General features: G+C 43.8%; 1 protein-coding gene across 1 annotated transcript; it reads left to right on the forward strand.

Annotated features, from left to right (window-relative positions):
• Nucleotides 1-1,107: 1,107 nt before the first annotated feature.
• On the forward strand, nt 1,108-64,373 carry LPIN2 (lipin 2). Its single transcript, XM_066579606.1, has 20 exons — nt 1,108-1,284; nt 17,616-17,816; nt 17,928-18,023; nt 20,822-21,105; nt 27,938-28,045; nt 28,594-28,717; nt 29,194-29,515; nt 32,354-32,453; nt 33,629-33,816; nt 36,141-36,234; nt 36,677-36,746; nt 36,864-36,950; nt 37,092-37,171; nt 40,364-40,505; nt 51,625-51,773; nt 57,941-58,027; nt 58,715-58,867; nt 59,138-59,252; nt 60,618-60,721; nt 62,455-64,373. Exons 2-20 carry the CDS (start codon nt 17,625-17,627, stop codon nt 62,597-62,599), a joined length of 2,640 nt encoding a protein of 879 aa, XP_066435703.1. The 5' UTR covers nt 1,108-1,284; nt 17,616-17,624; the 3' UTR covers nt 62,600-64,373.
• Nucleotides 64,374-110,347: the final 45,974 nt, after the last annotated feature.

Raw genomic sequence — 110,347 nt, forward strand, 5'->3', positions numbered from 1 at the left:
ACGTGGGGTGCTCAGGTGTTCGGCTGACAACGTGGGGTGCTCAGGTGTTCGGCTGACAAAGTGGGGTGCTCAGGTGTTCGGCTGACAACGTGGGGTGCTCAGGTGTTCGGCTGACAATGTTGGGTGCTCAGGTGTTCGGCTGACAACGTGGGGTGCTCAGGTGTTCGGCTGACAACGTGGGGTGCTCAGGTGTTCGGCTGACAACGTGGGGTGCTCAGGTGTTCGGCTGACAACGTTGGGTGCTCAGGTGTTCGGCTGACAACGTGGGGTGCTCAGGTGTTCGGCTCAGGTGCATCGCGTGCACCCAGCATGTGGTGCGATACTGTCACTAGCCGCGTCGATAACAACGGGCGCTGTGATGCGACAGCACACACAAAGACAGGACGTGCCGCGATTTGTGATGCGAGAAATCATCGCTCATGAGGATGACCCCATTCAAAAGAATGGCGTTCGTATTCGTGCGAGATATGTGCATCCCACAATGTACAAATCTTGCACTTTTTTCTCGCCTGTGTGAAGGCGGGCTTAGGCACAATATCAGTCCGTTCTCCCAGACTGGCACTTGTTAGGTGTCTCCCTGAGCTAAAGAGGTTACGCCATTTTGGCGCCGGGAGCTGGGTGATGCCCTGTTCAGCAGCCGGAGGTGCAGGCGTCACACGGAGCGGTCTGCTTGCTGATGTAACCATTACATTATTGGATGTACTTTGGTCAAAGATGCAGTGAAACACATTGCAGGGAACGTTATAAAGCGCTCTAAAAGAGAACCGGTCCTTGTTGCCCATAGCAACCAATCACAGCGCAGCTTCAGTCTCTTTTAGCGCTCTTGAAAAATGACAGCTGCTCTGTGATTGGTTGCTATGGGCAACACAGACCGGTTCTCTTTCACACCTTATCTCTAGTTTGTAGTATTTCTCAGTACTGAGCTGTTGCTATGCCCTAGCACTGCCCAAGCGACCAACAATGACGACGATATGGCGCTTGGTTGCCACGGGCAACTGCTGCACATACCGGCCGCCACTTTCCTTCTCACACAACACCTGACGTGTGACTGACTGCCGGCCGCCTCTGGAGGGGGCGGGCACAGAGAGCACGGGGCGGAGCCATGACGTCATCCGGCGGCTGCCCGCCCACCTAGCCCTGGCACAGCGCTGCTCGGTAATAAGGCAGCTCCGGGCTAACACATTGGTGACTGAGGAGGAAGCGGGGAGACGGAGAAGCTTCCCCGGCGACGGAGCACGCCGTGTCCCATTCATCCTCGGAGAGGCTGCACAGTCGTCGGACTAGGTGAGAGGTCAGCGGCGGCGGGTGCTGTGCGGCTCCTGAACATGATCTGGTGGGGAGGCGCTGCGCCTGCTCATAGCGTCACATCCAGGAGCTGTCCCTGTGTGTAGCGCTGCTCTACACTGCATTACCCAGGTACTGCTGGGGTGGAGGTACAGTGTGAGGGGCACCGCACTGGGCACAGGGGGGCATCACTAGCTTCTCCTTGGGATGTGGACTTCCTAGATAGAAGTTTGGCTCTGTTGTTGTTACTTCCCCTCTGTGTTAGGCATCCTGGCATGTGGGGGGTTAAGCAGTGTGGCTGCCAGCTCCTCTGGGCCGCTGCTGGTGGCACAGTGACGGGTATGCCGATGGCAGGAAATCACTTTCAGATTTTGCTTTCATTTGAAGTTTAATTTTTTTTCCCTTTTAAAGGGTGCCACTAGATTGGCAGTCCCTGGTAGGATCTGGTGGTGGCAGCGGGTAATGCCCGGTTTCCCCCCAAAAAAAGTGTTGTCATACAGCCGTGTTGTCCAATGGCTGCGGTGGTTTTATGAATGACCCGCTGCAGCTGTTGGGTGTCATTATGAGGATGTCCTATGATGGCGCTGTAGTTTAATGGGCCTCCAGTATTGGGGCCCGGACTTTGTATGTCGGACGTCCTCTTAGGGCCGTAGATGCCCACAAATGGGTTTCCGCATGCAGATTATCTGCGCTCATTTGTGGGACTTTATTGTGACTGGTCGCGGAATATGAGTGTTCTTCTGCGCAGATGTACGCCCAATGTATCGTCCTCGCAGAAGAAAGGGATCTCTCCCCTCTATTCCGGCTCTGTCTATTTTCCTATGACGTAGCGAGATGTTCCGCTGCTCAGACACCGTGTTAATTGCGTGCTGCGACGAAACAATCGCATCCTTTGACTTTAATGGAGGCCGTCTGCACGCAATCCACACCAAAACCGAGAATGCTGCGGCTTTTCTTCAGCTCGCAGAATGTGCAATTCCTACTTGCGTGTCTGAGCGAACCGGCGAAAGTTCATGACTTTCTATGCGCGACGTAGTACTACGAAACGTCCAAGTTAATCACGGAATCCGCAATTCAAAACCGCCCATGTGAGCCGGTCTAACAGTCCGCATCTGCAGGGTAATTGGCGCAGACTTTATATCCACAGCTTGGCAATGTAGGGATTTTCCCCACAGATGTTGCCCTTTCAGATGAAGAGATGCAATCCGCAGCCAATCCACACGGTGATTCTGATGGCGGCCCGCTCAGTGTGATGTACCCTTAGGATGCTTTCACACAGCCCAGAAAATGGCGTAAGATTTGTGCGTTGCGAGGCACACGAATAGGAACCCCGTTCATCTGCATCGGGTCCTTCACATGAGCGAGGCCCTCAGTATTTGGACAGGAGTAGTACATGTCAGTGTGCCGTGTTCGTCACATGGATGGGATGTCCAAGCGCTGTCCCATGTGAGTTGCATCCAGTGAATCTTGGGCGCACCTTTTTAAGTGCCCGCGTGCTTGTACCTTTTTAAAGGGCTTTTCCTGGTGGCGATTGTCTGGTGCTTAAGTGCCCAATAGGCGCCTCTGTGATTAATTTTCGCTTTTGTGCTTTCATACAGGAGCGATGATCATTCACTGAAAGGCGAAGCGCGTGGAGATCACATCCGGCCGCTCGCCTTCATTCAGAGTAGATGAACGCCTATTATTACGTTTAATTGTATTTTTATACCTGTATAAACCGAACGATAAGCGAGCAAATTATCGCTCCGTCTCTGGCGGCGAGGGCTCCTCCACACAAATGTGAATGGGCAGCGTATTACGCACTGAATAGAGTCTATTGATTTCCGTATTTGCGCACAATCTGCTTTTTTTTTTTTTGTGCACATTTAGTTTTATTTGTACAGCAAATGGGCATATATCAGTCCGCGGATATGCTGTGTGTACTGAAATACCCAATATGGCGGTGTGAAGGAGCGCTGGACGATTATCTCCAGTCTTGCATGTTCCAACAATAAATTGATCGATAATCTGTTCATGAAGAAGGCCCTAAACAATGGCTGACCGAGCCTGAGTATAGGCCATCTATAGGTGATTGGAGGGGCTTCACTACTCGGGATCCTCGCAGAAGAGCTGTGTGAAGAGGATGCAGCACTCTTCGCAGTCCATTCACTGATCAAGTGAATGGGATTGAGCTGCTATACAAAACATGACCACTATGAAAAGTATGGTGCTGTACCTAGTATGAACTGAAGTGACAGCGCTACTTATCCAAGCCCCACTATCCCTTCATTCAGCTGATCCTGAGCTGCAGACCCCTGCCCATCAACTACTGATACCTAGCCTCAGTGTAGTCTTGGGGAAAAAATCCCTTTAAAAGGTTTCCTGTCTAATTGAAGTAGAAAACTATATTAGAAAGTTGTAAAAACTTTTCACATATACAACCTTATCAGTTTATCGCTATTTTTAGGATGCATTCGCTGTCAGTGAATGAGAACACGGTTTACATTCAAAGGTTGCAAACCCCATATGTACCTAATCCTGTTCTCAGCTGAGTCCTTGATATAGCTGCATGCTGTGCAGACAATGCTCTGTGAGCGCCGCATGCTGTGCGGACAATGCTCTGTGAGCTAAATACATCCACAAAGCCCTCCACAACACAGCGCCACCCTACATTGCCTCCCTCATCTCAATCCATCACCTAGCCCGCGCCCTCCGCTCTGCTAACGAAACTAGACTTCGCTCCCCTCTAATTCGAACTTTTCATTCGCGCCTCCAAGACTTCTCCAGAGCAGCACCGGTCCTCTGGAACGCACTACCAAAGGCTACCCGGGCAATCCAGGACTCGCAGAACTTCAGGCGTGCTCTAAAAACACACCTCTTCAGGGAGGCATACCGCATTCCCTAAACAAACCCCTCTGTACTCCGCCTGATAACCTGCTCCCTGACCTACTGACTGCAATCCCTGCTAGCCATCATAAACCGCTCCTGCAGTCATACTGTTTCTGCCGTCACACGGCTAAATGTCTGACTGTTGTCTATGTGTATAGCACCCCACACTCTCCACCTCACCATACCGTGCACATCTCCAGCCCCTTTACCTTCTGTATCACCCCACTATTCGTAGTATGTAAGCTCGTTGGAGCAGGACCCGCACCCCTATTGTATCAATCAATTGATTACTTTGTAACCGTGGTTCTGTAATGTTTGTATTTTTTGTCTTTCTGTATTCCCCCCGTCTATGTAAGCGCTGCAAAATATGTTGGCGCTATACAAATAAAGATTATCAGCAGCAGATGTATGGATCTCTCTACTAGATTACTACAGTGTATCTGACGTCTTGTTTAGCTCACAGAGCATTGCCTAGACTACGTATAGTTCAGTGACAACGAACCTTTTAGAGAGCAAGTGCCCAAACTGCAACCCAAAACCCACTTAATTATAGCAAAGTGCCAACACTTTAGGGGTGGGGCTTATCACGACGTATGATTATAAAAAGGACAGGGCCACTGTGTTTTGTTTCCGCTGGGGCTGGAAACCGGGCAGCGCTGACTAAAGGAAGCATTCAGAAGGGGTGATCGCCGCATAGTATGAAATCGGCTGCGGATATTCGGTTGATTTCTAGTCAGTGGTGCAGATTTTGATTGATTGTGTTTTGTTTTTTTTGGTTTTTTTTATGCAGAATTTCTCACGGAAATTTCCGCTGTGAATATTCCGCAGCATTTCTGCCAGTGTAAACATACTCTGTCAGCTTGAGGTATGCTGCCATGGGCAGAGTGGCCTCAGTAGTAATGGTGTCCCCTATATCAGTCCCAGTAGTAATAGTGTCCCCCACAGTGGGCCTCAGTAGTAATAGGCCCCCTTTTAACCCATATACTTGCCGCCTCCTTGTATTCAGCGCCGCCGCTCCTCTTCTCAACGCTGATTCTGGGTGCACATACTGACAGCAGTGTGAGCGCCCAGAACGCTTCCTCTCTTCTTCTCTCCTGCGGAACAAAGCAGGAGAGGTAAGGGGAGGAGGATCCCGAGTGCGCACAGGGCTGTCAGTGTGTACACTTGGATCAGTGCCGCTGCGTGATTACTGGCCGTGGAGCCGTGGCTCCCTGGCCAGTAATCACTATTGTGGTGAGCAGCCGTCGGCGCATGTGCCAGCGGAAAGGGGGTTTTGTGTGCTTTCCCTGGCATGCGTGCCATAGGTTTGCCACCATGGGTATGAGTCTATCCGTTTATCAGCTAAGAGCCAAACAGTATGTGCCTAAGCTGGAGTGTTCTCTCTCCCTAAAGTACAGTATGTTAGAAAGTTCTGTAACTTTTCGGTTGTCCAGTAAGTAAGCTTTATATATAAAAGGGAAAACCCTTCATTAGTTTCCTAACAGCAGGGTTTAAACATGTCATGTGGACAAATTGTCTCGTCTGTTTCAGCCATGCGGGAGGTATTCCAAGCAGTTATAGTAAATATACTACTTACCATTCTAAAACTCACTGAAGTGCTAGCCGGATCAGACTGCCAGTACATGAGCGCCGGTCCGCACCTATAAGTGCAGGTGCAGCCTGACAAGTATCAGTAAAACGAGTGCTAGAGGCCGCCACAAAATATATAATATTTTATATAAAAAATGTTATCCATTTTAGAACTGTTTGTTGTGGGGGAATTGGTGGTCACTAAGAGGTCAAAAGTGGTGGTTGGCGGCACATGGAGCCCTGCTACGGATCAGCATGGCAGTGTGCACGCCTCTGCACAATGCTCCATAAGCTGAAGTTTGAACTAGTTGGAGGAAAGCTCCATATTTAGGGCATTTCTTGGAGCGTGTCACTTCTTTTCTATTGGGATCTGTATGTAACAAATCAAATGCATATAAAGGGCAATAAAGATCTGGTGCCCTTCTGAAGATGCCCCGCTGTGGAGCTGCCTGCCCCTCCAGCAGTTCCTTGGCACTTCTGCTTGCTGTGATACATTATCTCCGCAGCTACATTGTAGCGAGTAGAGATTACAATATTGTGGGTTGTCGGATGCATTGTACGTTGTTCTAATAATCCGAAAAACGTCCAACGTGACTGGGATTTTATCTAATTATTGCGGTGGCTGCGATGCCAAAGCATTCATGATTCCACAGTGCCAGCCAATGTCTTTGCCACATGCTGGCACTGGAGGGCTTAATCTGGCAGGATAAACACTGGGAGCAGTTTCACACCGGGTCAGATTAATAGATTTTTTGTTATACCAACTGTGATTATAGCCATTAGTTTGCCAAGAGAGTGTCAGTAAAGCTTCTGCCCGCAGCTGCTTTATTCCTTAATGTCTCTCTATTAAGTGCCTTTGTCTGACGTGGTACAATGGGTTTTGTGCAGGAGGGGCAGCGCTGGGATTTGCATTGGCTGCTCCTGTACTGTCTATAGCAGAAGGGTCTTCCTTGAGGTTTTTTTTTTTTCCCCACTATCTTGCTCATGTGGTATTAAAAATCATTAACTTTTTTTTTTCTAAACAAGCTGTATTTTATATGATAGCAATTCACTTCACTTACCTAAAATGATGATTTTTGTGCAGAAAAATCCTTATAAAGTGCGGGCCACTAGGGGTCTCCCTTCTAATTTTCTGTCCACTACTTGTTTTCAAGTGATGCCCATCTTTAGTAACAGATGTGCTGTCCCTGAAGGGGTATGAGAGGCTTGAGGGAGAGATGCGCTCACCCATGTGTCTGCAGTGATGGTGATTATTTACTGTTCGAGCTACTACAATCACATCTCCACTGCGCAGTACTTCTCTAGTGTCCTACATGACGTTGTTTTTGTTTGGGAGCAGAATCTTCAGTCTTCTCTGTGCACAGTATATAAACGGCATCATAACAGCAGGTTCCTCCTACCAGCTCAGAGAGAATCAAGAATCCGATATGTGCAGAGGAAAGAACTGGAGAATATCATTGTCTATATCTGTGATCAGATCTGTCAGGTGCCATTATTACTGAGAGATCCCAAACATGACTTTCTTAGAAATGAGGAAATGACCCAGAAATGAGATCTAGCACTCCTGCCTGCAATACCGAATGTTAAAGAGGAAGCGGTGTGTCGGTGTACATCCTTTTACATAACACGTGTCTAGCTGTGGTGTCTATGCAGTGCCTAGCACGTGTTGCCTACCAACCTTGAACACTTAGGGCATCAGTGTGTAATTAGTGCGGGTCCTACCTCTGTATCCCAGAAGGGGCCATGATGCTTCTCCCTGCAATATTGGCCACTGCTTGCATATGGGCTGTGACGGGTATGTCAGTTCGGCATTTAGGCACCAATGATTGCCCTTCGCTCTGCTGATCAATCGGGCCACAGATCACCTCATTGTGTAGCATATTAGGGTGTCCTAGGCATTAGCAGCCTAATAAGAGACTGTAGCTGTAATGATCTTTTGGATGTACTGAATGAGTGCTGGTACTTCGTTACTTTGTACTCCTAGTTAGTGCTGCTTTCTGCTTCTGCGAGCCGTCTGGAGCAGTGAGGTTTATAACTTGTCGTCTGTCCTGCGAGATCTTTTGCCAAAGTGAAAAAAAAGAAACCCTTAATTTGTTTCAGTAGTTTTACAAGAGTAACAAAGACTTGCTTGTTCCAGCATGAATGTTCAGTGTGTGGAGTCGGGGCGCAGCGCTAGTGGGAAATGTAAACCAAGAAGTCCCACCATACTGAGACCGCTTCCAGACAAGAGGGCTCTTAGGTCACTCGTCCTGCTAAATGTCACTACAGATCCTAGTGACTACCGAGAGCCGTAATGTCATACATAGAGGGGAGTTCTGACATGCCACAAGTCATGGGATAGCAGTACATGGATTGTGGAGTGCTGATGCTTGGGAGCATCCATACCTGTCTGATGCCCACTGGCCAGCGGGCTCATGGCAAGGCAATGTGAATTATCAGAGTGTGACGGATGGGAAAATCCATTTCCAACGTTTTTCTGCCCTAACATTCACAGTGTCACATGTACCCGGAATACGTCCTAGAGGGGGCTTATAAACGCCGATCTGCGTCTGGACTACTGCTTGTAAAATGCGGCTACTTCACCCGGCCTTTTGTGCTGGAGGCTTAGAATGGTGTCTCCATGGCTACGTGGCTGACTTCCTTACGTTCTCAGGTCCCATGCCTGCGGGCAATAGAGGTGATTCATCCTGACAGCTGTGAATCAGTGGCCGGCAGGGAGATTCCCGCGTGTCGCTCATAGGGACGTCCTTGTGTGATGGTTTACCAGCAGTGTCACAACTGCTAGAATTACACCAGTGGCTGATATAGGCCACACTTTATAGCTTGGGCTCCATGCAATCTCTTTTCGACGCTGTCCAGGGGTTCTGTTTAACTCCTTAAGGGCCATGTGGTGGTTTAACTCAGGCGAAGCCGGGTATATCAGCATATATAATATTATTATTATTATGTATGGGAATGGGTTCCCCACTTTGTTTCGGACATTTTGATATATGCCTACATACAATTTATTGCGTATGGACAACGTTGTATATGCTACCCATACAAAGTAGAGCAACACTGTCCATAAGATCGCCATGATTCTCCGCTTGTGGACAGGGGGGCTGCGCTTTCCATAGCATTGCTATGGAAAGTGTTCACTGCGTTCCCTGCGGCTGGATTATCGCCACGGGGAACGCAGCAAAAATTTGCCCGTGGACAGGAGCCCCCACATTAGTTGGACCTGATCTGCCCCCATAAAACCGTGGTGTTTGGGGTCCAGCAAGTGGTCAAATATCCTTTCAGGAGCATTCAAATTAGTTTAGGTACTACAGACATCAGACTGGCCTGTAGTTCCTGGCTTCTTCTCTACTACCCTTCTGGATGGGTACGGGATTTCTCCTCATGTGAGTGGACATGCAAATGGTCCAATTTTTTTTTTATCTATTTTTTTTTTTTTTTTTTAATAATTGCGGAATATCGCACATCGTACGCGTGGGTGACTATTGCGGATTCTGCTATTCAAATCCTGCCGCGTGAGACCGGCCTTACGGCTGCACTCACACGGGGTCTATGCATATTGCGCTTTGAATATACAGCATATTCATGGGCTGAAATACGTTGTTGCATAAAAAGCCAACTTGAGGGCTTATTCAAGTGGGCGATAACTCTGTGCGAGTTCTGTGCATTGGGGGGGGGGGGGTCAACTTGCACAAGTATCAACTCCATTCTGCTGAATGGACGCATGTTCCATCTGTTGGTGCCTCGCCCATTGCTTTTAATGGGACCTTAAGACCTCGCAGGGCGCTCTCTTGTCGTGCGATGTTTCCCATTAAAATCAATGAGGAACCCTTGCGATGCTCTGATGCGCATGAAACGCATGTCTGAGGATCGCAATCTCACAGAAGTGATGCCAGGTGTGGTTGAATGGAAAAATTCCTTGAATTGGCGTGAAACATGCACGTTGCGAAGCGCAATATCTGGCTGAGAAACCTGCGCTCGCCCCTGTGTGAATGTAGCCTTAAGGCTTATTTACACTAGCGCATTGTGCCACTAACGAGCGCCAACTGTTCTATATTGAGTTTAAACTTGGCATCTAATCTGTATGTGACAATGACTTAGTGCCATCCTCTGGGCACAGTGGTGTCAGCGGCGCGTTCTTGTTTACATGAGCTGCTGACAACTGAGGATTTATGTGCCCATGTAAAATGTCATCGATGACCGTGATTGATAATGAGCATCCCGAACACTGACTGCCACATCAGCCATGTTTATAAAATTGTGATCGGAATTAAATGCACTCAAAACCCAATTTTTCTGTGGCTTTTCCAATCCAAACGTCTTTCTCTTTTTGTGCCTTCTAGTAAGCTGACGGCTCTGCAACAACACAACTGCCACATTAGATAACTTGCAATGACTTTATCGTCTTTGTTTTAATAGTAACAGATTGTGCCAAGATCTTTGAAATAATGATTAACTAATCTGCGGCTTTCGGAGAAGTGCGAACACACTGCGGGTGACTTGAGTACAAGGCCGTGCCCTTTCCCTAAGAGTGCATTCAGGGTTTTCCCTCTACATATATGAAGGAGGTTCTGGTCTGAACTCAAACTATTGGTCTAGTTCTCTCAGATATCATACGAAAGCCATTTCCTTCCCAAGCCACATTCAGAGTGAACACGGCTGTAGCAGCCCGCTTCTCACAAATGAGACAGCAAGCAAGTGTAGGAGAGGGGCCCCTATAAAGAGCACCCGTATGGGGCGGTAGAATATATGGAGCGCCACGCCGGACAGAATGTGCCATGTTCCAGTTAGATGGTGATCATGAATCTAACCTTACGGAGGATTCTGATGAGGACCTGGGTGTCCAACTGGGGACCTCTTTTAGTCTGCTGGTAAGTTCTCTATATCCGTTACCGTCTAGTCCTGTTGCCAGCTATACTGCCTCTGCACCTAGAAGTTGGCTAGAAAGGTGTTGGTTTTTTTTTTTTTTGGGGGGGTGTTTTGTATCGATATCTCTAAAAATTCACCGGCGCAGTATCATTTGTTTATAACGGAAGCCAAGACGTAGTGCCGGATCAGTCTTATATTGGCGCCCAACAGACCCCGTCTCCTTACTGTCTGTTAGCTCCTTCTTGATGGGACATGTAGCACTTCTTGCTGTAGTAGTCTTGCAATCTAAGTGTTAATGGAAGCGCTGAACAGACCCTCCAACAGTGTGAATGAAGCCCTACATAATTGGCACTTGGATTTCCATTTGGGTCTGTCAAAGGAGTGAAAATGAAAATCTTGAAAGTGGGACTAGAACATCATGGACACGAAGGACACTCCATGAATCCCATTGACTATGATGTAGTCCGTCTGGACTTTGGTCATGGCGCTCAGCATCTTACAAGAAGAATAGCGCCGCGTGCTGCACTATTTTGGGCTGGATTGGTACTGCAGGTGTGAACAGAGATCTCCTATATAAGAGCTGTTCGTGTATGGGAACAAGCATTTGTCATCGTTTACAGACTGAAGGCCATCCTGTGTCGTGTATCTGTTATAATGGATCGGCATGTTGGTTAGTAGCTGGTCCTCAGAGACTCGGGGTCCCAGTGCAGAGTATTGGTGTCATTGCCCTACGAGTTATCAGTTCCTACAGTCCTCCTATGGTACAAGACATTTGTGTACAGGTGAATATTGATGGAGGTCCGCTGTGTAGCTCTTGAGGACATGAGAGGATATTTCTGCTGCAGTGAAGGAGTTCTTCTCTCCTCTGGTTAGGAATGAAAAATGATTACAAGTATCAGACTATAAGGTGATGCAGCACTCCTCCGGTGTTCTGGGTCACGTATCCGACTGCCTAGACTCATTCTGAAACCTACAACCTGCCTGCTTTTACTTTCACACTCAGATCTGCTAATCGCTCTTGTTTTTGGAAGACTTTGGCTATTTCTTGACAATTAACTCAGCAGTTTCCTATCTGCTCTCTAGCGATGCTCTTTTTTTTAAATGTAGCCTAAGGCTTATTTACACTAGCGGATCCTGCTGTCTTATGGTGGGGAACAGGGTGGCGCCCCATTTTCACCTAAACGTTGTTTTACAGAAGCTCTAAACTTATGAATATTGTCATGTTGGGTTCCCTTTTAAAAGATGGCGGCTCTGTGACTAGTATTACAAACTTTGATGCTATTCAGTGGTCTTAAATTATCTTCTCTTTAAGAGCGAAGTGGTCGTTGCCACACTAGACCACCTTGGAAGTATAGGTAAAAAAAAAAAAAAAAACAGACCCAAAAAACCAAACTATCAGCTCACCTCCACTGTATGAGAGAGGGGAGCAGACGCTGGTCTGGTTCCCAGATAAGAATATGCTGTAGTGGTGGTACATTTCAGCGCCCAAAGTAACATTTTTAAATTCCATCCTTTATGGGTAGACTGGTTGAAAAACATGGTGTGCCGACCATAAAAACATCAAGCTGACGCATTTCTGACTCAGTTTATGGTGCTGTGGGTATATGACAGGCTCCCTTTAGTACTCCAACTAAGTTATGGTGCTGATGGGGGAACCTGACGGGGAACTGGGTAACGTGTGTGTGTGTGTGTGTGTGTGTGTGTGTGTGCGTGTGTGCGTGTGTGCGTGTGTGCGTGCGTGTGTGCGTGTGCGTGTGTGCGTGCGTGTGCGTGCGTGTGCGTGCGCGTGTGTGTGTGTGTGTGTGTGTGTGTGTGTGTGTGTTGTTCCCCATACTCTTGTCGTCCTCCAGAAATTGTGCGGCCCCTGAATATGTGCCTCTTTTTAGAGTCCCATGTGTGTTCCCCTTACTAGTCTACTGGAGAAGTGCGTGCCGCACTCTGAAAAGAATCCTGTGATCTTCAGAGGACGACTGTGCTGGATCACGGCAACGGGTGAGTATAAAAGAATACATCACCCGGCTCCATTATCACATCCCCTAACTTAGTTTATATAGCTATGGGGACATGACGAGTCCCCTTAAGGGCTCCTGTCCATGGGCGACTGTTCATTGCGTTACCCGCGGCGATAATCCCCACGCGGGTAACGCATGAAATGCTTTCCATAGGATAACTATGGAAACCGCAGCACGATGTACACGAGCGGAAATCCATTGCGTTTCTTTGCTCGCGTAATAAAAATCACAGTGACTTTAAATGTTCTCCCACAGCAGAAATCTGCTTGCGTTAAAACCGTGTAGGGCTAATGGCAGCCTAATCCTAACAGAGGTGTTACATTTGTCACTTCCATGTAACGCCTCTGTTATAATTCAGGGCTCTAATGCATCAGCTTGATGTTTTTATGGTCTGCACACCAGGAGTTGTTCAACCAGTCTACATAAAGCAATAAACTGTAACTTTCCTTCTGCTGCTGGAGTCTTGCCCTTAGTTGTCGGAGGTCAGCCACCCCCAGGACCAGCACCGCGCTGCGGGCTCAGCACCTGCAGCATCACACTACCCACTACTGTCCTTTGTGGTCAGGGTGTCTGACAGCCTCTTCCTTATCAGCTCCACACAGTCGCTGTTCTCTCTTCCGATGTCTTGGGGTCAGCCGCTTACATCACATCTACAATTGCAAAGTGCCATAAAACTTTTCTTGGCCATAAACACTCCGCGTAATTTCGCTGGAAAAAGAGCACATCTAGAACTCGGGCGAATTGCCCGTTTCAACTGGTGCGTCTGTTTGCCGCTCACAAATGTGCCTTGCATGTGCAAAAAGTACAGTAAAACGTGCAACAATTGCGCTGGGGCACACGCACAAATAAGGCATATACGCTTCTGTAAAGGGGGTGCCTTTATAGGGCTTGCCTAGGACTTGGATATAGTTAACCTACCCTAAAGGTTAGGTCATCTATAGTATATCTTTGGGGGTCTCACTCTCAGCACCCCGTATGATCATCCCTTTGAAGCGGCAGTGGTCCTCAGGTACTTCACGAGGTTCCATGTGGAATCGCATTGGAAATTCCACATGCAGATTTTGCCCATCGACCAGGTAAAATTCACATGTGGATCCGTGGCAGAAATATGTGGCTTAGCTGTGGATTTCTGCCATGGATTTTGATGAGGATTCTGCGCTGGATTCCGTCATGTGATCGCACCCTTGCAGCATCTGTGTGCTTGTTGTGCCAAGGCGCAGTATACAGATGCTGTTGGATATGGCGGCGCCCCCCCCCCCCCCCATATAAATCATTACAAATGTCAGCAAAGCATAAAGATTTAAATACTTTCAAGTAAATGTTTGTACTGGCACACAAGTCATAGAAAAAAGGATGTGATGCCTTATAAATATTTTAGAAGTTGCTGTACTAAAGCGTTTTGATCTCCATCCGGCGCTTTCCTACTAGTGGGTGATGGTACAATCTATAATCAAGTCTCGGCACCCACCTCAGATCATTTTATGTTGTTTTTTTTTACTCCAGTTAATAAAGGCATACCTATAGTCTTCTAGTAGAAACCATCCAAAGGTTGGCGTGTGGTTGCGTGCCTTTATGAATGGAGCAGGTGCAGTAGGTGACACCACCGTTGTGGCCGTTGGGTCTGAGCACATTCATTGGCAGCATATCCCGAGTGTTGAAATGTTCTGTGCGCTCCGAGGGTGGTGGCCTTAGACTAGTAATTATCATCACAGATAATCACTGCTACAGAACTTCCTCAAATGTTTCCGCTTAGACACACATCTGAGGAGTTTGTGGAAATCTATAATTATGTTGGGCATTCTGCCTGTGACTAATTTAGGAAGATCTAAAACTTGGCTTGTAGAAACCAAATTGTTGGTTCCTGTTATGTCTTCTAAATTGAACATTTTACACTATTGTGTGCTTCTAATTTTGTGACGAGTTTGGGGACCTCTTAGTATTTCAGAAAGACCATGCATTTACTCACACAGCGAAGTTCAGAAAGTTTTTGACAAACTTGGTGTTAAGGAACTCGAATGGTCTACACACGGCGTTGACCTCAACCCAATCGAAGGACTGGAATGTCTATCGCGATCCAAACCTCCCAGCATCGGTGACCTGACCTCGCAAAGCTTCTTCTGGGCCAATGTGTACGAATGCCCATTGACGCTCCAAAAACTTGTGGAGAGATTACCTATAATTGCCATAGGAGGAGACCAACTTCATGTTAATGCCCGTGGGATGTCCTCAAGTTCATATAGGTGTGGTGATCAGGTGTATGGATTTTTGGCCATATGTGGTAATCTCATATTACTGTATACTGGAGATTCTCTATTTAGGTAATGCAAAGAACCCCATAAGGCCGGGCTCACATGACCAGGTCGAATTCCGCATGCGGGTGGCCCACAGCAGTTTCCGGCTGTGTACGGCAATTACTTGTATTGTGCACGATCGCCTGCATGCCTCCACGGTCATATGCAATACATCTGTTTCTCTTGCACCATCGCTTAGCAATCACTTGGTTACCTGCAGCCCATATACAATGTTATTTGCGTTAGGGCTGCGGGTCGCATGCCTCCATCAACATCAATGTAGGCTGTCCGCGCAGATTCCACAGTAAAATCGAGCATGCTGCAGGTTTTTAGGGCGTACTACCGTATTTGGATCCACTATTTTTTGACTACAAAAAAGTCACTAACAAACTGCATCTGCAATTCTAACCTAGAAGTGTAATCACTTCATGCTGGTACCTGTAAAGCTGCCCATACACTCTTCAACAGCTGTCAGACTGCCCCATATACAAACATTCAGCTTGGCCAAATGTTCGTGTGTCTAGGGTGGTAAGCCATAGCCAGACATGTCTGCCTGCAGCTTATCTCTCAGGCAATAAAAGGATCGGGGATTGAAATTCAACGTTCCCAATTCTTCACCCCTGACAGATGTTGAGCTACCCCCATTAAAAAGTTGTCCAACTTTGCCGTTACCGGAAGTCTGTGTATGGGGGCCTTAAATAATATCGTAGAGGGGAAATGTTTTGTTGTGGTTATGTACATTGGCTAATGTGATAAAGGGACATCTAACCTTTGTGCTTCCTGAGAGGTGGGGTAGCGTTATGTAACTTGCTGATGATGGCACACGCTGGACTTTTTATAACCTGCTGGCACATATTCCTGTTTTTGTGTACCGATCACAAAGAAGGTCAAGTAAATGTACAGAGACTTCGCCGAATGACTTGATGGTTCCACTGAATGTCAGGCACGTCACTATGTGATTAAGGTACCGCTCGCAGAAATCTCAATCCGGCACAGTCTCAACGGGACCCTGCTGTTGCCATCTTTTTTTTAAGGCTGTTCACACTATGGGAGCAGGAAGGGGGGGATCCTCTTGCCGAACTGATCAGTCTTATGATAGAACTGAGCGGCACCAAACGGACCCCGTTGACTAGACTGGTGGTCGTTCGGTTGTCCAGCATTTTGCCAGATGGAAAAATCCTCCATGCAGGACTTTTTGTCTCCATCATTTTATGCCGATCTGCTACAGGAGGTTCGGATCGCAGATGTGAAGATAACCTTACAGTTTTGCGTGGAGTCATACACATGAATGAGGAAAAAATCGCTGCACGTCCTATCTTGTGTTCCTCGGAATGCATCGCCCTTTGCTTTTAATGGCAACCTTAATGCATTGCATTGCTCTCGCATGCCATGCCATGCGACGTTTCCCATTGAATTCAATGTCAAACCCTTCCAATCCTCTATTGCACGTGAAACAATTCGAATTTCACAGATGTGAGGGGGTTTTGCCTAAAAATATATCGTGCTCGCCTGTGTAGGTGGCCTAAGAGCTCCTTCACACTGGTCATCGTGTCACATCAGTGTTTATACCTGCATTTTTCTTGAGCATCAGTGATGCTTTTCCTTAGAATAATCTCATCGCTGCCGTCTGCGATAAGACTGGACATTTTTAATTTTTTTTTCCTTTTTTTTTCATGAGTCAATAGGACTTTCTAATGTTAAAAATGCATTGCACAAATATTGCAAGTTTGTGCGTTGCGCTGAAAAGGAGGCTTCATAGGGAAATGTGGGCGTTTAAAAAAAATCGCAGAAAGAGCATGCTGTGATTATTTTTTTTTTTTATTGCAACATCGCTTGAGTGAAAACATTGCAAATGGGAATGAAACCATTTGAAAATCATTGGCTTCATAATTTTGCATTTTCACTCGCATCACGCAATTTTATCACAAGTGGGAAGGCACCCTGAAGTGTGCATTTTTTTTTTTTTAAGACCTGTTAGGAGTTGCATCCCAATCACTACATGTTCATATACCCTTTAAACAATCGGCTGAAAGGGGGAATCGGGATAAGACGTAGGATGGGGGTCTTCTGTAGCATGTTTGTGGTGCACCATTCATCCGTTTAGCACTAGTAGTGTCATGTCTCCAGCATTTGGCTGCAGCTGATACACATGTGCCATTAGTTTGTCTGTTGATGGAGCCGTGTATTTCTCTCGCTGTCCGAGTTGGAGTTTTAGGGTCAGCAGCAAAAAGTTTGTGACCATTAATTGTGACTGCGCTGCGCGTGAAGTGGCGGAGGCCAGAGGCGTAACTTGAAGCTCCCGGGCCCCAATGCAAAACCTGTAACAGGGCCCCCAACTATAATACTTTATTCACAGTACTGGGCTCTCTATATGGAGAAAAGAGGCCTTATGGGCCCCCCAAGGCTCCTGGGCCCTGGTGTAGTCACATCCCCTATAGTTACGCCCCTGGCAGAGGCCCTCCTGAGTCGCCACTCAAACTACTTTACCTGATCATGCAGAGTAGAATAAATATGGGCAGCCAAATAAGGTGCATGTATTTAAAGGAAAAATTGTGCACTAATGTGTATGATGGGGTTCCAGAGGTCCCAATATGACTTGTTCCTAGTTCTAGACCTACTGCTCTAGCTGTGGGAAGGGCACCCTACATGTCTGGTTTTCGCTGAGCTCTGTGAATTGCATGTTGTCTGTCAGTCATCTTGATTCTAGTCTTTCCTTTCTCCTTAGTCTCAAACGATGAACTATGTTGGGCAGCTCGCCGGGCAGGTCCTGGTCACCGTGAGGGAGCTGTACAAGGGCATCAACCAGGCTACACTCTCGGGCTGCATCGATGTCATTATCGTCCGGCAGCAAGATGGCACGTACTTGTGCTCCCCTTTCCACGTCCGCTTTGGGAAGTTAGGAGTTCTGCGGTCCAAGGAAAAAGTGGTATGTCAATAAGTAGTCAGTCCGTAAAAAACAGTCTATTAAAAAAAAAAAAAAGTTTTTTTTTTTTTTTTTTTGTATTTTAACCAAATGCTCATTTCTTGTCCTGTGTAGATCGATATTGAGATCAATGGCGAACCTGTAGACCTGCACATGAAGCTCGGTGACAATGGGGAAGCCTTTTTTGTACAAGAAACTGAAGAAGAAAACGTAAGCAGTTGTGCCTAATACTTGTAATTATTGCTATAAAACGATCACACAATGTAGAGGTTTTCAGATTCGGTTCTAAGCCTACCTCTACACGGGCGAGCCCGATATCAGGCCGAGAAACTGCCGTCATCATACTCGCCAACGTGCGTTTGTTTTTTTTTTTTGTTTTTTTTTCCAAGCTGATGCAAGGCATTTTTCTGACACACTCCTCCCATCGGCTCTGTGAAGTAGCGGTCCTCTGGCACGTCTTTCAGGCACATTGGAGGATTGGCAAGTGTTTCCCATTATTTTCAATGGTAAACCTCACATCGCACTTGCATGCACGGCGTGCGGTGTCAGGTTATTGTCCCATTCCGAGGAACACTAAAAGATGGGACATGCCACAATGTACTCATGTATATGACTCTATTCAAAAGAATGGGGCTCCTATCTGCACAAGACTTGGGAGTCTTGCAAAGCATAAATCTCGTGCAAGATTTTCGGCCGTGTGGGGTGCATAATATAAATATTTGCACACCATAGAATAACGATAGATCAGACAAGCAAATTTTTTTTTTCTTTCTTTCTCTACCCCCTTTATTTTTTGGGGCAACTTTGTGCCTAAAATATGCATGTCCTTAAACATTTTAATATTTTTATTAAAACAGTATGTTACAATTAGGCCGAATGCACACGGCCAGGTCGGATTCTGCATGCAGGATCTCGCAGCGGAATCTCACCCTGTGCCTGGTCGGCGAACCCCGCGTACCTGTCTGGATTCTTCATAAATCTGTATTACGGATGTGCCAGCCGGATGCGTAGTACAGATTATGTTGCACCCATCGCTAAGCGATGACGCGTATTCCGCGACCTTTCCGCAATGATTTCAGAAGCACCGTGGATTGGACGGCTTCTATTGACTTCAATGGAGGCTGTCTAGTTGGAATTCGCGCTGGAATTCGCTGCCGTGGAATCCGGAGGTGGACGCCTGTTCTGGATTCGACAATGGAAATACACCCCTGTGCATTCGGCCTTGGCTTGAATCACAAGTGTGTTTTTCTTTTTTTCTAATAACTCTTGAGTCTGACTCGGGAACTGCACACACGATTTCTATGTAAATGTGATCTAATTGAATACAATACCGCTAATTCACTTTCAATGTTTAGAGGTTATCCATGACTGCAATATTTGCCTTCTCATCTGCTTAGAAAAATCACCAAAAATCAGCCATACTTGCTGATTCAGAGGTACAAGGACGGGTAGAAACGCCAGTTCGGGCAATCTCTACAAACCACGTTCAAGTGGAAATTTCAGCGTTCCTCTTTAAAACTCTGCTTATTGTAGAGACTTTAAAATATCTGCACTCCAAAAGGGAAAAAACAAACCGCGCGTTTAGAACTCCATCTAGTTCTTATTCATAGCGTAATGTATCGCATAACGATCAACCTAAATAGACCCTCCCAACCTGTTCGGATCCAGCCTTGATGAGGTTACCTATTTCAGTTCCAATGTAGACTAACCAAAGATGTTTCTATGAATACACAACTTATATATAATTTAATAGAGAAGATAAATCTCATCTATAATTCAACCCTTTGGGGAAAGATGAACCCAGAAGGCTTCGTGGAAGGAAGCATTGCAGATCCGATCCCCTCCCCTGGTAGGGCGGTTTACATTCTCTACCACTGATACAAGACAAATGTCTCCATTACCCCGATGACGTTCTACAGAGTGGCGTGAAGCACACGATAAATTACATGCATACGCATTCCTAGGCCACAATGTGTTCTCAATGCGTTTACGCAGGGTGCGAGGAGTGCACCCACTGGATCGGAGATTGCACCTCATTCAAAAGAATCACCTAAATCACTTTTAAGATTCGCAGATATGATAATCGGTTTTATACAGAGTGGGGAAAACAACTGAAGACTCATTGGAAGTTTGTTTCTACTCTCCAAAAAAAAAAACGACCCAAATCCTCCTTTTGCTGTAAGTGTACAGTAGGGATGGGTCCTACAGTTGGACAAAGAAAACAGTGCAATATATTCATGCAGAACCATGTAAAGAGAAGGACCTGCCTAGTGCCTTGCTGGGGACCAAGCCCGCTAGCACCCAAAATCCTTGCCCACTTTAGTGTTAGAGGCCCGCAGGATATCCAAAGATCAGAGTGCAGCAGGAGATTCTTGAGCAAGGCGCAGGTCACATTGCACTATATACAGTATGTAGTAACCTGACATGACTGTCAGGCTTTGTAGAACTATTAAAATCATGAAGATCCCTGACTTTGGACTATGTGTTCCACTGAGGATGCAAAACCCTTCAAGCGCCGAGAATTATTTTATTTCTTCACTTTGCTGTAAGCCGTCTCTTTGGGAGGATTTTCTGGTCCTTCGTTCTGTGGAATACCCTCCTGGCTTTTAGTCTTCTGAATTACTGCATACCCTCCTGGCTCACGTACTCTCCGTATGGCAGGTGGTCGGTCACACGGTGTGGATGACCACTAACGCATGCCATATGTTAGGCTTCCTATAAATGCTACTTTCTGCTTTCAGTGCAGATTTTGTCACACTTGACAGGAAAAAGTACTGCATGAGGTGCTAGTTTCCACCTCCCAAATGATTGCTACCACGTCTGATCTCCCAAGGACCCCGTTGCAGATTAATGGGGTCTGTTGTGCCTGTGGTATGCCACATATAATGGATCTGGCTAAGATCGCTGTAGATTCCTTTATGACCCGACGCCACAACACAGATGTGACCATGGTGTAATCGGCCTGGCTTAGTAATCCGTTCCTCTAATACGCATGTCTTTGTCTTTAGGAACAAGTCCCGGCATACTTGGCTACCTCACCTATTCCCACAGACACTCACTTTTTTAAAAATGTCCACAACTACATGCCAAGCTCTGCAGAAGAGCGGAAGACCTCCCCATTGTCTCATGCTTATGAGGCTGAGAATGTTACAACTGGATCAGTGAAGAAGAAAAAAAGGAGGCGGCGGCGAAAGCACGACAAGAAGGAAGACGTGCCCGCTCCTCCAGGGGCCGATGACATCTTTGAGATTGAAATAAGTTCTGATGAAGAAAGTCCAGCTCATCCTCCGAGGTAACTACAGAAGGGTGCTAACACACTGACCCCATGAGGGGGCTGCTTATGGGATGGGGGATACATTGGAGGTTGTGTGGTCGCTGTTGGGCTGGAGGTTCTCATGGTTTGTTTAATACAGTTTTTAAGCCCAAACCAGGCGTGGATTCAGAATAATGGGAAATCTAAAGAAAAGGACTTTTTAGTTCTCCTTCCTTCTAGATCCATCTCTGGCTTAAAAAAAACACCCCATAAACTGCAATAGCTCCAGCCCTGCGCCTCTACAGTGAAGGGAGGGGGATTAGTTACTAAACTTCTTGAAGTTAGAGTGGAGTTTGAGCACAAATGGTAAAGAACTGACACGTCGTCTTGTTGCAGAACGTGCAGTGGGTAGATGCAGAATCCATTTGTGTCTCTGCGGCATTTTGAAAAGCAGAACAGGAGAAGCTTCATAGAATCCTTCCTACTACTTGGGTTTTGGTTTTTTTTCTTTTAACTTCTGATTTTTGGCCTTTTAAAAATGCAAAATATGGACTAATCCTAAAAGTGTGATTGATGTCTAAAGGAGGGACATCATTCCTGAGTTCTCTAGGCTTCTGTTTCATAGCTCATGACAGTTCAACCGTTTGTCCACATGAGGGCGCTCTCTACAAACTTACAGGAAGAAATGGTGCTGAAAGAAAAAAAAAAACTGAAACAGACAGCTGAACGGAGCCTCGTTATATGCAGCGTGGCTCTGTTTGGCGCCATTCTGATCGACTAGTGGATTCTGTTGCTGCTTCTGCAATGGAGCAGGAAAATGGAAGGCGCAGCGCAGATGTGAACAAAGCTATCTATAACATGATGGCCCCGTCACTCATTCATTCATTCATTCATTCATTCATTTTATATTTTAATTTTAAGCTTATGGTTTTAAAAATTTACTGCAGGAGCAAAAAGTATAGAGTCTATGGCACTGGGCAGAGTTAGAAATTGGGCCTCCAAATCTAAAATTTCCAAAGCCAGTAAGCAGCAGGCAGACAGCTCCTGCAGCTTTCCCCACCCTGGCAGTTGTGCCCGGCTCCCCAAAAATGAAATAAATAAATACATGCCAGTTCTACACAGTGATAGTGATCACAGTGCAGTTACCTCCATTGATCACAAGTGAAGTCTCCTGATTGCCATTGTTCACTTTTGGTTTTTCTTCAGTATCTGGGCCCAGACTGCCATCTAGACTTCTACCAGCCACAACTCATTCCTGTACTCTGTCCAATGCCCCTCTCAGTTCTACCTACACTGTAATATTGCCCCATTTGTGCTTTCTCCTCCCTCCTCCCTTTAGCACTGCCTCCTGAGTACCCCCACAAGTTAGTCCGGGCTCACACGAACACGTGGTAAAACGCTGCATATATAACACAGCGTTTTACTGCTGTGTGGGCCGGGGTATCGCCACGTGTGGCAGCAAATTTAATTTTTTTTGACTGCGCATGACGGTATATCTCACCATCGCTGTCATGCGCAGTCTTGCTTGTGTTTTTTCTTTAATTTCCTGCTCTGTTACTTAGCGACATTGCATATAAACCCAGCACATACACAATGTAATGGCCTATGTACGGCGTTTATTACACACCCATTGAGAACCAGAAGGATTTACCGCATCTAATAAGCTATAAAATAGAACATGTTGTGTTCTTCTTTTACATGCATGTTATACACAATGAAATTACGCATGTGTGAGTTGGGCCTTAAAGAAGCCTTTTATGTTGTTTTTGCCCTATTAACGCTATATATCTTTGCTTGTTCGCCTGAATGAGGAGTGCAGCGGCACCGCTAACTTTTTTTATTTTTTTTTCCTTTCAGCTGAGACTCCTATCTTTGGATATTGCCACTGGAGATCTTCCCGCACCGTATGCTAATTGATGGGGGACTGTTCACTAAGCGGGTCAGGCTCTCTCTGCCGTCTCCACCTTGAATAGACCCACTTTACTGAATGACTCCTCCAGCTCTGCTTGCTGGAGACGGCATGCATTGCACTAAACGCACCTGCACTTCTCTAAGGGATCGGGCACATGCGCGGACTCCCACATGACTTTACACTCAAGCGCCTGATCCCGGGGTGCCGCATGACGTCTCCAGGGGCAGAGCGGGTGGAGTCGTTTAGTAAAGAGGGCCGTTTAACACTAATTTTGCATACGGAGTGGGAAGAACTCTGTTGGTATCTCAAGATGGGAGCCCCGGCTGGAAAACAAAAAGGTACCGCTGCATTCCTTGTTCAGGCGCACATACATGGATATATGGTGTGAATACTGCCTTCTTAGTGCCCCCATAAGTCTGTCTTGTTGCAATAAGCATATTAAGCAGTCATAGCACCCCTATAAGTCCATAGCACTCCTCTATGCCCCTCTACCCCTGGTTGCTGTTCAGCAGCGGCGCGGCCCATGCTTGTAGAAGACTGGTCGCATAGCTGGCCCTCTGTGTGGTGTCACTCCGCTGTGCACTTTCTAAGGCTGCTTTTGCACAGAGCCATAAATCATTTGCACGATAAAGCTTGTTCAGAGTTGCGTTCACGAATCATTCAGCTGTTCATTCACTGTACACATGAATGTGAAAGACTCAGCGATCGCTGTTCGCACGCAACAACATGAGAACGAGGGGACAACTATGTTTTGCCTAGTCAAATGAATAACAAACGAGAATAATTTCCCATTCATTGTTCAGTCGTTGGCCCCCTTTAGCCTGGGTTCACACAGGGCGGATTTGCCGTGGCCAATCTGCCCGCGGCCGCTAATCTCGGGATTAGCCAGCCATGTGGGCGAGATTTCTCAGAAATCTTGTCCACACGGGACGGCCAATCCGCTGCGGTAAGTCCGGCTGAAACCGCGGCTGCGGCTGCCGCAGCCGCGGTTTCAGTAGATGCAGCATGTCTATTTACTTTTTTTTTTTTCTTATTTTCGTCGCGGTCGCGCTCTCCTCTATGGAGCGCCGGCCGCAACGGAAAAGCGAGCGGCCGGGCCGCTTTAAAGCCGCCGCGGCTTAAACCGCGGCGGTTCTCCTGCTGGAAATCTCACGGTTTTTGCTGCGGCCAAACCGTGAGATTTCCGACGGGAATACGCCCCGATGATTAGCCTTGAAATTCGCTATAATATATATTAATCTTTAGAGAAAAGAAAATGGCATGACCTATCTTCTCCCCCCCCCCTTATTTCTTTCTTCGTGTTGCTATTCATTTCTATTGGGCATATACGGATCCGTATCTACCTAGTAGAACATAAAACCAATACTGATGAGATGCGGTTGTAATGTCATCTGTAACACAGATGTATTTAAATCTGCTCCTCTGAAGCTGGCCTTGCCTCTAGATGAGAGCTGTAGCACCGGTATTTGTGGCCCTAATTCTCTGTAAATTCCCTTTTTCCCTGGCGTGTTGGATGCGCGGCTCGCATGGCTTACCGGCCTTGGTGAGTGATTATCTGCATCTTGGAATAAACCGCATGTAAATAGACTTGGCTGACTGGCACAGCGTTGCAACACTTTTCTTTGAAATGCTCTTTATTGCATTGTCTTCTCTGTACCAACCCCCTGATATATAGAACATGCTGATGATTCAGGAAATCTGCTGTCTATTATAGGATGATTACTATGTGAGTTCCTGTTTGTGCAATACACAGTGGTAGCAGTGCCGGGGGGATTCCTGCAGCGCACAATACAAGGCTGGGCTCTTGGTGGTAGGCCTGCCACACAGTCATGCCAGCTTCTGTCTACTCCGCCATAAACGTGCCCACTGGGACTAAGTTGTTTGTTTCAATGGAGAGAGAATATGCTCAATCCCTTCTCTGTGAGGACACTATATACACAAGCACACAGGGGTCAAAGCATGTTTGACATTTTCTTTTCTTTTTTAATATTGTGTGGGGGGGGGGGGCGAGGGAACTACGTGTGGGAATATTTTTTTTTTAGAGGTGTAGATTTATCACTCTAGGGCCGGCTGCACGCGACCGGGTTAGATTCCGCTGTGGGCTCCCAGCCGGCACCCGCGTACCTGCTTTCTTTTTTTGCCGGCTGTGCTGCGGATAGTCTGCATGGCGAGCCATCGGAGATGTACAGTACAGTTATGTTTTTTTTGTTAGATCCCGGCTTTTTTCCCCATGGCCGCTAAGCAACAATGTGGATACCCGCGACCTTTCAACAGTGTCATTGCGGAAGGGCGGCGAGCCAGATGGCTTCCAATGACTTCAATGGTGGCTGTCTGTGCGTAATCTGCAGAGTGGTGTGTTTGTGTTTGTTTTGTTTTTTTTTTCTCCACGAGTGGAAAATCGCAATTTATTTCCGCTTGTGCGGAGCAAAAACATGTTTTGTCATAGCATGCTATAGGGGGTATTCTCTACGGAATCCAGCGGCGAATGCCCGCTCCAGATTCCACACTGCGAATCCTCGTGTGCAGCTGGCCTTAAAACAACGCTTCAGGCGTGACCAATGGCACTTTCACAGCACTACTCCATTCCATGAAAACCACACAGGTTTCAGAAGTGAATCCCACATTTTCAGAAGTGCTGTTGCTATGTTGGGTCTGTGAGCTGCTATGTTGGGTCTGTGAGCTGCTATGTTGGGTCTGTGAGCTGCTATGTTGGGTCTGTGAGCTGCTATGTTGGGTCTGTGAGCTGCTATGTTGGGTCTGTGAGCTGCTACTGTCTAATATGATTATCAGCAAACCATGATTGGTACTGAACTGTGAACATGATCGTTGGATTAAACCGTTGGCTACAATTTAGGATCTATTTACCACGTCACAATCTAATGTAATGAATTGTAGGTAAATGTTGACTAAACTTAATGCATTACTTAGATTGCTGGGTAATGATCCTAAAGTACAGGCTTTATGTTCTAGAGCTGCATGAACAATTGTGCAGGCTTCAGAGCTGAAAGCCGTTGTCTGGGGCTTCTTGGAATTTTTATATATATATTTTTTTTTTTTTTTGGTGGGGTGGGGGGATTTTCATCCTTTTTTTTTTTTTTTTTTCTTATTTAACAAAAACTTAAAATAAAACGCATTGCTTGCTTTCCACCCCCCCCCCCCCTCTCTCTTGTGTATCCAGTCTATAGATCATCCAACATCCTGAGTAAACAGGAACATTAGTCCACGGAATTTTCCATCCTTGCAGATTGTTCTCAAAGGGACGAAGTTAAAGAGATAGTCAGTTGTACTTTCAATTATCTCAATCCAGACTTCAGTGAATGCTGTAGTTTCGCCATCCCCCATCCATGTACAACAACTTTATATCCCAATATAATGTAGAAATACAATAGCACACGTTCTAAACCATCAACCAGATATACTTATATACATGCCTTATGATGATTTCAGGGGTCACTACTTTGCTCTCTTGTGACTAGGATATAGCCCATCTACCATTTCCCTTGTACAATCAGGTTACCTAATGTGCAAGTTGGGTTGTGCCAAGCCAAATGCAGCCAGCCATCCTGCATCTCTTCCGTCTCCCGCCCTCTAAAATGTTGCATCTGGGAGGCTGAGAAGTCCGCTATTGGGTTAGGCAGAGCTAATCCTCCCTCTGCTTTAGGCTGGGGTCACACGGGGCGGAATTTCTGCGCAGACTTTCTGCACGGAAATTCCGCTGTCAATCTTAAGCCCAAGACTAAGCAGCAAAGTGGATGAGATTTGCAAAAATGCACGCTGCAGACCGTCCACTGCGGCCAAGCTGCGCTGAAATTGACATGCCGCGTGGAATTCAAATCTGTGGCATGTAAATTGTATCGCTGTTTCCGCTGCAGGGTCTCTCCTCTCTGTAGAGAGCGATGGCTGCAGCAGAATACAGACGGACAAGCCACTTCAAGCTCACGCCGATTGGCGCGGGATTTGAAGCTGCCTTTCTAGTGCGGAAATCTTGCTGACTGTCTATGCGGTCCCACTATGGACATTCCGTGATATTTCCGCCCCGTGTGAAATCCTCTTTAACACTGCAAAGTTTATAATTTAATACACGCACTTTTTTTCCGCGATATAAGATCTCTAAATAAGCTATTCACTTTATATGAGCAGCGTTGGGCAATCCACTGCGGTGAATTATGCAGCAGGTATAATAGCCGTAGCATCCCAATCATCTTGATTATATTCACTCTCACTTTTTGGAATTTTACGATTTGTCCTCTGATGGGGAATGCCTGCCAATAAGCTGATTATCGGTGCTGCTGTCTCTACGGCCAGTGCAGATCGTACAGAGTCTGGCCTGTTGGAGGCACAGAGCCCATTGAACTCCATGCAATACCAACCCAGGCCACTGCGCTATGGTCAGCGCGATCTGCTTCTTGCGCCAACTGTAGTGACAGTAGCACCAAGAATCGATAGGTCATCATTACACTCCAGCAAATCCCAGACCATTGCTTTCCATCCCTTCCAATATGCCTTGTTTGATTAGGAGACAGACATTGAACAAGCAACTCGTACCGCTTCTAACTAATGTGTGGCTGGATGCTTGTTCTCCAATCAAGTAGATATCGCTACAGTTATTCTGCTCCCTTGACACCAGCTTCTGATTAGTTCACTATTAGAGATGAGCGAGTATACTCGCTAAGGCACTACTCACTCGAGTAATGTGCCTTAGCCGAGTATCTCCCCGCTCGTCTCTAAAGATTCGGGGGCGGGGGAGAGCGGGGAGGAACTGAGGGGAGATCTCTCTCTCCCTCTCTCCCGCCCGCTTCCCCCCGCTCCCCGCCGCAACTCACCTGTCAGCTGCGGCGGCCCCCGAATCTTTAGGGACGAGCAGGGAGATACTCGGCTAAGGCACATTACTCGAGCGAGTATACTCGCTCATCTCTATTCACTATGTAAATGCTGTAACCCTGGTCTGTCATTTTACAGGTCCTCATCAAGCACTGCATTAAAGGAGGAAGAGTATCGGGAGTCTTTCATCTGCCATTCATCAGATCTTTATGCCCTATCGGATGGAGACTGGTCCACACAAGAAAGGTATCTACCCAAGTCATGCAGTTGATTATCGGAAAGCCCAGTGGTGAATTCTTGGTTCTGATGTCTAACAAATGTCCTTTATAAATGTAAAGGGGCTGAACAAGATGAGAAAAACTAGACTGCTTTCTTCTGTCCCGGGTGGGTTGTCTGGTAATGCAGCTGAGCTCCATTGAAGAGAATGGGATGGAGCTGCAATTTTATTGTTGCATAGCACCAATGGATTCCACAGTGCTACCCAAAGATTGTCATCACTTATTGGGACTCGCAATCCTAATTCCAAAATATGTATGTGAAGCTGGAGTACCCAAAGCAAACCAATTGCAATGTTATGCAGATGTTGCCCTTGGTCATATCAAGCCAGCAGTGCCAACGTATGCACAGTCTGGGGTTGGAAGGAAGCAGTCATGGTTTTCTGCTTGTGTATAAACCCTTTTAAAAAGCTGTTTTAATAACTTAACATAGAATTAGTTAAAATAACTTAAGAATTGATTGTTTTGAGGAAATCCGTTCTGTATTTTTGATTCTATATTAATTCCTTTTCCATTTAGTGGATTTTTCCAATCTACCTGTCCAAAAAGTGATTCAGAACTGGAAGTTAAACCTACAGACAATCTGCACAGAGCAGAGCCCCAGATGGAGTGGACATGGGGGGGTTTCCCAGAGTCAGCCAAGGTATGTGGTGGTCTCTATCCTTCATGCATCATCTGCGGTGTTTGTTTTTAAATGGTTTTTATATTTATTTTTTAATTTTGTGAATAATCGTTGTGCAGTAAAAAGTTTTATAACTTTCTAACGAGCTGTTAGACTTCCTGATTTATCTCAATGACCTTCATTACTCATAAATTAAGCTGTTTATGGATTCGCAAAGTTTAATGGTGTTTTTCTGGTTCATGCCACTAGTACTTTGCTGCTTTGGGACACTTACAGGGTTTTACTGTGACCAGGGGCTTATTTTCAGTAGAACTTTGTGCAAATGGGGAAGTTGAAGGGTTAAGTAGTAGCTGTATCGTGCTGCTAAAGCAGTGTTTTTTTATTTTTCACATTTTAACCATAATCCTTTGGTTAGTTTCCATATTATAGCTTGGCAAGATTTACACTTATGTAAGTATGGGTTTAAGGAATTAATGGCAATCTGGTTATCTTTCTAGGTCAGCAAGAAGGAAAGGACAGACCACCCACGGACGGCCACAATTACACCTTCCGAAACCACGCACTTTAGAGTTATTAGTTCGGAGGCGCTGCCTGGGGCAGCCGAGGAGGAGGCATCCATAGAGGACTCTATTTGCACTGTGTTTAGACCCGAACCACGACCTCATTCTATCAGTGTTCAGGTAGATTCCAACCAGCCGTCCACACCTGAACCCCATCCGAGCTCCCTGAATGTGGAAGAGATCCTTTCCCTGGAGGCTGCTGATACAATCTCTGATGTCAAGCCTTCACTGAAACCAGACTCTCCAAGCAAGAAGAAAGGTGTATATATGGCTTAAATCGACTAAAAAAAGTGACATGTACCTTATTGTTAAGGAGATTGCTTCCATCACATTGTATAAGTGTGTCACTAGAGTTTTTAAAGGGGGTTTTTGGGCACAAAATGGAAATTCCGAAATCTAGGAGATGGGTGTATGTTTAATCTTCAAGCTGATCATAGACTTGCGATAGTTGGGCAGACAGATCCCCTAGCCATCCCATACACACACTTGTTTGACCTGGCCAAGCTTGCATGTTTATCCAATAGGAGAGAGTACAAGCTGGTCTCAGACCGTTCTGCCAGCAGCTCTTCTATAAGCATGGTGCTCCGCTAATGAAGCTGCCAACTTAAGTGAATCCGAATCCGTTAGGTGAGTTCACACCCTGTGGAATTTGGGCAGATAATGCTGCAAGAATTCCAACTGTGTATAACACAATGAAAGTCAATAGAGTTCTGATAAACCCCATTCACTCACATTATTGTCCGGATTTACTCCATGTGAGCATACGCTTAGGGTTCTTGTGCAGCATATTTCATGCAGAAATTTGGTGAATGTCCCATTCATTTGAATGGATGTTGGTAATGAAGTACAGATCTTCATAGGTGGTAGATGTAGAATGCGGCTGTGTATGTGGTGGTGGTGGTGGTGGTTTAAACAAGCCTCCATACTAGTCATGTGTTTTTCTAGTATAGGCTTTTTATATATAGCATGTACTAAAGTTTTTTCTCATCACCCTCCCCTTTCCATGTTTCTGCTGTCAGTTTGCGTGTTGCACCTTCCTGTGTCACCATGATAAATGTGGTAGACCTTCCAGTGGTCTTCGGAAGAGGACTTGACCTTGAAATGCGTCATTACTAGATAAAACTTGACGTGTTTTCATTATGTCTTGGCTTTGAGTCCCACTTTCTTCAAGAGGTTGTACCATCACCTAGACTTTTCCATACGTCCCGCTATGCCTTTTCAGAAATCCATGCAGGCCTCAAACCACCTCAGATGAAGGGAAGCTATTTGTAGTCACAGAAACTTCTGCAAAAAGTAATCTGCCGCTTGTGAACTTCCTTGCAATATCTTTGTCAGATCATAAGATTTGTGGAAGTGATAGAGAGATGTCTAAGTAAAAGCTGTAGTGACTCGCGAACATTAGCATTAATGTATACAAGAGGTCCCTCCAGATCTGTAGGATATTGGCTAATGCTCGCAGTATCCCTCAGTCGGCATGCGTGCTTTATCAATTGGGATGACTTGTTCTTGGCAGGTTACCAGTGATTTGGACATTTTTCCATTTCATAATGTCTTCTACTAACGTATGATATTTTATACTAACCTATAAGTTTCCTGTTTCCTCAGGTCGTGTGTGTGTGTGTGTGTGTGTGTGTGTGTGTGTGTGTGTGTGTGTTATGATATATATATTTTTTTAATATATTTATTTTTAGAAACTACCTTATAAAGGTCTATCTTTTAAACCATCATTTAACACTTTAAGGTTTCTTTTCCATGAGCATGTATTGGCCGCCGTTTTCACAGCCGGCCGACATACGCTACATTGGGAGAGATAAAACAAATCAAATGTCCGTGCGCCCATTCAGACGGCATGGGTCACAGCGCATACACGCCAAGACTACCATGCCATTGCCCCTTTTCCCTCCCTCCCCATCGCAGGCTCACCTCTCCTCCCCGCTCATTCTTTGCGATCTGAGGGGGCCTCCTCCCATTGATGGCTATGGACAAGGGGTGGGGAGAGGGTGGGAGCTTAGCTCTGCCCATGCCCCACCCTTGTCCACAGCTAGCAAAGGGAGGAGGCGGGACAGCGCTTAGCTCCACCGCCATCCTGCCCCCTCCAATTGCCAAGAGCCAGTGGAGAGGAGAGCAGAGGTGAGCCTGCTAGGGAAGGAAGGGAGCAGAGGGAGGGAGGGAGTTTAACAGTCAACCTGCTAAACTCCCTTCCACCTGCGGCTGTTGCCATGGGCTCCCATAGGGGCCCATTCAGCGGCCTACGTATTCCGGCCCAAAAGATAGTTACAGAACTATCTTTTGGGCCAGACGTAAAAACGCACGGTGCTATATTGGCCCGGCCAGACGCTTTTACATCTTAAGAATACGGCCATGTGATCTGATGCATCAGATCACCGCGTATATCAGCTGGCCGTGAAACCGGAAAAGAACACATCTTGAACTCCTTTGAACTAATTGGTCATTTCAATGGCTGAGAGTTTTGTTGCTTATTATGATTTTTATATATATAATATATTTTTTTTGTGTGTGTGTGCAAATACACACAATTTCAGCACGCAAAAAGTACAATAAGAAAATTTGCGTAGGTAAAATGCAGCATAAGTGTGCGCATAAATATGCAGTTGCTTCTGTGAATCTGGTCTAAGGCATCTAAAATAAATAAATGAAGCAACTAGTTGAAAAATACCAACTATCTTGTGTCCCGGCAGCATGACGATCCATCCCTCTGTCCCCGGCAATCAGTTTCTCTCTCGGCTTCCTATTCAGTGTTGGGCGCTATTAGTTACACATAATGCCAAGGAAGTCATTCACACAGCGGCAGTTTGGGGTCGATTTATTAAATCCTATTTCTTGCTTAAAATGAAGAATCCTATTGGTGGTAAATAGGACCTACCATGGACTCCTGATCAATCCCGTTTTGGTATAAAATGTATGTCCAAAATAGGTGAGGATAACTGGAGCTCTCATAATTCAGTCCTCAAGTATGTGAGTTTCCCAGAAATGGAACAGCCACTAACCATAGTTCACCATAATATCTGATAGGAAAAAATTAGTTTTGGAGGCTGGGAAGCACTGTTCTCATTAGTCCTGTTTTGAACCCGCACAGGTGTACGGAAGAGGAGCCAACATCAGGGCCCGGGGGACATTTATCTGGATGACCTGAATGTGTTGGAGCCTGAAGTGGCAGCACTTTATTTCCCCAAAAGGTACGGTTTTATGCAACTCAACCAACATTTTGTGTAAGCTGCAATCCAGCCAGTCATCATGTTTGCATGGGGTTTTATGGCATCTGTCATTCTGACAGGGGTAGACTTGGCTCTATGGCTTGTACATGCTGCAGGCATTGCTTACTCTGCAATTCGTGCAGGTTTTACATCCATAATTTTTTTTTCACGAATGTCCTTTCAGTAGTTTTCTTTCAAGCAGGGAGAACTGGGGAGACACACCTCAAATGTTAGTGCATTGGTTCTTCTGTATTCAGCAATACCCCCATTGTAGCCCCAATCTGCTTACAGGACACATGGGTAGGCCTATAATGGAGGGAGCACCCGTTGGATTTTACGGCACAACTGAAAAGATTCCAGGCCCTTCTTAGTTTTTTCATCTCCGCTCCCCGATTGGAATGGTGAGAGGAGGTTAAACTGAATTTCCATATTTTATTCCCCCCCCCCCCCCCTCATCATTTTCAGCGATTGCTGTTTTATGAATTGAATAACGGAGATCATGTGACCTTGGTGAAGTGATGTTATCAGACCACTAATAACAGAAGATGCTCATAGTACTTTCCTTCAGCAGCTCTTATGGGCACCATTTGACACGCATGTCATACAGCTGGGACTTTGTGACACTCTAGTACTGAGATTGATGCACATTGTGCTTTCACCCAATTGGCACTCCTGTTGGCATGCAGGTGCATGGCACAATACCAAAACACTGCTGCCACATCATGGTGACAGATGACGTAAATTCAAAAGTCACTTCAAATTGAGACGGAAGAGGTCTTTGCTCCGGACACATTTTAGTACAGGCCTTCTGTGAACACGCATGCCATTTAAACTCATCCAATTGGAAAATAAGCCTGTATGTATTTTCCTCTTGCTGGGCTCACGTGTCCTTAATGGCAGTTTTCCTTTTTACATCCCAGTTAGTTCTCCTTCCCACGTTTCATAGTCTCCATCACATCCTGCGTAGTGCACGGAGTATACAGAGGCTACTTGCATGGAGCTGGATTCGTTGCACCTTGTGCACTTTTCTTCTGTAGTTTCCAAAGTGTCACTTAGCCCAAAAACTGAGGCAGTAAATGTGTAAACTTACTGACGCCTGATCACTAATTTCATATGCTTGTTTGTAGTAATTGTGTGTGCAACTTCCTGTGTTACAGTGAGTCGGATCCTGGTTCCAGGCAGTGGATGGAGTCTGAGACGCTGTCAGGATCTCAGTCTCCACAGTCTGTCGGTAGTGCTGCGGCAGATAGTGGGACTGAGTGCCTTTCCGATTCTCCTATGGACTTGCCGGATGTCACACTTTCTCTCTGTGGGGGTCTGACTGAGAATGGAGAGATCTCCAAAGGTGAGGCTCCTGCTCCAAGGACAGCCACTAGAGGGCGTTTATCCCCAACGACAGAAAGCCATTAGTACGATTAAAAAAATAATTTGCTGAAAACTCTTCTTTTTATGCAGTGTTAGTAATTAAAGGGGTTGTACCAGAATGTCAAGTTATTCCCTATTCATGGGATGGGGGATAATGTGCTGATCAGTGGGGGTAGAATCATAGAATGGTAGAGTTGCAAAGGACCTCCAGGGTCATCTGGTCCAATTCCCCATGAAGCGCTGCTTCTTCCAGCCGGAAAGCCGGTGGACCGCATTAGTCAATTGGTTCTGTCCAGAGACGGAAATGTTCGGCCACGGGCCTTTCCTGCTCCCTAAGTGGGACAGGAAAGCAGAATTCCTAATGCAAACGTGAAACCACCCTAAGGCCTCATGTCCACGGGCCGGTAGGATTCCGCATGTGGGAGCCAGCTGCAGAATCCAACCCTGGCCGAGGACAGTGCTTACATGTCCGGGTCTTCACTGCGGATGTGTGTGGAAGTGCTGGCCACCATCAATGGAAGCCGTCCGTGCAGCAATCTCAGCAGAATGGAGCATGCTGCGATTTGTTTTCCAGACCAAAAGTTCCACACAACAAATCCGCATGCTTTAATTCAGCTGCGGATGCCCATGTCTTCCTATGGATGACTTCAACTGCAACTTGTCCGCAATACAAATTTGCCCCGTGGACATTGGGCCTTTGACATACAGAAATTTGGGTACAGAACACAAGTTCAGCAGGTGGGCTAATATGAAGTGTAATAGTTATACAGTTTCAAAAGTCTCGTAGAGTTGGGATTTTAAGGTCGGTATGTCGGCTCTACAACTCCATAGGCACTTCATGTGTCGCTGGCTGGTGACTCCATATGACATTGCTTCTAGGGGAGATCAGATGTATTGTAATTCCCCACAGATGGCCATGTCATATTACAGCTCTGTATGCCTCAGAAGTGTGGATCTTCAGTATGGTTGTGTGCATGTACTCTTAGGACCCTCATTCCCCATACACATTAGACTTCAGTCATCCAAACCCACTGACGGTGTGGCAGAACAACTATCTCATGTCTATTGAGCTGGCTCAACTTTTACCTGACAGATGGAGGGGGGCTGCGGAAGTTGACTTTTAAAGCCTGATGCTTTTGTTCCGCAGGAGGTAAGCCAGCACCTGAGTTGTCTGGTTGCAGCTTGCCACCCTAAACACCTGAACATTTGACCGAGCAGAACATTCATATGTATCGGGCAGCTGGTGGAAATGTTTGTTGTGGAGCAATAAGCCTATTTTGTTTCAGTGTGAAACACGGGTGTTACAATGCCCCACCTTCATGTGATATACCGTATATACCGGCGTATAAGACGACTTTTGAACCCCGAAAAATCTGCTCTGCAGTCGGGGGTCGTCTTATGCGCCGGTAATACAAAAAAAAAAAAAAGTGTAAAAAAAAAAAAATTTTATTACTCACCTCCCACGGCGTTCTGTCGCGCTCCGGCAGGATGTCGCTCGCTCCGGCAGGCTGTCGCTGGCTCCTCGTCCCCGCCGCAGCATAGCTTTCTGAATGCGGGGCTTGAAATCCCCGCTTCCAGAAAGCTAATACACACGCCGGCAGCCATGACAGCATTGAATGGCTGTGATTGGCTAAAGCACACGTGGCTTCAGCCAATCACACTATTCAATGACATCATTGAATGGCTGTGATTGGCTGAAGGCGCACGTGTTAGCAATCACACCCATTCAATGATGTCATTGAATAGTGTGATTGGCTGAAGCCACGTGTGCTTTAGCCAATCACAGCCATTCAATGATGTCATGGCTGCCGGCGTGTGTATTAGCTTTCTGGAAGCGGGGATTTCAAGCCCCACATTCAGAAAGCTATGCTGCGGCGGGGACGAGGAGCGAGCGACAGCCTGCCGGAGCGAGCGACATCCTGCCGGAGCGCGACAGAACGCCGTGGGAGGTGAGTAATAAAATTTTTTTTTTTTCTCCACTGAATACCGGCGTATAAGGTGACAGTTGGGGGGTCGTCTTATACGCCCCGTCGCCTTATACGCCGGTATATACGGTATATATATATATAATATTTATTTATTTTTGTGTGTAGCGCCCCCCCCCCCCACCCCCAATGTAAACATTGCACTCTTTCCATTGAACTGTATGACATACACATCAGATTGCACCAAAGTCAATCGGGGAATACGTTGAATCACACAAATGCCCATCTAGTAATTACTAAGGTAGAACTCATTCTAGTGCTAGATATCATCTATATACACCCTGTATAATACTAATCTGGATAATCTACTTTAATACAGAGAAATTCAAGGAGCATATTATTACCTATCAGCAGTTTGCAGAAAACCCAGGAATCATTGACAATCCTAACCTTGTTGTGAGGATCCATAACAGGTAAATACGTTTTGTTCTTCTTTTTTTTTTTTTTAAACTACTTTTTGAGTGTTTGTAATCGACTTGTACTACTTATGAAGTTATGTCATTCAGAAACTGAACTTTGCCATACCACTGATGGAATTGGTCGTCCTACAGCAGGCCATACAAGAGGCGTTAATCAGTGGGGATGGAGCTGGTAAACGCAGGGTTAAACATCTTCATTCATGATGCTTGGTGTAACGGGAGTAAAATTGAGACTTGAAGTGGTTAACTGTAACTATTTATGCCCACTGTTGGTGGACGTGAATCACACTGTACAACAGATATCGAAATAGAAGGCTTTTTATTATATTGGGCAATGAAGGATCTAGCATTCTACGCTTGTCGGAGACTTCTATAGGTCCTAGGGAGTCGGCCGTCACCTCTGTAGTGTGAGCTTACAGACTTGTTTGTCTTCCAGGTATTATAACTGGGTGCTGGCAGCTCCTATGATCCTGAGTCTACAAGTGTTCCAGAAGAGCTTACCAAAGGTATCCTCCTCCTGCTTCTTTATAGCTACGCTGTATATATGCATGGCCAGGCCATGGTGTATTTGTATGGCTTTAGTTAGATTTTGGAGCGCTTCCTAATGCATGGTTTTTCTACAGAACACCGTTGAGTCATGGGTGAAAGAAAAGATGCCAAAGCAGTCGAGGAGATGGTGGTTCTGGAGAAAGAGGGATAGTATTAAGCAGGTAATGATGCGGGACATTGTGTTGGTGCACAACATTACAGACAATCAAAATATCAGATCTTTGCTCTAATCCTAGTTAAATAATCTCAAGTGATGTCTTCTGTAGATAACAGACAGTAAGTCTTTATTTGCCTTTCTGTAGCCAGATGCAAAAGAAGAAAAGCTGGATACAGAACTGAACACCGACCAAGCATCCGAAGTAAAGGAGCCGCCTAATATCCGGTAGATTTCCTACTTCGTGTTAAGTCATGCAATTCTTTCTTTTGTCTTTCCCTTCCTTTTTAAGCAGTCCTTAAGTTCTGATAAAATACTTCCAGCCGAGCGTGTAGTTCTGGTGTACGGCCGCTGTCGCACAGTACTGATGCACGGACACTACCACCCACTATTCAAGTGGCTCATAGAGTAGGATATCTTGCTGGTGTCAAGGTGGTTTGGGGTTTCTCCTTAGGCAGTGGGAAACTAGGGTGAGGCGCTACAATAATGGACCTACTCGTTTTCCCCAATGCTTTGCCCATGTTCTGTTAAAGGGGTTACTTGTTCCCCTTTCCTGACAATAAGAACAACTCTCGGTAAGGGTATCTGATCTGCTGTCTGCTCCATGGCCCATCTTGACCAAAAGAAGTTGACTGCATAAAAAAGCATTTTGTAACTATAAGTATATTCCAAACGCCCACATTTTCAGTGCCACATTTCATGCAAAGCTGGGGGGAAAGTACTTTTCTGGTTTTCAATACTCTGCGAAATTTGCTCATCCAGCATCACATTGTTCAGTACTAGCTGCACTAATTAAAGCTAACCGATACTATTGACTTCTTTACGTCATTCCTAAAACTTTGCATAAGTCTTGTCTCTCGTTTCTTATGCTTGGCTGATTTATGATCTCTTGCTGTAGCACTTTTATATACGATATAATGATAAGTCCTGACTTGCTAAACCCACTGTTGGCTATGACACCCGGCAAACGGTCAGGCCGTAGGCATTTCTCCATTTCCCTGTTTGGAGTGATAAATCTTAAGTGATGCATTTGGCTCCCTCGTATTTAATGCCTGGCCAGATTCCATGCACCTGATAGAAGACGGTTGTTAAAAGAATTAAACAATGGAGAACCGCCTGCAATTGCTGTTTACAGCTGCTTTTTGTTACCGCTTGGCATGTTGTGTTTTTAAAGCCGTATAAGGTAAATGCGTGTTTCCACATGCAGTTATGACCATACATGACTTATGCTCCAATATGTAGAAATGGGGCCAGAACACTCAAGTAATAGTAACTGGACAGATCATTAGACGCTCGCTAGAGATGCAGCTTCTTGAGAGATCCCGCAGCTTTGCTCATTCATCTGAGATCATGCCTATTCATAGTAGAACTACTTATCCACTGATATGTTGGTTTTAACCCCCCCCCCCCCCCCCCCAAAAAAAAATACCAAAACAGAAACATGGGGAAATACCTGTTATTTCCTTTGTTTTATTTCTTACTTTTTATTCTAGATTCTATACATTCTATATATACTTTTTTTTAATTCTAGACTGTGAACAGCAGTTTCAGATCTATACTTTATAGGAGCAACACTGACCCACAAAAGTGGGTCATTGGCCCACATTTACTAAAACTGGCTTTTTTTGAGATGGATATAATTTTTTTTATTTGTCACATTTTGAAAGGCAAATATGACACCATTGAACAGAGTGGGTACAGCTTAATAAATATACAAAAGGGGAGGTGTGCAAATACTGCATGCACAAATCAAATACGAAGGAAGAGTGCATGCAGAAGTGTAGATGCAAGTTAAACTAGTCTTTACTAAGACACATTTGCAAAAAGGGTTAGGACAAATACACAAAGGTAAATGCCGTGAGACGGATTACCTATCCATGCCCCTCCTATACAGTTGTAAAGCCAGGGTGCTCAATATGATCAATGCAAGTGCAAAATGAACAGCCATGATCAATATAGCAGGGTGATGCCATAAGTTATATAGCCATGGAAAAAGCAGGAAACGAACACCTGCCAATAGCCAATTAAAGGCAATGCAACTCGGTAAAACAAATCAACCTCTGCAGAGAGCGAATGGAGGAGTTTGGAACAAAAAGTTTTTGGAGACCACTGTTACTTCAGATTTGGAGAGTGGCAAGAACCGTTACAAATGTTAACACAAATTTGTTGTACAACCTATTTTCATATTCATAATTGTATTTTTGTGCAATTTACCCTAAAAATGGACATAAAGCTCTGTAGTAAATGTGGGCCATTGATTGTAATTGAAGAGTCTACATACCACTGAGGCCACTATGCAAGAAGGGGGAGTAGATGAGCCGTTCTCATTATTGTGAAGACTGGATCCTGTGTTATCTATAAACGAAGTAAATATTAGACCATACCCGGAATCCCTCACTTTCAAAGCCTGTGATTCTATATAACCAGTGTTGGAGCACACTGCACTCCAACACTCCCTAGGGCAGGACCTGGACAGTTTTGCTCTTCAGGACATCTGTGATATGTCATTATGCTGAAGGTAACCATGTGTAGAAGGTTTTCAGTGCCATGTTTTGGGGTTTTCCCCCTCATGTGTTTCCAATAAAAATGAGTTTTGACATATTAAGAAATTTGAGTGCATTCCGTTTTGCACTGCAAAGCAGAAATTCTTTGTATCTTGTATAAAAAGGTACTAATTGGTGCATCAGAGCCGGCATACAGCTAGTACACTGGTGAAAACATGCAAACAATGGTTTAAATTGGATTCAACAAATTGGAAATCGTTGGCTTTGTGCATAACAGGATTTTGTTTACGTGTGCGCACTGCCATAAGATTTTCCATCTTTACAGGAGCCATAACCGATTGTCAGATCCGTGGCCCAGTGAATTTTAAGAGCTTTTTCTATTAAGAATGTCTCCGCAGATTCTCTTCTGTTGGATTGTCGTCAGTCCTATGTAAACAAACCAGAAAGCGTCTGATGAAAGCTGCGCTGCGCCAAATGAATCACTCTATATCTACTGTTAAGAAATCATAAACTGACTGGAATATCTTCTTTCACTCTGTGTAACCCTTTGTGATACGAAGGCTGGACTGCAGCCAGGCATTATTCTAGGCCCCGTGCCGCTCCACAACTATAAAAATTGAAACCATTTAGAAAAGTAAGCTTGTTGGGTTGCAAAGTAAAAGACCAGATGGCAAGGAGAATTATACACTTAGCGTGTTACCGCTTCAACTGTATACTTATCCCTTTCTTACCATTTCTTGATTGCTTCCTAAGAAAGTTCCTGAATGTCTAGTGGTTCACTTGGGTATTGCTGTGCGGTTACCCGTAGTTGAAACTAAACTTTGATGGAGTGGTAGTACAGGGCGTTATTTGGCCACTGTTCATCTTCTGCCCTCTGCAATGGTTCACGATGTTATCTGTGTGTTCTATTTATTAGGCAGTCTACCGAGGACAACTCATCAAGTGATGAAGAATCATTGGAATTGAAGCAGATAAAAATGGAGCCTGGTCCTGTGGAGCTTCAAAGTCATACTGGAACCACTTATATGAAAAGCCTACGATTGTCGTCAGACCAAATTGTATGTCCTAATTTCTTTTTTACCTCATTTTTTAATATGGGTTTATTTAATGGATTTGCACTTTATTTGTGATAAATTTGGTAAAAACACTACATCCCTCAACATACAGACAGCCAAACTATTAAATGGAGGAGCAATAACACAGGTGCAAGGCACTGATCACCATCAGAGCCACAGGCTTTATCCTTTTATTTATTTGTTTTTCTATTATTGGGTGCTTTTGGGATACTTTGACGACTTAGATATCTGACATCTACTTGCAGGCTCTATTAGATAGCTCCTCTAATACCCTCACTGGGTTTTATGATAGAACCATTTGCTGCTCATGAGCTGCTGACTCTTGAAATTGGCTGCACCATCTGCAGCTAATACACCAAATAAGGGTCAAAAAATCTCTAGGGCTTATTAGCCTTTTTGGGGCTGTTGCATTTATCTCTGCAACAACTATTTGCTGTTCACGAGCTGCTGACTCTTGAAACTGGCTGCACCATCTGCAGCTAATACACCAAATAAGGGTCAAAAAATCTCTAGGGCTTATTAGCCTTTTTGGGGCTGTTGCATTTATCTCTGCAACAACTTCTTTTGCCTGCGGCAATCAATACCTAGTTCTGGGCAAGATCTACTTGTGGGCTTTTTGTGGTGAATCGCATTCAGCCCTAGCTGTACTGTTATTTTTCACTACAGCTATCCATTGTGTGGATTTCCCAAGAACCTTGCTATAGAGACACGCCATGGCGATTTAGTGCTCGAAATTGTCCTGAATAAATCAGATGCTGTGATCCAGTCGATATATGATCGAGCACATAAATTGCGCTTTCCCAAGCCACCCTGTTCTAATATTTTAAAATATCTATTTATCACGAAAAAACAACAAAAAGCAGAATCAGTTATCATCCTGATTTATCATTCTTTCTTCAAAATATTTGTGCTCCTGATGAACCACATTCGTGTGGGTAAACACGTTGAGCCGAGCATACTGCAATTGAATAACCCTGGTCTGCGCCGTAATTCTTGCGCATAAGGGTCTAGTTCTCTTGGAGTTTCTCCTATTTGAACCATCTCGTCATGCGCTAAGCGCTATATTGTAATCACAGAGGGGCGAATTTTTGTTAGGAAGAGGTTCTCTACCTAAAATACTCTGCGGGGGGCATTATACTTACAGGCGCCCTACAGCAGATAGAGCCTTCCTCCTACCTCCTATGTGATACAAATAAAAAATAGAGGACATAACATTAGTAGTCCTTTATCAATATTGATTTTTCTAACCTCCATAAGTTTCCTGAGATAAGGAAGAGGCGACCTTTGTGTTTTTGTGTGGTTGTTTTGTTCGTCCATGCGATACGCATGTGTGTGAGCCCATTCATGTTTTTAAGTTAAATTTCCATTAAAGTATATACATTTTAGTCTATAACTGTGATAAGCACTGATGAGCAGCCACTCACACACCAACCTTAGGACTTATTCACAGGAGCGTATATCGGCTGTTTTCACAGCCGGCCGATATATGCTACCATCTGAACCGTGTTTCTCCTTTCCTCCCCCTCACCAGCTCTCTGACTCTCTCCTCCCCTTCGGCTGTTTGCAATGGGAGGGAATGGGACAGGGGTGAAGCTAAGCTCCACCCTTCCCCATTGCAAACAGCCAGAGGGGCAGAGCTGCTGGTGAGGGAGAGGAAAAGGGGAACACAGCTCAGATGGTAGCGTATATGTGCCAGCCGTGAAAACGGCTGCCAATATACGCTCCTGTGAATAAGCCCTTATACTGAGGGGGAAGCTACTTGGTACTATTCTTGCACAAAAAAGGGCATATACAGAGTTTCAGGCATGTTGAGGGATGTAGTGTTAAAACCCCTCTTGTATCAGCATATCAGTAAGTATATGGCAGTCTTTTTTCTTTTTTTTTAATCTGTTTTATATTTCCTTGTGATGGGATTGTCTACATGTCATGTCAAGCTTTTAGAGAACTGATAACTGTTTGCATGTGTTTTAGGATATGTTCACATGGTGGAACTTCCTCTATGGAATTGGCTGTGGAAAGTTTGTGGCAGCAAAATTTAATAGGATTTAGCAAAATCCCGTACTCTGAAAAAACTTGCAGAGTAAGGCTGCCTGTCCATGGGCGTTTTCTCACAGCTTTCCCCGCGGTGATAATCCGGCCGCGGGCTGCGCAGTGCAAGCTTTACACGCTTTCCATTCTCCGCTCGCGGCCAGCAAATTGCAGCATGCTGCGAATTGCCACAATTCTCCGTGGTGAGCCTATCTGTCAGATAGGCTCACAGTGGAGATACATCCTCTTGCTCCTGCTCCGCAGCGGGGGCTCTCCGCTGCGGGATACTACAACGCCCGAGGGCAGGCAGCCTAAATTGACCAGAGGTACGGGTCATAAATCTAGAATATGTCAATCTATGGTGTGACTTATTAGTGCAGATTTCACATCTTTCAGTGAGGGGGTGAAATCTGCTGTTCGGTATGGATTTAGGTGCAGATCTATATATATCACAGAATCCAAGAAATTAAATCCCTTTGAAAGAAAGATAATTTGTCATACGGTAAAAAAAAAATATCATTAATCATAGAAGTCGCCACCATTTTAAGGGTAAAACCTTTTTTTTTTTTTTTTTTTTTTTTTTTTTAAATGTAAAAAGATATCCAAGAGGAAGGGACCAGAGAAAACATGGAAAGTATATGTAGAAAGGGGGAGCACTGTAAAAAATCTCCTATAATGCTCTGCAGAGTACCTGCCCCGAAAAGGGTGAACCGTTGCTGATACATCACTCTATATATCCTTAATAAGCCCTAATTGAAGGGGCAAAACAAAAAAGGACTTGAAATAAAGAAATAATATTGATGGCCTTTTCAGATGTACCATAAGAGGATGGCTCATATGTAGTCCACTTGTCGGAAATCTTACACTTTTCACCAAACAATTACTTAGGCTCATCAGGGATTCGAGTTGTAGACCAGTGTCACTGTACCTAAATGCAGTCCCTTATACCAGGATCATAATGGTACCTCAAATAGATGTTACTATCGAAAGGAACAGGTCCTCATAGACAAGGGTATTGCCATGAAATGTAGATCCTCCGATCTTAATGCCACATTGGATATATGTTGTCACGAAAGAGCAAATTTTAAATACCAAAGACCTCATAGATAAACAGATCAATAGACAACATTTCTGTAAGATGTATACAAAAAACATCCAAGAGAAATAGAAAGTAAACATTGGAAAACGTTATTGGGAAAACCACATATTGGGTCTATTCAGGATGAGATGCACTCACGGTCCTGATCCAAAATCGTAGAATCGGTCCCAGTCTGCTCCATACAGAGATGTGATGGGGATTATGGTCAGATGAGGACTGACTTAGGCCCCCTGTCCATGGCAGTGATTTCGCCGGCGGTAAATCGCCGGCCTCGTGTCCACGAACTCGTGGCTGGCAGTTCGCAGCATTCTGTGAATTGCTGCGATTCTCCGCGGTGAGCCTATCTGTCAGATAGGCTGACTGCTGAGATCCAGCTCCTGCTCCCGGGCGGCGGCTCCCGCGGCTGAGATTCGCCGTGGGATACTGCAACGCCTGTGGACAGGGGGCCTAAGATGTGAGGGCAACTATGATCGCTGATGCATTCTATAACCCATCAATCAAGAGGGATGCGCTCCCTGTTTTTGAGTGCAGGTATAATGTTTGGCATTAGTATCGCCCCTATGGCAATGTGCATGCTTGTGTAAAGGCACAGGTAAACTCATTAGGGATCCCGTAATGAGCACGCGTGAGCAAACAGTGATGTGCATGTATAGCATGTGTTATCTGAGCGTTAATGCAATTTAGAGAATGAAAAGTGAGCTTTTTTGCGTAATTTGGTGCATGCCCAATAAAATAAATAAATTCAATCTAATCTCTAACACACAATACTTAAATACAAATAAAGGAGAGGATTTCGATCAAATACATTAATTTCAATTGTGCTCTGTCAAAAAAATCCTGAGATAAAAGATAAAGGTTTAGTTTAGCAAAAAACCTATGTAAAGGATGTTCACACCCGGACCAAATCACATATATAATGTCCCCAGTAAATAATACTGTAGGGAAAATGTGAAGGGGCGTCCCCAAAAACACAGGTGACCTCCCACCAGCCTAGGAGCAAGTTGGCATACGTGGGCATCACTGGGCTACCCATGCGACCCTGAGCTGGTGGAAATCCCGCAAATCAAAGAGAAAGTAGTTGAGTCAAAATGAATTGTAAAAATTCTTGACAAAGGGTATCTATGGTGGATACTACGACTTTTTAGGGGGGAAAAAAAAAAATCAATCCCCTCCATTCATGTGGAACAGAGGTGTACAGCGCCTCCACATCGATACTGCTAAGCAGCATGTTCTCTAAGTACCAGACTCCTCAATTTTAGGAAAATATTAGTAGTCTCTAATACGACAGTAGTGTCAGGATAAATGGGTGCAAAATCTCAACATAGATGACAACATTCTGTATGAGATTGTCAATACCTGACATGATGGGCCGATTATTTTAAAGGGTTAAAGCCCTTGTGCATTTTCGGAAGACCGTAGAAGGTCTAAGTTGTTAAGAAGTTTACATTTCCTTTTCCTTCTCTATTAATTGTTCTTCAAGGGCTTCCACCAAGATCTCCCTTAATTCTTCCTGATATTGTGAGGTAGGATCGTTAGCAAGTCTTTTCATTTTCATTGACCTACAATGTCCTTTGACACATTAAAGGGGTTTTCCAGTGTAGTGCTATTGATGATCTCTCATCAGGATAGGTCATCAATAGTTGATCGGCTAGGGTCCGTCTCTCGGTGCCCAGACCAATCAGCTGAGCGGGTGCATGCTTTCAGCGGCGCCAAATAACAGAGGTTGGAGCGGAAGTCTCCACGCCAACATCTGTGTAGTGGCCGGCGCTTGTAACTGCAGGCACGGCTCTCATTGATTTCAAATCCCTTTTAATCGAAATAGCTGAGAATCCATGATGAAGAAAAAAAAAAGTTTCCGTCCATGTTAGCCGGTCTTATGATATTCTTATCTGTTTTGAAATGCATAGGATGTTTCTGACAATTGGACTACACATGAGTGTCATAGATTTATTTTAAGTGTGTTAAGATAATATGTGAAACATTGTTCCTGCTCTATAACAAGGCCATCCTGGATTACTGGAAATCTTCTGCATAGTGGTTGATCTTTATGTGTGTTTCGAAACTATTCTCTCTGTGGCATATCTTAACAAACCATTAATATTTCTCTGTTTCAAGTCCTCTTTACATTTTTGGTTTTTCTTTGTCTATCCCTTTTTAGTCTAGGACTGAGGTTGCCCTTTTCAGGGCGGGTGCTCTGTATTATTAGTGAACACCATAAGGCATTATAAAATGTTTTTCAGCCCCCCCCCCCCCTTCTACATAGAAAAAAGGATGGCTTCCCTGCTCCCTCCAGGAGTGGATATCTTTTTTTAAATTACTTTTATATAAGTTTTTTTTTTTTGTTTTACCCTGATAATGTATAACAGTGGCTTCTGTGATTGTTTAGTGCAAATCTGCAGTGTATTTTCCACTGCAGGTAATGGGCTACATATGTGCATAGCCTTATGGTTTTTATTTGATTTGGTTATGTTTATCATTGATCTTTACTGCAGACAATTTCATCTAAAGTGTATATATAATGGAAACTTCTAGGGATGTTTCTTTCCCACAGTGACCCATCTTAATAGAATCTGTCTTATTCATATAAGAAACGTTCCCTGGCATCCTAGCTAATAGACCCCTTAGTGTACATTAAAAATGAAAAACATCCTACCCTGCAAGTTTCCACTGCAATACTTCAAAGACTTTCTCCATAGTCAAATCTTTACATCTATGGCCAGCTGAGATGGATGATATGATGCACCACGTGACTCCGTGGAACCAGATGGTCTCTTTGGTGAGTCAATGCGTTCTAAAACGGAGCAATCCAGCTGCACTCAAACATTGCATTCTTGTTCTCTATGTCTACTTGTGTGTAAATTTTATTACCGCATTTTGAAGGCGAGGTACGCCTAATGGCCCTTTTACTCGGGACGACGACGATGATGATTGTTCAGAATCTTATGTAAACGCATGCAGCAACTGAAAGATTCTCGTTCAGCTCCTGCATGCAGAAAAGTGAACAACAGCGTTCAAAAGTGAACGACTGCTATTTACACTGAACGGCTGATTGTAGGGAATGGAGGCGGTTGGGGTGTGGGAGAACATTTCCTGCCCCGCTTCACCTCCATTTTAGCAAAGCTGTGAGCGAGCATCTATGGGACCATTAAAACGCCTCTTTGTTTTATTTCGCAAAAAAAAACACCAGTTGGCCTTTTATTCAGAATTTATCAGCATAAACAAACATTTTTATAGATTTTCTATTGAAATGACTGCGCATCAGGTGATTGACGGAGAAGAATGGGAGCACGGACAGTAGCAGCTGTCAAAACAAGCTCAATTAAACCAAAATTAATTACGGTCAATAAAAAGTCAATTTAAATAGTGTCCAGGCAGCTATATGTATTAAAAAAAAAAAGGTAAAATCTTTTGAAGCAAAAATTGATAGAAGACCTTGTTTTATTTTTGGGGAAACAGGGTATTTTTAACCTCTCCCACTTCCCTGCTGTTGTTGGCCTCTGGAGCTGCCCAACACTGTTTTTGATCAAAGCTGCAAAAAAGACTTTTGATTCAAAATGTATTTAAAAGGATTATTGTGACACTAGAATTTCATCCCCAATCCAATGTGCAGATTAGTGAGAGGGTTAAGAGTTTAATTCGTTCCGTGACAGAGCTCTTAATCCAAATGCTCGTATGTCAAAACCAGTTTCCCCATTGAAATGAATGGAAACGGCATTAATCTGTTCTGCCATTCCTTTTAATGGGGCTGCCGGCGGCCCTACTGAAAGGAATGGGCTGCACGCAACCCTGCAGTGATTTTCAGGGAAGGGCTTTAAATATAAGCCCTTCCCTGAAAATCCTCCATAGTATGTGTGTTTAAAAAAAAAAACTGACTTAAATTAAGTGAATTGGTGAGCGCTGCCTGTGATTGGCTGAGTGCTGTGACCAAGCACAGGCAGCACTCAGCTGTCATTCATTGAATGGCTCAGCGCTGCCTGCGATTGGCTGAGTGCCCAGCCAATCAGATACAACTCTTTCAGCAGGTGGAGATTTTAAATCCCCGCTTGATGAAAGAACTTCAGTGCAGTGTAGGGAGAAGATGCGGCTACATGCGGCTGGGCCCCAGTAGCTGCAGAGAGGTGGAAAAAAAATATATATATAGATCTATATATAGTATAGTAATATATTTAAAGCCCTTCCCCAAAAATCACTGCAGGGGTGCCAGCATCCTATTGCTTTCAAGTGCAGTGGCAGCCTCACTTAAATCAATGGCGGCGCTTCGTGATCCTCTGTGGCAGGAGATTCTTGACTCCTTGCGGGGAGCCCCCTTGTCACTGCACACTGTGACAGTGCTATCACAGTGTTCAGTGATGAAGGGACTCCCTGCGTGGAATGCGAAGCAGACTCGTAATCTGAGTTCTTGCTCCTAAATCGGAGCAAAGCTTTGGGAGCGAGCCTGCTCGCAAACTGAGGCACTTGCACGCTGAGGTACCACTGTATTCTACAAAATAATGAAGGTCAGGCTCACACGAAACAAACAAATTTTGAGCGATAATCGTGCAGTGTAAATGCAAAAAAAGTCGCTCCCTATTTCTTCAGTTGTCGTTATCGCTCACTTTCAGTCTGCCTAAAAACTATCACTAGCTACTCGTTCCGTGTAAACGCTCCCCGCTCAGTGCTATACATAGGATTCTCGCTCAGCGCATTACCTGCGATGCAGCAACACGTTTTTCCGTCTAAACTCCCTGCACAATCGCTAAAGGCCTTAGCGGTGACCTCAGCGCATGTGCAGTCGTTTAGACCACTGTCTCCCAAACTCCAGTCCTTGGGGATCCCCAACAGGTCATGTTTTCAGGATATCCTGTAGTAAGAACACCTGTGGTACTGACAATAGTGACATCACCTGTGCAATACTGAGGCAATCCTGAAAACATGACCTGTTAGGGGTTCTTGAGGACCAGACCTGAAAAACTTTGCTTTAGATGGCTGTCGTCCCGTGTAACATGCTTAAGTATTCACTCTGTGAAAGTCAATACTTACGCTCCATTTAAAGTTCTGTCTTTGTCTTAATTGTATTGTCACATTAAAATTAAAAAAAGAAATGCACCTTTTAATGTGGTAGGGGCTAGGCTATCCAACTCAAATAATCCCCCCCCCCCCCCCCCAATAAATAAACCTCTCTATTCCAGGTTTGTATGCTACTAAATGGGGAGGAGAACACTGTAAATGCAGGTTAGGAAACACGACTGCATTTATAGAAAACTCCTGCAGCGTGTCTTTAATAAGGCAAGAGCAGTGCGTGATGACCCGAACAGCTGTCCTAGTGTCTGTACTACACAGCAGATGATTTACTTATTATCTGTGCATACTGTACGCCGCAGCCCTATAAATCCAACAGCTGCAAAATGACCCTAGTGCATTAGTGCATCATGGAAAGAAGGAGTCGATGGTGTGGTATTTTGGGATGGAAGTGGATGAGAAGAGTGTAACCACACGGACTTGTTAGTTGCAACAAAAAAGGATACAATTTGTCAGCACTTCCCAATAGAAATCTATAGGTGCAGATTAAACCACGGCTGCAACATACAATAGAAGCAGAAACCAAAAAGTGGCAACAGCACGCAAAATACATTTGCTATCAGAGGTATACATACATTTAATAAATACTCTAACCGCATTAAATAATGCAAGGTTCTCGGTATGTAATTTGATCAAAGCATATTGGGCCATCTACCAACGTCCCGGTGACCAAGCTTTCAGATGGGTCCAAACGCTAATACCAGGTGGTCTAATCTTAACCTGGCAAAGATGGGTACCTACGTATAAGAATGCCCCTCTCTTGGGACTAAGTGGTGGTAGTTGCAACACTGCTCAGGATTCTCTGGGAATGATCTGTTCCATGACTCAGTGCTTGTGGATAATTGCATCTTTATGTCAGCAGTTGCTCTCTGCCATGGCATTCATAATGCTGACTATATTATGTGAATAGATTTGGATTAAACACTGTGCAGGGCTCACTGGTCGGGCGGGGTAACATCACTCCTTAAGGAGAGCACCAAGAAGGTGAGTGAGGAGACTTGTAAGGCCATGCATGCTCCTCTGGGTAATATGCAAATTAGGCAGATGGAACAATGCCTCTGCAGCGCCACCTATTGGATGGCTGCATTCCTTCAAATCAATGCCTGACCCTCTAGGCTTAAGGAGAGCACCAAGAAGGTGAGGGGGGGATACTTATAAGACCACCCATGCTCCTCACGAGTGTATATGTATTGTGTTTAAAATATGCAACAGACAGCAATTGTGAATGTACATTCATATTTGCTGCCTATGTTACACACCATTATAGGCTACAGGGATTTATTACATACCAAAATAGAAGACGCTGCGTTTTGTTTCACATGTGTAACAAAAAAACAGAGGTGTGAGTGGCCTAAAGGAAATCCAATGGTGTTTTAGCACCGCGTATTGCACACCTAATACATGGAAGACATGCACTCTTAGAGAGAGTGGTCCATTTATATTTGTGGATTCAATTAGTTTGAAGGAAAATGGTGGTCAAAAAAGCTAAAGGCCCATTTAGACACAACAGTTATCTATCAAAAGATGTATTTTAAGCGATAATCGTTGCATGCCTTTAAGCACAAGGTGATCGCTTAAACATTAAGCGATCACTTTGCACTCCGAGGGGGGATGCAGAAGACAAGCGGGGCTTGTCTTCTGCATCCAGTTCTCTGTTCAGAGCACCCAGCTGTTATACAGCTGAGCACTCCGAGCGGGGTATGCAGAACACAGCTGAACTGATGTGTTCTTCATACCCCGGCTGTTCATGGAGCGCTCAGCTGGTATGCAGCTGTGCGCTCCTTGCTGAGTATGATGAACACAGCTGGACCGCTCTGTTCTTCATACCCCGGCTATTCATGGAGCGCTCAGCTGGTATGCAGCTGTGCGCTCCTTGCTGAGTATGATGAACACAGCTGGACCGCTGTGTTCTTCATACCCCGGCTGTTCATGGAGCGCTCAGCTGGTATGCAGCTGTGCGCTCCTTGCTGAGTATGATGAACACAGCTGGACCGCTGTCTTCTTTATACCCCGCCTGTGTTCAGAGAGCGAGATACAGCTGAAACAATAGTATCAGCTGTATCCCGCTGTGAATTCCTGATAACTGATAGCATGCTGAAAGATCAGCGACTGCTTAATGAAAACTGAACGAGGTCAGTGCAGTTAGACACAACGATTATTGCTCAAAAGATGACTTCTGAGCGATAACATTGTGTCTAAATAGGCCTTAAGTCTTTTGTAGCCAAAGCTATTGGGCTGAAATGGTTTCTTTGAGACATATGGGAGTTTAATCTCATACTGCAAGTATGGTAATATTAAGGGGTATCAATCCTAATGATAGTCTATTGGTGGAGGTCTGCCACTCGGGATCTCTACTGATCAGCCGGTCCTCCAGCCCCCCGTCAGTACAGCAGAGTCAGACGCCTGCATCAGTGGTCAGAGCTGGAAGTGTAATAGAAAGGAAATCGATAGGAGCGCTGCCTTCCATTACACTTTCGGCTCCAGATGTGTAATAGAAGGCATCGCTTCCTTTGACTCTGGAAGCAAAGCCTTTCTATTACACTTCCAACTATAACCACCGATTCGATTTTTCTGTGTCAACAGCAGGCTTAAGGATGAGCTGATCGACAAAGATCCAACGCAACTAGACTTGTGCCAATCAACTATCATTACTATCGATGACCTATTCTCAGGAAAGGCAAACGCCTGGAATATCCCTTCAGGAATAAAATGCACCCTTGTTTCAGGGCAAGTTTCACCGTGTATCTACTGGTCCCCATGTTTTCATCAGGCCATTCGGGCTTTCCCGTAGTTCGGATATTTTTTTTCTCTGAGATGGTGGGAAGTACATAGAATTACATTTAAAAATGAAAAGCCTGCAGCGGCAAGCAAAGTACAATGAAACCTTTGTTTAAATTCTCTCTCTGTTAATTTCAGGAAAAACTGAACCTCCGTGATGGTCCAAATGATATTGTCTTTAGCATAACTACACAGTACCAAGGCACGTGCCGCTGTGAAGGTACCATCTATCTGTGGAGCTGGAACGACAAGATCATCATTTCTGACATTGATGGAACAATAACAAAGTAAGTGTTTCTACAGTCGGCATTCAACAGGCAATAATTAATTGGCTCCAGAATGGTCATTGTATGTTGGAACCAGAACTGTATGCAAAACTAGTAATTGGTCTAAAAGCCCCCAAAAGGAATACGAAATAAAGATTAAAGATAAATAAGCAGATGCCAGACGTAGATAAAGTCCTGCTGGATGATGTAAATCACTTTCTACATTGAGGACGGGCGCCGCTTCAGGGTCCTGTACAGAAGACTCAGTGCTGCGCTCACCTGCTGTCCAAAGTTACCCCTCCACACAGGTAGAGCAGTAGAGAGGTGCTGCTAGACGGCCAATCAGTACATTTCACCGCTGTTTAACAGGGAAGTGCTGATTGGCTAGATTTTCCAGCAAAGTGCACGTGCGGCAGATCTGCACTGTCTGCCATTGGATGCGATTTAACCCCTTCCCTCCCCATTTCGTAAGGGTATATCATGGGAGCGGGGTGCTTCCCGTAAAATGACGTACCCTTATGTCATAGGAATAGCGCGAGATCATAACTGATCTCGCGCTATCCCTCAGCGGGAACCGGCTGTCAGTCATAGCCACCCCCGCTGCAGCAGCGGGGGTGCATTGGAGATGCGCCCCCCCCCCCCCCCCCCCCGCTGTTAACTCCTTGCCTGCCGCGAGATCGATAGATAGATCGCGGCATGGTAAGGGTTCACAGAGGGAGCACACTCCCTCTGTGAAGTTGCCGGGCTCTCGCGATATAATCGCAGGGAGCCCGGCCTGTTGCCATGGCAACAGGACGCCAGATACTGACGTCCTGTGTTGCCAGTGTCTGGGATCGCTATATAAGCGATAATGCCTTATCACAGCGATCATCAGTGCTTTGCTTTAAGTCCCTCAGAGGGACATAGTGTAAAAAAAAAGCTAATAAAAAATGTACAAAAAAGAAAAATGTAAAAACCTGTGCTTTTTGTGCTTTTTCTCATATTGGCATAAAAAAGAATTAAAATGACACACATTTGGTATTGACGTGTCTGTAACGACATGTACAAAAAGTTGAACACGCTTTTTATTTTGTACGGAAAAAGCTTTTAAAAAAAAAACACTAAAAAACAGAGGCAAAATTCTAATTTTTTTGCATTTTGCCTCCCGAAATATGCAATAAAAGTGATCAAAAAGGCTTATATTCCCCTAATTGGTACCAATAAAAACTACAGCCCTCACAGAGCTCCGTACGTAGAAAAATTTACAGGACTTTGAATGCAGCAATATAGAAAAAAAAGATTTCACAGAAAAGGGTTTTTACTGCAGAAAAGTGGAAAAACCTAAAAAAATTTAAGAATTTTGGTATCGTTGTAACCGTACCGACCCGCAGAAAAAAATGTATTTTATCATTTATGCTGCATGATTAACGCTGTAAAAAAAAAATCCCATTGCAGAAGTGATGCGTTTTTCTCTCCCAGTTATCATTAAAAAAAAAAGTTTTACAATATAGTCAATATACCCAAAAAGGACACCATAAAAAACTACAGTTCGCCACGCAAAAAACAAACCCTTATGCGTCCGCGTCGATCGAAAAGTAAAAAAGCTATGGCTTTTGAAAAATGGAGATGAAAATCCGCCAAAAATCGTTGCTTCCTTAAGCCCAAAATAGGCCATGTTATTAGGCAAGTGACAGATTCTCTTTAACCCCTTAACCCCTTGAGTGGCACGCCCGGAAAATTTCCGGGACGAGCTCCACTGCTCATAGCAACATAGCCCGGAAGATTTCCGGGCTATGTATCACTATGGGAGCTGCAGAGCACAATGCCACAAGCTGTGACAGTGTGCTCTGCCTGCACAGTCCCACACAGAGCAGTGCAAGGGCTTTGAAAAACCAGCAGAAGATATTGCCGACATGTCGGCAATGTCCTGCTTTGTTTACAAGTTGCCATAGAGACAGTCGGCTTGTCAGAAGCAAGCCGATGGTCTCTGTGGCAGGGAGAGCTGGTTGTTAGCTGTCAGAGGACAGCTAGGTACTAGCTCTTACAGCAGAGATCAGAGAAAACCTCCGATCTCTGCTGTGTTAACCCTTTACATGCTGCAGTCTGTGACTGCAGCATGTAAAGGGCTGTCACTGCAGCATGTAAAGGGCTGTCACCATCGGACCCCCAGAATGTGATCAGGGGTCCTGATGGGTCCCTGTGGAAGTCCCCTAAAGGGACAAAAAAAAAAAATTTTTTTAAATTTAAAAAAAAAAAAAGGTAAAAAATTATTAAAAAAATTAAAAAAACACTTGTCTCCCTTTACTTTGTAAAAAATCAAAAATACAATCGCACATGTGGTATCCTTGTGCGTCGTAATGACCCAGAGAAGGAAGTTAATACATTATTTAACCCCTTAATGACATGGCCCCTTTTTTTCTTTTTTCCCCATTTCTTTTTTTCCTCCCCCCTGTTTAAAAAATCACAACTTGTCCCGCAAAAAACAAGCCCTTATATGGCCGTGTCAATGGAAAAATGAAAAAGTTATGGCTCTTGAGACGCAACTGCAAAACTAGTTGAAATTCAATGATTAGACCATTTTAAAAAACCTGCCCTGGTGGGCACGACAGGGTGGTAGGAAACCTGCCACTCAAGGGGTTAAGGGCCCTCTCACACCTGCGCATTCTACTAGTATTACGCCGTACCAATCTTTACATTACTTGCAATTGTGCCACCCGCACACAGCGTGCAAAATGAGCGCACAAAAAATAAGCGCCATGCATGATCTTGGTGCATATTAAGGGCTTATACATGCCACGGTGATGGCAATTGTTGGCAGACAGTAAGTCACTGCGTACTGCAGCGTGGGAGCCCCACGCACGGTGTGCTGCCAAAGGAACGCTCGTCTAGGAACATTTAAAGTGCTTTAGGGCCAACTTCTTTTTTTATACTGGTCCACCGAAGTCCACGTGTCGGTTGACAGCGGACTCTCTTCAAAGTCCTGTGTGCTCACTATCCTATACAAGTCTATGGGAGAGCATGCGCACAGCACTCTGAAAAGAGACAGATTGTCATGCCCCGAATAGATTTCAGCAACTGGAACCAGGAAGCGAGTGAGTATTATATATATATATATATATATTCTCAATCACCCGGCTCCCTGTCACTTCAGCTCATGGTACCATAAGTTTAAGGTGCTTTAGGCAGGTGATGGCTTCCCTTTAAAGTTACAGCGGCTGAGGAAAGCATCATTGTGTGTTGAGAGTATTGTATCCCGAGGTCACTGTAACTTCAGGGATCTCTTAATAGACTCTAGTGGCAAGATGGTGACCAAGCATATACAAAGTCCATGTATGTGCTATCTGTAAACGTGGTCTTGGTAACACTTTGCTCTGGTGGAGTCTACTCATCACTTCCCACACACAGATTATTCACTGTGGGAACAGATTCCAGTACTACTATTAGACTGCTGCTCCAAACCACATGACCTCATTCAGTTTTACTGTACATTCATCCTGGGCTTTTTCCCCCTTTTTTTTTTTGGCTCTTGTAAATGTCTGTAGCATTAGATTAACCCCTTAATGACCAGCTTTTTTTTCTTTCTTTCATCCCAGTGTTCCTAGAGCTAAAACTTAAAAAAAAAAAACCACCTGTTGACAGTTGCAGGAGGGCTTGTGTTTTTAGTGGGACAAGTGTGTTTTACTCTTATTTGTAATGTTTAATGTGCAGTTTAATGTATTGAAAAACTTTGACAAAATTCTAAGCTGGGCGAATTGGAAGAATGAAAATCTGCCATTTTTGGGGAATTTTGCTTTTACGGTACAGAAAAAATGAGAAGTTAACTTTTTTTATTCTGCAGATCAGTACAATTACAGCGACCTATTAATTTTTTAATAGTTTGTCTCTTACTACTTAAAAACAAAAGTTTGCATTTAGTCTTCACTATTTTTTTCCTGTCAATAGGGCTGCACGAAGGCTTGTTTGTTTTTCAGAGTGAGCTGTAGTTTTTATTACCCTTAGGGTACATGCAACGATTTGATCACATTTTTATTTAATTTTTTTTTTGGTGAGGAGCTAAAAAAATGCCGTTCTGAGATTAGATTTGTGTTTGTTTGTTTGTTTTTCTTATGGTGGTATACACCAGCTCACCAGAATGCCTGTCTAGTTTTGTGCATCCATGCCAATCCCCATAGATTATTGATTGCTAATTATAATTAATTAACAATGCAGGAGGACCTGGCAATCACTATTTAAAATCTATTGGAACAACTTCCTGTGATACAGATGAAGGTCACATCAGCTGGCCGGGGTTTGGGAGGGTCAGCAATGTGGCATCGGAGGAGGACCCCTTCCAGTTAGCTGCTTGGCTCCTATTGCGGCTGTATGAAACAGCTGATGGCTGTTGGGTATGGAGTGGCCTCTGCTCCCGGCCTGCTCTGTACTAGTCCTGCAGTCAGATAATGTACATATAGATCATTTGTTGTTAAGGAGTTAAGGTTTGTAAGGGTTTCTCGAGCTCTTGGGTAAATCTGGGAATCATTAGTTTGGTGATGGTAATTTCCTGTAATTGTGATGTATCTAGAATTTGATATTTTATGGATAAAATAACCTCATGCTCAGATGAAATTTTCCATCTTTATTACATTATTAAATGCTTTTCCCAAACCAATCCTGGTCCGTATGATTAGTTAATTTACAATCTGTCTTCTGTCCTATGAAAATCGGTGTGGACAGAGGACGGCGCATATCTAAATGGTTCCAGGTCATTAATCCTACATGCTCTTTGCAATGTATTTTCATGTTCACTGTAAAAATATTTGACTATGGTATTATAATTTCTCTGCTTGAAGCGTGATTTACACCTAAAGATTCAAAAAGAACCATCCATACGCTTTTAATTAAAAAAAATAAAAAAAAAGCACCTTGGAGAAGTTTGTCAATTTGCTGCAAAGCTCAGCATGCAGTTACATCTCAGGCAGATATACAAAGTATTAAGTTATGGTTGATTAGATGAATGGTCTTGCTACCTGAGGCCCTAAAATTAATCTCCCCCCGGCCTATAAAAAGACTCCCAGCAGCTACTTGTGTAGTGGACATCTTTTGCTTTGTGTGGAGCTTGTTGACTGCTAAACGCCTCTACAATGCCTAGTCTTTTTTATAGCATGTTTTCATACCTACTCAGGGCTCTTCCTCAGGCTTAATGCCTGAGGAAGGACCCTGAGAGGTTCGCAAGCTCGCTATAACATGTATTTTTGTTAGCCATTAAAAGGAATCGTACCTACAACATTACTTGGTTTCTCTTACTGAGAACAATCACACTTCTGACTACTGGAACTTGTTAGTCTATGCTTCTCTCAGTTTGTGTATTTTTAAAAATGGGTGGATATGGTACCAGTCATGTCTTTAGAATTTACTGACTAAGTGGTGATGTTGTGGTTATGGCATATATTATAAGTTACAATACATCCCACCTCCTTTCTTTCTTTTTTTATTAAATATTTTGATTTTCATTACTTTTCTTAGGCTGGATGCACACGACCGGGGTCTGAATCCGGATGCAGGATCCTGCAGTGGAATCTGACCCTGTGCCCGGCCAGTGACCCTGCATACCTGTCAGTAGTCATCTTTGCTGCGTATGGTCCGGACGGCTTGTCGTCAGACATGCACAGGACAAGTTTTCCTGCGCCGTCGCTAGGTGATGACATGGAATCCGTGACCTGTCCGCAATGTTAATCGCAGACAGTCCGATGGTCGGATGGCTTTCATTGACTTAAATAGAAGCCGTCCGTACAGACACTGCGCTAAAACACAGCATGCTGGGATTTTTCCTCCGCTAGTGAAAAATCACAATTTATTTCTACTCGTGGAAAGAAAAAGACGGTTTTCCATGGCATGCTATGGGAAGGTAATTGCTGCGGAACCCAGAGGCAGATACCCGCTTCGGATTCCGCAATGCACATCCGGTCGTGTGCAGCTGGACTTAGTTAACAAAAACTTCAATAAAAACAAAAAGCGTTGTTCCCTCCCTTGAGTCTCTCTCGTGTATCCAATATATAGATAGTCCAGCATCCTGAGTAAACAGCGGGAAAATTAGCTTTACAGGCCCCACATGTTATCGTGGAATGTTAGTGAATGTAACTCCATAGAATAATAAGGCAAGATCTAGAACGATGTTGATAACATTCATATCTCTATGGACATGTTTCTAAATCCATCATCTCTTATTTAAGGTCGGATGCCTTGGGTCAGATTCTGCCTCAGCTCGGGAAGGACTGGACTCATCAGGGCATTGCCAAGCTCTACCACTCCATACATGAGTATGTATCTGGTTTCCTGTGCTAAACTAATTCCTTTATTTAGACAACAATGAGGTCACCATTACGGCTTCCATGGATACCAGGATGTTTGTGTCAGCGCAACGTTTCCTACAGAATTTGTTGGCCCTTGAGTATCCATTAGCAGTATGATATGCTAATCTGTCAGCTGTGCCTGAAGTTAGATTATTCATCCCATGTCTGAGATGACTCTCCTGCTGATGAATCATATGGTATCGGGTCGAGTGATATCACAATTCTTCAGCTCTTGCTTTTCAAGAATCCTGTAAAAAAAGTTGCAGGGTTGTCTGTATTGCCAAGATCTTATGAAGCGTACTGTACTTGTAAAGTCAAAAAGGTTTAACAGTTAGATCTGTAATAGAGATGAGCGATCATACTTCCTCTCTCTCAAGTAAATCGCCTTAACATTGCCTTTTTCGAGTACCTGCTGGCTCGTCCCTAAAGATTGGGGGGGCTGGGGCTTGCAGAGGGGATCGAGAGAGATCTCTCACACTCCACCCCGCTTCCCTCCGCCGCCCCCCCACAGCCCCCCCAAATCTTCAGGGACAAGCCAGCAGGTACTCGAAAAAGGCGATGCTCTCGAGTAAATCGCCTTAACGAGTATGCTCGCTCATCTCTAATCTGTAACATTACTGCTCATTTTTTTATATATTAACTTTCCAATTTCAGGAATGGATACAAATTTCTGTATTGCTCTGCCCGTGCTATTGGCATGGCAGACATGACTCGAGGCTACTTGCACTGGGTGAATGACCGAGGCACTATACTTCCTAGAGGACCTTTAATGCTGTCTCCAAGCAGCCTTTTCTCTGCATTCCACAGGTATTTCTTTACCCGGTGCCAAAAACATCGCTCTTCATTGCACATGCAGTACCAACATACTGTTTAGTCCCTGAGCTATAGTGTCACAATGATGGTTAAATTTATAGTGTTTTTTTTTTTTTTTTTTTTTTTTTCTCTTTTGCGGTCTTCTTTTTGGTCAGCTTATTGAAGCAGCTGACTTTTGCAATGCGAGCTGCCATCATACAGTAGACCAGCTACTTTGAATAGTTGATGGTTTACACTTCACTGACACTTTGTGGTCTCTTCTAGGGAGGTCATAGAAAAGAAACCCGAAAAGTTCAAGATTGCCTGCCTCAATGATATTAAAAACCTGTTTGGGCCACATCAGCAACCCTTTTATGCTGCTTTCGGAAACCGTCCTAATGTAAGTACTACAGGTGAAACGCTACACTTCTCTCCTTGTAGAGATGGCTTCAGATACTGTATACCTTACATTTCTGTGGTCCGGTTTAAACTACCCATACAAGAGAGATGCCCTCTTTAAAGTCATCTCCTGATACACAGTGACACAAAACATCATTTTTTTGGGTTTTTTTTTAACCACTGGGCCGTGTTTTGACATAAATCTAATCCATAGAAATATCATCGTATGTAAGGCCGAAAAAATACATTGTCCATCCAGTTCAGCCCATTACCCTCCAATATTGATCCAGAGGAAGGCAAAAAATCCCAATGAGGTGTAGAAGCAAATTTTTCTAAATTCCTTCCTGACTCCAATCTGGCAATCAGAATAATCCCCAGATCAACAACCCTTCTGAAGTAATCAGTGAGTATAACATGTAATATTGCACTCAAGGAAGGCGTCCAGACCCATTCTTGAAATCTCTTTCGGAGAGTTTGCCATTACCATGTCCTCAGGCAGAGAGTTCCATAGTCTCACTGCTCTTACAGTAAAGAACCCCCTTCTATGTCTGTGTAGAAACCTTCTTTCCTCGATGTAGAGGAGGCCCCCTTGTCACAGTCCTGGGTATAAGTAAATTAGACCAATTGGCGTGTCCTGTGGCAACCATTCATATTATTCAATACTTTTATATTTTTGTGAGGGAAGGATGTAAGAATCTTCCATTTTTAATTGTTCTGAGAGCAAAGAGGGACATTGGGATGTTCATTTACAATTGAGTGAGGTTGGGCATGCATGTAGAGTGAATACAGCACTACTTTGATCATTATAACAGTCTGGTGGGAGCGATGATGTTCAGCAGAGCTCTCAACATATAAAAGTATAACTGAAGACTTTTTACGTTGCAGCATACAACAAAGGCTTTTAGGAGCGTGTGTGATAAATCTACAAAGCTGTCACTTATACGCGGTCTGGTGTATGATATGCCTTACATTATCTGCTATGTATATGTACATGCCACTCTCCAAAGAGAATTGTTATCCGCTATGATACGGGGGCGAACAGACGAGCAGGGCTGCTTTTCTCATTGTTCGTTCTTGAACAAAAGTGGAACGGTGCCAAAGGTTATCAAACACAGGGGATCCCCCTGGAAGTTTATGTAGTCTTCCAGCGTCTTCACATTTCCCCATGACTCAGTATTTCCTGAGGCCCACGCCATGGGAATAGAAGTTATGTCTCTGGCCGGCCGGCCAGCTTCTGTGTTGAAATGTTTATATCTGGATGCTTTTTAAAATACTTTCCTTCAGTACGAACCGTTAACCCTGGCTGTACCACGGTCTATGGCAGATCACATGACTTGTATCACATTTACGTTGCGTTGTCTTGCAGGATGTTTTTGCTTATGTGAAAGTTGGAGTTCAAGACTGTCGAATTTTTACTGTGAATCCAAAAGGAGAATTGATACAAGAGAGGACAAAGGGGAACAAGACAACGTAGGTCTCCCTCCTTGATGTTGTATCTTGGTGGGCACGTTGTGTGCATTTTGGGTGTATTGTATGTGTTACATGAGTAAGGCTTTTAATTGATCTACTGAATAGAACCACAGCATTGCTCTGTGTGCTGAAACACAATTCATCTGTTTTGTGAGCCATCATTTTAAAATGTAAATATATTATACACTGCCTGAGGGTAATTTTTTTGTTTATTTTTTTTCTTCCTTCGCTTATCTGACATCGTCATGCTGAACTTCATGACGAATTTTGGTTGATCCATTATTGATTGTCCCCTTCATCCATTGTATTTTACATAACCTAGTTCAATCCAGCTTGATCAGTGTTAGACCATGGACAGTTTCACACGGCTGAGAATAACGCACCAGTTTTGTGCGTTGTAAGACTCGTGCAGATATGATCTCCTTTCTTTTGAATGGAGTCTTAAGGCCTATTTAGACACAACGATTATCGCTCAAAATCTGTCTTTTGAGCGATAATTATTGTCTAAATGTGTTCATCTTTCACTATTCGGCCAAACGACTATTGTCAGTTCTGCTTGAAAACCGTCCTTCAGCAGAACAGCTGATAAGCAGGACTGCACCTTTGTTCTGCCAGGGAAGAGCTGGTAACAGCTGATAACATTGTTACAGCTGTTCTCCCTTCTCAGCCCTGCTGGCAGAACAGCTGATAAGCAGGACCACACGCTGTGTCTGCTGTCCATGATGCAGAATTCTCCAAGGGAAGCCCATGGCTAAACAATGGAGCTAATTACAGAGCTCAGACCTCCTGCTGAGTTCTGTAACCACTCCCAGAATCTCATTTGCATGCAAATAAAGCACTAATAGCAATTATTGCCTATTAGTACTTTATGCAAAACGATTGCTGATCTTTCAATCTTTTGAAAGGTGTGTGAGACTTGGCCCATACACCTAAAGGTCCATTTGCACGTCCTGATGATCACTCAAATGACAGTTTGAGTGACAGCTTTGAGCGACTATTTTGCATAAACTATTAAGTAGCTACTCAACTACTTAAGAGCAATTAAGGGTGAAAATGAAGCCTGAGTTGAAAACCGTTAATAGCCCGAGGGCTCTTATCTGCATTCAGATCCTTTGTTCTCTAACGGGAAACAATGCTATGAGCACTCCCCATGGAGAACTGCTGATAAGGCTGAATGGCGATTTTTAGGTTGGACTGAATTTAATGATCAGTTAGCAGGGCATGATGGGTGTACATTTAGATGCAACGATTATCGCTAAAACGATCGCCTCTTAGCCTTTTTTTAAAAGCAATTATTGCTCTGTGTAAATGGGCCTTAAGTGATGATTTCCCTCACTGTGATGCAGTGAGGTAAACATTAGCTGCATGTTCTATTTTTTTGCATTCCTCAGAACGCATCACCCATTGCTATCATAGCGTGCGATGTACATGTGAGTGCAATAGGACCTTTCAATGCTCTATCACGTGTGAAACTTGTGTTAGACTATCAGAATTTCACAAAAGGAATGCAAACCGTATTTTTTTTTTTTCCACCTGAAAATCGCCTTGCATCTGCAGGTAAAATGCAGGTTGATGAGCACAATATCGGACAGAGTTTCTTGACTTCATATCGCGCTCGGCCGTGTAGGTAGCCTTACATGATGGAATTTATGTTGGTTGTAATAAATTGTTAAATCTTCATAATTTAGTTACAATTTGACTTGAGCCTATGTTTTCTCCCCTCTTCTCTCCAGGTACACCCGACTAAGTGAGCTGGTTGAGTACGTGTTTCCTCTGCTGGACAAGGAGCAGAGTTGCGCTTTCTCTTGCCCAGAGTTTAGTTCTTTTTGCTATTGGAGAGACCCACTGCCTGAATTGGACCTGGCAGCCTTGACGTAAATGGCGCATGAGCATGTCTGGAACTGTTGGCGGACATGAAGACATTTTGGTTGGGAAGCGCTTACCTGGAGTATTACTGACGTGATGAACCTGCATTATTGTCTGTTGTTTCCAATGCCTTGATCTCACTTTGTCTTACAGTTGGTTAGTAATTTGTAGCCAGTAAAGATATTGTATCCTATTGACATATTCAGGGAAAACGTTAGAGAAAAGTAACTTTTTTTTTTTTTTTTTTATTACAATATCTTAATTCACTGTAATTTAACTTTGTTCTCATTGGAAGATGCATTGCACATTTTATCTTGTGTTCAAGCATACCTTGAAGTGTAATTGTCTTTCTCTATCATGTTGTGCCTCCTTGAAATTTTCATCCTTAAAGCCATTGGGGTGTAGCGTCTATTGCAGGGCAATACGCTTCAGGACCCACAAGCAGTAAAGACTTTATAAGTGCGAAGTGGAAATAGCACAGTGTGCAAGTATTGTTTCCTAGAAGACGATTGGTCCTTCAGCATCTGTGAAAATGCTTCATCCAAATATGTATAACAGTGCAATTATTTATTTTTACCTGCATTTCAAGCCACTAAAACATATAGAATGTTTAAGGCATTTGTGTGCAATCTTTCAGTTTGTTTGTTTTTTTTGTTTGTTTTAGGGTGTTTTTGGTTATTTTTCTCTTTTTTTGAGACTTACTGGCCATCCACTTTTGTTTAAATTTGTAACCGTTAAATATTTTGCTTTAAAATTACATTTCATCTTCATGGTAATGAATGTTCGCTGTTTTACTCAATGAAGAAATGTCTGCTGGAGAGGTTTTGTGCAAAGTACTTTTTACAAATGGTATCTCTAGGGAATATTGCAGACCGTGATTATTCCTTTGCTTCCTGCAGCAAAACTCCTAAAGAAAAGCTGGACAGCTCCGTACATTGCACAGTGGCCCAGGTTGGTACTGCTGGGTGAATCTTGGCCTGCAGTACCAACCCAGTCCACACTGCCATGTACAGAGGTGTCTGCTTCCTGCAGCAAACTGTCTAGAAGTGGAACAACCCGTTGACTAGGCCAAGACTAGAAAATAAAGGCTTTGCTGTTTTTTTCCGGAAACTGCATTATGTCTGCCCATAGGCTGCCCTTGGAATTGCAACCAATCGGCTATTGCGATTCATTTGTTTGGTGCAAGTTTGACAGCGGCTGTAAATGTCTGATCAGCTGCTGTGATTTAGTGCTAATCTTAGAGCCATGTCGGTCATCCATGATTGGTCATCTGTTTAAGCCTCACCTGTATGTTAACTAATTCCATTTGCTATCCTCCAGTAAATTCCTCAACCCATCCCCTATAAGCGTTTAAAATGGTCTGTATAAATAATTTTTTTATAGTACTTTATAGAAATGTATATAAAAGCTGGAAAAATGAAGCTGCTTATTCTGCAAATATCAGAATTCTGCACTAGCAGCAATGTAACCTAATGCCAAATATTGGATTAAGATAAAAGAGAAGTTTGGAAGGTTCGATTTCCTAATTACAGGGTACAAGCCAACATTGCCTGACTAACCTCCACTTCACTGGTGCTGGCTGTGGTTATTTGCAGAAAGTGTGCAATAAATTTTCCTTACAGCCAGTAAGAACTCATTCTGCACATTTCTTTCCTTTCTGAATGTCCCGACTTTACTTACGGTATGAGTCTACTTTTACATGGTGAAAAATTTGTGAAAAGGATTCAATTGTGGTAGGTATCCTGTTCAATGCTATCCGAATAAAAGTGTTCAAATATTTTATATATCTCACGTGTCTTGTGCTTGATTGGTGGGATGATGTCGTGTCAACATGTGTACAGATTTATCTAAGTTTGGATACCTCCTACAAATGACCTTCAGAGTTGCTGTGGAGGTTAACCCAATACACAATGCTACCTGGACTTCAATGGTTAGTCCGGGGATTTAATTCAAGATATTTCCGTGTTTTAGTGCTTCTATTGAAGGAATTTGGGAGAGCTTCTATAAGAAAGTCTTACAGTGAAGGCAACTAAAGTTGAAAGCAGTGGGGTTTTTTTTGTTTTTTTTTTTTCTTTTTGCAAACCTACATCAATACATGGAAATGACAACATCTCAGGACAAAGCAGAGTTTCATAGGACAGAAAAGTTCTGGCATAGATCCTGCTAGGTTGTGAAGCAGTTCTGCAGGAGTATTGGCCACACAGACTGGAGAGCTATTTGCCGTTGCCACAAAATATATGGACATGCTATGAACAGCTTACAGGAAAGGTTCATTGATTCATGCTGCTTGTGCCAAATTCTGCCCTTCGGACTCTGCCTCTCCCTGCTTGTATAAAGGAAGAGAGCTGTCCCTCTTCATGCAGCGGGCAGGGAGAGGCTAGCTCAGCCCGCCCCTTTGACTCTGAAGTTTGGCTTGGAGTTGAGATCAAAGTGTAATTATTCTGAAATGCAGCAAGGTTTCAAAATAAAGCAACAGGCACGCCGAAACTGACAGAATCCCTTTAATAAACTCCTCATTACGTGACCTGTGTGGAGGGGGTGCTTGAGCACTGTACAAGACGACCGTGGGCCACATGGGACACATTTCCAGGGCACTAATCGTTGTGTAGCATTAAACCCTGGTGGCTGATCTTGGCATCAGGACACTGTGCTGTTCTGGTCCTTTTTCAGAAGCCTAAACTTCAAAAGAAGGGTATTATTTCAGATATTTGCATCCTGATACACTGTACCCATATTACTAGGCTTTTTTTTTTTTTCTTTTACTGCAGCAAGTCCATTCCATACAAGATTAAGAAGTATTTCTTTGGTATGTAATATGAATCCACTGTCTGACGTCTAAAGACATACTGATTACGGGGCTGTACAGCTCCGATGTCAGAAGATGTCCGGCAGGGTATTCTTACTGTATATTACTGGCCGCTCTGTTGTCGGGGGGGGGGGGGGGGGGCCCTCTCCAGCATGTCACATACTGCAGCACTGGCTCTAGCCAGCAGGTGGCGCCATTCTATAATGGCAAAAAGACAATGCCCCCTAGGAAACCCTGAATCCAAAATTGGATTGCAAAGGGTTAAACCCTAAAGTTTATTCCAGATCTGACAGGAATTTGGTTATCTCTTACTTATTTTTTTCCATCCTCTGTTACCTTCTAATCAACTAGTGTAACTTCGAGGTTTTTTTCCCCAGTAGTGTTCTGGTTTAGTGACGCTATCTGGTGACAGGTTTATTTATCTGCATTTATATTTTAACAGTGCTTCTGTTTCCCTTCCTGATCTTTGTAACATAATAAGGAAAATATGTAACAATGCAAATTCTTGGTGATTATCCAGTAAAGGGTCCCTTTAGAATTTTCAGGGGGCACTGACCTTAACCCCTTGAGTGGCAGGTTTCCTACCACCCTGTCGTGCCCACCAGGGCAGGTTTTTTAAAATGGTCTAATCATTGAATTTCAACTAGTTTTGCAGTTGCGTCTCAAGAGCCATAACTTTTTCATTTTTCCATTGACATGGCCATATAAGGGCTTGTTTTTTGTGGGACAAGTTGTGATTTTTTAAACAGGGGGGAGGAAAAAAAGAAATGGGGAAAAAAGAAAAAAGGGGCCATGTCATTAAGGGGTTAAATAATGTATTAACTTCCTTCTCTGGGTCATTACGACGCACATGGATACCACATGTGTGATTGTATTTTTGATTTTTTACAAAGTAAAGGGAGACAAGTGTTTTTTTTATTTTTTTAATAATTTTTTTACTTTTTTTTTTTTTATTTTTTAAAATTTTTTTATTATTTTTTGTCCCTTTAGGGGACTTCCACAGGGACCCATCAGGACCCCTGATCACATTCCAGGGGTCCGATGGTGACAGCCCTTTACATGCTGCAGTGACAGCCCTTTTACATGCTGCAGTCACATATTCTGCAGCATGTAAAGGGTTAACACAGCAGAGATCGGAGGTTTTCTCTGATCTCTGCTGTAAGAGCTAGTACCTAGCTGTCCTCTGACAGCTAACAACCAGCTCTCCCTGCCACAGAGACCATCGGCTTGCTTCTGACAAGCCGATGGTCTCTATGGCAACCTGTAAACAAAGCAGGAGGTTGCCGACATGTCGGCAATATCTTCTGCTGTTTTTTCAAAGCCCTTGCACTGCTCTGTGTGGGTCTGTGCAGGCAGAGCACACTGTCACAGCTTGTGGCATTGTGCTCTGCAGCTCCCATAGTGATACATAGCCCGGAAATCTTCCGGGCTATGTTGCTATGAGCAGTGGAGCTCGTCACGGAACTTTTCCGGGCGTGCCACTCAAGGGGTTAAAGGAACTTCTGTCATCGTATTGAATGTGCTGGGTGATTTAGTATATTACTGCCCAAAGTATAACCCCCAAGTCACTTTAAACTTCAGGGATATTAATCTCCCAGTCAGGAAGCGTAAGCGATTTGTAAATCAATTACTCCTGCTTTGGTGCAAATGACAATGGGTGCACTGGAGAGGTAACACAGCAAGACAGACTTAAGACAAAAGATCCTGCTTACTCTATAATCTAGTTTATTTACTACTTTGCTTAGGAAAATGGGGTTTTGCATGGCAGTGTGAATGGGAATGGATTAAAGGGGTTTTCTAGGACTAGAATACTAATGGCCCATTTTTAGGACCGGGTCTTAATATCAAATCATTGGGTTTAACTCCAAGCATCTTCAATGACGAGCCAGTGTCTTTCGTTGTTTTCAAGGCACAACTCTAAGTTTTGTGGTGTTTGTGTCTCATCCTACATCCTACAGCTCTCCACAGCTTGGTCATATTCAAGTGAATGGAATGAAGCTGCAATACTAGGCGCAGCAACTAGGAAATGTATGGTGCTGTACCTGGTAAACTCTGAAGCGGAAGAAATGGTTGCTGATCATGGAGGAGGTAGACTATGACAAACATCAAATCAATGGGGGTCCTAGGACTGACCTCACCACAAAGTCAAGGGAAAGCTCCTTTTTAAAGGGGTTGTCTCGCGGCAGCAAGTGGGGTTATACACTTCTATATGGCCATATTAATGCCTTTTGTAATATACATTGTGCATTAAATATGAGCCATACAGAAGTTATTCACTTACCTGCTCCGTTGCTGGCGTCCTCGTCTCCATGGTTCCGTCTAAATTCGCTGGCAGCTTGCTTTTTTAGACGCGCTTGCGCAGTCCGTTCTTCTCCTTTCAGCACGAGCCGCTTCAGTGTGCTCCCCGCTACAGCTCTTCTGCGCATGCGCAGACGAGCTGTCACTGCTCTGGAGCGGCCATTCTGTACCATCCTCTGTTAGAGGAAGGTGCAGAGCCGCCCAGCTGTCCCGAGAAGCCGCCCAGCTGTCCCGCCGTCCTGGTAAGTGATGGGCCAGGGGGGCTGCCGCTGCGCCGGGGGGGGGGCTGCCGCTGTGATGGGGGGGGGGGGGGGCTGCCGCTGCGCCGGTTACCTGCTGCCTGGCGGTGGGTGACTGGTCGGCCGTGTTCACTCCAGGGGTCCGGTCGGCGGCTGCGGGGCGTCTGGTTGTCAGGGAGACACAGCTGGTAGCGTCTCAGGAGCGCGCACGTCGGGCTACAGCAAGCGACGGGAAAAGAGCCGGCGGCCATCTTGGGAAAATTTTTATAAGTTGCTGGAACGGTAAGTACAAACCAGCTAGAAAAGTCATTTACAGGGGGGCTTAGTAATGTATGCTTAATTAGGGGGGACTGGGCAATAAAAAAAAAATCCACTCCTGCCTCGAGACATCTCCTTTAAGGCCTCGTTCACACAAGCGCTGTTTTAGCGCATTATAGGCACACAAAGAACGTGCTACTATTAAAACCAATGGTTTCCTATAAAACTATTCAGATGAAGCAATTTTAGATGCGCTACATACTTGTACCCAACAAAGATAGGACATGCGACTGCAATGCTTGCAACTAAGGTCCGTGGTGCATGAAAAGATAGGACCTGACCTATCTTTGTGTGCTTTCCGTAGACTCCTTTTGAGAGTTGGATTACACGAACTACATGCCCCGAATTGTGTGAATGGGCTAATTAAAATATCTGGAAATCACCCATTCATGTGATCTTTTCACATGCCTATACTGCACTAAACGGCACTTGTTTGAACAAGGCATAAAAAGGTGAATGAAGAAAGCTGATTAATTTAAGATTATTTGAAGAGGGTTTAGGGTTGGACGGGAGAATGGTCCAGGGCCAAGAGGCAGTTGATAAATATATATCCAAGGAGATTAGGAAGTTGGATGGAGCTGGTAGTGAAGACAGGCAAGCTTACAGATGGTAAATGTATTTTTCTAGCTTCTAATGACTCCTTGATCTTATTTACATTTAAGAGACTGACTTTCAGGGGAAAGAAAATCTATAGAAATGACCTCACTATATGTTGAGTTATTGGGACTTGCCATATTAATTGAACCTTAAAGTTGCTTCTGTAAATTAGTTTTAACTTTATTACAGCTGTGAAGCTACAAACCTTACATAATATGTTGTGCTACTCCAGGGAAAATGAACAGTCAACACCCAGAAATTAACAGACATGGGCGATCCTCCCAGCTAAGCACAAAAGGACTTCACAGTTACGGTCCTGACTTCTAGATGGCCTCTTCTCAAATGAAATCTTCTAGTCGGTATCTCTTATAATTGCTCTCTAGCATACCTAGAGCCAAAATTAAAAACTTGACTCTGCTGATCAATCTTTGTGTAGTAACTATGGCAGTGTTATCCCTTTTAGGCCTCCCTCAGACAGGCGTTCGCAAAAACACTGTTTACTTCTGTTTCAGCACAGCTGAAAACGCAGCCAAAGAAGCTGGGGGGAGGCAATACTCACTTAGCAGGCGCCATCCGGGTCCCTCTCAGTGCTCTCCGGCGTTTCTCCAGGCTTCTGTGTTGTTGGCACTGACAGAACATCTCTTTCTGGTAACTGGGATTGAAAACCCCGCCTCCAGCAAGAGATTGCTCTGATTGGGTGAGCCAGCGCTCGATGCACAAGTCGCAGCCATTCATTGAATGGCTGTGATTGGTTCATCGAGCGCTAGCTTTGGTTCTTGAGCGCTGGCTCAGCCAATCAATCTCTTGCTGGAAGCGGAGTTTTCAATCCCCCATTGAAATGTTCTGTCGCCACTGACAACTGCACGGAAGCCTGCGGGAGCGCAGCAGGAAGGACCCAGACTGCACCTGCTAGGTGCATATTGCCTTTTTACTTTTATGTAGTGTGGCTAGGGCGTTTAACGCTGTTGAAAACGCGGCATCATTTTAATGAGCGACGCACAGCATCTAAAAATGCTGAAACGACTAAAAATAGAAGAAGCACCGCTCGAAAAGCGCGGCGCAGTCAGGGCTGTGGAGCAACTCAAGGAAGACAGTCAACCATATTTTAAAAGCCCTTTAAAAAGTAATTGGGCGTAAATTGAAGAGGGTGATGAGGAGCAGAAAGGAAATCTATTGTTTTAATATTCTTTTGTGCGTACAATTCAGAAAAATGTCAGATGAAATGCAGAATGGTGAACTCTTCATTAAATGTCACCTACCTAAAGTTCCTTTTAGAGGGAATGATTCTTGGGTACTTAACTGCTGGGATGACTGGTGAGCATTTATCACTCCTGTGATTTCACAGAAGAGCTGTTCGGTGATTGCTTCTAGCCGCCCACCTCTATTTATAGTAAACAGGCAGTCAGTCATAGCTAAACGACCACCTGTTTAGACAAGCAGATTGTCATTCGGTTTTTATGCCTACCTCAACTTAATGACAAACAATATGCAAACAAACTATATTGTTCGGGTGCTGACAGTGTTTAAACTGAACAATTACGTTTCACGCAATTCAATGATAATCTGAACAATTATCATTCAGTGCAAAGAAGTGCAGGGACTGTATGCAGAGTTCTCCACAGGAGCGCTAATAACATTGTTTTCAGCTGCTGTCCCATGGGAGAACAATGGAGCTGTATGCAGATAACAGACCACCCGCTGTTATCTGCATACAGCGAAGGGAGCCTCATTTATATGCAAATGAAGCAAATGGGCATTAGTTCCCATTAGTAGCTTATGCAAAATAATCACTCAAACTATCTTTTGAATGAATTTTGAGCGATCATCTTTGCGTGTAAATGGGGCTTAAGTTCTTGGATTGGGCAGGAAAGTTACAAATGCAGTTTAAAGTAGAATTAACCTCTAAAATTGTGACCTGTTTTAGAGACAAGTCAAGTTTTGATCGGCGTGGGTCTGGGTGCTAAAATAACTGGACAGAAGCATTCAGCTGAGTGCTGTCCACATTTGTTTGTCACTACAAGCACTGCACAGACACCATTGACTGTATATGGAGCTCGTATACTGGTCTGAGCAGTGACAAAAACGGCAAAACGGAAAGCACTCAGATAAGCGCTTCTGCTGTTCCTTTTGACAATCTGTGGGGGTGGCAGAAGCCGGATCCCCACCAAACAAAACGTATGAAATGCTGTGGCATGCCAAAAACTTTAAAAAAGTTACTTAACCTTGCCGTTATCAGTATTAAAAGGTATGTACATTGGAAGGGAAAACACATGTCACTATTACATTTTAAATAGGAAAACACTGGTAACACTGACATGAAAAAAAGACTTGGGGATTTTAGTTAACTGTAAACTTAACTGGATCAACCAGTGTCAGGCAGCTGCTGCCAAGGCAAATAAGATAATGGGGTAAATCAAAAGAGGTATAGGGGCACATGACGAAAACATTATTTGCAAAGCAGTGGTCAGACCACACATGGAATATTGTGTACAGTTTGGGGCACCGGTACTAAAAAAGACATATCAGAGTTTGAGTGGGTTCAAAGAAGGAGAACTAAATAAACGGAATGGGTGAAATACAATCCCCAGTCAGAGAGGTTCTAAAAATTTTGGTTTTTCTTTTTTTTTTTTTATTTTGCTTAGTATCAATATACCAGGGGCTTAAAGAGAGATCTCTCCTATCATCTTGTATTCATATAAATGACTGTGACTAACAAGTGGGCATCCAAGAAAGGTTTTTACACTAACATAAAATGGGGTTCTTTACTGTGATACTATGGAACTCTCTGCCTGAGGACTTTGTGATGGAGAACTCAAGGGACCTTTCACATGGGCTGCAGTTGGGATGCAGGACACACCCAAATCCGCAGGTCTAACTACAGAATTGCAGGCAGGTTTTAAGCTATTTTCAATTCTACATCAAAATCCGCATGCAGGCTGCTGATTGTGGTGCGGAATTTACCGCGGCTTGCAGTATGTCCTAATTCTGGCCTGTATGAAAGGTCCTAAAAGAGTTCAAGAGGGGCCTGGAGGCCTTTCTTCAGTGTAACAGTATTATATGCTATGGGCACTAGATTACATCAGAAGTTGTTGCTTCAGTGATTTATTTTGATTTACAGATTTGGAGTCGGGAAGGAATTTCTTCCCCTAAAATAAAGAAAATTGGCTTCAACATTGCAGGATGATAGTTGGATGGACATGTTTATAGCCTTACAGCCTCTTAGTATTTACTTTATGGTTTAGAGAGTACCCAGGACTTGCATCAGACCATGACTGATGGGCTTCTGGTCAGTATTGCACAAGTGCTATAATTATTGTCAGTGCCTCAGTCATCGCCTGATAAAGATCCCAAACAGGATATTCACTGCATGGGATTAGGTACACAAAGTTAGACGTGGAACATGTGAACGTACCGGGGATCGTGAACTCCTGTTGTGCGTTAGGGATTTGTAACTACTCAGGCTAGTTTCACGCGGGCGAGGGTGGTATCTGGCTGTGATTCATTGCCCAATATTGCCCTCTCCACCGGTGTGAAAGCCCCATGAAGGAAATCCTGGCCGCAGCAAAGGATTGCAAAGTTCTCCCGCTGCTTTCAATAGGGCCGGCGCCCCTTTCACACGGCCCGAGAAAATCGAGCGAGATTTGTGCATTGTGAGACACTACTTCCCTGAAGTGATGGAAGGCAGTTTTGACACAAAAATGCCTTGGATCCGTGGGGACATCGCATGTTGGGTAGTTTTTATTAAATCAGTTTTTACAAGCTGCAGCTTAGATTGCTTGTATCAATGAGTGATGGGCTATCTTTGACCTCATAGCGATTGCTTCTTATGCACAGTATAGGAAGAAAGCTGTTGATCCGCAGGGAGGGGGAGGAGCCACAACTCATGAATATTAAGGACTACATTCTCTTTGTACTGCAGCTTATAAAAACAGATTTTATGGAAGCTACATTGAATCGAGTGAGTGAGTAACCTCTTGAATCAGGGTTTCTGGCACTAGTCTCATCCTGGTGACTGATTTCCTTTTAAAATATACACTTCTTTTAAAAAGAAAAAAATAATCCTGCAGCCACATAAGGAGGGTCACAGGAATGTCTTCACAGCATTGTCACACTTCTGTGGCTGCCTGATCACCAGATTTATCGCCAAAAGAACATGTACGGGGCCATCTAGGATGCCAACTTCAATAGTTTATGAGTTTGCACAATTTAGAGGCTCAGTTACAGTAAAGGTATACCGATATACCACAAAATACCATACGGAACTTGTATGCCTCCATGCCCACCCGTATCACATCTTGAATCCAAGCTAGAGGTGGCCCAACAGCGTACCAGATCCTTCATGCCCGCCTGTATCACATCTTGTATCCAAGCTAGAGGTGGTACAACAACATACTAGAGCCTCCATGCCCATCCATATCACATCTTGTATCCAAGCTAGAGGCGGTACAACAGGGTACTAGAGCCTCTGCGCCCGCCCATATTACATCTTGTATCCAAGCTAGAGGCGGTACAACAGGGTACTAGAGTCTCCATGCCCACCCGTACCACATCTTGCATCCAAGCTAGAGGCGGTAGAACAGGGTACTAAAGCCTCCATGCCCACCTGTATCACATCTTGTATCCAAGCTAGAGGTGGTACCACAGGGTACTAGAGCCTCCATGCCTGCCCATACCGCATCTTGTATCCAAGCTAGAGGTAGTACAACAGGGTACTAGAGCCTCTATGCCCCCATATTACATCTTGCATCTGAGCTAGAGGTGGTACAACAGGGTACTGGAGCCTCCCTTCAAGTGTTCAATTTTCTGCAATAAATGACCCTTCTCCTCCGATATTTTAAAAACTTACTTATTTCAACGTTACAATCACACAAGTTGCATCTAGTGCTGTCCAAACTGGCAGCTGGCCCAGCGAACAACTGATTGGTGGGGATTCTGAGCAGTGGACCCCTGCTGCTCAACTATTGATGACCTAGCCTGAGGATAGATCAATAGTAAAAGTCCTGGACATCCCCTTTAACTGCTCACATTACGTCACCATTATCTTGTAACATTAAACTTTCATTCTAGAACAGTCTAATGTGATATTGATTTTATGGTATTTAAGAAAAGCGTTGGAATTTATGGAGGGTTGATAATTGTAGAAAGACAGACGTTTTTGCAGAGTATCAATTCCAGATGTATAATGCTGATTCTTGGAAGACCAACCAGTCATTGTACTTGCTTGCTAAAGGTATAGAAATTACATTTTCTCAGAAACAACAGCACACACCTGGGGAGATCTATTTGCTATGATCTATCTTTATCCATTTAGTTACAGTAGCAAAACCACATGCTTCAGCAGCCATACACAGTTAATATATAAATACATTTGCATAAGTGTTATAATTACTAAAATGCAACGTTGTTAACGCATATATTGACCAAAATATGTGGGCCCATCTGCCATACGCAGGCAACTTTTACTCAGATAGGCACCTAACCTAAACAGACTCACCAGCTGTGTTCATGCCTGGAGACCTCGGGGTGATCTCCTCAATCCTGCCTTTGCTGTGTAGCTGCCCCCACTGCTGGTGTGATAGTCTGGGGGGGGGGGGGGGCCATCGCATATGACAATCGGTCACCCCTAGTACTGATATGAAAGACAATGACAGCTCAGCGATATGTTCAGAACATCCTGCAGCCACATGTGTTTCTCTCATGGCGGCTTCCAAGAGGCATTTTCCAGCAGGATAATGCTCGGCCGCACACACAAGGGGGGTCACAGGAATGTCCACACAACATTACCACACTTCCATGGCTGCCCGGTCACCAGATTTGTCACCAATAGAACATGTATGGGACCATCTGGGATACCAACTTCGACAGCCTAGAAGTTTGCACGATCTAGAGGCTCAGTCACAGCAAATGTGGAGCGATATGCTGCTGGATACTATACCGAACCTGTATGCCTCCATGCCCGCCCGTATCACATCTTGCATCCAAGCTAGAAGCAGCCCACCAGGGTACTAGAGCCTCCCTTCAAGTGTTCAGTTTTCTGCAATAAATTCTCTTTTTGCTCTGATATTGTAATCACTTATATAAATGTTACGATCACACGTAGAAAGCTTCATTCATTTCTATCAACAACTTTTAGATGTTTGATTTTCCCTGTTCCCAAGCTGTCACCCATGAAAGTTAGCATGCAGATAGTGCATAGTTGTGGATTCATTGCACTGTCTATGCACTGACTTTCGGGGGGGACAGAGTGGAAACGGGCATACAGGTAAGTATAGAAAATACATCCACAGGCTCATTAGGACCTAACTTTATTAGGTTTATGGAGCTCAGTGGTGGTAACAAGTTTTCCTTTACGAGCACTGATCAACATACTTACTGTCAATCGGGACACGTTATCATGGCAGATTATTTTTTAAACGAAGCCAAAAGTGGCTTCCTTTATGGTGTCTTTCCATGAACGTGATTTTGTTTAGGGTTGTTCTAATAGCAGACACATGAAAAGAGGCCTTTGTAGTTTGTACAGTAGAGTCTACTGTAGGTTTTTTGCTGTTACCCTTGGGTATTTTCCTCATCTCTTCCAGGATTGCTCATTGGAGTGTTCTTATCAGGATGTGGACTTCTAGGGAAATTAGGACTACTGTAGTATTGAATACTCCTTTTGTAGGTCATTTATCTAACCATGGACTCATGTTCAGCCCAATCTTTAGCAATGCTTTTGTAGTCTTTTCCAGCTTCATGTGTCCCTATAACATCTTCTGTACACTAACCAATCTTTCTTGAGAAAAATAGATTTCTCAATAACCAGGCTTTGTGTGACTTTTAGGGATGAGCGAGTATACTCGCTAAGGCACTACTTGCTTGAGTAATGTGCCTTAGCCGAGTATCTCCCCGCTTGTTCCGAAAGATTCGGGTGCCGCCGCGGGGCGGGGAGCTGCGGGGGAGAGCAGGGAGGAACGGAGGGGAGATCTCTCTCTCCCTCTCTCCCGCCCGCTCTCCCCTGCTCCCCGCCGCAACTCACCTGTCAGCTGCGGCGGCCCCCGAATCTTCAGGGACGAACAGGGAGATACTCGGCTAAGGCACATTACTCGAGCGAGTAGTGCCTTAGCGAGTATACTCGCTCATCCCTAGTGACTTTATTTAATGCACACTGCAAATGTTTATTCAATGCGCTTAAACTTGAACATCTTGGTGGAACTGTTTGTGTGTTTTATGTAGTGTTTTTTTGTCTGTAATTGTGACTTAGATAACAATAAGGCCACATTTTATTAGAAATAAATGCAGATCTAGATTTAAAAGAGTTCACTTACTTTCTCTTAGAACTGTAAAGAAAATGCTAATATGTATAGAGCGCAGTCACGATTCAGTTAGACTAGTAAGGGAGTTTTTGTGGAGGAATTAGGCTTTAAGTTTCCTAGAAACTAGAACACACATTTGAGGAGAGTTACTGTAATCAGAAAAATACCCCCTACAGAGAGGGAAAAGGCTGTGAAGTTAAGGTAGCTTGAAGAAACAGCAAAATTGAGCAATACAGAAAGAAAATATTCACAATTTTCTAAGGATAAGAAAATGATCTTGGATAAAACAATAAGTATGGAGGGGTTATAAGGAAACCTAACAGGTTTCAGTTACAGGAAGATATTAACTATTTAGCAACCACCCCCTGAATCAGTGGCATAACTATAGGGGATGCAGGGGATGCGGTTGCACTCGGGCCCAGAACCCTGAGGGGGCCCATAAGGCCTCTCCTCTCCATATCGGGAGCCAAGTACTATGAATAAACCATTATATTTGGGGCCCTGAATCTTGCAGATTTTGTATTGGGGCCCTGAATCTTGCAGATTTTGTATTGGGGCCCTGAATCTTCAAGTTACGCCTCTGCCCTGTATGTATATACATACTGTACTAGTAGTTGATTCAGGTTCATAAAACCCATGTCATTGTATACATATGGTGTGGGTTTAAGCTAGCTGCCGAAAAAGTAAGTCAGCTGAATTTCAGAAGCCAAACAGAGATTGCTCAACACAGAGAAGACCGGAACGATTTTCACTGCTATTGTCATTTCTGTCCTGACATTCACTGTTCTCAAGGAGCGCTGCTACCTCTGGTCACTTAACTTGTCATGTAACTGTCAGGATTTTAGTAGTAAGGCCGGTCTCACATGTCCAGATTTGAATTGTGGATTCCGCAAGTGTATGATCCGCGGTAATGCGTGGATCAATCAAATGCATTGAATTATGTAGCTCCGCTAACATTACTGTATCAGAATTGCGTAATCCGCTCACGGAAAATAAAAGGGCATGTTCTATTTTACTGGGGATATCCGCAACATAAAGCCCACTGTTCTCTATGGTCATGGATATACCCGCTGCCCGTACACATGGGCGGCTGGTATATGCGTCATCGCTAAGCGTCCGCAAGGGTAATATAAACAAAAAAGTGTACTGCGCATGACTGCCTGCGTGAGTTCGCAGCCATATGCAGGGTCACGGCCGGGCCCACAGCTGGAATTCGCTGCGAGTCTCCACAAGCAGATTCCACTTATGGCTATGTGAGCCCGGCCTAAAAGTCTGATGATGTGTCTAACTAGATCCAGCACAGTCATAAATGTGAGCATAGGCATTATATCAGGGCTAATTTTCCCTACACATTGAGAAATATATATATATATATATATATATATATATATATATATATATGATGGTTATCGCCAATATGACAGATGTTGAATCAAAGAGTGAAATTCAGGACCGGGCACTGGCGTAATTATAGAGGATGCAGGGGATGCAGTTGCACCCGGGCCCAGGAGCCTTGGGGGCCCATAAGGCCTCTCTTCTCCATATAGGGAGCCCAGTACTATAAATAAAGCATTCTAGTTAGGGGCCCTGTTACAGGTTTTGCATTGGGGCCCAGGAGCTTCAAGTTACGCCTTTGGGACCGGAACGATGGGTAAACATAGATAAACAACCGACTAGGGTGCCATAACTTGTTGGGCCTGGGGGATGCATGTTTAATAGGAAAAAAATATTAAGTTGCACTAATAACTTTTGTGGTATTGCGCTGCTGCCTGCTGCTTATCTCCACATCTATTAGCGCCATTGGGCGCTTAAGCACCCAACAGGCATACTGTCTAAAGCCACCCTGAGGTAATGGCTGGCAGTGGCACAGTGCTGTAATCTATAATTAACCCCTTAAGACCTTTTTTTTCAATTTTGGTTTTTCAATAAAATCCTAAATTTTATTTAGCCATCAACGTCGCTGTCTGACGGCTGTTTTTTTGCGGAATAAGCTGTATTTTTCAATTGTACTATTTAATGTACCATATAATGCACTGAATTTTTTTAAAAAAATTTCTAAGTAGAGTAAAATGGGGAAAAAAATTCTGCCATCTTTGGGGAATGGGGGGGTTGTCTTGTTTTTACGGTGTACACACCGGCAAGAATAACATCACTTTATTCTATGGGTCAGTATGATTGCTACTGTACCAAATTCACATACTTTTTTTTTTTTTGCTGTGCTAATAATTTTATTTTCTGCTTCCGTCTTCTGACAGCCATGACTTTTTTATTTTTCTGTCGACATAGTTGTGTGAGGGCTCGTTTTTTTGCAGGCCGTCCTGTAGTTTTGTTGGTACCACTTTGGATTACATACAACTTTTTAATTGCTTTTATTAAATTTTTTATTAGAAATGAGGTGACAAAGCACAATTCTGGCCTTTATTTTTTTTTCTGACGACGTTCACCGTGTTCAGTAAATATTGCATTACTTTGATAGATCAGACTTTTATGAACGCAGCAATACTAAATATGTTTTTATTACTTATGTTCTGATTCTTTTATTATAAACATTGGAAAAGGTTTTTTTTAACTTTTAATTAGAGATGAGCGAGTATACTCACTAAGGCACATTACTCGAGCGAGTAGTGCCTTAGCCGAGTATCTCCCCGCTCGTCTCTAAAGATTTGGGGGCCGGCGCGAGTGACAGGTAAGTTGCGGCGGGGAGCGGGGGGGAGAGAGGGAAAGAGAGATCTCCCCTCCGTTACTCCCCGCTCTCCCCCCGCCACTCCCTGCCCCCCCGCCGGCCCCCGAATCATTAGAGACGAGCGGGGAGATACTCGGCTAAGGCACTACTCGCTCGAGTAATGTGCTTTAGTGAGTATACTCGCTCATCTCTACTTTTAATACCTTTTCTTTTTTTATAATAATTAATTAAACTTTTTTAAACTCATCTTTACTGTTTTTTTAACTCCCCCTAGGGAACTTGAACTTGCCATTGTTTGATCACTCATAGACAATAAAGAATAAGCATAACTAGCTCTGCCACATCTGAAAAAGCCTGAACACACATAATTTATCTCACATGATGAATGCTGTAAAGAAAGAAAAAAACCTGCCAGAATTTAGTTTTTTTTCGGTCACCCTGTTTTTCAATAAAATGAAATAAAGTGATCAAAAAGTCATATGTACCCAAAATTGTAGAAATAAAAACTACAGCTTGTCCTGCAAAAAAGAGCTCTCACGCAGCGCCATTAACTGAAGAATTAAAAGGTTCTTGGGCTCTGAATATGACAGAAAAATGAAACTATAAACATAGTATTGTCATAATGGAACTAATCCATAGAATTAAACTGCCTTGTCATTTTTTAATGCACTATGACAATGTTACACAGTCAAGCTAATTGTAGCCAATTACAAACCTGGTTCTCCAACTAACATGTCTGAAGACATAACTCATCGTTCCTTAGCATGGATGGACTATATCAGCAGATGACCAGTTTGAGTGCCATTGTGTCTAGGAAAAAACAATAAAGCGAGACTCGAGTGGGCAACAGAGCACAAAAGTTGGATCACTCAGTAATGGAAAAATATTGCATGATCAGATGAATCCAGATTTATGTTGTACTCTGCTGATGGGAAAGTCAGAATTGGCGCGAGCAGTGTGAATCGATGAACCCTTCTTGCCAAGCTCATGGAAGTGGAGCAATGCTGTGAGGAAGAGGAATGTTTTCCTGGCACAACTAAGATCCTCTGATACTATTACTGTTGCTCTGAAGAAAGACGTCCAGGACCCTTTTGAACTCTTTTTGTGAGTTAACCATCATCATGTCCTCAGGCAGAAAGTTCCAATAGAGATACCCCTTCTAGGTTGGAATAACGCTCATGTGCAGGTTTGGAGCCTCTTATTGCAACCAGTGTGGGCCTATAGTATGGTCAGGGGAAGCCAGAGGTCGATACACAGGTTGTATCGGTTGCGGTTCAAAGAAGCAGACATTTAGCATAGTCAAGATGAAGCCAGAAGTTGGTACACAAGTACTATCAGTTGCAGTACATAGGAGCAGGCAGGTATTGTAGTCAGGGTGAAGCCAGAGGTTGGTACACAAGTACTATCAGTTGCAGTACAAAGAAGCAGGCAGGTAGCGTAGTCAGGGTGAATCCAGAGATCGGTACACAGTTGCAGCAATTGTAAAAGGACGAGCAGGCAGGTAAAGAAGCTTGACTACAGGCTGGGATCACAATAATTAAGCGAAGGAACTGGTGGAAGGACCAGGCTTTTATACTATGTTCACTCAAGGAAACAAGGTGGAGCCAAAACAGGAACTAGATCAGGAGCAAGTAAACTAGGACAAGGTCATGCAGGGGAGCTATTCAAAGGGCTGGATAGCTCAGCAGGTAAAGCCGCCTGGAGCCCAAGAACTCCTGGGTTTGAGTCCCGATAGTTGGTGTGAAAACCTTCTTTCTTGGTATAAATAGATTGGAGAGATCTATTAATCTATTTATGCATTGTAATCCATCCTCAGGGGAAACGGAGACTGAAACAGCTACCTCTACTCACCTCCCCATTTTCCCACCACTCCTACTTCCAGGTATTCTGATGTATTTACACATCGCCTCGCCTTGTTTCCCCCACCCCCCATACATGGGCCCATGCAGACAATCACAACATCAATCATATCTTAGTGTCCACTTCATGAAGTAATACTAACCACCAATTATGTGTCAGCAGCATGCTGCATATTAAAATAACATGGTGAAAACAGCATGCCCCCATTACAGGGACATGATGGAAACCTTTAAATACAAGGGGTTACCTGAAAAAGACAGGAATCTTCTTCTGGTGCATGGGGTGTTACCAGTACAGGCTTCTGTTGTTGGCTGATGTCTGCAAAACCATTCTGAGGCTGTATACCAGCCGATGACATTGGGGAAGGTTGTGTTCTGATCCAACAATTTTTTTTTCAACAAGTTGTTTAGTTGTTCACCTAATTTGTGATGGATGATTCATACAAACAATATGGAGCTGTGAAATTTTGTTTCCTTTTTCACTGCTCAAATCACTCTTTAATAAGTCGCATGGAGTGAGATTGGGGGATTATGGAGGGTGGGGCAAGGGTCTCATGTCATTTTTGGTGAAAAACTGCTAAGCACTCAGTGCTCTGTGGTCAAACGGGTGATTAGTTCTTCCATCGTAACAACACACCTGCCTACGGAGTGTTAAGCAATTTTTAAACAAAAATGACATGACAGCATATATATATATATATAATCTTACTAAAGGATTTTTTTTACCTATGACGATAAAGCACAGATCATAAAATAAAAGGGCACTAAAAGATTACATAATGCTAACTGTGACCCAATTACTGAAAAACAAGTCATAGCAAAAGGCACTGCATCGTCCGAGGAATGGGCCCACACCTGAGGAGATAGCGGGGTGGATAAGGCCTTGTCACAGGGCTCTACCATCTCCTCTACTGGGGTAGCATGGGACCCGACCAAGTTACTGTTGGGGGAGTTTTACAGGGAAAAAACAATCCGTGGTTTACCTTACAGTCCTTGTTGTCACGGGTGACGCCACCGTTCAATCTTCTGTGGTGCATCCCAAAGCTGTAATAATTAGTCCATACACACAGGGGTAACTTTTTGAGCAAAACCGAGAATGGTTGGTAGAGGGCGTTTACTTGAATACAATTTTAACAGTTCAGGCACATTACAATAGCCAGCAAAACACAGGTGCCAAACGGATAGAGGTGTGACAGGGAGGATTTCTCAGGATGACAGAAGAAGCCACAGTCCCAGTTATCTGTGGAGTTCTGCTCCCTACAACTCTCTTCACTCTCTCTCCAGCTCTCTACCAGTACACACTTACATTTGAAGTTGAACACAGCATTGCGTGGTGGTTCCTCTCACTCACTCCCTGTACTCCATGTTACCAAGGAGGGGGCCTGGGTGAATTGGGCCCAGGGCAGACATCAGGCCATCTCTCAGCCTCTCCCATCTTGGGGGTCCTCCTAAGACGAGGCACGTTTTTCTCCACTCAAGACAGGCTCAACCACTTGCACTCTTGCAGACTTCTTGCCTAGACTCCCTTCTGCAAGAAGACTCTTGCCCTACACCTTGAAACACATACATATATAGCATGATCACATGACACACAACAAGATACATTTCTCAGACATAATCAAGACATTAACCTATTCAGTGCTGCAGAGGTGCAATACACATCAAATGCATACACATAAAAGACACTGACAATACAAAGGCACAAGACAAACACTTAACATTATGGAGGGGCCCCGTTAAAGGCCCATTTAGACATAACGTTTATCGCTCAAAATTCGCTAAAAAGCCGTCTTTTGAGCGATAATTATTGTGTGTAAAAGCACTGACATCGTACAGTTTTTGTTATGCCATCGCTCATTGTCGTCTTTCGGCGTGCTGAAAGACGACGATGAGCCTTATCAGGGATTCACAGTGGGATACAGCTGATACTATTATTTCAGCTGTATCCCGTCCCTGATAAAAGGCTGAGTATGAAGAACAGAGCGGTCCAGCTGGTATAACAACCAGGCTCTCCATGCAGATAACATCTGGATGCAGAAGACAAGTGGGGACACCCCGCTTGTCTTCTGCATCCTCCGATCCGAGCGCCGGGCTGCATAACAGCCGGACGCTCGGAGCGGAGGAACAGCTGAATGCAGAAGACAAGCAGAGACACCCTGCTTGTCTTCTGCATCCTCCTCTGGCAGCGCTAGGTGATCGCTCATCTTGAGCGATCATCTTGCGCTGTAAATGACACAACGATGATCGCTCAAAAGTCGCTTGAGCGACATCTTTTGAGCGATTATCGCTGTATCTAAATGGGCCTTTACTCTTGGCCGCTACAGCACCTTTTTTCTTTAAGAGAAACCTGCATTGTTCAGAAAAGCAGCTCAAAAATCACATAATTAGTACAAATAATTAAAAAAAATGCATAGCTATTAAAACAGCTAAACCGTGTCTGATCTTGAGCACCCAAAATACTCTGGACCTGAACCAATTAAAGGAAATTTCCAAGTAGCATTTCACAGCTAAATTTTACATAAAAAGTGCAGTAAACTGTAATTATTGTTTATAGTCAGTACTATTTTTGAACTATATGCTGTTTCCTTCTGCATTCAAATCCTTCTTTATTTAAGAAAAATGTAAAACCTCTATGTGCACATCCTGAAAACAGATTAGCTTCTGAATTTTGAATTTACAGTAAATTCTTACTCATAGCTAAATCACTGTTGGAGAGAACTGCAAGAAATGGGGCTGGAGAAAAAAAAGAAACGCCATCATTTAATATCAAATGGTTTGCAGGTAGGAGAAACCAGGTGACACAGCAATTAAACAAAACACTATTGTCAACATATATACAGTACCAATATCGGAAAACAATATCGCAAAAGACAAGTGTTGTTATAAGCACAAGAGATAATATATGTTAAATCTTATTTCAGATTGAAGCCATAAGGTCCAGTTGTCTTCAAAGTAAATATCCAATAAGGCTCCAGTATGAGTAGTGTTCTCCAGCTCCCACTCCACTTAGGCCTCATGCCCACAGCCGGGTCAGATTCCAACAGCGAAATCTCGCAGTGGAATCAGACCCGGCGCCCCTCAGAGACCCATACTCCCTTGTCCGGATCCGCTGTGAATGTCTCGCCCCGGAGAGCCAGGTATGTTGCTCTGGCGCTGCACTATGACGCAAATTCCTGCGATACTCCAAAGTGCTAGCTGCACGGAATATCGTGGAAAGGACTGTTTCCAGTGACTACAATGGAAACTGTCCGCGCGATTTTCCGCACAGAATAGAACATGCTGCGATTCTCCCCACGAGCGGAAAAACACAGTTGATTTCCGCTCGTGGGCAGGGGAAAATCTTTTAACACAGCATGTCTATGGACAGTCATTGCTGTGGAATTCGCGGTGGGCGTCTAGCCGATAATCCGTCCGTGGGCATTAGCCGTAAGGTTTATTAATTATTTCTAGGACTATGAGACTAAAACAATTATTACCCTTGTGGATGTTACTTTACAATAATTTATATAAGCCTATAAAGTTTTAAAAACAAAACAAAGAACTACCTTATCCTGGCGATGCAAAGGAAGTGTGGGCTCCTTAGCACAATTTGGTGGTTCTGTCCTGTGTTACGACCCTTCTGGAGTCGGATTGAAAGTTCTATACGCAATATTTGTGACAGCTCCATCAAGCTTACTCCAGAGGTTGTGATCCTATCAAAAGCTTCATCAACTTAAGGCCCTTTTAGACAGGATTACTGTTGGGCAAACATTCCACACTCGTCCCCGCACATACTAGCGCCCGTGCACGAGAGCTAGTATCATTAGCTCTCAGCGGGGAGGCTGCAGGAGATTTCTCTCCTCTCGCTCCCCCACCCCTCTCCATTGACATAACATAGCGGCCGTTCAGTACTGAACGGCTGCTATTTACACTGAACGCTGATCATTCAGCTCATCGTCCTGCATTTATGCTGCATAAACGATGGACAATCATCTGATCGCTCATCGTTCAATGTAAATAGCAGCAGTTCAGAGATGAAGGGGAGATTAGAGATGGGTCGGTAGTTGGCAGCGTCTGTAGCGTCAAGAGTCGTCTTCTTTAGCAGTGGAGATATGATGGCATGTTTGAAAGAAGAGGGAAAGATGCCAGAGGTCAGAGAGAGGTTGAACAACATAAGGAAAAGCTGCTGCTCCCTCTGGGGGTTCTCAGTGATAGTATATGTCATTGTCCTTCATAGTGGCTCTGTTGAATTGCAGGCTTTTTGGTGGATGAAGTGGTTTTGTACATTGTATAAGTGTTTGTTGTTACTTTTTTAGTCTCTATTTTGTGCACTATGATTGTATTGTCATTATTCTCTTAAAGGGGTTGTCCCGCGGCAGCAAGTGGGGTTATACACTTCTGTATGGCCATATTAATGCACTTTGTAATGTACGTTGTGCATTAATTATGAGCCATACAGAAGTTATTCACTTACCTGCTCCGTTGCTAACGTCCTCGTCTCCATGGTGCCGTCTAATTTTCAGCATCTAATCGCCGGATTAGACGCGCTTGCGCAGTCCGGTCTTCTTCTTTTCTGAATGGGGCCGCTCGTGCCGGAGAGCTGGTCCTCGTAGCTCCGCCCCGTCACGTGCCGATTCCAGCCAATCAGGAGGCTGGAATCAGCAATGTACCGCGCAGAAGCCCTGCGGTCCACCGAGGGTGAAGATCCCGGCGGCCATCTTCACCAGGTAAGTAAGAAGTCACCGGAGCGCGGGGATTCAGGTAAGCACTATCCGGTTTTCTTTTTTAACCCCTGCATCGGGTTTGTCTCGCGCCAAACGGGGGGGCTGTTGAAAAAAAAAAAAAACAGTTTCGGCGCGGGACAACCCCTTTAAGGCTCCTGCACACTGGCGTATTTGATTTGCAAAATCTGGGGCCGGCGGCTTCCGGATCCTACAGCAAATACGGAGACCCTGTGCTTCCTGCACATGTGCGGAAATTTCCACTTGTGGCAGAAAAATTGTACCAAGCTCCATTCTGTGTGGTTTTCCACACCAACAGCTTTTATTGAAGTCAGTGGATGCCGTCCGTCGTGAGCACTGCAGAATGGTCACGGTATCCACGTCATCGCCTTGCGAAGGAGCGGCTTTATCTGTACTGTGCATGGCTGGTGCTCCTACAATACAGATAAAGAAGAATCCAGACAGGTAAGTGGGGTCGCTGACCGTGCACAGGGTTGGATCCTTCTACGGGATCAGGCCTTGTCGTGTGCAGGAGGCCTTACATGTATAAAAATCTAATAATATTTTCTTAACTTGATAGTAAAAAGAACATTTGGTTTGTGTTTAGTACATGAAGATGAATAGTATGAATAGTACAATGAGTAAGTAGTGCCACGAGTATAATTAACCCTCGTGTGGCACCATGGGGTCCAGGGGTGTAAGTATAGGAGGTGCAGAGGGTGCGGTCGCACATGGGCCCAGGAGCCCTAGGGGGCCCATAAAGTCTCTCTTCCCCCATATTGCAAACCAATACTATCAATGAAGCTTTATAGTTGGGGGCCCAGTTCCAGATTTTGCACTGGGGCCCAGCAGCTTCAAGTTACGCCTCTCATGGGGTCTATTTGATCTAGCCTTGTTCACTGCAGTCCTGCACTTTGAAACTCGTAGCACAGGAGGGTTAAAACAGAATATTCAAAGTTATTTAAATTACAAGTCTGGGATGAGACATGAGCCACACAACCTCTGACCAGCAGTCACTGCACTCTGTCTTGTTGATTTCATCTTTTCCAACGTACTTTTTCCAAACTGTAGCAATGAGTAAGTTACTAGTTGGAAATTAATTTGCTAAGTCAGAGGCATATCATCCTGTGGTCATACAGTTCATGACTTAATGGGTCGTATTTTCTACTATTGTTCCACTATAGTAAGTTGTTGCGCTGATCAAATTGATCGTGTGTTCCTATATGTTTTTCAGAATATCAAGAAATTTCAGCTTTAATTCTAAGAATAGAGCATATTCTAAAAATATGACACATTTGTAATGGAATGAGATTTTGCAAGATGTCTACATTTTAATTTACTAGTATATAGATGTATGGAATAAGGATTACACTGAGTTTTCCTTACTTAAAATACTTAAAATCCTAGTTTGTTTTCACAGCATTTCTGTAGATTTTTCCTAAATCATTTTTCTATGCATTAATAGGCCACACCACTAATCCATAGAAACTGTTCCAAAATATATTAATACATTGGCCATTTTAATTAAGTTGTTGCCCTTTTTTTATTCTATCATGTGTCTGCGCATACTACTGTACTTTTTACGCACACATGGCCAGTTCACATATGCGTATGACACTCCCTTTCCATGGAATAAAAGGCTAATTAGCCTAATAAGGTCCAGATGTGTTTTTTTCCTGTGTTTTGCACAATGTTTCACACTTCCCCATGCGTGTTTGCACACCTCCCATAGACTTCTATTGGACTTTTGTTGCGCAAAACAAAGAAAAATAGAACAGGTCCGACTTTTTTCCGTGCATGCAAAATGCAGGTATAAAATGTGCACAAACCAAGAGAGAGAGGAGGTGTGATGCGAGACAGAAGCAGCTAAGGTTGCTCAAGCAAGAGTGTAGATGTGATCGGAGAAGACTGTGTGAGGAGACAGGAGATCTGCAGCTTACCAGTGCCGAGTCCTGGGCTTACTCCTGCGGCAATGGGAGGCCTTTTCTCCGGAGAGTGTGAGGAATAGATCCTGCTCTCTTGGAGTCGGCGGTGGTGAACACATGGTTCCTCCATTCATGTACTACAGTAGGAAGTGCAATTGAGAAACTGAAAACTCAGAGGGATGAATGTTATTGTAACGGAGACAAGTGAAGTGTATGCGGTATGTGCCAAACAAGTAACAGGAGCACCCCAGTAATTGTCCAACAGATAACTTAGACTGCGCATATTCAGAGTGGAGAGTGACATCTGGATACAATCTTGTTGAGGGAAGAATCTGCACAGAAATGTTTGCATTGTAATGCCTAAGACTGTTAAATGCTGTTTTTTGGAAACCTTTGCCTTGACCGTACAAGTAAAAGAAAACTGTGTGCTTCCAGTTTAAAAACTATCTCTTTGACTGTGGACTTTATTACTCGTCTTACATCACTGCGAAGGGGCACTGGCGTCACGAAGACAAAACAGGTAATCAAGGTATTCAGCGCAGTTCGCTATTCCCAGGTCCTGTGTGCGGCTGGGCCGACTGCACCTTGGATTTGTTGGAAAAGATGGTAGAGCCACCTGTGACATATTATGGGATTTATCCCCGCCATCTTTCCTGGTCGAAGGACTGACCCTGCCCGCTACACTGCGCAAATACCCACACAAACACAGTTATGTGAAGAAGCCCTCAGAATGTATGACACCAGACTGGAGCATGCTAACACATCATTTGCACATGGAGTGATTTCAATCAGCATGTGCAAGGGAATTACTATGTGTGCATTTTCCTAATTTACTTCTGAACAAGACTGAGGAGTTGGTGGAAAAGTCTTGACTCCAACTTCAAAATAAAAATATTCAATATTATATATTAATATATAATTTATTAAGACTCTTCTTACCATTTCAAAACAATTAATTTGTTATTTCAGCTCCAACTCAAAGGAAATCTCAGTTGGAGTCGGAATGTGGAAAAACAGAGCAGCTGGAGTGAGAAGTTTGGCTTACCATCTCTGCTTCTCAAATACACTAAAGGCAACTTTCATTTTAACCCTGATCAAGTAATATTACATTAGAATGAAACAGTGCTTGCCCTTCACCATCGCTGCTGACTTTAAAAACACAAATGGCACTAAAGGACCAGCGGATAGTAAAATCATGTGAAAACTGAGATATTTCTAGTTGAGACACCAAATACCAGGAACTGCATTTCACAAGAACATATTGTGCAATGCAATCTTCTCACAGTAAGGGCAATCACATTCTCCATGTGCCACTTTCACAATTCATGTTTGGAAATTTACTTATAATTGTATAGAGTCCAAATGGTCACATCTGGTTTTACTACAAAAAATAGATTAAAGATTCCTAGCTGTAGCCTGGATGCTTAAAATGGGTCCAAAAAGTCCTTCAGAATTATGGAAAGATTCAGTAGGCCTCTTCTTTCATAACTTATTGGCACTGAATTTTTTGAGAAACATATTTGTGTTCTATGCCCACCAAAATCATTACATTGTGTGAAATATTTCCAACTAGGTATACATATCTATGAACACCAATGTGTCGGAGTTCACATAAGGTAAAAGGTTCTATAGGGTACACATCATTGGTGTTTCCTACTTTACATGTTCCACTTCTTATCATGTTAGCTACTATGTCTACCCAGATGTCCCGTGTGATTCTACTCATCTACTGTTCATCTGGTGGACCATGATGTCCAGTATGGATTATAATGCTTGTGTGTTTGGTTCTGTGATAAGATGCTATCCAACATAAGTCTCATGCTCTCAAATTATAATGTCCAGGGTGATTCCGATATTCTGGAAACTGAATCTGATAAATGATGCCCACCGTGAGTCAGATATTTCATATCCTAATGAAAGAGAGTAGATTCCACTCACAGAAGAAAATCCAATAGGTGGATCTAAATGCACAGCCACTTTGGGGAACTTGAACTACCGATCCCTCCAGAACCATAAAATGCATAGAAAGATGTGGCAGCTTATTGGTGAAATATAAGTCACAAAAATCTTTATTCTTCCATGTTTTTAAGAAATCTCCATTTCGTCCTCTCTTGGCCTTTATCAAGTTTCATATCTCACAGGTTTTCTCTATTTCCAGTCATTTTAACAAGAAAACACAAAAGTATATGCCAAAATGTGTTTAATAAAACACTGGTAAAAATCCTACATCATGCGTTTTCTTATTAATTCTTTCCAATCCAATTTTGGATTCAGGGTTTCCTAAAAGGCTTTCTCTTTTTGCTGTTATACAACGGTGCCATCTGCTGGCTAAAGACAGTGTCTGCGCGACAGTGAGGCTTTGACAGCGGAGTGGCTGGCAATAGATGGTAAGAATACACCGTTGGAAGTCTTCTGACATTGGAGCTGTACAACCTTCAATCAGAATGTAGGAAGACATCAGACAGTGGATTGGAAAGGGTTAACTGCTTTAATAAGAGAATCCTTACTAGAGTCTTTCCAGGGCTTTTCACTCAGGACATTGCAGTCTAGCAGTCCTTTGGCTCAGGAAGGAAGGGTGATAATTAGAGATGAGCGAACGTACTCGGTAAGGGCGATTTCGCAATCGAGCACCGCGATTTTCGAGTACTTCACTACTCGGGTGAAAAGTACTCGGGTGCGCTGTGGGTGAGCGGGGGGTTGCAGAGGGGAGTGGGGGGGGAGAGGGAGAGAGAGAGGGCTCCCCCCTGTTCCTCGCTGCTACCCCCCACTCCCCTCTGCAACCCCCCGCTCACCCACAGCGCACCCGAGTACTTTTCACCCGAGTAGTGAAGTACTCGAAAATCGCGGTGCTCGATTGCGAAATCGCCCTTACCGAGTACGTTCGCTCATCTCTAGTGATAATCAGAAACAACTGAGATTCTAACTAGCAGTAGAAGAGAGATATGTATAGTAGCAAGGCCCAGCTCAGCAGACTGGGTAGCCAAGATGTTCCTCAAGATTTTTAACACTCCTTGCATCTGAATTAGAAGTCTCCAAGCAGCTAAGATTTGAACAGAAAGACTTTACACAGTAAGGGCTCATTCACACAGTCATATTGCATATTTCGGTCTGTGAATACACAACGTATCCACGGACCAAAATACACGGATTCTCTACAGTTCTGCTTATCGGCTGTTCGGCTGTTTTTTCTGTATGTAAATATGTAGCGTATTTGCACGCATAAAAAAACAAAATCTCATTGATTTCTTGTGTGAATATGCAGTTTTTAATGCATATTCACTGCGTATTTATGCATGCCCATTCACTTCTAGTGGCTATTTTGATGCATAATATGCACTGAGATAGCATATGCTGTGTTTTTTTTATATGTGACCGAAAGTCACGTGAAAAATGCGGAGCTGTGAATAAACTCATTGAAATCAATGGGTTCTATTCACTGCATATTACGCGCTTAAGGTGGATTCAGATGAACGTGATTTTTCCCCCTTAAGCGGTCGCGGCAATCACTGTCGCATAACGAGACAAAACGAAACCACTGATTTCAATAGGATTTCAGTGACTTCATTTTCACTAGCTCTTGTCTCGGCCGTTAATTGTAGAAATACAACATGTGGAAATACAACAGTTAACCAGGTAGCAAAGAGCAGAAAATTAAAGGAGATGTTGGAGAGAGTTATAGCTTGTCTAATATCATAGGGGACTAAGACAACCTACCTTAAAGGGGTTGTCCCGCGGCAGCAAGTGGGTCTATACACTTCTGTATGGCCATATTAATGCACTTTGTAATGTACATTGTGCATTAATTATGAGCCATACAGAAGTTATAAGAAGTTTTTCACTTACCTGCTCCATTGCTAGCGTCCTCGTTCCCATGGAGCCGACTAATTTTCGCCGTCTAATGGCCAAATTAGCCGCGCTTGCGCAGTCCGGGTCTTCTTCTGTTCTCAATGGGGCTCCGTGTAGCTCCGCCCCGTCACGTGCCGATTCCAGCCAATCAGGAGGCTGGAATCGGCAATGGACCGCACAGAAGCCCTGCGGTCCACGGAGGGAGCAGACCCCGGCGGCCATCTTCAGCAGGTAAGTAAGAAGTCACCGGAGCGCCGGGATTCAGGTAAGCACTCTTCGGTGTTCTTTTTTAACCCCTGCATCGGGGTTGTCTCGCGCCGAACAGGGGGGGGGGGTTGAAAAAAAAAAAACCCGTTTCGGCGCGGGACAACCCCTTTAAGTACTTACCCCACATTTAGTAAAAAAAAAGCTGTTTTAGGTAATCGAAGGAGTGGATGTATTGGAGCAGATTTAATAAAACTGCCTATTAGTGAGTCAGAGCAAACTTAGACTAGCCAGTCTCACAATGCCCCAGATTTATCACAGTGACTCATCCTGGATGATGAATCAGCTGCATCTTTAGACCTCATTGTCTAATGTTGTAACACGCATTAGTTGGCTTAGTTTATGCCAGTTTTGCAGCAAATTATTTTCTGCACCCAATAGCACATTTAGAACACACCCTCTCCTCTTGTAACGTATACAATATATAAAGGTTTCCATCATGTGCCCCCTTCCTCTTCTGCAACATATGTAAAGGTTTCCATTATGTTCCCTCTTTCCTTTCTCTCCTCCAATAACATATATAATAGTTTCCATCATGATCCTCGGCTCCCTTCTTGTCTCCTACAATATATAACATTTTCCATTATATCCCCCCTTTCTCTTTTTTCCTTCTGTAGCAGATGTAAAGGTTTCCATCTTGTATCTCCTTTCCCTTTTCTCCTCCTATAGCATACATAAAGGTTTCCATCATGTCCCACACCCTCTCTTCTCTCCTCCTGTAACATATATGAAGATTGCCATGATATACCACTCTCCCTTTTTTCCTCCAGGCTATGCAAATAAAGGGCCCTTTTAATCAGGATGGCTGTCAGATGCGCCTGACAGCGGTTCCAGCAAAAGCCCCTCCTGCGCTATTACACAGCAGCAATATCGCTCAGTGAATGGAGGTGAAGCAGGCTGGGTTATAGTTCGCCTGCCTCCATTCACAATAAACAGGCAGTCGTTCATAGATTAACAACTGCCTGTTTACATGGCTGATCGTTGTTTGTTTTTTATGCCTGCATAAACTAAATGACAAACAAGAAGCAAACAAATTATAATTTATCATTCAGTTGCTGCATCCATTTACACTGAATGATAATCGCTGAGATTCCTGTAATCCAGCAATAACCTTAACGATTATCTTCCTAGGTTCTTTAAGTCTTTCCTTATGAGGTTTTTGCTATTGAGACTTTCCACCATTTTCTAGCCTTCTTTGGTCTTGTTCTATTCTATTAATGTCTTTCTGTAGGTGGTCTCCAGAACTGAACACAGTATGCCAGATGTGGTCTCACCAGAGCTCTATACAGCAGGATCACAATCTCCCTCTTTCTACTGGTTTTACCTCTAGCTATGCAACCGAGCATCCTACTTGCTTTCTTCCTGTGCCAAGCTGTACTGTGGAGTCATTGAGGCTGTCGTAAATCAAAACCCCTGAATCTATGTCTTCTGAAGTTCTGGATAACAGAGAAGACCCGATATTATACTTATTCTGAGGATTCCTTTTCCCCAAGTGCATTATCCTACATTTGGAAACCTTGAACTGCAGTTTCCATTGTTTTGCCCATATATATATAGTAAAGGTGACTTTATATGGAGTAACAATCATTAAGATAGTTGCCCCAAAAAGTTGTTGAATTGTCATTGTTGAAGTCCTTCATTTACTTTTACACAGAGCAATAATTCTTCATTAGTTGTTTGCTGAGATATTGTTCTCAGAGGAGATCGCCATGCAAATTCATTTGCAAGTCATTCAAATCTTAACCCTTTCCAATCCACTGTCTGATGTCTTAAGAAGACATTATGATTTTAGGCTATACAGCTCCCATTTGGATGTCATCTGTCAGGGTTCTCTTACTGTATATTGCCAGCCTCTCTGCTGTCGGAGCCTATCCAATGTGTCACCTCATGTAGTACTGGCTTTAGCCAGCAGATAGCGTCTTTGTATAATAACAGAAAAAGAGTAAGCCCCCTAGGAAAACCAGGATACATATTGGATTGGAAAGGGTTAAAGGCTCTGACTTTACACCAGATGAGTTTTGATCAACCAGCAACTATTTTCTGGGTAAGCTGAAATAAAACGACTAGCGATTTATCATTCATCCACCTTTCAGTGGCCACCTTTACAGTGAACGGCTATTGTTTGAATTCGCTCTTTTGAGTTATTCAGCCAATAGTCATCCCGTGTAAAGAAGCTAAATCATTCTCCATGCTCAAGACACCCCCAGGTGTATGTCCTTCCTCCTACAGGTACATTGTGAGCAGTTGATGCGGAGTCTGAGCTAGGCGCACATTTAAATTGAGCATTTGGAACATAACATTGAGTTGAGAAGCGATTATATCCTATAATCCTCTATTGAGTGATGTCCTTGTGCTGGTTTCTATGGGTGGGGATCCAATCCCGTGCCCCCCCCCCCTCCTCCCTTCTCTATATCCTTGGGTACACTATTATATGCTGTGTCTCACAAATTATGTGAGGCATGCTAGGTGCTTTGAACTTGATTAGAGGGAGTACTGATATATGGGGACTATGTGCAGTAAATGTAGCCCTATGGGACGGTAATGTTTGACCTTTGTCACTGCATTAGGCCTTTAGCGTAACAATGGAACCCGACATACTTAGGCACTATATGAGGATGGCTGAGATAAAAGACAGGCATATAACATCTAGCTTCTGTATGATTTTTATATACAGATCTAGTCTTATGTGACATATAGTTCAGTCCCTCTCCGCTCTGCCAGTTTCAGTGGAAGTGCAAGAAGATAATGTGCGCATGGTGAGATTCTGTTGCACTGCGGTGTCCGGGACTCTGTGTAGTTGTCACGGATATGTTTTCTTGGTAACCATGGACATCAGAATGATGCGTGGTGCCGGTGGAGAAGCTCGCGAGAAGTAGCAGTTCTCAAGCATGCACAGTAACTATATATATCTCTGACTAAGACACGATGGATCTTGCAGGGATGGTGAGCCCCGCGCATGCGCTGTCGTCGCTTGGGACACTATATACTCGTCTACTGAGCAGCTGATGTTACACTATGTGCATTGGCTTCAATATTACATCATGTGATTGCCTCTTATGCTGAGACACCGCACCTGATGCTACCCTTGATGGAAGTAAGTATACCTGTGGGTGGGAGGGAGTTTTTAAATATCTGTCTGTGATTGGTATATCTATGCTATTTAATGTAGGTGGATGTGGTGTATTGTTAACTCGACCACAGATGGTGGTGGAAACGTTGTTCTATCATGGAGAAAATAACGAGGCATCAGGTTAGATGCATTATGTTTTGCACCTTCTATGCTGCTCATGACTCTTCTATTTACCACCAGGTGTATCAAAACCATCGCACACTTTTGTGATATTAGAAAGCAGACAAGCCTTACATACAGTTGCAATCAAAGTGATTCAACCCCTATTGTGAATTGGGCACATTTGTCGAGTTTTGAAACTTTCATCCCTTTGCAAAAAAAAAACAAGAAGAATTTAACTCTAGTCTGTGCAGGATAAAGAACTAAGCCATGTCACTCGTGGACTCGGATGTATCCCTCCCCCAGGAAATCAGCTGGATAGAGAACTTAGCCAGTGTATAGCGAGTAAGAGCATGTGTCCACAGTGAAATATAGTACCGAAAGGTGATGCGAGTTATTATTACATTTTCCATGTACTGTTTGTCATTAATGATTGTTTGTTCATTATTGTACATGGCAAACTGATAAAAAAGCAAATATTCATTAGATAAATGCCAAATATACAGAATGGGGAAAGGAAATGTAGCCTGCCTCTGATCCCGGAACCATACACTTATTAAAGCTGTCTAAAAGACACTCTGACTGTTGCCCATAGCAACAGATTGCTGCACAGCTTTCATTTTTTATATTGCTGGGACCCACATCGATCTTGATTTAGGGCCCCCACTTCTCCCAGCCAACCTAAATGCATTGGCCAAGGGTGGTCTGGATGACAGAAACATTTACTCTGTTTCTGTAACTCCCATAGAAGTCAACGGGAGATATGCAAGCAATATAGCACAGCAAACTGCACTGTTTTCATAACTTGAAGAAATAGAGTAGCTCACTGCAGCATGCTGCATAATTCCCATTGACTTCTGTTACAATTGCAGAAATGGAGTAGCTCGGCTGAGCTCCACTGTGTTTTTCATTGCAGACACCTCAGAGAACACTAAATCCTGATTATACCAAACAGGAGATTTTGAAATCAGTTGTTTTTAAAAAATATCTGTTTACATATATACATATTTACATATATACATATATTTACATTAGTATGTACATAACTATGCGCATAACCACTTATCTAATCTATCCAATAACTGGCAACAGGTGTGATGTCAGGCAGCAGATCATGAGGTCAGGCGGTAGATGTTATTCAGGCGGCAGGTGTTACTTTTACACAGAGCAATAACTGTTCATTAGTTGTTTGCTGAGATATTGTTCATAGAGGAGATCGCCATGCAAATTCATTTGCAAGTCATTCAAATCTTAATGACTCTGACTTTATACCAGATGACTTTTGATCAACCAGCAACTATTTTTTTGGTAAGCTGAAACACAACGACTAGCGATTTATCATTCAGCAATTTTTCGGTGGCCACCTTTACAGTGAATGACTATTGTTTGAATTCGCTCTTTTGGGTTATTCAGCCAATCGTCATCCCGTGTAATTTTTATAGTACTGTGACCCACGCTGATCTTGATTTAGGGCCGCCACTTCTCCCAGCCTTCCTAAATGCATTGGCCAAGGGTGGTCTGGATGACAGAAACAGATATGCTGTTTCTGTAACTCCCATTGAAGTCAACGTGAGATATGCAAATAATGTAGCACAGCAAGCTATACTGTTTTCATAACTTGAAGGAACAGAGTAGTTCGCTGCAGCATGCTGCATAACTCCCATTGACTTCTATTACAGTTACAGAAATAGAGTAGTTCGGCTGAGCTCGGCTGTGTTTTTCATTCCAGACACCTCAGAGAACACTAAATCCTGATTATACCAAACAGGAACATTTTATACCAGCAATATTATGAAACCAGTTGTTTTAAAAAATATATATTTACATATTTACATATATACATTTATACATATTTACATATATACATTTTTACATATATACATATTTACATATATACATTTTTACATATTTACATATATACATATATTTACATTACTATCTGGCAACAAGTGTGATATCCGGGGCAGGTCTTGAGGTCAGGCGGTACATGTTAAGGTCAGGCGGTACATGTTGAGGTCAGGCAGTACATGTTGAGGTCAGGCGGTACATGTTGAGGTCAGGTTGTATATGTTATTCAGGCGGCAGATGTTACTCAGGCGACAGATGTTGTTCAGGCGGCAGATGTTATTCAGGCGGCAGATGATACTCAGGCGGCAGATGTTATTAAGGTGGTAGATGTTACTCAGGCGGCAGATGTTGTTCAGGCGGCAGATGTTGTTCAGGCGGCAGATGTTGTTCAGGCGGCAGATGATACTCAGGCGGCAGATGTTATTAAGGTGGTAGATGTTACTCAGGCGGCAGATGTTGTTCAGGCGGCAGATGTTACTCAGGCGGCAGATGTTACTCAGGCGGCAGATGTTGTTCAGGCGGCAGATGTTACTCAGGCGGCAGATGTTACTCAGGTGGCAGATGTTACTCAGGTGGCAGATGTTGTTCAGGCAGCAGATGTTATTCAGGCGGCAGATGATACTCAGGCGGCAGATGTTATTAAGGTGGTAGATGTTATTCAGGCAGTAGATGTTACTCAGGCGGCAGATGTTGTTCAGGTGGCAGATATTAATTAAGGTGGTGAATATTAAAGTCAGGTTGTAAATTCAGGTGGCACATGTAAAAGGCAGGCTGTAAATGTTATATTCAGGTGGTAGATGCAAAACTCAGGTAGTAAATGTTAAATTCTAATGCTAGGTATAAAATTCAAGTAGTATATATAAAAGTAATGTAGTAAATGGTAAATTAAAGTGTTAGATATAAAAGTCAAGTACTATATACAAAAGTGAGGTAGTATGTCATGTGTCATGGCTGGTCTTCCTCTTTCTGGGCATTATTGCCAGCAGTTGTCTTTGTGGTCTCTTTTACGGTCTTGCGCCTGCGTTTCTTTTTCTGGCAGGGCTTACATTTTTTAGGCTGTTTCTCATCCTGGTCTTTTGAGTCCTATCCATATAGAAATATAAATAATTAATCCCTATTTTCTTGTCGTTTAACACAATAATCTATCAGATATTGGTCACCCCGAATTTCTATCACTATCACTATAGTGTCTCTGGACCCGCTGCCATTACTAAGATGTAATGTGATCTGACCCCCGAGGAGCAGTGCCCCCTGGTGGGATCTGTCCTTCATCGGATAGAAGACCAAGGCCTCATGTCCATGGGCAAATTATGAATTAAAATCCGCAGCGTTTTTCCTGCAGGCGGATCCGCGCCCCATAGGGATGCATTAGACACCCGCAGGTAGTTAAATACCTGCCGATGTCATTTATCCCTGCAGGCATGGGTCCCGCGTGCAGGAAAAAAATCCGGACATGCTCCATTTAGGTGCAGGTCTCCCGCGGGGACAGCTCCCGCAGGCTTCTATTGAAGCCTATGGAAGCCGTCCGGATCTGCGGGAGACCCGCACCAGAATTTAACTCACCTGCTCCGGACGGTACAGGTCTTCCCTTCTTCGCGGCCGGATCTTCTTTCTTCGGCCAGCGTGCCGAGCACATCCGCCGGGCTGAAGAAAGAAGATCCGGCCACGATGGAGAGAAGATCAGGCCACAAAGAAGGGAAGATCCGGAGCGTGCGGAGAGGTGAGTAATTCTTATTTTCAGCCCTCATGTCCGCGGGGCAGGAGGGACCCGCTACGGATTCTCCATGGAGAATCCGTAGCAGGCCTGATTTTCCCCATGGACTTGAGGCCCAATTGTGTAATAATAATGAGAGGAAACATGGAGCAGAGATAAAGCACAAGTTACTCACTTCTTTTTTGTGTCTTTTGTCTGGTTTGTCATGAGTGTAGTCACTGGAAGAAAAGAGAAAACATCAATGAGAAAACTATGAAACATGGACTTTGTATGGTCTAAGGATGAGAGAGAAGTCAGGCGGGAGAGAGGAGTCTCCCTACAAGATGGAGCTGTGGCCTAATGAGAGAGCTCCCTCGCTGGTGACAGACAGAGCTATAGTTGGAGCTGCAGGTCCATGAGTGGAGATGGACGGAGGTCAGTAGACGATGAGGAGGCTGAGAGGAGTCGGAGGACCAACTGCGAGATTCTGAACTAGTTTTTATGCCGCCGGCTGAGAGAAGGGCAGTATGGAGGGAGTATTGTGGCCCGTACAACAGTATGGTGTAACGTCTCAGTAACAAGACAGTTCACTCTATTGGAATCTGACTGTGTTGGCCTCATCATCTGTGACTCTATCTGCACCTGCAAGTTGGGTCACATCGCTTATGTATTGAGAAGCTGAATATTCTATAGGTCTGCTCCTATATACATCAATGTATACTAGCTATAATGTCCCTATAATGTCACTTTCTCCTAACAGTGAGGCAGCAGGAGTCTATACAATAATAAGAGGACACTTACCTCGTGGCTTGTCTCTTTCTGTCCGGTCTGGTCTTTTTCCATATGTAATAATATTCTATTACATCGTGGATCGTCTTTTCAGGAAGCTGCAGAAGGTGAGGTGAAGATTTAATTATTGGGATTCTAAATCATATTAAAGGTTAAGCACTAGAATGACAATTACCCAATTATACCAGCCATAAACCAGTATATACCAGTCATACATTAGTAGCTACCGGTCACATATTAGTATATACAAGTCATATGATTGTATATACCAGGGCCATATTGCTATATATCACTCACATATTAGTATATCCAAATTACAAACTAGTATCAATCAGTCATATGCCAGTCATGAGTTAGTATATGCAAGTAACAAATCAGTATATACCAGTCAACTATCAGCATATACCAATCATATGCTAGTCACACACCAGTATATACCAGTGGGAAATTAGCATATACCAGTCACACATCAATATATACCAGACACATATCAGCATATACCAGTCATATACCAACATATACCATACACATATACTGGCAAATGTCTGGTATATATTGGTATGTGTATGGTATATGTTGATATATGACAGGTATATGCTGGTATGTGTCTCGTATATATTAGTTTATCAGTCTTATACCTGAATATACCAGTCACATACCAATATATAACAGTATATACCAGTCATATACCAATATATAACAGTATATACCAGTCATATACCAATATGTTCCAGTATAAACCTGTCACATACCAATATAAATCAATATATACCAGTCACATACCAGTATATACCAGTGCCCTCCTCCACTGCACAGTTCTTACCATTGGCTTTATTAGGCGGAACTGTTTGCCATATTTCTCAAATCCATCCTCAAATGCTTTCTTTTCCTCCTCCGTCCAGAGTTTTTTCACTGGCTCGTAGTTGGGCAGATCGGCCAACGCTTCCTCTATATTATATCCATTCTGCAGTAATAATCCAAGAGCCTGCAAGGAGGGATCATATAATGTTAGAGGGGAGATGGAGAGAATGAAGGAAACAGCCCTGATTATAAAGAGGGCCGACGACCCTACATTACCTGAGCCATGTCATATCCATGCTTGTCTCTCGCAGTATTAATGTATTCATCCACTGCAAAACATAGAGAGGGGGTCACTTACTTTATATACCTGTGCTCCCACTATAGGACTTGTGCTGGATGATGGGAGTAGTTGTGTCCGCTGGATGTCTAATCCCGTCCGCTATGTGATAAGGAGAGTCTTGGACACATCTTTACGATCAGCAGCTCCTTAATGTATTTCTTAAGAATCAGCCAATTCCCAAAAAGTGATTATGACCCCCGACTACCCCAGGACAACCAATATGGTGGCTTCACTATTGTATAAGAATAGACAGGTCAATGGTTTGTCCTACTGTTGATAGAGAGGAAACATGGGACCTAGTTGCATAAGTCCACAATGTATAGGGAGTCGTTTGCCTACAGATGTAGCAGAGCTGAATTTGTCATTAAACTGTTTGATCCCACATCATAAAGTAAAAACACTCATTTCTGTTCAAGTGTCAGGGAAAACTAAATGACAAACTCAGCTCTACTGCACATAAAATAGTCAACTCTGCTGGACATGAAAGTTAAACATAAATGCTGCAAAATGGGATGCTTACATATCTCATCCGGTATGTTATTATCGGGGGACCAAAGCAAGACGCTACCGGTCTCCTGTGAAGGTTCACCTAATTCTGTAAAAGAGAAAAAAGGTTTTATATCTGGAATTTTTTTTCTTTTTTTGCTAATTAACTTAAGACACAAACATGTTAAAGGAAGCGGTGATAGTGCTAACTGGCGCCAAGTCAAAGGGCTGCTGCTCTCTGGGGGCGTCTAATTACCCCAGATACCCCCTCTCTACACATGACCGCCGCTGGTCATCAGATCTTATGTACATCACATAGACATAAAGAAATACCAGCCCAGCGCAGAAAACTGCAGTAACAACAAGTCTATGTCAGCAGCACAACTATTTACACAGAAATAGGGCAAAAAACGCATCGCCACCAAGATCTGGAATCCACAGAACCAACATCCGGAGAAAAGAGGAGCCGTGACGGCATGTAGGGGCAAAAACATCCAACGTTGTGTCCACCATGCAACCTCCTTCATCAGCAACGTCTCCACCAGGTTGGTTTTCATCAAGCATTACAGACCAACATGGCTGATATATTGCTGGTGAAGGAGGAATAAAGAGAATTTTGCCTTTTTTTTGCCCTTGATGTGATGTCATGGGGTAGAGATTCCTACCAGGAAGGCGCAGCATCTTCTCCGTAGGTCAAACGGCGTTTTCTGCCTGCTGGGAGTTGGAAACCTGTGAAGGAAACTCATCGCCAGGCAACGTCTTGTAGTGATGTCATCGTATTCTGTAGAGCCCCAGTGATATTACAGACCAGGCCTTAAAGGGATATACACATCATAAACCTTTATGGCATATCCAGAGGGTAAGCCATAAAAGTCAGCTAGGTGCGGGTCCCACAGGCGTCTCTAGTTTTGGACCTCCTTTGCTCCTGGCCTGGCTGTGGAAGGTGGCCAGCGGCGGTCAGGATTATGGAAACAGCCCAGCAGACTTCATTGCACTGTTTCTGTAGCTCACATAGAAGTCAAGGGAGTTAAGCAAACAACATGGCACAGCGAGCTATGCTTTCTGCAGAACCCCCAAGTTAGGACAACAGCGTACCTTGCTGTATTACACCATTTCCATAACTCCAGTGACTTCTATGGAAGTTATGGACACAGTGCAGCCTAGTCGTGATCGGGCATCACACAGGCATCCCTTCTCGTGGATAAGGATTATAAGTCCAATCAAAACATGAATCAAACTCTATTTTCTACAGCCAAAACTTTAACCCTATAGCTGGCAGACAGTTTTAGGGTTGTCATTTTCTTCTGTCCTGCATTCCTAGAGCTATACATTTTTCCCATCAACATAGCAGTCTGAGGGCTTGATTTATGTGGGGCGAGTTGTATTTTTTAATGTTACCATTTAAATGAAGTGGAAAACTTTTTATAATTTTTAAGTACAGTAAAATGGAAAAATAGTGCAAATGCAGCATTTTTGGAAGGTCTTCATATGTGGTGTTCATGGTACGTTAAAAATGACATGGTAACTTCATTCTGTGAGTCAGTACCATTATGGCCAGACTATGTTTATAGATTCTTTTTTCTGTCAAATTCAGAGCACAATGACTTTTTTATTTTTTCATCAATGCCGCTGTGCGAGGGCCTTTTTTGCAAGGCGAGTATATATGACGTTTTGATCACTTTTTATTCAATTTGTATTGAGACATAGTGACCATAAAAAGCAGTTCTGGTATTATCTATTTTTTCACTGTTTACCATGTGAGATAATGTAACTTCAGGATTTTTCGGATGCAACAATACCAATTATGCTTATTTTTTATTGTTCAGATTGTTTTGTGAGGAAATGGAAAAGGGAAGTTTTTTGAATTTCTCATATCTTTAGTTTTTATTTTTGAATTTTCTCTTTTTACTTAAAATCTACATATTTTTAAATCCCCTTATGGGTCTCGAATTTGCAATCATTTGACTGATTCTACAATATACTACATTACTTCAATATATATTTTGTGTAATATTCGCAAATTAAGCCCTATAGTTGAATACATGACAGCCTTCACTAGGCCCAGGGCAATTATTTCAACCATCTGCACCCCAGGATCACATCACTTGGGGGTCAATGTGAAATTTAAAGGGGCATCCTCTCCGCTGATAGCTTACATGCTACAGTCAGGATTGCCAGCGCATGTAAGCTGTTTGCTGTGGGTGTCAGCTGATTGAAATAGCTAGCACCCAGCAGGTATGCCGCAGGCTTGACTCCCAAGCCAGCCTCATACCCACCCCGCTGTGCCGTTGGCAGCACCACCTTATTCTGAGGCTCTGCTTATTTCTGATGCAAAGACAGACATCGTCCCAGTGCGGGATTGCAGAGCACCAAGGCCACCAGGCTGCCAGATCATAGGAGTGACTGATGGCGAGAGCTAGGGGTGCCGCTAGCAGGTGTGGAGATAAGCGGCAGGCAGCAATACAACCCCACAAAAGGTCTGAGTGCAACTTATATAATTTTTACGATTAAACATGCCCCACCGCCCCATGCCTATTAAGAGATGGCGCCCTAAGCGTTCACCTATCTCTGCCTGCCCATCATCCTGACTTCCCCATTGCATTCTGGCTAATAGGACAATTAGTTTAGGTAGCAAGGCACTTTTGTAGAGCTTGGGCTACCGTCAAGAAATGATTAGCTAGCCTCTGGGGAGAAGATCTTCACGCTTTAACAGCCTTTACTGGCACATATGTACAAATGACGTCACACATCTAGACCTGCTATATGTTTTAATAGTTTCTGGACCTCTTTCCTGATCCTGAGGGGTAAAACAAGGAAATATAACTTAAATAGGTCTTATTACCAGACTGACCTCGTGTTCTTAGTCCTTGAAAAGACAATATACCTTATTTTAAAAAAAAAAATTTTAATGCAACAAACCCAGCTCTTCACAATAGTCTGGCCTAAACCTCTGGCCAAGGGGCTCCCACTATGCCCAGCAGTGTTCCCATAACCAGCTGGGGGCATACAGTGCCAGAGCTGTGATATCTCACCAACTGTCACAAGGTCTGACTAAGGCATGGAACACACTATTATATTTAGGCTCCATGTTTGTGTCCTTAATATGGAAGTGGGTCCCAGCCTGACCACCTGTGACCTGATCCGAACTCCAAGTGTAGCGGCCCCAGACACCTATTTCTGGCCCCTCCGTAATGGTCATACGTATGATGTCTTTAATGTGGATGCACTGTGCAAAGTGTCTTGCCTGCTGTTATGTGTATTGCATAACTGCAGCATGTAAGAGGTTAATATCTGAAAGTGCGTGGGATATGTCTGGAAAAGTATCAATATTTGTCTAGTCACGTAATGTCTGTACCCTATAATTGTGACTGACTGGGGTAGTTCTGTCAGCTTCTATGACTGAGAGTCGAGTGCTGGCCACATGGGGGTACCTTCAACCCTCATGTGGTAATGTGATGGAAGAGAAGGAGAGGTATCCTGAGGCCTTCCATGCCAGAAGAAACCTCTGAAGAGAGAAAGGAATAAGGAATCCGCCGTGCAGAGCTGTCTACAAGAGTACAGAGTGAGTGTCTGTGGAGTGTTCCTACCCCAATCCTCCTCCAGAGTGTTCCCTTTCCAGGAGCGGTACCTTACAGATAACTTGGCCTGTTGGACCCATGTCATCCTATGTCTGCTCCCTGACCTCACAGTCTCTGTCTTTCCTGCACTGGTGTGTAAAGCTGTACTCTTCACAGCTTCAAGTAAAGTTCACCAGTCATTGCCCGATCCCAGTGACCGAGTTATCAAGCTTCAACTGTGTGTGTTGTCTCTCTTCATTTAGCCGCTGGGTGCAAGCTACGGTGAGAAGGAATGGTGGCATCACGCATCGCAAACCTAACGTCTACCACACTTATACAGGTAACCACTGTCCCAGCGTTGCCTGGAAGAGGCCTAGCGGTACTTGGGCCAAGGTTGCGTGCATCCCTCTGGGGAGGAGTCTGGTAGAGCCACCATGACAAGTGCCAACCCTATCCTGCCAGCTCCTCGTGGGCCTCGGGTCTAGGTGGCCATTGGGATGCTGCACAAGCATCATGGTAAAATGGTTACCAAAGACAGCAGTGTGTTCCTGACCTAAAAAAGTGATGACCAAGGCATTTACTATATATTGCAGTTATCGGTTTATAGATAACATTTCATAGTAGCCTCTGGAGTGTCATATTTATGCCAATACTAGGACAAGTCAAGGGCATCCAGGATGCAGGTGGGAGAGGAAATGGTGTTTCTCTGTGAGGCATTAATTGTGTAACCTAGGAAAAAGGGTCTGGATTGCTGAAACTGGGGGAGAGGAAGGCGGACTCCACTATATCCACGCAGACAGTCCGGACTTTAGGTGCCTAATGATCCTAGTACTGTATAACCCGAAAGAACTCAGAAATAGGCTTATACCAAAGACCTGTGGAAGCTACATGCAAGTGTATTTGTTTTGGGATGTAGGCAGTAGGCCACTTGGTATACAGAAGGAATAAATGTTTAGTGATTGGCTCAACGGGGGTTTTACTTTTTTTATAACCTGCTGCGAAGATAAAACCCGCTGCAGACCAGTTTAAAACAAAAACCTTGTGTGCTGGAGTAAATTGCTATATGTGCCAATTACCTTGGCGCTGTTGATCAATGAGTTGACTAACCCATAAGCTGTCACAATAAGTATACATTAATAAGTGCAAAGGGTGAAAGCCACAGTGAAAATCCACAGCATAAATTGGAGCATAATGTAGAAGATGAAATTTGCAGCGGCTTCAGACTAGTATTGGCGCAGCGTATTTGCGCATGAACGATGTTTGAAGAGCCAAGTAATCAGGGTGTTGCGTGTGTGTCAACGCTTATTACTGTACTTTTTGCGCTCAGGGCCAGTTCACATGATGCGCGTGACACTCCATTTCCATAGAATGGATTGGCTAATAAAGCCTAGTTGGGTTCAGCTGTCTGCTTTTCCTGCATGTTTGAGTGCTGAGTACCATATAGTAGCAGTGCAGGCACCATGCAGCCGTGAATCGTCCTCATTGGAATGCCTATTTGTGATAAATTGTTTATTAACGGATACTGGCGAGTCTTTTTTTTTCTTCTCGTCCTAAAAACTAGCAATTTAAAAGTCCCCCCCCCTCAAGATGAGCTTTATGTGCGCAAAGATGTGTGCAACTCAACCTCCTAAAACCTCATTCATGTGCAAATACGTTGCACTGCAGTGAGCGTTTTTGCTCATACGGTCGCCGGAATAAGCCCTTAGTGTAAAGACAGATCAAAGATTCCACTAACCATAAATCTATATAAGAATAAACTGCAAAAATAAGGCATTTGTCATCCAACTCATAAGTTACAATTTAGTTACATTTTTAAAATAATGTTGTATATTTTAGTTTTTCTGTTGGATAGCCTTCTTGGGATGAAAATCTCATAGTTTCTCCCTCAATGTCAGGTGGCAGGGACTTCTGGAGAATGGAGAGCCAGCTGACAAATAACTCCTCACGCCTATTGTACTTCTTCTACTTACCAGCTTGTCCTGTGGTGTCCTGACATAGAGCTAAAAACTTCTTCTCCTTTCTAACTGTGCTCCATGTACTGATATGATGTGAGCTAATCAAGTTACTTCGTTGGGTCTTTGGCTACATACAACATGTCCAATTGAGAAATCAGGTTCCATACTTGCCATTTTATAAATCATTTTTGGCGTTGCTGTTGTGGCTTGACAACTTAAAGGGGTGTTCCTCAGGATAGGTCATCAATAGTTGATTGACGGGGGGGCTACCGTTTGAGATCCCTGATGATCAGCTGATCGTTTGGCCCGATGTCAATGCAGTTGGCTGGACATCATCACTTGTGGTCAGTGCTAGAAGTGTAATAGCCAGCCTCACTCCTATTGAAATCATTAGGAGAGATGCCTTCTATTACACCCCCTGCTTTAAATTTCCTCACAGAAGAGAAATTGTATGTGGATAAGTCCGTGGAACGTGCTGGTCTTAAGTCCTTGCTCACAGTTTGCTCTTCTGTATGAACCCATGCCAATGAGACATGTTGCCCCATCATGTTGAAAAAAGCAGTACTTTCTACTGGCTCAGTTGGTTGCAAAACTGTTCAAACACATCCAGATAAAGCGCGGTATTCACAGCTGATTTGAGGAAAGCCCCGTGCACCAAATGCTAATTCCCTGGTCGTGCAGTAGTGTTTCGTGAGTCAGGTGGGGATTTCCAGTTGACTAGTACCTTGTACCTCGTATTCTGTGATTTTACGTGATCTGATAAATGAAACCACGCTTTGTCCATCATAGTCAGCAACTCCGTACCGTAATTTACACATTATGGAAGGAAGCAATGTCATAGATTATTATGCTACATTCACACATAGTGGATCTTCATGTGGATCTGCATCACAATCAGCACCAAAATGCACTTCAAAATTTGCTTGGATTTTGGTGTGTATTCCGACATGGGTTTCACCTCCTCATTTAAAAAGGTAAAATCCACAACATAAATTGAAATGATGAGGATTTAAAATCCTCCTAGTAAGTCAATATACCTTTGCAAATACTGTGAATTTTTTCCACAGCATGTGGGCGAGATTTTGAAATTTTATCCGCGTTCCTGTGACTAAATCCTGCAGATTTTCTGTGTGGAAATTCAGTGCAGAAAATTTTCAGCAAACCCGCTGCTTCTAAACATTGCATTACAGTTTCAAGGAAGCGATGGAGTTCAGACCTCTCTCCTAAAGACCAGCTGTACAATATCCGTGTGTATATTGCTGTCATCTGACCTAATGTAAGCCTTCAACAGTACAAAAATTGATATTAATCCAGCTAGCCTATAGTAATAATGAGATGACTCTGCTAATTTGGTCTGAGTCTATACAGTGACTCTGACAAGTGAGTTCAAGAAAACAGGAAGCAGCTGCATATTAATGTGACTGTTCTAGTGGGCAGCATGAAAACTAGAATTTTTTAAGATTGTTTTGCGATAGTAACAATCTTACTCCCCCCCCCCCCCTCAAAAAAAATGTTCTAATAAAAAACTGATTCGAATAATACGCACAATTTACCGCAAAATCGCGATGTTGCGCAATGAGATTTTAACATTAACAAGTCTCATAGACCCCGGGAGAAAAAAAACCGCTGCGAATTTCTCAGTGAAAAAGAACTGTAGTGGGTAGTCACTCTTACTGATTTGGTAGTGCAGAAAAAAAAGAAAAAGCATATATATCCAAGTGTTATATAAAGAGATGGATAAAGTGTAACTCCAGCTGACTAGTATCAATCAGCTGCTTTTCAGGACACTAGGAAAGTTGAGTTGACACCCTTCCCTCTTGAATTCTCCTTACTCGGTGAGGACAGGTAGATAGATATTAGAGATAGATAAAGATATGAGATGGATAGATATATATTGTGAGGTAGGACATTAGTCCCACATGGTTTTGCAACACTGCTGTATAGTTTGTAGGTGGAAGAGTTAAATGCTTTTTCATTATCTGGGAAAGCTGGATACTGGAAAGGAGCTTTGAAGTTTTATGTTAGGAGATAAGAACAGGAAAGCCTTCACGAACCAGTAGGTTCTCCTTCCCCTTGTGAAGCTGGTTTCAACCAGTCCTGATAACTTTTTGGAGCCAAAATTCAAACAAAGAAAAACTGTAATTTGGAAATTATGACTGATCTGTACATAGCAGCAGGCTGACAAGGATGTTTAGCAAAATGTCACATCACCACGCATAAGGTGCTGTGATTCCCATCCTTGTGAGACATTCAGAGACTCCAGAACCACATATCTTGGAAAACATATATGTGAGCATAGTGGTTTGTGGGCTCAAAACATATGTAAAATCATGAGAGGAAACTTTGGCGTCATATTTTCTTTGTAGGTCGCACCCACACGGAGTTATGAAGGAAATATGGATTTCAGGGATTATGTGCTCCAATGTAAGCCAAACTCCCATGGGGGCTGGAGGGAGCTAAAGGGGAGTTACCTCGTTGAGGGTTTAAAAATCACACAGGACGTATTCTAAGGGTCAGCCCCTTGGAGGTCACTATACGTGAGGACTGCCCAGTAGTAACCCTGCAAGACTCCACACAAAGAATGGTAACCCTCTTCATTTTAATCCTTGTTAGTTTACTGTCTGTGATATCACATGTAAGTCTCTTGCCGATTATCTTGTAACATCGTTTTTGTATTTTTCTGTAAATAAGCACTGCTACTTTTTAGGATTAAACTTTAAATTAATTAGAGAACCTTGTCCGTGTTAACACGAAACCATATCTCTAAAGATATACCTGTGGGTAATTTGCATTCGGGTGCGATGCCCGTGAACATTGATAGTGGCAGCGTTTGATTGTATCTTTGTGGGCATTGTAGAGTTCTGGAGTGCATAAGAACGATCAGGCTGTGATTTCAGCTTTCACTTTGCATGGAAAAGCTGGGTGACAAATCAGCCGGTGTTCTAACAATTTCAAGCTTGCAATCCCAGCTATATTGGGCACAGGGCTGGGCGGATGGCTGTAGAGTTGTGGTAGAAGATGATGGTCGCTTGTCTGGTTGAAGTGTGGATTCTATCAGCTGGACAGAGTGTCTAGTCTGGAATCTGATTGTTAATTCCAGGCTATCCATGACCATAGGAGTGACAGTTTGCCCCCACCAGACATTACAGTGAAATCAAGTGAGTCCCCTTTTTTGTCTGCTATCTCTGAATATTGCATTTCATTGCAAGAGTGCTGTCATGCTTCTAAGGCTACATTCACACGAGCGTGAATCTCATGCGAGTTTTGTGGGCTTTGAGACTCACAAAACTCGCTTGAATATGAACTCCATTCTTTTGAATAGAGTCATACATATGAGTCATGCTGTGAGGTAAAAAATCGTTGCATGTCCTATTTTATTCATGCCCCTCTATATACATCGACCGTTGTTTTCAATGGAACCCCGGAGGATCGGAATTTCACAGAATTGATACGAGGCATTTTTACATGAAAGACGCCTTGCATCCCCAGGTAAACTGCAGGTTGACAAGTGCACTATTAGACCAGGTTTCTTAGCCCAATATCGCACTCGCCTGTGTGAATGTAGTCTAACTCTTGACTTTCTCTAACTAATTTGGGCATACACTGTGTTTGTCTAAAGACGAACATGTTTGCATACGTTTTTGCGCACGTGAAACTCACACCCTAAAAACATGATGAAACGAACCCATTGATTACAATGGGTTCATCCTCATGAGCGCGTTTCTCGTGCACAAATCCTGCACGCGAGAAAAGATAGGACATGCCCTATCTTTCTGCGTTTTACTCAGAAAGCTGCCATAGAAGTCTATGGCACATTAATAAAATCAAGGGGAAGGGTGTGACCCTGCAGACTGTTTTTGCTAAAGTGGTCTTCCTCAACAGCTACTGTTTCCATAAAAGCACTGGATGGTCATGAGTTGGTAAGGAGGATGTAAGTCTTGGGTGGGTGGGATTGCTATTGGATGTATCCAGACACAATAGCTGGACAAGCTCAAAGTGTGAGTTCAGTCCTACTTGTATCCCCATATAGTAGATCTCTAAAAGCTTTGTATGGGATCACTTTGGAATGTTCCTTATTAATATTGCTCAATGGAAGTAACAATTCTCTTTCCTGGTAGAACATATGTAATGAATTTCAGCAAAAAAAGAGCAGTGTCATGTTTCTGGATACAAAAATCCTTACATGGCTGGGAATTAACAGGCTTTGTAAATTAAAACCAGTTGTGCATCCTAGA

This window comes from Eleutherodactylus coqui, chromosome 9 (assembly GCF_035609145.1).
Source record: "Eleutherodactylus coqui strain aEleCoq1 chromosome 9, aEleCoq1.hap1, whole genome shotgun sequence".
Classification (NCBI taxonomy): Eukaryota; Metazoa; Chordata; class Amphibia; order Anura; family Eleutherodactylidae; genus Eleutherodactylus; species Eleutherodactylus coqui.

Excerpts from the sequence above, each read along its gene's own strand:
- LPIN2 (XM_066579606.1), top strand. The coding sequence starts at position 17,625 with ATGAACTATGTTGGGCAGCTCGCCGGGCAGGTCCTGGTCACCGTGAGG. Across the intron at positions 21,106-27,937 it reads AGTCCAGCTCATCCTCCGAG|GTCCTCATCAAGCACTGCAT; the intron begins GTAACTACAGAA and ends GTCATTTTACAG. Across the intron at positions 28,046-28,593 it reads GACTGGTCCACACAAGAAAG|TGGATTTTTCCAATCTACCT; the intron begins GTATCTACCCAA and ends TTTTCCATTTAG.